This window comes from Zingiber officinale, chromosome 2B (assembly GCF_018446385.1).
Source record: "Zingiber officinale cultivar Zhangliang chromosome 2B, Zo_v1.1, whole genome shotgun sequence".
Taxonomy (NCBI): domain Eukaryota; kingdom Viridiplantae; phylum Streptophyta; class Magnoliopsida; order Zingiberales; family Zingiberaceae; genus Zingiber; species Zingiber officinale.
In genome coordinates this window covers 129597877-129740223 of record NC_055989.1, presented here as the reverse complement: position 1 = coordinate 129740223, position 142347 = coordinate 129597877, and the positions used below count along the sequence as shown (strand labels likewise).

General features: G+C 38.2%; 14 protein-coding genes, 1 long non-coding RNA gene and 1 other non-coding gene across 27 annotated transcripts; 5 read left to right on the top strand and 11 right to left on the bottom strand.

The window, feature by feature from the left end:
* Positions 1 to 6717: 6717 nt before the first annotated feature.
* On the bottom strand, positions 6718 to 13712 carry LOC122047170. Its single transcript, XR_006130493.1, has 2 exons — positions 6986 to 13712; positions 6718 to 6871 (listed from the first exon to the last, which is right to left on the bottom strand). It is a non-coding gene; the product is annotated as an uncharacterized LOC122047170 (long non-coding RNA).
* A 2191-nt stretch (positions 13713 to 15903) lies between these two features.
* On the bottom strand, positions 15904 to 16389 carry LOC122048703. Its single transcript, XM_042610236.1, has one exon. The coding sequence runs from the start codon at positions 16387 to 16389 to the stop codon at positions 15904 to 15906; it is 486 nt and encodes a 161-aa protein (XP_042466170.1).
* A 1697-nt stretch (positions 16390 to 18086) lies between these two features.
* Positions 18087 to 19024, bottom strand: LOC122048702. The gene has a single exon (XM_042610235.1). It carries the CDS (start codon positions 19022 to 19024, stop codon positions 18197 to 18199), a length of 828 nt encoding a protein of 275 aa, XP_042466169.1. The 3' UTR covers positions 18087 to 18196.
* On the bottom strand, positions 18980 to 21315 carry LOC122047169. Its single transcript, XM_042608280.1, has one exon. It carries the CDS (start codon positions 21255 to 21257, stop codon positions 20673 to 20675), a length of 585 nt encoding a protein of 194 aa, XP_042464214.1. The 5' UTR covers positions 21258 to 21315; the 3' UTR covers positions 18980 to 20672.
* Positions 21316 to 23202: 1887 nt separating this feature from the next.
* LOC122048701 lies at positions 23203 to 24187 on the bottom strand. The gene has a single exon (XM_042610234.1). The coding sequence runs from the start codon at positions 24134 to 24136 to the stop codon at positions 23309 to 23311; it is 828 nt and encodes a 275-aa protein (XP_042466168.1). The 5' UTR covers positions 24137 to 24187; the 3' UTR covers positions 23203 to 23308.
* A 2011-nt stretch (positions 24188 to 26198) lies between these two features.
* On the bottom strand, positions 26199 to 27121 carry LOC122048699. Its single transcript, XM_042610233.1, has one exon. It carries the CDS (start codon positions 27009 to 27011, stop codon positions 26199 to 26201), a length of 813 nt encoding a protein of 270 aa, XP_042466167.1. The 5' UTR covers positions 27012 to 27121.
* A 1952-nt stretch (positions 27122 to 29073) lies between these two features.
* LOC122048698 lies at positions 29074 to 29886 on the bottom strand. Its single transcript, XM_042610232.1, has one exon. It carries the CDS (start codon positions 29884 to 29886, stop codon positions 29074 to 29076), a length of 813 nt encoding a protein of 270 aa, XP_042466166.1.
* A 1119-nt stretch (positions 29887 to 31005) lies between these two features.
* On the bottom strand, positions 31006 to 31797 carry LOC122048697. Its single transcript, XM_042610231.1, has one exon. The coding sequence runs from the start codon at positions 31795 to 31797 to the stop codon at positions 31006 to 31008; it is 792 nt and encodes a 263-aa protein (XP_042466165.1).
* Positions 31798 to 33691: 1894 nt separating this feature from the next.
* On the bottom strand, positions 33692 to 34498 carry LOC122048696. The gene has a single exon (XM_042610230.1). It carries the CDS (start codon positions 34496 to 34498, stop codon positions 33692 to 33694), a length of 807 nt encoding a protein of 268 aa, XP_042466164.1.
* A 23135-nt stretch (positions 34499 to 57633) lies between these two features.
* TRNAE-UUC lies at positions 57634 to 57707 on the top strand. Its single transcript has one exon. It is a non-coding gene; the product is annotated as a tRNA-Glu (tRNA).
* A 3873-nt stretch (positions 57708 to 61580) lies between these two features.
* LOC122047167 (probable hexosyltransferase MUCI70) lies at positions 61581 to 65341 on the top strand. Its single transcript, XM_042608276.1, has 7 exons — positions 61581 to 61885; positions 61969 to 62145; positions 62489 to 62560; positions 62633 to 62829; positions 63441 to 63856; positions 63942 to 64126; positions 64787 to 65341. The coding sequence occupies exons 1-7, from the start codon at positions 61771 to 61773 to the stop codon at positions 65158 to 65160; spliced, it is 1536 nt and encodes a 511-aa protein (XP_042464210.1). The 5' UTR covers positions 61581 to 61770; the 3' UTR covers positions 65161 to 65341.
* An 832-nt stretch (positions 65342 to 66173) lies between these two features.
* Positions 66174 to 68957, bottom strand: LOC122047166 (dr1-associated corepressor-like). The gene is made up of 7 exons (XM_042608275.1): positions 68808 to 68957; positions 68631 to 68741; positions 68105 to 68177; positions 67561 to 67654; positions 66926 to 67042; positions 66775 to 66841; positions 66174 to 66696 (listed from the first exon to the last, which is right to left on the bottom strand). Exons 2-7 carry the CDS (start codon positions 68661 to 68663, stop codon positions 66337 to 66339), a joined length of 744 nt encoding a protein of 247 aa, XP_042464209.1. The 5' UTR covers positions 68664 to 68741; positions 68808 to 68957; the 3' UTR covers positions 66174 to 66336.
* Positions 68958 to 70389: 1432 nt separating this feature from the next.
* Positions 70390 to 74026, top strand: LOC122047164 (aspartyl protease family protein 1-like). Of its 2 annotated transcripts, XM_042608274.1 has the most exons (11): positions 70390 to 70776; positions 70874 to 70997; positions 71982 to 72217; positions 72357 to 72581; positions 72676 to 72811; positions 72896 to 72969; positions 73045 to 73144; positions 73216 to 73273; positions 73402 to 73473; positions 73557 to 73854; positions 73943 to 74026. In XM_042608274.1, exons 1-10 carry the CDS (start codon positions 70466 to 70468, stop codon positions 73805 to 73807), a joined length of 1587 nt encoding a protein of 528 aa, XP_042464208.1. In that variant the 5' UTR covers positions 70390 to 70465; the 3' UTR covers positions 73808 to 73854; positions 73943 to 74026. The 2 variants fall into 2 exon arrangements, with proteins under 2 accessions (XP_042464208.1, XP_042464207.1); XM_042608273.1 differs by having other exon boundaries at positions 73557 to 74026.
* A 1459-nt stretch (positions 74027 to 75485) lies between these two features.
* Positions 75486 to 80029, top strand: LOC122047163 (5'-3' exoribonuclease 2-like). Of its 4 annotated transcripts, none has more exons than XM_042608272.1 (9): positions 75486 to 75654; positions 76087 to 76209; positions 77626 to 77706; positions 77845 to 77933; positions 78080 to 78154; positions 78782 to 78843; positions 78930 to 78989; positions 79075 to 79272; positions 79636 to 80029. In XM_042608272.1, the coding sequence occupies exons 2-9, from the start codon at positions 76087 to 76089 to the stop codon at positions 79713 to 79715; spliced, it is 768 nt and encodes a 255-aa protein (XP_042464206.1). In that variant the 5' UTR covers positions 75486 to 75654; the 3' UTR covers positions 79716 to 80029. The 4 variants fall into 4 exon arrangements, with proteins under 4 accessions (XP_042464206.1, XP_042464205.1, XP_042464203.1 ...); XM_042608271.1 differs by having other exon boundaries at positions 79075 to 79359; XM_042608269.1 differs by having other exon boundaries at positions 75489 to 75654; positions 79075 to 79446.
* Positions 80030 to 97120: 17091 nt separating this feature from the next.
* LOC122047161 (heparan-alpha-glucosaminide N-acetyltransferase-like) lies at positions 97121 to 110981 on the bottom strand. 8 transcript variants are annotated; one of them, XM_042608263.1, is made up of 14 exons: positions 110664 to 110981; positions 110404 to 110582; positions 110106 to 110243; positions 108970 to 109051; positions 106193 to 106269; positions 105947 to 106053; positions 103597 to 103729; positions 103343 to 103459; positions 103180 to 103268; positions 102003 to 102069; positions 101658 to 101736; positions 101460 to 101551; positions 99114 to 99257; positions 97121 to 97601 (listed from the first exon to the last, which is right to left on the bottom strand). In XM_042608263.1, exons 2-14 carry the CDS (start codon positions 110413 to 110415, stop codon positions 97551 to 97553), a joined length of 1188 nt encoding a protein of 395 aa, XP_042464197.1. In that variant the 5' UTR covers positions 110416 to 110582; positions 110664 to 110981; the 3' UTR covers positions 97121 to 97550. The 8 variants fall into 8 exon arrangements, with proteins under 8 accessions (XP_042464197.1, XP_042464200.1, XP_042464202.1 ...); XM_042608266.1 differs by having other exon boundaries at positions 110404 to 110506; XM_042608268.1 differs by having other exon boundaries at positions 110350 to 110582; positions 110664 to 110980.
* Positions 110982 to 114159: 3178 nt separating this feature from the next.
* Positions 114160 to 114838, top strand: LOC122048695 (SKP1-like protein 1B). Its single transcript, XM_042610229.1, has 2 exons — positions 114160 to 114572; positions 114662 to 114838. The coding sequence occupies exons 1-2, from the start codon at positions 114177 to 114179 to the stop codon at positions 114836 to 114838; spliced, it is 573 nt and encodes a 190-aa protein (XP_042466163.1). The 5' UTR covers positions 114160 to 114176.
* The last annotated feature ends 27509 nt before the right edge of the window (positions 114839 to 142347 follow it).

The window sequence follows — 142347 nt, the reverse complement described above, 5'->3', positions numbered from 1 at the left end:
GATTTTTTTTTTTTTGTTTACTTACTGATTTTATTGGTCCTCGAGCTTCCATTGTTGCAGTTTTGCTGGGGCGACAGGAAGAATCTGCACCAGAAGTGCCACGCACGTAGCGGTTTGCTGTTCTTCTCTGGTCTATTATTGTTTCACCGCTTGGTGCTGTACTTTCTTGTCTCGACCACACAATACATATTTTTGATGCATTGATCCATTGACCTATTTATCTTATAATACCTTAGTCAAGCTAGTGCTGATAGTTGGAGCTTAAAATAATCATTCCATGCCAGTTCATTGTCATCATGAATCTTTTGACGATAGGTGTCAAAGACTCTTAATCTTCCGGCGATATTGTGTTCCCTGCGAGTGATTGTTTCAGTGACTAGGAAAAAATTATGGACTTCAATGGCATCTTGTAGTTCCTACGATAAATTGGTGGCAGGGAAAATATTATTAACTGATGCAAATCTATCTGCTTTAAAGTTTTTTTACTGATTTTATTATGATATCATTGTTTATTATTTTGGAATCCTAGTAGACGAGAAACTTCTGTGGATACGAAGCCATAATGATAATGAGAAAGGATGCACTTTGTAGGCTGAATAATTTTCATGATATTGAAAGAAGTTTCTGGGTGAAGCAGAGTACATGAATGTTTCTAGTAAATTTTTTATCTGATTTTGGTTGACTCCAATCTCGTTCTTAGACAATGGTATCACGTTCTCTCCTCTTAAGGCAAGAAGATGAAATCATGGACATTGAGGGGGCATTATCTCAGTGTGGACATAGCAAGAATTGAGTTTGGTTTCATTGATCATGATTGGTTTCAACAAAAACTAATTTGGTCTTGATTTTAAGTCTCTTGCCTCATATACCTGAATGCTGGGATGCCATAAAAATGGTGCATTGAAGGATACACATATATTGCAATTTGTTTTCCTTACCAGCCTATTGGTTGGCCTGGGTCTACAAAATTAAAGCAGATTTTGTTGAAAGTTAAAGCCGAAATTGAATAGTTACACAGGAATGGGAGAGGTTCATGATGAGAATCCACTCGATTATGAAATGGAGTGGCATCAACATAAGACAGCTACTTGGTTATAGTATGCTAGTTGGAGAGTTCGGTGAGCTGCTGCTAGCTATATAGATTCCCCATCTATATATCTGATCCCTATGAAATGAGAATAAAAGCGAGTAGCTTTCAGTGTTGGTTTGTAATCTCTACAGTAGACGAGACTTTGAAAGGATTTTGCTCTTTTCTTCTAGCTCCCTGTTGATGAGTAAAGGCCTACAAATTACAGTTTGGATTAATATTTATCGGAAGTTAATACATATGATATATTATGAATTGCAAAGAGAAATCTAATAGATATTTTAATATATCTTTTTTGGTTCTTACAATCCTATGATCTGAATCTGGAAACCTCTTCCTTTCCTAGGTAGAACCTCGATCTTGAGAATGTTGGGTTAACATTTCTAAAGGACTAGAAAATAAGCAGCACTTTGATAAAGTAGAAGAAAGTTCCATTTGTGTTATACACAAATGGAACAAGGTGCAAACATTAGCAAATTCTCTAAAATTTGGATGCTAATGAGGGTAAGTGGACGAAAAGTTGTTAGTAATCCTTCTCCAAATTTTTCGATGCTGTTCTGAAATGTCTGCAATTTGTATTGTGTCTTCCATACGCTCCCATCATTAGCTTCAATATCCTCATGCTCACTCTCACACGTTACTATCCTCTTGTGCAATGCCTTGGAGATATGAAACCATCTACTAGCTTTTGTCTTTAGCCTTGGCATGGACAAGAAGTTGAAGACGTACTGAAGAAGAGAAAGTGTGAGCACTCTTGCTTCCTTCAAACTTTCGATCACCTTCTGATAATCAAATTCATTATCTTCAGTGCAACTCAAGGCTTCTTTGTCATTCATATGCTTCAGTGATCTGAAGCAATTTTGAATATTCTTCCGCAACTTCATATCAAGAAGGATGTGAGTGTGTATCTCATGCTTCTCCACTGCTTCTCCTTGTCTTCTAAGGGCCATCTCGTGGTCAACAGCCTGATAGAGCCATCCAACTCTACTTCCATCCATACCTTCTGTTGTTGACCGGAGAAGTGCTGGTTGCTACTAGGCAAGAGAAGAACCTCGTCAATGCACTCATACAAACCTTGAAGCCCCTTCAGCCCATCCACTATCATATGTGATGTTAAAGATGATTGAGCCAAAAAAGACCTGAACTTTTTCAGCTCTTCCTCCGTTTTGAGCATGGTGGGATGATCTCTAGATGGTAGACTGATGGATCGGATATGAAAAGGTTGACTTGCAGCCATTACTATTGTTGGGAATTAAAATTGCGATTATAATTTGCGAGAAAGAAAAATAAAAACACAAAAGAATTTTTGTAGTTCACCCTCGATGTGAGAGTTATGTCCACATACCACCGCTGCAAATTTCACTATATTAAGAACCAAGATTACAAAGAGAATTTCCTTACAAGAACCAGTTCTCTACAAACTCTTTTCTTGTCACTCTCTTTGTTATTCTCTCTTGCACTCCATGTCTTAAAAAAACCAAGAAATCACCTGCTATCATAAAATATAACTTATTTTAGGGCTACAACGCAATATATGTCAAATGCCTAAAATATCCTTAAATAAATAATTAGGCTCCACATATATTAACAATCTCCCACTTGGAGGCTAATCCACCATCAACCGTTTCCATTTGCAGGGGCAACGACTTCCCAATCTTCAATGGAGAAGTCCAACTGAAGTTGCACACAACTTCAGTTTCTCAATAGTTACAGTCTTTGTTAACATATCAGCTGCATTACTACTTCCCTCTATCTTCTCAAGAGCCAAAATTCCATCCTCCAAAGTTGATCTTATAAAGTGATATTGAACCTGTATATGTTTAGTCCTGGCATGATATACAGGATCTCTGCCAAATGAATAGCACTCATGCTGTCACAATATAACACACTTTTATCATATTTGTGACCCTACTCTCCCAAAAAAGACGGTAACCACATCATCTCTTTACTAGCCTCAGTTAATGCAACATACTCTGCCTCAGTGGTAGAAAGTGCAACTATCTTTTGCAATTTAGAAACCTAACTAACTGCCGTACGACCCAGAGTGTAGATAAATGCACTAGTACTCTTCCTCCCATCCACATCACCGGCCATGTCTGCATCAACATATCCATGCAAGTCAAAATCCAACTTTTTAAAACATAAAGTGGAACTTTTAGTACCTTTCAAATAAAGGAGAATCCATTTAACTGCCTCCTAATGTTGTTTTCCTGGCTCATAAAACGGCTTACAACTCCCACTGCATGTGCTATGTCCAGTCTAGTATATACCATTGCATACATAAGACAACCAATTGCAGAGGCATATGGTACCTTGTTCATGTAGGCTTGCTCCTCTTTAGACGAAGGTGACTGATTCTTGGATAGACAAAAAATGACCAGCCAAAGGTGTGTTCACTGGTTTTGCTCTATCCATCCTGAATCTGCAAAGTATTTTCTTCACATATTCTTCTTGAAACAACTTTAGGACTTCTTTATCCCTGATAATTTTTATTTGAAGGATTTGTTTTGCAGCACCCAAATCCTTCATCGCAAACTTATCTGACATTTTCTGTTTCAATTTCTGAATCTCCAGCAGATTGGCTCTGACAATCAACATATAACAATAGAATAGTATAAGAGCCATCAAACCTTTTGATGTAACAACAGTGATCTGTCTGAGCTCTCAGAAAGCCATACTGTACATAAAACTGTCAAACTTTTTATCCCACTGTTGAGGCACCTGTTTTAAACCATACAGACTCTTTTGAAGTTTGCACACCATGTTCTCCTTTTCTTTTATCTCAAAACCCTGTGGTTGCTGCATGTAAATTTCTTCCTCCAAATCACCATGAAGAAATGATGTTTTTACATCCATCTGCTGGAGATGCAAATTTTCTTGTGCCACTAACCAGAGTATGATTCTAATTGAGGTCAATTTCACCACAGGAGAGAATTTCAGTGTAATCAACTCCTTTACTGCTGAAAACCTTTTACCACCAGTCTTGCTTTATAACGCTTACTGCCATCATGTTGTTCTTTTATCCGGTAAACCCATTTATTTTGCAATGCTTTGTTTCCCAGAAGCAACTCTGCTAACTGCCATGTCTGATTAGACATCAAAAACTCCCATTTGATTGATTCATCAACTTGCACTGCCTCCTCATAATTTTCTGGTTCACCTCTGTCAGTCAACTGAATATAATTAAGTGATGGAGAGAATCTAAATGGTGGCCTTATAGTTCTTGAAGATCTCTGTAATTCTGGCACAGGAGTGGTTTCTGGGGTTACAGTCTCTGGGTTTGTTGGGAGTATATTTTCTTCATTTTGAGCATTTTGTTGCAAATCATTCACTGGAAAATCTTTAAAGTGAAATACCTCAAGACTTATTTACTACAGAATCAGTAATTTCTGAAGAATTACTCAGTCTATTTTTATACAACACTTACTCATTGAAAATTACATCTCGGCTTCTGATAATCTTTCTACTTTCATCATCCCAGAAACGATGACTGAACTCAGTATCACCATAACCAATGAAGAAACATTTCTTAGACTTCGGATCAAGTTTATTTCTTGTAGAAGTATCAATATGAACATAAGAGAGGCAATCAAATACTTTCAAAAATGAATAATTTACCTCTTTGCAGCTCCAAACTTCCTCTAGTATGCTATAATTCAAAGGTACTGAGGGACCCTATTAATCAAATAAGTTTCTGTGTTGATTGCATCAGCCCAAAACACTTTAGGCAACCCAGCATGAATTCTCATGCTCCTTGCACGCTCGTTTAGAGTCCTATTCATCCTTTCTCCAATACCGTTTTGTTGAGGAGGAACAATTTTCATCATCTTGATCCCATTCTCAGCACAATACTATTTAAAGTCATCAGAAATATATTCACCCCTATTATTAGATTTCAAACACTTCACTTTTAAATCTATCTCATTTTCTACAATAGCTTTCCACCTTTTAAAAGTAGCAATTCCCATACTTTTATGGTAGAATCATCAATGAACGCTACATAATAATTTGACCCTCCAAGAGAACTAACAGACGAAGGCCCCCAAACATCAGTATGCACCAACTCTAATTTTCCTTCTCTCATATCTTTTCCTGACTTAGAGAAACTGACTCTTTTCTGTTTTCCAAGAATACTACTTTCACATAATTGGAGATCAACTGATTTTAACTCTGGTATTTTATCATTCGAGACAAGCATTTTCATCCCTTTTTCACTCATATGCCCAAGTCTGCAATGCCATAAATCTGACTTGGCACAACTATCAGCAGTAGCAATCATATCTCTGCAGTTAGAAGTCATATAAAGAGTTCCATTTTTCTTACCACGTGCGACCACCATAGAACCCTTTGTAATCTTCCATGAACCATCAGAAAAAGTGACATGCCCTTCATCATCAAGTTGTCCCACCGAAATTAAATTTCGCATCAATTTTGGGACATGTCTAACCTTTTGTATTTTCCATACAACCCCGTTTGACATTTTCAAATGAATACTTTCAATACCCACAATATCCAAAGGTTCTCCATCAGCTAGATATACTTTCCCATGATTTCCAACAACAAAATTTTCCAGAATTTCACGTTGAGCAGTAGTATGAAAAGACGCACCTGAATCTAAGACCCAAGAATCAATAGGACTGTCGACGGACAAAAGTAATGCATCCTGAACATCTTCAGTTACTGCATTTGCAACATTGCCTTTGTTTTTGTTTTTGTTTTTCTTTGGTGTCGTGCAAACTTTCTTCATATGGCCCAGTCCCCCCACAGCTCCAACACTCTATATTTCTTCCAAATCAGGAATTATTTCTACCATTCCTTGTCTTTGATCTGCCTTTGTTAGTATTAAAATTTCTGTTACTCCCTCTGCCTCTACCTTCAATGTTTAAGGCAGAATTTGATGCTGACATTTCACGAGAATCAATTCTGCGAACTTCTTCTGCAAGAATTCTATCTCGAACATCATTAAAATTCAATTTTGCACTGCCAACAAAATTACTAACCGCAGCTTGCATTGGTTCCCAACTATTTGGTAGAGATGCCAAGAGTATTAGGGCACGAACCTCATCGTCAAAATTAATTTCAATAGAAGATAATTGATTGACAATTGTGTTAAACTCGTTTAGATGTGTCGCCACAAAAGCCCCCTCTGCCATCTTCAAATGAAAAAGCTTTTTCATAAGAAATACCCAATTATTTGCAGAAGGCTTCTCATACATATCTGACAGAACCTTCATCAGACCCTCAGTTGATGTCTCCTTTGCTACATTATGAGCCATGTTCTTCGATAGTGTTAATCGAATAACGCCCAACACTTGTCTATCAAGGAGATTCCAGTCGCCGTCTGACATACTTTCTGGTTTCTTTCCTGCAAGCGGTAGATGCAATTTTTTACCATACAAATAGTCCTTGATCTGCATTCTCCAGAAAGCAAATTGTTGCCATCAAATTTTCCAATTCCATGTGCCAAACCTTCTTCGCTGACCATCACTTTCAAATTGAACTTGGCTCTAATACCAGTTGTTGGGAATTAAAATTCCAGTCTTTAATCACCGAAGCGATAATAATTTGCGAGAAAGAAAAATAAGAACATAGAAGAATTTTTGTAGTTCACCCTCGATGTGAGAGCTATATCCACATACCACCGCTACAAATTTCACTATATTGAAAACCAAGATTACAAAGAGAATTTCCTTACAAGAACCAGTTCTCTGCAAACTCTTTTCTTGTCACTCTCTATTATTCTCTCTTGCACTCCATGTCTTTAAAAAAAAACCAAGAAACCACCTGCTACCATAAAATATAACTTATTTTAGGGCTACAACACAATATATGTCAAGTGCCTAAAATATCCTTAAATCACATATATTAACAACTATGTGATTTTGGAAAGCAGAGAACCTGAGAAAATTTGATTGGAAAATGTGTCGAGTGAGGAGCCCGGAACATCCTCTACTTATAGATCAAGTATCTTGCAATAGGATGGAGGCAACTAGAATATTTACAACACCTTGTATTTCATATGCAAACCCAACGTTGGAGTATCCCAATATGTATATATTGCATTCTGCTACGTTGCAGTTGATGGAAACTTTCCTCCTGGATAAAATTTTTGTCGACTTGACTAGAATTAATAACCAGTAATGGTTTTTCTGACCTATGAATGTAGACCCGATAATGCTCATCATCTCTTCGTGAGTGGTATAGGATTTCAGCAGGAACTATAGAAGCTCGTTCAGTCATAGAAGCTTGAAGCTCTACTTGAGGGTCTAATTGTTGTTCAATAGTGTGTACTGGTGCCGTCCTTCCAGCAAGTCTTCTTCCAATTCGTTGTGTTGTTCTTCGAGCATTGTGTAGCCTCCTTTGGTTTTGTCTGTATTCTCGTATTTGATCTTCAAACATTGGGGCAGTTGTAGTGAGTTGCTCTGTTGTCTTCTGTCCGCCATCACTTTTTGAGCTTTGCTTGTTCTTGTTTAAGAAGTTTATACGGATCTTGGAAGACTCGGAGTTTCCCTACAGTTTCCTTAGGTTTTTCGGTTTGTCCCAAGGATAGGTTTTGAAGCTTGTGAATTAGGTCGTCAGGTATGGTTGGAGAATTCTTTTGCTTGAGCCTTTCTAGGATAGAATTAAGGTCTGTTTGGATTTCGCGTAAATTTTCAAAAATTTGGGCCAACAGTTGGAGTTGTGTATTATTTTGTTTGATAATTGTAGAGAATGAAGAATTAGCTCCTTGATAATCACTGGGTTTAGCAAAACCTACTGCCGGTGACTCGATGGGATTAGTTGCTTGGATTGCTTCCCGGTATGGTAAGGTGTTTTTTGTTATAACAAAATTGCTCATAAACACTAGGTTTAAGGATAGTTACTTATCCTGAAACTTACTATTGTCAAAAAGGGTAGTTCCTCACCAAGCTAGACTCACACAACTGTTTGCTTGGACTTATAAGGTCGATTGCCTATATTGCCAAGGTAAGACTTGTTCTTTTGTTAGCTTAGTTTGCATAATACCAACATTTTAACAATAATAGTTCATGAAAAGACTAACCTCGCTCTGATACCGAAATAAAAAGGGGGAGGAGGGTTGGTTGTGGATCGAAACCGCAAGTAAGAAATAAAAGAGATAATAACTTACTTAAAAGATGTAGACTCTTCTTATTTCAAACTTCAAAGGTTTTTATAGACCCTTATAGAACTTCTCCTAAGTAAGGCTCAAGGGATTCTTGAATGCCTTGCAAAGGAACACGAATATGCCTTATATAGATGAAGGAAAAGCTCTTCGAGTGCTCATAGGGTCCCATCGTCAAGATGCTTTCCTTATCTGATAAGAATGAATATCGTGAGGTGTCCCTAATAATACATAGTGCTTACTTTATAGCACATAAAGTAGGATAAGATTCCTTTATTTACAACACAGCTTGACATAAAGTAAAGTAGGATAAGGTTCTAGCGCATAAAGGTTTTGTTGGGTCAGACCTTGAAATTATTCATCCTACGCACTGCGTCACTGAGTAGGCTTGCTGTCAGTTCTAGCTGGTGGTCCGCCTGTCTTGTGATGGGATGCCTCAGCTGTTGGCATTCTCGTAACTTAGGGGAGTGTAGTATTCGGAGTTGTTAGAGGGCATTAGTGGCTTGTACGGCTGCCCGTTGTTGGATGTTGTGCCGCTCTTGCCAGATTCTTTGATCCTCTTCGAGGGATATCGGGTACTATCTTTGCAGTAACTTCTGGTACTGCTCAGCCAATTGGAGAGGTTGTTGATTACCTTCAAAATTTCCTTCTCTGCTTCCTGGGTTGTTGACGAACTTCCTTCATTGCTAAGGGAATCAATTCCAGCCCGCCAAGTATCTGCTCTGGCCATTCTGAAATGACAAGACAAGTTATTAGCTGTGATAGCGCATTAGCTAATTGATTGTCCTTGCTGTCAATATGTTCGAATTGAATTGGGATGTCGGTGTCGGTTATGTAGTCGGTGAAGGCTAACCACCGGATTCGGGAAGGTTTATTGGAAGCAGTTTTCCCGAAAAAGCTTATAATTGCTTGACAATCAGTTCGGATAATCAGCTCCCGTTTATCAAGATAATAAATCTTAAGGGCTTCGAGGGTGTTCATGACCGCGTGTATTTTCGCGTCTATTGTAGATTTGAGGGGTGAATACTTGCCGTTGGCATATGCACAAACCTTTTCTGAAGACTTCGGGTCAAATTTGCATCTTTTCTATTTGCATATGCCACCCCATCCTTCTACACACCCGTCTGTTTCAAGGATGATAAAACAATTTTCAGGAGGGACTTCCAGATCAAGAAGATTTTAGACTGTTTCTTTTGTCCTTTTAACTAATGACTAGTCTTGAAAATTCATTCGTTTATCACCAGTGGGACTGGTTTTTGTATATAGAGGCCCAAGAAACTTGCCAAGGTTAGGGATATAGTTGCAAGCATAATTTAGAATACCTAACCATGATCGCATGCCTTTCTTCGTCATTAGGTCCTTATCCTGGAATTCCGTGAACTCCGTTATCTTGGTAACAATATGATGTTGAAGCTTTATCTTTCTATTTCCATGTACGGCTCTAAGAAATTCAATTTCAGGGACTGCTATTTTTATTTTAGATGGACTAAGAATTAGCCCATTCTGTTGACAGATACTGAGCATTATTTTCAAGTGCTTCCCGTGCTCAGCTCCATTTTTTGAGAAGACAAAAATATCATTAATGTAAACTGCTATAAACTCCTCAGTGCCTCTAAAACAATTGTCCATTTTTGGTTGAAAAATTGCTGGTGCATTTTTGAGGTCAAATGACATTACTAGCCATTCAAATAAACCATCAGACACCTAAAAGGTTGTCCATTCAATTGATTCCGGGTGCATTGCAACTTGATGAAATCCGCTTTTAAGGTCAAACTTGGAATAAATAGAACTTGTACTGACCTTTTGTAGGATTGTATTAATACCTGGTAAGTTGTACTGGTCTTTATTTGTCAGATCAATAAGCCTCTTGTAATTGAAAACCATACGCTCTTTTCCTTTTACTTCTCGACCAGTGTCTGGATCAATAGTTGTCCTAGAATTAATAATTATTGTTGTTGTTCTGTGACGACTGTGGCTAGGTCTAATAATTTGTAACTTTAATAATGTTTCAATATGTCGTGAGAACGCTGCTTTCTAGTTGGGAGTAAGATGCTTGAGTGACCTGTCTTCTATTATAAAATCTGGGTTTTTGATGTCCAAATAACACAAAATTTTGTTTTTTTGACCAATGTTGTAGGGGATTTTCCCCTATGAATCCTTGCTTCTTTAACTCTTTTAATAGAGGTCCGAATTGTTCTGTGAAAGATTGTGGGGACTTGCCAGTAGTATAAGATACTATTTCTTTAATCTGAAGATATTCATCCTCTTCTAAATCAAGCTCTTTTATAGCAGCTGTAGTATCTGCAGAGGGAAGGGTGTTGATGATAGTTAAGTTTTTATAAAAGGTAACAACATTACCTTCAATCATAACCCCTCCGTTCATTGCCCTGATGAAATTGTAACCAATAATCATCTGTATTTTATCTCCAAGGACCATTGGAAAACTATATATATAAGGAATGCGGAAATTGTTATCACCAATTGTCATTCGGCCTTGTCTCATCTTTAATTTGGCTGTTTGCTGAGAATTATTCCATTAAAATGGACTAAGAAGGTATTCTCCTCCAATGCTTCTTTAGGAATTGAATGTTGGTCGACACAGCAAGTAGTTGCGCTTGTGTCTAATATTGCTTTTAAAGAGAATTTAGGAATACCTGGGATGTCCATCTCAACTTGTAAATTATATAATATGTTTTTAACAAGCCGTGGGCCTTTGCCTTCATGAATTGCCGAAATACCCTCTGTCATTTCTGAATATAACATATGAGCAGTTTTCTCTTATGAGGCTACCTCCTTATGGAGTTCTGCATAATTTGCTTGAAGTTCACCTTCTAAAAGGAGTTGCTCGTATAGATTTTTGTAATAAGAGACTTCTTCTGAAGTCTTTTAATTTCGGCATCGCACCAGGAGATATACTTTTGTTGTTCCTGCAGTAATTTGTTAGGAAAAAATGGTGTAGAAGTAGCAGGTATTACAGGTACCTATTTACCGAAATAGTATGGGCCACAAAGGTTGTAGGAGGTTATTAGGCATTTGGGGCAGTGTATTCCCTCTTGCATTCGGTACATCTTGTTGGTTGTGGTGGGAAAGTATCACCATTAGCGTGCCATTCATGCTGGCACTGGTACTGTTCATCTGAGACCTTTATTTGGGGACGATATCCCCCATTAATTTGCCCTAGCATAAAAATATTTTCAAAGAGGGTTAGAGTTTGTATTGACCTTTGGAGATCACCAGTATCTTCCTCTCCTTCTAAAATGCTAAATATTGCATCACTTTGATCTTCCCCTTCTTGAACAGATAATATGTTACAATCTTCAGGAATATCCAACTGTTCAAACATGGCTACACTCTTGGAGCTTCTTTTATCATTAGGGCATTCTCTAGCAAAGTGCTCTTCCTGGCCACAAAGATAACATTTGCATTTTTTGTTTTTAAGCAAATGCTTCCTCTTTTCAATGCGTGCATGAATGTCGTGTGGTTTTCCTTTATATGTTTTGCTTATCCGAAGGCCATATTTCTTTGATCCTTGTATAATACCCTGGTATGGGTATTTGACTCTAAAAAAATAAGGCTTTTAGAGATCTCTTGAATGCGGCGTCTTTGCATTCTTGTTCTAAGAACTTTAAGCAAATAGTACTCTTGGGATGACGCCAATTGTCAGGCCTGTATATTTTTCTTCAAAGGCTGTTTTAATTCTGGTACCAAGATCTCCAAGCATTTTAAACCAAAACTTTTCTGATAATTCTGGACCGGTGTAAAGCCTTCCCGTTTTGGAAGCAAGTCGCATATAATCGTTCATGTATTGTACAATGTTTTTGACGTTATCACATGATAATTTTTCCAAGTTTCGATATGCTTCATCTTGTATAACAGTGGATCCTTGTGTGGGGTCTTCTGAGGAAAATACCCTTCTCATTTGAGAAATAATATTCTGAGTTCCTCTTCTGTAAGTGCCTCATATTCAGTGGGGTATGTCATTCTCCACTGTATCCAAGCTAGCTTTTCTATTTCTTCTAGGAGATTTTCCATGTATTCAATTTTTTCACTTGGATCGGTAAAACCCTGAGCTGCTACATGGTTGAGGGTTATAGACTCCCATCTAGAGAAAGCGTCATGGAACACAAAAATGGCCCCTCCTTGTTGCTGGGCTGAAGGTAGGCTCCATATTTCATTATTAGATCCGCCCTTTAATTTAGTATGTTCATGATGAAATGTAGGTTGAACGGGTTGGGATGTTCCAGGTTCTCTTATGGTTGGTGGATAACCTGGTAGTCCCATAGTATTATCTTGTGGAGGCTGATAAGGTGAGATAACTGTACTTGTGGAATAGATTTGTTGTTCCACGGGTTCTAGTAGCTCTATGGCTAATAGTTGCCGAAGCATGGGATATTCCATCTCATGTCTTGCTACGATTAATTGTTATGGGGCAGGGGAGATGAATTCATGTTGTTTACTGGAGAAAAGATTTACCCAGTCTTCGGAGATATCATCATCATATATATCCCAAACAGCTTCCTTGGAATTAGAAAGGCTTGCCAAATACTGAATATAAGAAAAATCATCCTCATCATCTGCGGAGTCCATAGAAAGTTCCTTGGATCGGGGTACGAAGGCCTATGGGTTTGTAGTCCCTGCAAGGTTTTCCGATGGTTCCTTCAGAGAATGGGATTCTTCTTCAATGAACATAGATATTGTATGTTTTTCCTTTGGCAAGAATATATCCCAGTTTGGTTTATGCCTTGTTGTATAGGGTACGAAATTACTAGTGGATGCATCGGTTGAGCCAAATCTATCTTCACCCCTTGCGGTTGTTGTTAATCTTGGAACTTCATAAACATCAGGAAGAATTATTTTTTCAAAAATTATTTGTGCCATCGCCATTCCTTGAGTAATAATCACTTGTTGGTCAGAATGATTAAATATCATAATTTAATTTCTCCTCTGTAGTCTGAATCAATAACACCGGCCCCTACATTAAGGCCAAGATTCTAGGCTGCGTTAGAACGAGTTGCTATGCGGCCATATGTTCCCCAGGGAATTTCTAGGCTAAGCCTGGTTGAAATCAGGGCTCGCCCTCTGGGCTCTATGATAGTAGTTTTGTCCGCCGCTAAATCAAATCCAGCTGCTCTCGAGGATTTTTGTTCCAGCATTACTGCAGAGTTAGTTAGACGATGAACTAAAATATAAAGATATTCTTCTTTATCTGATGAGGCTTGAATTTGGTTGTAGTCATCTTCATATCCAAGGCAAATATCAATGCCTGGGTACTTTTCTATGAGTTCGCTTTCCTCTTCTTCTTGTATAGGGCAATCCCTTGCTGCAGTGTAGTTAGAGAAGTTAACAGATATTCTTCCATCCATAAGATTATGACTATTTACCTCTGTGGGTTGCAATGGTATGCATATTTAGGTAGGTTGTATTACCCAGTCCAGCCCTTGTAGTGGTGTGGTTGGATATCACCTTCCAGGTAAAGCACGTACCCCATGACTTGTTAGATAATCAACAACACCTTGTATTTCATATGCAAACCCAATGTTGGGGGTGTTGGATAGTCTTCCGACCATTCCTCGCGTTATTAGCAGGTTGGCTTCACCATGTCGCCACTGATCATAGCCCCTGGTCAAAATAGACAGTTGTATGTTTCTATAAAAGTCATTAATGGTCATCATAATGTTAGGAATAACATAGTCCATTTGACTTCCTCTGGTGAAATTAATTTCCATGGTAGCAAGAATAGCTTGGTCTCCGATCCATCTGTTATCTCGAAAGATAACAAGTGCCAGCACACCTTCTTCCTATTTGTGTAGAGTTTGAATTCGAACTTGGAGTATCCCAATATGTATATATTGCATTCTGCCGCGTTGCAGTTGATGGAAACTTTTCTCCTGGATAAAATTTCTGTCGACTTGATTAGAATTAATAACCAGGAATGGTTCTTCTGATCTGTGAATGTAGACCCGATGATGCTCATCATCTCTTCGTGAGTGGTATAGGAACTATAGAAGCTCGTTCAGTCATAGAAGCTTGAAGCTCTGCTTGAGGGTCTAATTGTTGTTCAATAGTATGTACTTGTGCCGTCCTTCCAACAAGTCTTTTTCCAATTCGTTGTGCTCTTCTTCGAGCATTGTGTAACCTCCTTTGATTTTGTCTGTATTCTCGTATTTGATCTTTAAACATTGGGGCAGTTGTAGTGGGTTGCTCTGTTTGTCTTCTATTCGCGATCACTTTTTGAGCTTTGCTTGTTCTTGTTTAAGAAGTTTATACGGATCTTGGAAGACTCAGAGTTTCCCTACAGTTTCCTTAGGTTTTTCGGTATGTCCCAAGGATAGGTTTTGAAGCTTGTGAATTAGGTCGTCAAGTATGGTTGGGGAATTCTTCTGCTTGAGCCTTTCTAGGATAGAATTAAGGTTTGTTTGGATTTCGCGTAAATTTTCAGAAATTTGGGCCAACCGTTAGAGCTGTGTATTATTTTGTTTGATAATTGCAGAGAATGAAGAATTAGCTTCTTGATAATCACTGGGTTTAGCAAAACCTACTGTTGGTGATTCGATGGGATCGGTTGCTTGGATTGCTTCCCGGTATGGTAAGGTGTTTTTGGTTATAACAAAATTGCTCATAAACACTAGGTTTAAGGATAGTTACTTATCCTAAAACTTACTATTGTCATAAAGGGCAGTTCCTCACCAAGCTAGACTCACACAAGTGTTTGCTTGGACTTATAAGGCCGATTGCCTGTATTGCCAAGGTAAGATTTGTTCTTTTGTTAGCTTAGTTTGCATAATACCAACATTTTAACAATAATAGTTCATGAAAAGACTACCTTAGCTCTGATACCAAAATAAAAAGGGGGAGGAGGGTTAGCAAGAAATAAAAGAAATAAGAACTTATTTAAAAGATGCAGACTCTTCTTATTTCAAACTTCAAAGGTTTTTACAGACCCTTATAGACTTTCTCCTAAGTAAGGCTCAAGGGATTCTTGAATGCCTTGCAAAGGAACACGAATACGCCTTACAGAATAAAGCACATTCTGTTGAAAGTCAAAGCCAAAAATTGGAAAGTTGCAGAGAACAAGGAGAGGTTCAGGAGGCCAATCCACTCAAGTATGAAACGGAGTGGCATCAGCTTAAGTGGGCTAACTCAATTATCCTATACTAGTTGGAGAGTTTGTTGAACTACTATTATATATAGAGATTTCCCAGCTATGCATCTAATCCCAACGAGATGAGGATAGAAGTGAGTCGCTTGCATCATCATCATGTAGTCTCTACAGTAGATGAAACTTTCAATGGATTCTGCTTTCCACTTGTAGGCTTCTATTGATGTTGGAAAGCCTACAAATTACAACTTGGTTTATATTGAAGGTTGTATATGATAAATTAAATGTCTAATAGAAACCCAAAAGCTATTTTAATTTTTGTTTTAGGTTCTAACAATTCTATACTTCATCCCTATGATCTGAATGTGTGGGCCTTTTTTTTCTAGTTCCTAGGTAGGATCTTGATTTGGGAACATTGGATTTTACCATTTCTAAAGCACAGGAAAATAAGGAAAATATGCAAGACTTGGAAAAATTACAAGAGAGGAGATTGTTAACTAGTATATATATAGTATACAAAATTGGTAGAAGGTACAAACATTAGCAGTTCCTCTAAAACTTGAATGCTAATGAGGGTAAGTGGCCAATAAGCCATTACAAACTGAAGAAGTTAAGAACTGCAACTCTGTTTCGGATTATTCTTCTATACAAGAAATCTAATCCTTCTTCACTATGTTCAATGCTGTTCTGAAACATCTGCAATTGGAATTGAATCTTCGGCACACCTCCATCATTAGCTTCAACATCCTCACTCTCATCCTTGCATGCTATTTTCCTCTTATGCAATGCATTTGAAATAAGAGACCATCTGTTGGCTTTTGTCTTTGGCCTCGGCATGGATGAGAAGTTAAAGATGGACTGAAGAAGAGAAACGGTGAGCTCTCTTGCTTCCTTCAAAATTTTGAACACCTTCAAAGAATCAAATTCCTCATCTCCAATGTAGCTCAAAGCAGCTTTATCATCCATATGGTTCAGTGCTCTAAAGCAACTTTGAATATTCTTCCGCAACTTTTTATCAGGAAGGATGTTAGTGTGCATGTCTATCTTAGTCACTTCTTCTCCTTGTCTTCTAAGGGCCATTTCGTGGCCCCTAATATGCTCTTTTATTTGTTGGATGCTATCTCTCAGGGCGGCAAGCAAGTCTTACAGCCTCCATCCATTTCTTCTGTTGGTTATCTGAGCAGTGCTGGTTGCTGCTAGGCAAATGAAGAAGCTCATTGATGCACTCATACAAACTTCCAAGCACCTTTAGCCCATCCAATATCATATGGGATGTTAAAGAGGATTGAGCTATAAAAGACTTGAGCTTCCTCAGCTCTTTCTCCGTTTTGAGCCGGGAAGGGTGATCTTTGGATGGTAGGCTGATGGATCGGACATGGGAAGGCTGACTTGCAGCCATTATTACTAGGTGATGTTGGAAAATAGAGAACCTGAGAAAATTTTATGGGAGATGTGTGGAATTTGGAGCCTGGAATTTCCTCTTATAGATCAAGTATACTGAAGCTGAATGGAGGCAACCAGCATCTTTACAGATAAGCTCAATATGACAACTGAAGCCTACAATTTGGATCTGGTAACCTTTTCTCTTAGCAGGACGAATCATTTCTTGTTTCTTAATTGCTACTGAGTTACACGTGCATGCATTAGATCACAGTTAATATCTTCTTGAATGTTTATTATACACATGATCCCAGCCTGGATATAGACAATGTTAGATACATAATAGATTAATCTGTCTCAGCTGGAGAATCTCATCTCTTAGTGACTAATTAGTTCCAGATGTATGTCTTTGAACCAGTCCTCAATTTCCTTGTCACAAGCATATTTGCAGACAGCATAGGTTATGTCTTTAAGCTGGATGGATTCCAATGGTCGCGAGCTGTTGTAGTTCTAAGCTTTGATTGATGTACTATGTTTATACTAAAATAGGATACACGAGTGATTATGTCTGCCTGTCAAGCCATACCATGAAACTGGCATCAATAATACGCCAATGATTAATCATGTAAAAGACCATCCCAAGATGCAAGTGCTCCCACAAGGGAGAGATGACAATTAATCATGGCAAATTTGTATATATTAACAGTATAAGGTGCATATTGTCGCTCTTCTCTTTTGCTTGATATGATGGACTTAATTTTATATGGTGATATTTGTTTGCATCATCTTTTGTTAGATAATTTTGATAAATATTTTTAAACTATCTGATTTGCTATGATTAATGTATTTGCCTTTACCCTGGTAGTCAAGATTGTGATCAAGAGCTTGAATTTTATGACCCAAACTAACCTAAATGATCCGCATCCTAAGCAAGATCTGAATCGAGCTAAGATCTTCGAAGCTACAATTGCTTTCTTATTGTTTTTACACAGGATTTCAATCCCAGCGATCTATTTTTAGATGAATTGTATTGATATTTACTTAGACATTTAAAAAAATTGAGGTTTATTTGAAATGGATTATCTTTTTCCATTATATTCTTTAAGAACAATTTCACTTACATGAGATTCTTTTATGATGAATCCTTGTTTTGTCATTGGCATCCATCTTATAGCTATCATATGTTACTTATTACATAATGACAAATTATAAATGTTTAATAGAGTTCCAACAAATATTTTGATTAACTTTTGGCTCTTAAATTCCTACCCTCCATTGCTATATTTTAAATTTATGGACAACTTCTCATTCCTAGGTAGGATCTCCATCTTGACATAGAGAGGTTTTGCCATTTCAAAAACACAAGGAAACACTTGGAAAAATGCAAATGAAGGAGATCTTTAATCAAACGGTATAACATATATTGTATACAAAATTGTTAAGGATACAAACATTAGCAATTCCTCTAAAATTTGGATGCTAATGAGAGTAAGTGCCTCATAAACCATTACAAACTGAAGAAGTTAAGAACAGCTACTCTATTTCGGATTAGTCTTCTATACAAGAAATCTAATCCTTCTTCTAGATGGTTAATGCTGTTCTGAAACGTCTGCAATTGGTCTTTGATCTTCGGGACACACTCATCATTAGTTTCGGCATCCTCATGCTCACCCTTGCATGTTACTTTCCTCTTGTGCAATGTCTTTGAGATAAGAGGCCATCTGCTTGCGTTTCTCTTTGGCCTTGGCATGGACAAGAAATCAGAGACAGACTGAAGAAGATGAATGGCAAGAACCCTTGCTTCCTTCAAACTCTTGATCACCTTCCCGGAATCATATTCCTTATCTTCAGTGCAACTCAAGGCGTCTTTGCCATTCATATGCTTCAGTGATCTGAAGTAATTTTGAATATTCTTCCTCAATTTCTTATCAGAAAGGATGTGAGTGTGTATCTCATGCTTCGCCACTGCTTCTCCTTGTCTTCTAAGGGCCATCTCCTGGTCCCTAATTTGGCATTTTATTTCTTGTGTGCAATCTTTCAGGGTTCCAAGCAATTCCAGCAGCCTGATAGAGCCATCCAACTCTACTTCCATCCATTCCTTCTGTTGTTGACTGGAGAAGTGCTGGTTGCTGCTAGGCAAGTGAAGAACCTCGTCAATACACTCATACAAACCTCCAAGCCCCTTCAGCCCATCCACTATTGTATGTGATGTTAAAGAGGATTGAGCCAAAAAAGACCTGAACTTTTTCAGTTCTTCCTCCGTTTTGAGCATGGAGGGGTGATCTCTAGATGGTAGACTGATGGATCGGACATGGAAAGGCTGACTTGCAGCCATTACTATATGATGTTGGAAAGCAGAGAACCAAAGAGAATTTGATGGGAAAATGTGTGACTTGTGGAGCCTGGAGCTTCCTCTACTTATAGATCAAGTATCCTGCAACACGATGGAGACAACTGGAATATTTACAGATAACCTGAAGATAACATGTGAAATATGCAATGCAATTTGTATCTGGCAACCTCTTCTCATAGCAGGACGAATCATTTTTCATTTCTTAAATACAGCTGAGTTCCACATGCATGCATTAGATTACAGTTATTATCTTTTTTAATTTTTACACATGATTATGTCCTGAGTATAGACAACAATGCTAAGCAAGTTAGGTTCCAACATTTGTGAGGATGATTATTGTGCTCTTTAATGCTAATATAACATACACGAGTTTTTAGATTCTGTCTACTTGTTAGGTCACAATTTCTAGCTGAAGATCAATATACATCATAGATTAATATCTGAGCTGGACAAGCTCATTTCTGGCCTCTTAATTCTATTTAGTTTCTGATGCATGTGCTTGAATCAGTCCTCAATTTTCTTATCAGATGCATGGTTGTAGGTTGGATAGATTAAATCTTTATGCAGAGTGGATTCCAATGTTTGTGAGTTGTTTTAGTTCTGAGCTGCACCAGATCTCCAGAGAGGTAGAAAGAGAAAGCTAGCATCAATAATACATCAAATGATTAATCATGTCAAAGAAAATCAAAAGATGAAATCGCAGACATTGTGGGAGCATTATTATCGCAGTATGGCCAAAGCAAGAATTGGGTATGGCTCTATTTGAACAGAATTCTGTTTAACAAAATATATTTGATCTTGATTTTAAGTCTCCGGCCTCAAGTCCCTAAATGTGGGCATGTTGTGCAGAATGAACTACTAGCGTTGTAGGACATTCTGTTTAAGTCTCCGATACATGATAACTTGCCCTCTTATCTCCGGGCAAGAAATCAATTAACTGGGCTTACAAAATAAAGCACATTCTGTTGAAAGTAAAAGCCAAAAAAGGGAAAGTAGCACAGAACCAGGAGAGGTTTAGGATGTGAATCCACTCGATTATGACTTGGAGTGGCATCGGCATAATAGGACTAACTCAATTATCCTATACTAGTTGGAGAGTTTATTGAACTACTACTATCTATAGAGATTTCCCATCTATGTATCTAATCCCAATGAGATGAGAATAAAAGTGAGTCGCTTCCAGCATGGTGTAGTCTCAACAATAGATGAAACTTTCAATGGATTCTACTTTCCACTTCTAGGTTTCTATTGATGATGGAAAGCCTACAAATTACAACTTGATTTAATAATATATATTGAAGGTTGTATATGATAAATTAAATGTCTAATAGAAACCCAAAAGCTATTTTAATTTTTGTTTTAGGTTCTAACAATTCTATGCTTCATCCCTACTATCTGAACATGTGGGCCTTTTTTTGTTCCTAGGTAAGATCTCGATTTGTGAACATTGGATTTTACCATTTCTAAAGCACAGGAAAATAGGAAAATTTGCAAGACTTGGAAAAATTAGAAGAGAGGAGATTGTTAATCAAACACTTATATATATAGCATACAAAATTGGTAGAAGGTACAAATATTAGCAATTCCTCTAAAACTTGAATGCTAATAAGGGTAAGTGGCCAATAAGCCATTACAAACTGAAGAAGTTAAGAACTGCAACTCTGTTTCGGATTATTCTTCTATACAAGAAATATAATCCTTCTTCAATATGTTCAATGTTGTTCTGAAACATCTGCAATTTTAATTGAATCTTCGGCACACCTCCATCATTAGCTTCAACATCTTCGCTATCATCCTTGCATGCTACTTTCCTCTTGTGCAATGCGTTTGAAGTAAGTGACCATCTGCTGACTTTTGTCTTTGGCCTCGGCATGGATGAGAAGTTAAAGACTGACTGAAGAAGAGAAACGGTGAGCTCTCTCGCTTCCTTCAAAATTTTGAACACCTTCAAAGAATCAAATTCCTCATCTCCGATGTAGCTGAAGGTATCTTTATCATCAATATGGTTCAGTGCTCTAAAGCAACTTTGAATATTCTTCCGCAACTTTTTGTCAGGAAGGATGTTAGTGTGCATGTCTATCTTAGTCACTTCTTCTCCTCGTCTTCTAAGGGCCATTTCGTGGCCCCTAATATGCTCTTTTATTTGTTGGATGCTATCTCTCAGGGCGGTAAGCAAGTCTAATAGCCAGAGAGAACCATCCAACTCTACTTCCATCCATTTCTTCTGTTGGTTATCTGAGCAGTGGTGGTTGTTGCTAGGCACATGAAGAAGCTCATCGATGCACTCTTACAAACTTCCAAGCTCCTTTAGCCCATCCAAGATCATATGGGATGTTAAAGAGGATTGAGCTATAAAAGACTTGAGCTTCCTCAGCTCTTTCTCCGTTTTGAGCAGGGAAGGGTGATCTCTGGATGGTATGCTGATGGATCGGACATGGGAAGGCTGACTTGCAGCCATTATTACTAGGTGATGTTGGAAAATAGAAAACCTGAGAAAATTTTCTTTTTTGGGAGATGTGTGGAATTTGGTGCCTGGAATTTCCTCTTATAGATCAAGTATACTGAAGTTGAATGGAGGCAACCAGCATCTTTACAGATAAGCTCAATATGACAACTGAAGCCTACAATTTGGATCTGGTAACCTTTTCTCTTAGCAGGACGAATCATTTCTTGTTTCTTAATTGCTACTGAGTTCCACGTGCATGCATTAGATCACAGTTAATATCTTCTTGAATGTTTATTATACACATTATTCCAGCCTGGACGTAGACAATGTTAGATACATAATAGATTAATCTGTCTAAGCTGGAGAATCTCATCTCTTAGTGACTAATTAGTTCCAGATGCATGTCTTTGAACCAGTCCTCAATTTCCTTGTCACAAGCATATTTGCAGGCAGGATAGATTATGTCTTTAAGCTGGATGGATTCCAATGGTCGTGAGCTATTCTAGTTCTAAGCTTTGATTGATGTACTAAGTTTATACTAAAATAGGATACACGAGTGATTATGTCTGCCTGTCAGGCCATACCTTGAAACTACCATCAATAATATGCCAATGGTTAATCGTAAAAGACAATCCCAAGATGCAATAGCTCCCAGAAGGGAGAGAAGACAATTAATCATGGCAAATCTGTATATATAAATCTTTGCACAGCAAATTCTTTTATTGGAAATAGAAAGTATCTTTCGTAGGAATATGAGTGTCCTTTTACGGTAATTTAAATTCTTCAAATGAACTAATTTATATGAACTAATTTATATGGATTATGCAAAAAAATAATCAAATTATACTGACAGCAAGCCTCCAAAAACTTTACAACAAAGGTAAGAAGTTTCATGGGTTCCTTATCATCTAATGATGGGGTGGACTATGTTTTGAGTTAGTTCTTTGAACAGGCACCCTGATGCTCTCTAAGTTTTATCATCCTCCACATATAAGATCGCTAATCATATTTCACAGTCTAAGGTGCATATAGTCACGCTTCTCTTTTTCTGGATATGATGGGCTTACTTTTTTATGATGATATTTTGTTGCATCATCTTTTGTTAGATAATTTTGATAAGTATTTTTAAACTATCTGATTTGCTATGATTAGTGTATTAGCCTTTACCCTGGTAGTCAAGATTGTGATCAAGAGCTTTGGTTTTATGACCCAAACTAACCTAAATGATCCGCATCCTAAGTAAGATCTGAATCGAGCTAATATCTATGAAGCTACAATTGCTTTCTTATCATTTTTACACAGGATTTCAATCCCAGCGATCTTGTTTAGATGGATTGTATTGATATTTACTTAGACATCTAAAAAAATTGAGGTTTATTGGAAATAGATTTTCTTTTTCCATTATATCCTTTTAGAAAATTTTCACTTATATGAGATTCTTTTAAGATGAATCCTTGTTAACTTTTGTCATTGGCATCCATCTTATAGCTATCATATGTTACTTATTACATAATAACAGATTATAAATGTTTGATAGAGTTCCAACAAATCATTTGATTAACTTTTGGCTCTTAAATTCCTATGCTCCATTGCTATATGCTAAATTTATGGACAACTTCTCATTCCTAGGTAGGATTTCCAATCTTGACATAGAGAGGTTTTGCCATTTCGAAAACACAAGGAAACACTTGGAAAAAAGCAAATGAAGGAGATCTTTAATCAAACAGTAACATATATTGTATACAAAATTGTTAAGGATACAAACATTAGCAATTCCTCTAAAATTTGGATGCTAATGAGAGTAAGTGCCTCATAAACCATTACAAACTGAAGAAGTTAAGAACAGCTACTCTATTTCGGATTAGTCTTCTATACAAGAAATCTAATCCTTCTTCTAGACGGTTGATGCTGTTCTGAAACGTCTGCAATTGGTATTTGATCTTCGGGACACACTCATCATTAGTTTCGGCAGCCTCATGCTCACCCTTGCATGTTACTTTCCTCTTGTGCAATGCTTTTGAGATAAGAGGCCATCTGCTTGCTTTTCTCTTTGGCCTTAGCATGGACAAGAAATCAGAGACAGACTGAAGAAGATGAATGGCAAGAACCCTTGCTTCCTTCAAACTTTCGATCATCTTCCCGGAATCAAATTCTTTATCTTCAGTGCAGCTCAAGGCATCTTTGCCATTCATATGCTTCAGTGATCTGGAGCAATTTTGAATATTCTTCCTCAATTTCTTATCAGAAAGGATGTGAGTGTGTAACTCATGCTTCACCACTGCTTCTCCTTGTCTTCTAAGGGCCATCTCCTGGTCCCTAATTTGGCATTTTATTTCTTGCATGCAATCTTTCAGGGTTCCAAGCAATTCCAACAGCCTGATAGAGCCATCCAACTCTACTTCCATCCATTCCTTCTGTTGTTGACTGGAGAAGTGCTGGTTGCTGCTAGGCAAGTGAAGAACCTCGTCAATGCACTCATACAAACCTCCAAGCCCCTTCAGCCCATCCACTATCATAAGTGATGTTAAAGAGGATTGAGCCATAAAAGACCTGAGCTTTCTCAGGTCTTCCTCCATTTTGAGCATGGAGGGGTGATCTCTAGATGGTAGACTGATGGATCGAACATGGAAAGGCTGACTTGCAGCCATTACTATGTGATGTTGGAAAGCAGAGAACCTGAGAATTTGATGGGAAGATGTGTGGACTGTGGAGCCTGGAACTTCCTCTACTTATAGATCAAGTATCCTCTAGCAGAATGGAGGCAACTGGAATATTTACAGATAAGCTGAAGACGACATGTGAAGTCTGCAATTTGGATCTGGTAACCTCTTCTCATAGCAGGACGAATCATTTCTCGTTTCTTAAATACTACTGAGTTCCACATGCATGCATTAGATTACAGTTACTAATTTCTTTAATGAGTGTTAAGCAGGTTAGGTTCCATCTTTGTGAGATTGATTATTGTTCTAATTTAATGGTAATTAAACATGCACAAGCTTTTTGTTCTGTCTGCTTGTTAGGCCACAGTTTGAAGCTAAACATCAAGGATACATGATAGATTAATCTCTCTAAGCTGGACAAGCTCATTTGTCAAGTCTGTCTGCTTTGTCAGATGCATGTGTTTTTTATCAGTCCTCAATTTCCTAGTGACACCCATGGTTTCTTTATTCTTTTTCTGAGCTTGGTTAGTGTACTAATTTAATACTAATATCGGATGCACGAGCATTGTGTCTCCTTGTGAGGCCATACCTTGAAGTTATCATCTCATAATACATCAATGATTAATCATTGTGCAAGATAATCAGCCAAATGCAGTAGCCTCCAGAAATGAGAGAAGACAATTATGTCAAATGGTGACATGGCAAATTGATTTATGCAGATCTATGTACAGCATAACTTTTTGATGGAAACAGAAATATCTTTTATAAGGAATATGATTTTTTCCGAACCTGGATCAACTGCTAAGGATTGTTTAATCTTGATTGTTTCCATTCTTTCAGATGCAATTTTCTTCGTGTTGTAAGGCCTTCTAATCTTTGCTCTTCTGTTTGCATTGACAAGATGAGTGACACCAAAAGATGATTAAAGAGATGTTCATGAACTCCTTTAGTAACATCGAGTTCTTGTCCAACATTCAGATGATATAGCCAGTCAAATTATCCTGTGAACAAGGCGGAAAACATAAAGGGCCAAGCAGCAGGTTAGATTTGTTGCACTAATTTAAACTCTAGTTAATTTATGATTTTTTGAAATTCAAGTTATATCCTTAAAATGATCAAAGTTAATTTGTTGGATCCAAAATAGCTCAGTCCATTATGTTGCTACTTGAGCATATTGTTTCATTGGATGATTCATGATATTATTTTAAAATTTCTTTTCCATTCTAACCATAGGTGTAGTTCATGTTTGATGTTTCTTTGGTGGAATTAAACCACTTCCCCATCTTGTCGGATATTCATCATGAGGCGCGAAGATGAAATCACACAAGGATTCCATGCAAATGGAACTACAAGCATTGGAGGTGACACATACATGATAATTTGCTCCCTTACCTCCTAGCAAAAAATGTGTTGGCTGGGTCTTACAAAATGAAAGCACATTTTGTTGAAAGTAGAAATTGAAAAGTTGCACGGGAGAGATTCAGGATGGGAATCCATTTGATTGCAGGATGGAGTGGAATCAACCTAAGAGGACCGCTCAATTATTGTTTGCTAGTTGGAGAGGTTTGCAAATTTACTACTCTCTTTAGAGATTCACCTTCCATATATCTACTAATCCCAATGAGATGGGAATAGGAGCAAGTCTCTTTTGGCGCCAGTTGTAGCCTCTAGGGTAGATGAGGCTTTCGATAGATTCAACTTGCTTCTTCTAACTACCTATTAATGAGGATTGAGGGAAAGTCTACAAATTTCAAATTGTGTTAATATTGTTCATAAATTTTGAATGTCGAAAAGAGTTAGAAAAAATAATTAAATTAATTTTTTATGTTTTTACAATCCTAACCTTTGTTCCTATGATCCAAAATTGTGGACCTCCCTTTTGCTAAAGCACAAGAAAATAGGCAAATAGGAAACAGTAAGGAAAATTAGAGAAAGGAGGTTATTAATGAAACAATATTATATATTTAATATACAAAATTCATACAAGGTATGAACATTAGCAATTCCTCCAAAATTTTAATGCTAATGAGGGTAACTGCTTAAAAGTCTTTTACAAACTGAAGAAGTTAAGAAAAGCAACTCTGTTTTGGATTATGCTTCTATACAAGGAATCTAATCCTTCTTCCAAATGTCTGATGCTGTTTTCAGACATTTGCAATTGGTAACGTGTCGTCGCTTCATCTTTAACATCCTCATACTCACCCTCACATGTTACTTTCCTGTTCTGCAATGCCTTTGAGATAAGAGACCATCTGCTGGTTTTGGTTTTTGGCCTTGGCAGGGACAAAAAGTTGAAGACGAACTGAAGAAGAGAAATAGCGAACAATCTCACTTCCTTCAGAATTTTGCTCGCCTTACAGGGACCGAATTGCTCACCTCCTGTGCAGCTGAAGGCATCTTTTTCATCCATATGCTTCAGTGATCTGAAGCAATTCTGAATATTCTTCAGCAACTTTTTATCAGAAAGGATGTGAGTCTGTATCTTGCTTTTGGTCACTGCCCCTCGTCTTCGAAGGGCAATTTCATGGTCTCTAATTTGGTCTTTTATTTGTTGCACGTGATCTCTCAGGGCACCAATCAATTCCAACAGCTTGATAGAGTCAGCCAACTCTACTTCCATCCATTTCTTCTGTTGTTGACTGGAGAAGTGCTGATTGCTGCTAGGCGAGTGAAGAAGCTCATTGATGCACTCATACAAACCCCCAAGCCCCTTCAGCCCATCCACTATCATAAGTGATGTTAAAGAGGATTGAGCCATAAAAGACCTGAGCTTTCTCAGTTCTTCCTCAGTTTTGAGAATGGAGGGGTGATCTCTAGATGGTAGACTGATGGATCGAGCATGGAAAGGCTGACTTGCTGCCATTACTATGTGATGTTGGAAAGCAGAGAACCTGAGAATTTGATGGGAAGATGTGTGGACTGTGGAGCCTGGAACTTCCTCTACTTATAGATCAAGTATCCTGCAGCAGAATGGAGGCAACTGGAATATTTACAGATAAGCTGAAGACGACATGTGAAATCTGCAATTTGGATCTGGTAACCTCTTCTCATAGCAGGACGAATCATTTCTCATTTCTTAAATACTACTGAGTTCCACATGCATGCATTAGATTACAGTTACTAATTTCTCTAATGAGTGTTAAGCAGGTTAGGTTCCATCTTTGTGAGATTGATTATTGTTCTAATTTAATGATAATTAAACATGCACGAGCTTTTGGTTCTGTCTGCTAGTTAGGCCACAGTTTGAAGCTAAACATCAGGGATACATAATAGATTATCCTCTCTAAGCTGGACAAGCTCATTTCTCAAGTCTCGGTCTGCTGGTCAGATGCATGTGCTTTTAATCAATTCTCAATTTCCTAGTGACCCTCATGGCTTCTTTATTCTTGTTCTGAGCTTGGTTAGTGTACTAATTTAATACTAATATCGGATGCACGAGTATTGTGTCTCCTTGTGAGGTCATACCTTGAAGTTAGCATCTCATAATACATCAATGATTAATCATTGTGCATGCTAATCGGCCAGATGCAGTAGCCTCCAAAAATGCAAGAAGACAATTAATTATGTCAAATGGTGACATGGCAAATTGGTTTAAATTGGTTTATGCAGATCTGTGTACAGCATAACTTTTTGATGTAAACAGAAATTATTTTTTATAAGGAATATGAATTTTTTCCAAACCTGGATCAACTGCTAAGGCTTGTTTAGTCTTTATTTTTCCATTCTTTCAGAGGCAATTTTCTTCTTGTTGTAAGGCCTTCTAATCTTTTGTTTGCATTGACAAGATCAGTGACGCCAGAAGATGATTAAAGAGATGTTCATGAACTCCTTTAGTAACATTGTGTTCTTGTCCAACATTCAGATGATATGGCCAGTCAAATTATCATGTGAACAAAGCAGAAAATATAAAGGGCCAAGCCACAGGTTAGATTTGTTGCACTAATTTAAACTCGAGTTAATTTACAATATTTTGAAGTTCAAGTTGTATGTCTTCAAATGATCAAAGTTAATTTGTCGCACCCAAAATAGCTCAGTCCAATGTGTTGCTACTAGAGCATATTGTTTCATTGGATGATTCATGATATTATTTTAAAATTTCTTTTCCATTCTAACCATAGGTGTAGTTCATATTTGATGTTTCTTTGGTGGAATTAAACCACTTCCCCATCTTGCCGGATATTCATCATGAGGCACGAAGACGAAATCACGCAGGGATACCATGCAAATTAAACTACAAGCATTGGAGGTGACACATACATGTTAACTTCTTCCCCTACCTCCTAGCAAGAATGTGTTGGCTGGGTCTTACAAAATGAAGGCACATTTTGTTGAAAGTCGAAATTGCAAGGTTGCACGGGAGAGGTTCAGCATGTGAATCCATTCGATTGTGGGATGGAGTGGCATCAACCTAAGAGGGCCACTCAATTATTGTATGCTAGTTGGAGAGGTTTGCGAATTTACTACTATCTTTAGAGATTCCCCTTCCATATATCTAAACCCAATGAGATGGGAATAGAAGCAAGGCTCTTTTGGTGCCAGTTGTAGTCTATGGTAGATGAGGCTTTTCAATAGGATGAACTTGCTTCTTCTAACTACCTATTAATGAAGGAAAGTCTACAAATTTCAAATTGTGTTAATATTGTATATAAATTGTGAAAGCCAAATAGAGTTAGAAAAAGTAATTAAATTAATTTTTTATGTTTTTACAATCCTAAGCTTTGTTCCTATAATCCAAAATTATCGACCTCTTCCTTTTCTTAAAGCACAAGAAAATATGGAAATAGGCAACATAGGGAAAATTAGAGAAAGGAGGTTATTAATCAAACAGTATAATATATTTAATATACAAAATTCGCACAAGGTATGAACATTAGCAATTCCTCCAAAATTCTAATGCTAACGAGGGTAAGTGGCCTAAAAGGTTTTTACAAACTGAAGAAGTTAAGAACGGCAACTCTGTTTCGGATTATGCTTCTATACAAGGAATCTAATCCTTCTTCCAAATTTTTTATGCTGTTTTGAAACGTCTGCAATTGGTAATGTGTCGTAGCTTCATCTTTAACATCCTCATGCTCACCCTCACATGATAATTTCCTGTTCTGCAATGCCTTTGAAATAAGAGACCATCTGCTGGTTTTGGTTTTTGGCCTTGGCAGGGACAAAAAGTTGAAGATGAACTGAAGAAGAGACATAGCGAACAATCTCACTTCCTTCATAATTTTGCTAGCCTTACAGGGTCCGAATTGCTCATCTCCTGTGCAGCTGAAGGCATCTTTTTCATCCATATGCTTCAGTGATCTGAAGCAATTCTGAATATTCTTCAGCAACTTTTTATCAGAAAGGATGTGAGTCTGTATCTTGCTTTTGGCCACTGCCCCTCGTCTTCTAAGGCCAATTTCATGGTCTCTAATTCTGTCTTTTATTTGTTGCACGCAATCTCTCAGGGCACCAAGCAATTCCAACAGCCTGATAGAGCCATCCAACTCTACTTCCATCCATTTCTTCTGTTGTTGACTGGAGAAGTGCTGATTGCTGCTAGGCGAGTGAAGAAGCTCATCGATGCACTCATACAAACCTCCAAGCCCCTTCATCCCATCCACTATCATACGTGATGTTAAAGAGGATTGAGCCATAAAAGACCTGAACTTTCTCAGCTCTTCCTCCATTTTGAGCACGGAGGGGTGATCTCTAGATGGTAGACTGATGGATCGGACATGGGAAGGCTGACTTGCAGCCATTACTATGTGGTGTTGGAAAGCAGATAACCTGAGACAATTTGATTGGAAAATGTGTCGACTGAGGAGCTCAGAACTTCCTCTACTTATAGATCGAGTATCGCGAATTCAGCAGAATGGAGGCAACTGGAATCTTTACAGATAAGTTCAATACGACATGTGAAGCATACAATTTGGATCTGTTAACCTCTTTAGTTTCTTAACTACTACTGAGTTCCACATACATGCATTAGATTACAGTTATTATTGTCTGCGATGCGTGTTAAGCAGGTTAGATTCCATCTTTAATGATAATATAACATGCACGAGCTGATGTTTCTGTCTGCTTGTCAGGTCACAGTTTGTAGCTAAACATCAATAATACATAATAGATTAGTCATTTTAAGCTGGACGAGCTCATTTCTCATCTCTTAATTATTATTATTTCCATATTCATGTCTGTGAATTGTTCTTGTTTTCAGCTTGATTACTGTACTAATTCGACATTAATATTCGATGATGCACGAGTGTTGTGTCTGCTTGTTAGGTCATACCTTGAAGCTAGCATCAATAATACATCGATAAGTAATCATTCTGAAGACACTTAATCATGCCAGATGGTCACATGGAACTTTGGTATGTATCTAACTGTACACAGCAAAACTGTTTGCTGGAAATAGATTCTCGCACGTGATAAACTTAAATCAAGTTTTATCAATTATTTATTTGTTATTAATCCATACTTTTTCTATAATGCTTGTAATTTTTTTTAATGATTTTGTTTTCTTTCTTTTTTATTTGTTTTGTTCCTTTCCTCTCCGTTGTTGCATAGATGGCCATGTGAGTTCGATTATTGCAAGTATCCTCTCTCTCTAAGTCCATAATTGAGTCAACAGTGGACAGCTTTAGCAATGCATTAATTCGATGATTTTATTTAATAATCATTGCACCATTGTCTCGGACCAGATTTATATTTTTCGTTTGTTTATTTCTGATGTATTTCGTGATTAATTTGGAAAATTAATTTGAAACGCCGTGCAAATTTTACAATACATATGTAAACTTACAAGAAAAAAACTAGTCCCATGTACAATTATCTCATTGCTGTTCAAATTTTCAAAATTTTAAATTTAGCCCCAAAATTTACAAAGCCGGAGTGAGAATGTTGAGGAGGCAGACTCTGATGTTGATCAAGCCCTTTAGTACCCTCCCGCTTCCCTCTTCCAACCCTTCGATCGGCGGCACCGGCACTTCCTCCACGGTCTCACTTTCCCTCTTCGACGCCTTCCTCCTCATCTGCCAAAACGGCCTAGAATTCTTAGACATCGCGGCCGCGACCGCGGCTGCCGCCGATGCGGTCGCAGAGAACACAGCGACCGATGCGGAGGCTGTCGCTGCCACTGCCTCTGTCAGGATCCCAGCGACCTCGGCCTCCGCCGCGTCCTCCCACTGCCCCGGAGGCGTGGATCTGGCCAGGCCCTTGACGGCCGCGGCCACCCGGATGAGCTCCTTCTCCGTGCGGCGATAGGAGCGGGCGGCGGAGGCGATCCGCGTGGGATCGGACCGCCGGGCCGCGGCTCGGGCCTCCGCACTCAGATCGGCGAGGGCGATTGCCGCGGAGCGGAAGGAACCATGGGCGTCCGCCAGGAGGAGTAAGGCGTCGAGAAGACGGTCGGCCCAGGCGGGGCGCCGTCGAAGCGCGCCGTGGGCGTGCGGGAGGCGGAGAAGGTCGTCGAGGGCGGCGAGGAGGCGCTCGATCCGATCGAGGCTCGCGTGGTCGGAGGACGAGCGGATCTGGTCGAGGACGCGGGAGAGGACTGGGTGGGAGAGGCAGGGGAGGCTGGTGGAGCGAAGGTGGTGACCCCGGCGGCGGGTCGGGCTGGATCCGAGGCTTTGGCCGGGAAGGGAGAGGGAACGACGGAATCCGGCGACCATTTCAGGTGTGCCTTTGCTCCTCTGGTGCTCTTCGCTTATCTTTTTTCTGTGTGTTTTTGGTGATCGAAGGCATGTGATTTATAACGGGGGAGAGAAGAGTAGATTAATTAATTAACAAATTAAATTAATAATTAATCTAGCAAATGATTATTTTTTTTATTAAAAAAAAGTTTGGCGCACGAGAGGAGAGACAGGTAACAGATGTTGCATGTGGTGGCGTGGCGCCCAACGATTCTGTTTTGAGTCGGTGAGGCTACACCACAAGGTCATCACAGAGAGTTTTTTCCCTATCGAGTTTAAATTTTTTTTTAGGAAAAAAAAATGAAAAGGCTGCTCTTTTTTAAGATTTTTTTTTATTTTTTTATCTGTAATCAAAATAATAGGTACAAAAATCATATTTACTATACCTATGTAATTAGACAGTAACTTAGTTGTTATAATTGTTTAGCAATTATAATCCTATATCTATTATAATAGTGTAAATAAAAATAATAATATTTTTAAAAAGTAAAACGAGGTTCCTTTTAATTAAAAAATAAACCTTTTAACCATTTTAATAAAAAAAACGCTTTTTAAATTTTAATGTTTAAAATTCAGGTGTATGGTTTCAGTAGTGTCAACGTGTCAATGCAACATTGGAATCTGGCAATCGATTTCTCAAAAGCTGTGTTGGCCGGGCCAGTTCATGTGAATGATAATAGAAGAAGAGCCGACTCTGTCCGTGCCAATCATTGGGATCAAATTGAATGCGCCTGAGACGAGGACTCATCTCCCACCGCATCGTGATCTCAGCTCAAAAGGCGTCTACACACGTCAAGATCTGACAGTAAAGCGCTAAGGTGCTGATGGAAACTAGAATCGAGCCAGCCAACCACTTCACTACAAAAAGGTCTCTCCCTCATCCTAAACGTTTTTCACTATCAGTTTCACAGCGATATAAAGAGAGCCGAACGATTTCTCTATAGTCAATGCTTAGGACATAGATAGGATAGAATTTAAATGCTTTACGGCCAAAAACTCCTTGCTATTTCTGAATCCATGAGTTATCTCACGTGGCCCTCGGATAGTTAAGTGAGATTTAGAAAATAATTAACATATTGTAGAACGAAAGAGAGTATTGATCGAGGAGAGAAAAGTTGGTCCTTTTCCTTCTATTACAAGTTCTCTTTTATAGCTTTAATCGAGTAACGTCAACATTAAGATCCCCTTCTGTAATGGTAGCTGATCATCATTATTGTCCGCCCCTTTGATTATCTCTTTTCGTAACGGTTAATCCTCTGCATTATTGGTCTCCTTCATTGCCCGTCGCCTCTTCCTAAAATAACATATCGTCTGGTTAATCCTTCGCTCTCTTTATTCCTAACCTTTCCAAACCCAAATCTCCAATGTCCAGCACCACCCAAATTTTGAGTCCGATTCCCGGGCATCTAATGTTATTCAGTTCTGAACCCGAATGCTAGACATTTCCGAGGCTTATTATGCTCGAGGCCTGAGTGTTGGATCGATTACAATCTAAATGTCCTACTGCGGCACCATGGCCCCGGCGACTTAATCACATATTATAGAATCATATGTCACTATCATTCACTAGCGTACCCGTCAATGAGGGATTCTAAAAAAAAAATTCAGGCCATATTAAATCAATAGCATACCATCTTATCTTGTATTTTTATACGAGATTACAAGAGAATATTTTCACGAACTTTACCGTTGCACTGGTACAATGCTGATAAAATTAACAAAAAATTCCTTTTTGTTTTTTAAAACAGGGAACAAGATAGAAGAAAAACTATGTTTTTGTTGTGTATTTTGTTTTTTTTTTTGGTTCCTCCCCTTCCTTGTGGATACTTTGAGCGATCATCTCTGTACAAAATATTCCAACACGATCTCGTATCTACAATGAGGGAGTGAGTATGTTGAGGAGGGAGACTCTGATGTTAACCAAACTCCTGAACACCCTCCCGCTTCCCTCTTCCAATCCCTCCGCCGCAGCCGATGGCGCCGTCTCCTTCGCCTTCGCTGCCTTCTTCGTCGGCCAAACCTTCCAGGAATCCTTCGACAGCGACGCGGACTCCGCCGCAGCCGCGGCGGCGATCGCCATAAACACCCCCACCGACGCCGACGCGGTCGCCGCCACCGCATCCGTCAGGACCCCCGTGATCTCGGCCTCCGCTGCGTCCGCCCACTGACCTGGAGAAAGCGGCGCGGATCTCGCCAGATCCTTGATGGCCGCGGCCACCTGAGACACCTCCTTCTCCGTCCGGCGAAGCGACCGGGCGGCGGAGGCGAGCCGTGCAGGATCTGCTCGCCGGATCGCTGCCTGGGCCTCCGCGCGGCGATCGGAGAGGCAGAGGACGGCGGAGCGGAAGGATCCGTGGGCGTCGGCCAGGCGGAGGAAGGCGTCGAGGAGACGATCCGCCCAGGCAGGGCGGCGGCAGAGGGCCTCGCGGGCCTGGGGAAGGCGGAGGAGGTCGTCCACCGCGGCAAGTAGGCGGTCGATCGCGTCCACCCCGGAGGAGGAGGAATCTCCGGGGGCGGATCGGATCTGGTCGAGGAGGTGGGAGACAGTGGGGTGGGAACGCCCGGGCAGGCTAGTGGAGCGCAGGCTCTGCCGCTTCTCACCGCGGAAGCGTCGGAGGGCCGGGACGGAGGCGGATTTGGCCAGCGGCAGCGAGAGCGTGCGGCGAAATCCGGTGACCATCTCTGCTTCAATTTTGCCCTAGTACGCTTCTCCCTCTCTCTCTTCTCGCTAAGTTCAATTATCTTTGCCTTTTTGATTTAGCGATGAGATTTGGGCGGGTTTTAAAGAGGAAGAGTGTCAAGTGAGCTGGATCAATTACAATAATTTTAAATTATTAAAAAATTACCAAAAACTTTTTAAAAATTAATTAATAAGGTTCTCACACGAGCGGCATTAGAAAATATCATTGTGATGTGGACACGTGGACGCAAACAAAACGGCGTCAGTAAAATATTTCACTCCGATAAAGACTTCAACTTAAATCAAACAATATAATTTCTGAATGAAATTAGACGATAGAATAGCATCTTAGGGCAAAAGCTGCGATCGAGTCATTGTCAACAAAAAGATAAAAAAGAAAAGGACATATTTAATTAAAAGAATAATAATATATACGACTGATATTATTTTATTTTATTTAAAATTATTAATATGGAGTCGGTCCATGAAAATTGGATAAGGTCGATTAACGCCGTACCCTTTATATTATTACTGCTCCCAATAATTTATGGAGCACCGCCGACGCATGAATTTAAAGTGGACATTTTTCTTGTCAGGGTCCGCATCGATGTAACGTATTCTCAAGTATAAAAAAAGAGCGTCAATTTTAATAAATTAATAAATAAATTTTTTATAATAGACATTTCATCTCATAATATTGAATGGATAGGTTATCCATTCCAAGTACTTTTTTATTTATCTAGTGATGGATAAAAAAAATTATAAAATTAAATTAATCCTTCTTAAAATTAATTGATATAAATTAAATATTATAAATTATAGATCTTTATGTGAATAATGATAGGCGACATCTACCATGAATAATCTGATATAGAATAATCTTCTTCTTTCTTATTTGATTGTATGTAAAATTATACTGATTGATAGAAATCAACACCAAGATGATTGTAACGACCCGGCCCCTTGGGCGGTCCAACTGGCGGCCCCTTATATCGTCGATCGACGACCCTCGATCGTGTCGTTACTCACAAGGACTTCCCACCACTGGCCAGTGGATTTTTATCTTCCCCAGGATTCGAACTCTAGACCTCCAGGATAAGTACTAGAGTTTATGAATCCTGGTAGCCAAGGGGGAAGGAAAAAATCCACTGGTTAGGGGTGGGAAGTCCTTGTGAGTAACGGCACGACCGAGGGTCATCGGTCGACGACATAAGGGGTCGCCAAGTTGGGCCGCCATTGTGGCCGCCCAAGGGGCCGCCAGTTAGGCCGCCCAAGAAGTCAAAGGACCGAGTCGTTACAATAAAAAGGCGCCTCTCACTTGACTACCAGAATTCATAAACTCTAGTACTTAAGTTTGGAGGTCTAGAGTTCGAATCCTGGGGGAGGCAAAAATCCACTGGCCAGGGGTGGAAAGTCCTAGTGAGTAACGGCACGGCCAAGGGTCGTCGGTCGACGACATTAGAGGTCGTCAAATGGGCCGACGACATAAGGGGATGCCAGTGGGGCGCCGCAAGGGCCGCCCAAGAGGCCAAAGGGCCGGGTCGTTACAATGATACTAATTTAGTGTGGTGCTAGTTTGTAATGGTGTTTGTTTTTACACACCAGCACCAAAGTGTGGTGTTAGTTTGTAAAAATTAGCATTACCTTAGTGTTGATTTCTACAAACCAGTATCAAGGTGATACTAATTTATAGAAATCAGCACCACTTACCAAGGCTACAAACTAGCACGACACCTTGGTGTTGATTTATACAAAAAAGCACCACCTACAAACTAGCATCAAGTGGTGCACCAAGGTTACAAATCAACACCAAGGTGTGGTATAGAAATCAACATCACCTTAGTGTTGATTTTTCTTGGTGCTTATTTATAGAAACCAGCACTCAGTATTACAACCAAGGCTACAAATCGGCACTGCACCTTGGTGCTGGCTTGTAGAAACCAGCACCAAGTGATGCACCAAGGCTACAAACCAGCACTAAGGTGTCGTGCTACACCTTGGTGTTGGTTTGTAGCCTTGGTTGCAGTGCTGGTTTGTAGCCTTGGTGCACCCTTTGATACAGATTTCTATAAACTAGCACAATATCGTGGAGCTGGTTTATAGTCTTAGTGCACCACTTGGTGTCGGTGTGTAAAAATCAGCACCACCTTGGTACTCGTTTGTAGAAACCATTTTGCATACAATTAAAGGAGAGATAAGAGAGTTGTTGCATACAGATGAGAGAGAGATTTAAAAATTTAGATTTTGACTGCGTCAGATCACCCACGTCGGATGTCGTCCACCGCTGCTGACATAAAAGTGTGCAAAGTTCATTCATACACACACACACACACAAATATGTTAGCTTGTACACCCCACGTGGGTGACGAGTGTGGACGCCTCTCACGCGAGGGGCACCTCTAATGATCGGAGGTGCCTCCCTACGTGTGAGGCGCCCATGCATGTCACCCACACGGGGTGTGCAGGCTAATATATATATATATATATATATATAGAGAGAGAGAGAGAGAGAGAGAGAGAGAGGAAGTTTTACCCTGTACACCCTTATCTTGCACACTCATGGGTGACTGAATGCAAATCTAGGCATCCTAATTCACCTTTGAGGATCGAGGGGCACAGACGGACATCCGAGTGCATAGATTTGCACTCAGTCGCCTATAAGTGTGTAGGGTATTATATATATATATATATATATATAAGTGTGTAGGGTATTATATATATATATATATATATATATAGTTTTCATCTCCTACGGTGATAATCTTGCGGTTTCGTGCGGTTTGATGATGTGGCAAGTTCCACGTCGTCATCCGCTACGGTGAGAAGTCGCTAACGCGTGGAAACCCATTTCTCGCATTTTCCTCTCCGCAAAACCCTAGCCGCCACTCCTCCCTCTTCGAATCATCTCTCTCACCGAAGCTCGGACGCGAGCTCTCTCTGCCGTGACGTATTACGTTCTCGGCCTCGCGTCACCCTCTCTCACCGAAACTACGACTCTCTCTCTCTCTCGCAGCGAGCCCTCTCCGAGCTGTCACTCACCACGAGCCCTCTCCGAGCTCTCGCTCATCGCGAGCCCTCTCCCGATCAGTGAGCTCTCTCTCAACACAAGCCCTCTCCTTCTTGTCTCTCATCACTTGTCGACGAACTAGGGCATCACTCTCCACCGAACTAGGGTATCACTTGCCGACGAACTAGGGCATCACTTGCCGACACAAGCTCTCCCTACGCCGCGATCAACCCTCTACACCAAACCGCACAGCTAGACTTTCTCTCGTTTGGAAAATCCTTCATTCTCTGATAAAAGCTTCTATACTTTTTGTTGAGTGATGAATTTTTTTTTAGGTTTTTCGCTGAAAAATCCTCCCTCTCCAATCGTTCCTCTCCTCGCGTCCCTTCTTCTCCGATTACACTAGACGACCAAAGGCGAAGGAACGTGATCCTCTCCGCAAACCATATCGAAGCTACAGGATCGAGGCAATCTCTCCACGCTACTCTCTCGCCGAGATCTGCTAGGTTTTCTCTTGCCATGACCTCCCATCTCCTTTCCTCGATGTGACTCCCTCTCCACTTACATACTCCTTCTCCGGTAAAAGTTCCTATACTTTCTATCGAGTGGTGATTTTTTTTATGGTTTTCGCGAGTAAAAGCTCCCTCTTTCTGTTGAGTTTTGATTTTTTTTGTATTAGGGCATTCACTAGTAGACATTAGTTGTAGAAGATAAGAAACAAAAAGAAATAGTTAGTGAGGAGAGGATTAATGTTGATGGCAAGGCCAAATAGAGGGAATAACTTGAACTAGTTAGTGATCATTGTTATGTTTCGATAATAACTTGTTAACAATCAACTTCGGGTTATGGAACACTTGCTAGTGTGAAATCATTGTTATGTTTCTTAATTTTGTGTCATTTTCATTTACTTTCTTGAACTAGTTAGTGATCAAAGAAATAATACTAATGTTAGCTTGGGAAGATTCTGAACCTGGTCATTTCATTTATGTTGTGATAGTAGTTTAACATTTCACATAAGTTGACAACAGTTGCATGTCTAGTTAATTTACTAATCTCCATGACTAAAATAACTTGTTCAATCAAGTTTAGAGTTTAGAAATTACATGTCTAGTTAATTGGAGCAGTTATTTATTCTGAAATAAGTTCTAGTTTTTATTTATTTATCTATTTATTTATTGTCAAATATAATGTAAGGGTGTCTAGAAATGGAAGAAAATAGAGTTGAAGATCAGGATTTCATTTTCCAAGTTATAGATGATCGAAAGCCAAAAATTGGAATGAAATTCCATCTCTAGAGGATGCATATTCATTATATAACCAATATGCACGAGAAGCCGGATTTAGTTCAAGGAATAGCACGAGTAGGGAAAACAAGATCATAAATGAAATGATGAGGAAACAAATTGTATGCTTTAAAGAAGGCATACAGATCGAATACGGAACAATAAAAATCCAAATCATAATAAACTAACAAGGAAAAGAACACGTGGCACAGTTAGAACGGGTTATAAGTTAAATATTACATTTGTCAAAAAATAGGTTGGACCAAATTGGATTGTCTATAACTTCATAGAAGGTCATAATTATCCACTCTTGACTCCATCAAATGTGCATTTACTATGCTTACATAGTAGTGTTTCGGCAGCCAAGAAAGCATTAACAAAATAGTTTTCAGAGGCCAATGTATCAATTTGTCAACAAATACATTTATTAGAAATAGAGTATGGAGGCCCTGAACAAATAAGTTGCACAGAAACTAATATTAGAGCCTTTGAGAGAAATTTAAGAGATGAACAAAAGGGTATTGATGCTGAAACACTGATCGAATTTTTATACATCTGAGCAAGAGAATAATTCATCTTTTTTCTCTGACTACAAGACTAATTCAGATAACAAATTTAGTAGGTGTTTTTAGGTTGATCATGTATTAAAAAGGGCATACAGTATATTTGGTGATGCAATTGTATTTGATACGACATATAACACCAACAAATATGGTTTGATTTTGGCACCATTTGTTAGAGTTAATCATCATCATCAAATATTTCTTTTTGATTATGGGTTTCTTAGTGATGATAAAACTGAGTCTTTTGTTTGGTTGCTTAAAAATTCTTAGAAGTTATACCTAAAGGTGCACCAAATATTATCATCACTGATCAGGATCCTGCTATGACAAAAGCTATTGCACAGGTTTTCCTCAAATAGTGTATCAATATTATTTGTGGCACATATTGAACAAATTTCCAGATAAATTAGACCCTTTGACTTTTCAAAATCACTATCACAGTATAAATAATGTCATTGCAAATTCTACAACACCTAATGATTTTGAGAAGTCATGAGAAAAGACTATCAAGGATGCTAACTTAGAGAAAAATGATTGGTTGTTCTTGATATATGAATTGCGACACAAATAGGTGCGAGCATATTTTAGTCATGTATTTTCTGTAAGAATGTCAAGTAGCCAAAGATATGAAGGCTCACATGCATTTTTCAAGAAATATGTCTCGAATAAGAACTCATTAATGGATTTTATCACACATTTTAATAGAGCACTGAGACATCCCAAGGCTAATAGAACATGGCCAATGAAAACTCAAATTGTTAAGCTGTACACAAAAAAGAAATGGTTGGAGTTTCAAAGTGAAATGACTGAAAGTCATAGTTATTATGTGCAACAGACATTTACAGGAGTTGCCTCAACGGTTTTCCATATAATGAAATTTCAAAGTTCTTTTTCCTCAAAATCAAGAGTGCTCACGCATGATAAACAAAGGGATTACATATCGTGTAGCTGCACAAAATTTGAGTTTGAGGGCATTCCATGTAGACATATGTTAGCTTTTTTTCGTATCAACCAAGCATTTCATTTGCTTGGTACGTATATACTCAAATGATGGAAACGAGATACAAAAGTTGGAAAAATATATGCTTTAGGAGAGCAAAATGTCATTGATAATCTAGATTCAGAAAGGTATTTGATGTCGAGGCACTCGAGATTATCCTATAAAGCTTCAGTATTAGTTGATGATGCATCTATGAGTAATGAGAGGACAACCTTCTTGGATGAACAATTTGATTGTATCTACAATAAAATGAAAGAGATGTCCATTAGTACAATATGTAATGATAGAAGTAAAAAAAAGAAATTCATTGATGAGAGCCTTGTTATTTTTTATCTTTATGCAGTAAGAACTAAGGGATGTGGAAAGAGATTGAAATCATCAAAGCAGAAATCAACCTCAAATTCTAGGCTGTCGTGGATGCGAATATTGAGGAGTGTCACATGATAAGCGTAACTGGCCCAATTTGTAGCAAAGAAATGTGTCGATTCAATTTTGCATTTTTATTATATTTTTTCTTTCAAACATAAATTAATTTTATTATATTTTTTATATGACAATGTATTAATTATCACATCAATTAAAGATAATAATTATATTAATCTTGACCATACATATGAACCTAATTTGGGATTTATAGCGAGTATTATCAAAGTTTTATTTTATTAAATTATAGTGGTTTATTGTTTATCGAGAAAATAAAATTAATAAATTATCTTTATTTTGCAGGTTCAAACAATATGTGATAGGATGTTGTAATTATCTATGGTTAGTATTCATTTATTTTCTTTCTGATAAATTAATTTTTTAACTGAATTCCTAGTCTTTAACTAATTGTCTTTCTAACAAATTAACTATGCATATTGTTATACCATGCTTCGTACACCAATGGTCCACTTGGTTTACAAACTATCTTTTTTTCTATTATTTCTTGATGTACATATTTGTTGGAACTTGTTCCTCACAGTTCGATGATCATTATTAAGTTCTCTACCTACTTGATAGTTAGCATTTGAAGAATAATATTTTTTTTCCCTTCAGTAATCTTCAGGATGTTCTATTATCATGTTTTGTATTGATATCCTTGAACTTTTTCATTGAATTTATTGTGGCATAGTTTTATCTAACGTCATATACATATTGCTATATTCATGTCCAGTATATTGCTTAGTCTTATTTGATTTTTTCCAAGCATGGGAAACAGCCAGCTCAAGGAAACAAATTGTCTAAGTAATTATCTTTCTTTTTCATTGAATTCCTAGTCTTTTACTAATTGTCTTTCTAACAAATTATCTATGCATATTAACATTTTCCTTCTTGATGTGTCTAATTTCACTTCAAACTGATGACAAGTGAATGACAAGAATTTTGTAACCTCACGGAGGGATGATTGAATTGAATTCTTGGGTTCCAAACGGAGGGGCAACTTGAGTGGAAGACTATTGTCATTATGTAATTTAGAGACGTTTTCAACTGTGCTGTCATGGGATGCTGATTTTGTTCTTATTTAAGGCATAATTGTATTCTACTTCTTGTAAGAAAGATTACAATGTTGGCTTGTAAGGAGGGGGCATAAAATACTAATTTTGCCTAAGTGGCAATTTCTACCTTCTCAATTTGCATCATTACTTTTGAATTCCTTTTATTCACATCATGTTATCTCTATAAAACTATTAAGTGGTTGTGCTCTATGTGTTGATTGAATTAAACTATTACTTCTAATTGTGTCTTTCTATTAAATGTTTGCTCTGTGAAGTCCATTAGTTCCATATAAACGATAAGCTAAAGTGAATTGTTACATCTTTTAATAAAAGTTCAGGGTTTACTAAACTCTAAATACTGGAAATCATTTAACAGTTCAACTTGATCCAAAATTACAAGGGTGACAATTGTGGATGGGAAAAAGGTTTAGATTGTGGTTTTTAGATTGGGTCTTCAATAGTCAATCGAGATTCATGGCGAAACAAGTACTCAGACGGAGCAAGGAATTATAGCAGTATACAAGTTGAAATTACAACACCAATATTATTCAACAGTGTTTAACGATATAAACTAACAAATCAAGTTTGCATCCAGAATTACAAACATTTAACTAGTTACATTACAACACTAACATTATTTAACACTAACTAACCAGATGAACTAACAACCAAATCAGGATTATCGCTAAGAGAATCAAGTCCACAATCACTTATATCCAAATAAATTTCGATGCTTTGATTATTCCCGGATTATGTTTATCAGAAGCATTGTGTTCACTTTTAATTTTACAGGATGAACTAGTAGAATAGGTAGTCACCCACTTTTGTCATCTATGTTGTTCACATCTGTTATACTGTCTTTCAAGATTCTTGGTTGATTTAGAAACACATACAAATGTTCTTTGTCCGCAGTCCCTGCATGTTACAGGTTGAAATTTCGTATTGTCAATGCTACTATAACTTGATGATGCCATGAAATGGAAACCTAATAATCAAATTTTCATTAGTTAGATTACATCTCAATAGCTAACATTCTGATCTATTATATCTCAATAGCTAACATTCTGAAAAGAAAGAGCATTCTAGAGCAAAGGAGCAAAGAAGTCACAAAACTTTGAAATCACTCATTACAACCATTCAAATCAATGCTCTAAGTTGCCATACACCTGATGACACATCCATTAAATTTGCAAGGGAGAAAAAATAATATTCATCAAACAACCAGTTGATCAGAAGAAGCTAAGTTTCAAGAAGAGTTAAAAAAAATAAATTTGCAAGAGAGAATTCCCAAGCTCAATCCCTCAACTCAATCCCCAAACTCAATCTCGAATTAGTCCTCTTTTGATTTAAATCATCTATGAAGTATGTCACACAAAACAGAAAGTATGATTGAAAAAAATTTCTTGCTATTAAACCAGAGAACAGAGATGATCCAAACATGAAGTATATCATAAAAAGATAGATAGCAAAATAGGAGATTTTACAATAGAAAAGGATTATCCAGCGAAAAACCTACAAAAAAAATCATCACTCAACAGAAAGTATAGAAACTTTTATCAGAGAAGGATTTTCTAGACGAGAGAAAACCTACCTATGCGGTTTGGTGCAGAGGGTTGATCGCGGCGTAGGGAGAGCTTTCGTCGGCAAATGATTCGCTAATTCATCGCCAAGTGATACCCTTGTTCGGTAGAGAGTGATGCCAGAGTTCGTCAGCAAGTGATTGTTGGTGCAACCTTAGGTCAAGGTTGACCTGGTTGACCTGACTCGAGTTGACCTGACTCGAGTTATATTTTGATGTTTGACTTAGGAAGATTGTTGGTGCAACCTTAGGTCAAGGTTGACCTAGTTGAGTTGTATTTTGATGTTTGACACTCGTGGAAGAGTTGTATTCTTGATATGGGACAAGAATAGATGTTTGGGAGATTATTGGTGCAACCGTAGGTCAAGGTTGACCTGGTTGACCTGATTCGGGAAAAAGTCCAAGTATGGAGACTTGGCAACGGAAAAGTCCAAGCAGGGAGCTTGGCACTAGAAAAGTCCAAGTATGGAGACTTGGCACTGGAAAAGTCCAAGCAGGGAGCTTGGCACGCGAAAAGTCCAAGTATGGAGACTTGGTACTGGAAAAGTCCAAGCAGGGAGCTTGGCACGGGAAAGTCCTAAGCGGGATGTTAGGCGGTTGGAAAGTCACTGGTGAGTGAAGCGAGGCGGTGAGAAAGTCCTAAGCGGGATGTTAGGCGGTGTGGAAAGTCCTGGTGAAACCAGGCGGTGGGAAAGTCCTAACTGGATGTTAGGCGGTGGGAAAGTCCTGGGGATGTTAGGCGGTTGGAAAGTCCGGTGAGTGAAACCAGGCAAGGGAAAATCCAGATGGATCAGGGATGATCGGACTTCTGGTGTTGAAAAGTCTAAGTGGGTCAAAGGGATTGACCGGACACTTAGCGGGGAGTGCTAGCAGGTCAAGGGAGTGACCGGATGCTAGGCATGATGTACCAACAGGTCAAGGTTGACCGGATGTTGGTGTGGAAGCCTTAGGTTTAGGGCTGAAAAGTTTGGATCGGGCTGCAGACCGATCCAATGATACATGGCTCATCTGATCGGTCTGGTGACCGATCAGTGACCGATCAGTATGCTACTGATGGTTATCTGATCGGTCTGGAGACCGATCAGAAGGAGATCAGTGGCAGCGGAGAAAGAAGCCTGATCGGTCCGTAGACCGATCAGGAGGTTCCCTGATCGGTCTGTGGACCGATCAGGGACGGAACAGAAGCATAGGCTTCTTCCCTGATTGGTCTGCAGACCGATCAGGATGTTGCCTGATCGGTCCACAGACCGATCAGGGCTTCGATCGCGACACCTGATCGGTCTGGGGACCGATCAGGTGACAAACAGAAGCTTCATGCGCCAAGGCTGATCGGTCTGCAGACCGATCAGGGTTCTAGCCGTTGCGACGCAACGGCTAGTTTCTTCGCTGTCTTCTTCGCAGGTATAAAGGGGTCGAGGGCTGCTGCTGCGCGAAAAACTTCTTCCTCTTCTCTTCTGCTACAGAGCTGCTGTTCTTGTGCTTGAGCTTTGTTGAGCTCTTCTTCGCAAGCTTCGCGTGAGCTTCTCGACTGGGATATCCTGCTGTTGTAGGTGTTCTGAGGAGCTGCTGCTTCAACGAAATCCAGTCGGCAAGGAGGCAAGAAAACCTGTGTTTTTACATTCATTGTTCTTGTCTTCTTGTATTTCTTGTTGTATTCCTTTCTTGCTGTTGCAAGAATATTGTGGCGAGGTTTCTCCACCCACAAGGAGTATATTGTATTAGCCGGTTTTCCGGGGACTCATCCACCGACGGATTGATAGGCTTCGTCCACCTTACGGACACGCCGAGGAGTAGGAGTTTCATCTCCGAACCTCGTTACATCCTTGTGTTAAGGTTTGGTATTCTTCCTTTCGTTTCTATTTGTATTTTCCGCTGCGCTAACAAATTGTAGGAAGAAACGAGCGATTTGGGGCGGCTATTCACACCCCCCCTCTCTAGCCGAGTACGAAGGATCCTAACAGTGATGAGAGATAGGAAGGAGTGGGCTTGCGTCAAGGGAGAGCTCGCTGATCAGGAGAGGGCTCGCGGAGAACGAGAGCTCAGAGAGGGCTCACTACGAGAGAGAGAGAGAGAGAGAGAGAGAGAGAGAGAGAGTCATAGCTTCGGCGAGAGAGGGCGATGCGAGGCCGAGAACGTAGCGCGCTCCCGCAGAGAGAGCTTATGTCCGAGCTTCAGTGAGAGAGACGATTCGAAGAGGGAGGAGCGACGACTAGGGTTCTGCGGTATATAGCCATTTACCATAAGTAAAAAAAATTGGGTGATGCACAGGCGTGTATATATAAAATAATGTTACCCTACTTACCTTATGGTGCTCACCTTATGAGCACAAAATGTATTTTTTTAGAGTTTAGGGTTTAGAATTTAGGATTTAGTCCTTAGAATTTAAGATTTAAGTTATATTATTAAAACTAAAAAAAAGTTACATATGGTGCAAGATGAGCATCATAAGAAAAGTAGGAAATCAAGACTCTATATATGGTGTACATCCTGTGAGTATGAGTATTGAATGTTTTTTTTTTTTTTTGAATTTTTTTAGTTTAGACAGTGAACTCTAAAAAAAATATACTAGATGATAATGCGCATAATAAAATTTTATATTATATATAGAAAAATAATATCTTGTACACCCTTATGTGAGTGAGCGTGGGTGATATCTGGCGTGGGCACCTAATGCGGTCAAAATATTTTTTTTCAGTCACTTTCTCATCTACGTGCAACAACATTTTTCTCTTTGCTCTTAATTTAAAATAAAATTCTCTCTTCTTTTTCCTTTAATTACATACAACAATCAATGTATTACTGTTTTTTAAAATCATCACTACAGCTTAAATACATCAACCACCGTTGTGGTAATAATCTTTAAAGACCTACACCAAGGGTGCTGGGTGCTAGTCTTTAAAGATCAACACCAAGGTGATACTGGTTTTTAACCTGAAGTTGGTTTTTAAAGACCAATACCATCACCAAATGGTGCTAGTTTTTAAAAACCAGCACTACAACGGTGGTTGATGTATTTAACATGTGATGTTGATCTTTAAAAATCATTACTATCGTGATTACTGCATACAATCAAATGAGAGAGAATTTTATTTTAATTTAAGAACAAAGATAGAAAAATTGTTAAGATTAAAAAAATTAAATTTTGATCATATCATATATCCACGTTGGATGTCACTCATGGTTGTATGTGTATATCAATATATATATAAAAGTGGACATTTTCTTAGGAAGCACGTGAACAAACATGACTCCCACGGATCAGCCATGATGCCCCGCTGCCCGAATTCACATTCATCGAACCCATCGACTGAAATAAAAGCATCCACAGTCACGAACACCCTCAAGTAACTTCTTCAATACTGATCCTGTCGGGAAGCTGAGAAGACGAACCTGCCGGTATGACGTGTCTGGAGGGTTGACCGCATCCTCTTGACCCGGTGGTGAGCTGTCCTCTACGTTGACCAGATCGTCAGAAGTCCTCCTCCGGTCAACTGTATCTGTATCCAGCGACCGGGTTCCCCCGGTCTCTGGTACCTCGGTGCTCGAGGCGAATCCCACAGACATATAAGTAACCGCATAATAGTATAGCAATAAAATGAACAGATACCGAGTACAAGAACTTACCCTGGCCCAGGGGGGCGCCCTCGGATGGATCAATGAGATGACTGCGTCGTCGCAATCCCGAATAGTAGATAAATGTCCACCGAACGCGTAGCTAGCTCCAGTAGCTTGAAGCCGGACGCGATATAGATCCGCAGGACGGAGCATGGTCCGACTACAGCGTCAACTCGCAGGCGGGAATATAATGATGGCTCCCAGGCCGGCATAAGGCACACGTGCTGGGTATAATAACGGCTCGTAGGCCAGATAATAGACGTAACTCACCTGCATGATAACAATCCAAATAACGAAACACAACACGGCTCGATGGCCGGAAACACTGCACTGGATCGGATCTGTGCCGCACGCGGCGGGGACAGCGGTTGTACAACCGTCGGGATTGACGGTCGGGAAACTCGAGTTGGCTTAATACCACCAGAAGAGGCGGCAGCGGCTGCGATGACCACTAGATACGACGCCGGCCACTGGTGGCAGCGGCGTTGGCCGCAGGGAGTGGTGCCAGCCGCTAGGGGCTGCCGGAAATGACGCGGCTATGGATGCAGGAGCCTGTAGCTGGGCTCCGGGACGAGGCTATCGCAGAGAAGGGAGAAAGGAGAAGGAAAGTGACGCCCGGAGCGGCTGCGCTCACGGCAGCGCAGCTCATAAGGAAGCTGAAATCAGTGGCGGCCGGTGATGGAGTCGGCGAACAGTGGGGGATGAGGAGGAAGAAAAACCGTGACCGGTAACCGGCGCTTGAGGATGGCAACGAAGGAGTAGGCAGAGTTGGCGATGATGACGGCGAACCCTAGCGAATTCCCCCTTTCCTCCCCTGGCCGCCGCCTCTTTCCACAAACCCTCCTCAACTCTCTAGCTGGCGGCGGATCCCCTCCTTCCCCTCTTCTCCTCCCGTGCTTGCCTTAATCACCAAAAGAAAACCCTAAATGTCCAATTACAAAAATGCCCTTCTTCTTTCTCTTAATTGCCTTTGACCCTCTCACATATCCGGATCACAAGCCTCCCCTTCAAGTCTAGTCAAAGGAGGCGCGAGTCCGACTGACTAGACAGTACATCACAAAGGCTGACTCACTCTCGATAACCGTATCAAATCACCAAACCCCTAGCGTAATGTCATGCGCGTGTTCGCATGAGAAGACAACGATGCTAAGCGGACCAAGTCGAGCATGCGACCTAGATCAAGAGTGTGGCTGGACGGACTGTCAAGCAATACCGATCGGATGACTGCGAGAGTGCTGACCGAGCAGCCCACATAATGCCGAACGAGCGATCGTGAAATGTCGACCTGGCAATCGAGTAGTACTAAATGGAATGATGCTGAGTGGCCGCATCACTCGTGAGTCGATCGTAAGTGTAGCCCGTGAATCGAAGGCGCATGGAGGCGAAAGTCACGAGCCGAACGGGCGCATAGCCTATATTCTGGTTTGAAACCAGTAGAGATACTCTTTGTTCGCGACCATCGGAGATAGCTCGGCCCCGATCAGGGGAGATAAGAGGTACGATATGCTGATAAGCTGGCTCGAGGCCAGTGATAATCGCTCGACCCCGAACGGGGGAGATAGAATATCTGAAGCTGGTCCGAGACCAGTGCCGACCGCTCGACCCCGAACGGGGGAGATAGAATATCTGAAGCTGGTCCGAGACCAGTGCCGACCGCTCGACCCCGAACGGGGGAGATAGAATATCTGAAGCTGGTCTTCGACCCCGAACGGGGGAGATGAAATAACTGATGCGCTCAACCCCGAACGGGGGAGATAGAATATCTGATAAACTAGTCCATGTAGCGGTCTTCAAGCCGGGGTTTTATAGTTGCGGTTCGACTCTACGGTTTAACGTCTGGGCTAGACGGTCTTCAAGCCGGGGTTTTTATAGTCGTCGGTTCGACTCTACGGTTTAACATCTGGGCTAGACGGTCTTCAAGCTGGGGTTTTTATAGTCGCCGGTTCGACTCTACGGTTTAACGTCTGGGCTAGACGGTCTTCAAGCCGGGGTTTTTATAGTCGCCGGTTCGACTCTACGGTTTAACGTCTGGGCTAGACGGTCTTCAAGCCGGGGTTTTTATAGTCGCCGGTTCGACTCTACGGTTTAACGTCTGGGCTAGACGGCCCTGAGGGCTAATTCAAACCCGGCCGATCGGCTCGGGGGTCTTCGCCATCGAGCCCGTGGCAGCCACGGGCTCGTATATAATCCTCCCGGCCGATCGGCTCGGGGGTCTTCGCCATCGAGCCCGTGGCAGCCACGGGCTCGTATATAATCCTCCCGGCCGATCGGCTCGGGGGTCTTCACCATCGAGCCCGTGGCAGCCACGGGGTCGTATATAATCCTCCCGGCCGATCGGCTCGGGGGACTTCACCTCGTATATAATCCTCCCGGCCGATCGGCTCGGGGGTCTTCGCCATCGAGCCTGCAGCTCGGATATAATCCGCCCGGCCGATCGGCTCGGGGGTCTTCGCCATCGAGCCTGCAGCTCGGATATAATCCGCCCGGCCGATCGGCTCGGGGGTCTTCGCCATCAAGCCTACAGCTCGGATATAATCCGCCCGGCCGATCGGCTCGGGGGTCTTCGCTATTGAGCCCGTGGCAGCCACGGGCTCGTATATAATCCTCCCGGCCGATCGGCTCGGGGGTCTTCGCCATCGAGCCTGCAGCTCGGATATAATCCGCCCGGCCGATCGGCTCGGGGGTCTTCGCCATCGAGCCTGCAGCTCGGATATAATCCGCTCGGCCGATCGGTTCGGGGGTCTTCGCCATCGAGCGTGTGCCTCGTATATAATCCGCCCGGCCGATCGGCTCGGGGGTCTTCGCCATCGAGCTTGTGGCTCGTATATAATCCACCCGGCCGATCGGCTCGGGGGTCTTCGCCATCGAGCCTGCAGCTCGGATATAATCCGCCCGGCCGATCGGCTCGGGGGTCTTCGCCATCGAGCCTGCAGCTCGGATATAATCCGCCCGGCCGATCGGCTCGGGGGTCTTCGCCATTGAGCCTGCAGCTCGGGCTCGTCTCTCGATATTAACGTCGGAGCTCGACGGCCCTGAGGGCTAATTCAAACCCGGCCGATCGGCTCGGGGGTCTTCACCATCGAGCCCGTGGCAGCCACGGGCTCGTATATAATCCTCCCGGCCGATCGGCTCGGGGGTCTTCACCATCGAGCCTGCAGCTCGGATATAATCCGCCCGGCCGATCGGCTCGGGGGTCTTCGCCATCGAGCCTGCAGCTCGGATATAATCCGCCCGGCCGATCGGCTCGGGGGTCTTCGCCATTGAGCCCGTGGCAGCCACGAGCTCGTATATAATCCTCCCGGCCGATCGGCTCGGGGGTCTTCGCCATCGAGCCTGCAGCTCGGATATAATCCGCCCGGCCGATCGGCTCGGGGGTCTTCGCCATCGAGCCTGCAGCTCGGATATAATCCGCCCGGCCGATCGGCTCGGGGGTCTTCGCCATCGAGCCTGCAGCTCGGATATAATCCACCCGGCCGATCGGCTCGGGGGTCTTTGCCATTAAGCCCGTGGCAGCCACGGGCTCGTATATAATCTTCCCGGCTGATCGGCTCGGTGGTCTTCTCCCGAGGACCTAATGCAAATCATATAACTGACAGAATAAATAACGGGAAAACTGACCGGGGTCATGAGAATGGCAGAACTCTCCGGCATCGTCCATCTTCACGTTCCAGATCAGGCGCGTTCCCACAGACGGCGCCAATTTGATCCTGTCGGGAAGCTGAGAAGACGAACCTGCCGGTATGACGTGTCTGGAGGGTTGACCGCATCCTCTTGACCCGGTGGTGAGCTGTCCTCTACGTTGACCAAATCGTCAGAAGTCCTCCTCCGGTCAACTGTACCTGTATCCAGCGACCGGGTTCCCCCGGTTTCTGGTACCTCGGTGCTCGAGGCGAATCCCACAGACATATAAGTAACAGCATAATAGTATAGCAATAAAATGAACAGATACCGAGTACGAGAACTTACCCTGGCCCAGGGGGGCGCCCTCAGATGGATCAATGAGATGACTGCGTCGTCGCGATCCCGAATAGTAGATAAATGTCCATCGAACGCGTAGCTGGCTCCAGTAGCTCGAAGCCGGACGCGATATAGATCCGCAGGACGGAGCATGGTCCGACTACAGCGTCAACTCGCAGGCGGGAATATAATGATGGCTCCCAGGTTGGCATAAGGCACACGTGCTGGGTATAATAACGGCTCGTAGGCCAGATAATAGACGTAACTCACCTGCATGATAACAATCCAAATAACGAAACACAACACGGCTCGATGGCCGGAAACACTGCACTGGATCGGATCTGTGCCACACGCGGTGGGGACAGCGGCTGTACAACCGTCGGGATTGACGGTCGGGAAACCGGAGTCGGCTTAATACCACCGGAAGAGGCAGCAGCGGCTACGATGACCACTAGATACGACGCCGGCCACTGGTGGCAGCGGCGTTGGCCGCAGGGAGTGGTGCCAGCCGCTAGGGGCTGCCGGAAATGACGCGGCTATGGATGCAGGAGCCTGTAGCTGGGCTCCGGGACGAGGCTATCGCAGAGAAGGGAGAAAGGAGAAGGAAAGTGACGCCCGGAGCGGCTGTGCTCACGGCAGCGCAGCTCATGAGGAAGCTGAAATCAGTGGCGGCCGGTGATGGAGTCGGCGAACAGTGGGGGATGAGGAGGAAGAAAAACCGTGACCGGTAACCGGCGCTTGAGGATGGCAACGAAGGAGTAGGCAGAGTTGGCGATGATGACGGCGAACCCTAGCAAATTCCCCCTTTCCTCCCCTGGCCGCCGCCTCTTTCCACAAACCCTCCTCTCCTCTCTAGCTGGCGGCGGATCCCCTCCTTCCCCTCTTCTCCTCCCGTGCTTGCCTTAATCATCAAAAGAAAACCCTAAATGTCCAATTACAAAAATGCCCTTCTTCTTTCTCTTAATTACCTTTGACCCTCTCACATATCCGGATCAAATACCATGTTAACATCACATCAAAAGTAAAAACTGTTATACATTTCTCCACTATTTAAAACCTCTTAACAATTTTTTTATGAATCCCACATTTTTTTTTTTCATTATATATATTTTTTTTTATCTCTCTTTCATATGTTTTACCTCTCATATTGAATGTTTATTTTTTTAATACAAAAATTAAAAAAAATTAAAAACTAAAAAAGCTAGAGGAAATAAGAAGCTGCTCTGCCATTTGAGGGATAGACCCGTCCCATGTGCTAGCTCAGCAGTGGAAGCGCCAAACTGCGGATGCTCTAAATGGCTACATATTTTGATTTTAAATTTAAAAATTGATTAAATTAATTAAATTAATTTTTTATTCAAGAATAAAAAGAAATTTAATTTTTTATTAAACATAGAAAGTTTTATTAAATTTTAAAATTTTGTAAAAATAATTAATTTGGTAATCAATTGAATTAATTAATTTAGTAATCAATTAAATAAATTAATTTTTATCGGTTCGCATTAGGGGTGGCAATTTTTGACCCGACACGAAAACACGACCCGAACCGAACACGAAAAAATCAGGTTAGGGTTGGGTAGTTTCGGGTTCGGGTCGAAATCGGGTCGACCCAATTGACCCATTTAATAAACAGGTCGGGTTCGGGTCAACCTGAAATGACCCAATTATAACCCGCGAACCCGTTTATAATTATAAATTTAAACTAAAATTACAAATTTAAAAAAGTTAAAAACCCTAAACATAGAGATGTGTTATTGATTGCAATATTGCTATGGTTTATCATTTATGATATGGATTTTTAATTTATGTAGATAAATATTATTTTTAATTTTTAATTTAATATACAAAATTTTTTTATTGAATTCAGGTCATGTTCGGGTCAAACAGGTCAAACGGGTCAAATGGGTCAAACGGATTAAACGGGTCAAACGGGTTAAACGGGTCAAACGGATCGGGTTTGGGTCAAGTGCAAATAAACAGATCAGGTTCAGGTTGAATAGTTTGACCCAAATTCATAATCAGGTCGGGTTCATGTTGTCATTTTTTAACCCGCCAACCTGTCAACCCGAATCCGAACCGAATTGCCACCCTTAGTTCGCATAGACAAAATTTGTTTTCGAATAATTTGGTATTCTAATGAATGCTTAGCCTAACGAGAATATTTATGATGAAATGACGCAACATAATCAGTGCGATGTGGACACGTGGACGCCCACGGTCCACATCCACAGTCTTAGAATCCATCGACTGGCCCTTTGTCAATTTATATATAAAAAAAGGAGACCTTTTTGAATGCTCTTTTACCCAACTGTTGAGACTTGAGGGATAGCTAGGCCATGTTCAATGGTGGATTGATTTTTAAGTTAATTTTTATAAAATAATAAAAAACTATTGATTTTTAATTTTTTTATTAAACTGATTATAATTTAAAGAATTAATCAATTTTGTATAGATTCAGTTTGTGCAATTTTAATGGAAAAATTCCATTGATTTATATTTTTTATTAATTCAATTTTAAATAGTTCGATTTGATCTACATTCGATTTTAAGCTATAAGTGAGAGTATTTATGATGAAATGGGCCAACGTCTTCCTCTCTACTTAATGAATCTGGAGCAGCTGCAGCAAGCTGTGAGCTTTAGCTGATGAACTAACGCGTGGTCCTCGTCGCGTCCACGTTCCGGGTGTGGCCATGGAATTCAGGATTGAGACCGGTCCATGCGGCCGTGCGATTTTAGTTTTAAGTCGGTGCAGTGACTTGACCGCAGGCCGATCTCATGTCCTCGTCACGTCTCGTAGTCCCAATTAATTGGAAAACATAATGTTATTTCTTAATCTAAATGAGATGTAATCAAAAGGTTTTAATACTACAAAAACCTTTTCAGCAATCGACAACGAGCACAAGTCAAAACCTATATCTGCATTATGCTGTAATTCTTTTCAGCCAAAAAAATGTTAGCTTAATACTAAAAAAAATGTAACTCTCTTTGCAAGGAAGCTACAAGATTTGTCGGCAAAATTCCTTTAAACAAAGTCATATAAGCACTGAAATGCCAACGACGCCCCTACAATTTTACATTGACAAAGGAAGGAGCATTTTTCTCTTCATCTTCCTGTTCCTTCTTACTTGTCTTGTTACTCTCATGCCGACAAGCATAACAAAAGTAAGAAACATTAGGGCCAAAGCAACCTTCATGTACCGGAAATACAAAGCCACCCCCGAGAAAACAATTAAAGCAAACATCAACAGCTCCCACATCACAAGTATCACGTCCACCCTGCGTTCATGTCTATGTAAGATGCAATGTAAGACGTCTCTACATTTACCTCAAGAATAAAAGAACATAACAAGGCAATGTTAATTGGTAGAGTAACAATAAAAAGATGAATCTAAATCATGCATATAATGTTAAGTATCAGTATAATTTGGACTTCAAGATGTCTAGCAGTTTCTTGATGTAATAAGATATAGACTTGGTCGAGAAGGTTGAAGCCACTAAATGTAATGATCTCTCACATAGGAGATCCCTTCAGTGTAACCATGTAACTAATCAGAATAGGAAATTGTCACATAGTTAGACTACACAAAAGAACTTATCATCTAATAAGATGGCAAGTCATTATGTTTATGACAATGACGAGTATGACAAACTGAGACTTCCTAGGTTAATGCTAATTTGAGTGAACTAATAAAAGGGTACATTTAATTGGACAACATGGCAATAGAAAATTTTCAAATATGATATGGTGCGTGCGAACACAAGACATCATATCTATCAGAGACAAAATGGATCCTGAAAGGTTTCAGGATGATTCAGTCTAACCAAAATTGAAGAACAGAAGACTTTATGTTATGATGACGACAATGTTCATCTGAAGCAAAAGCATCATATATGATCATTGTGCATGATGGAAATCAAAAAGAAAACAAAGAGCATTTACATTCATCTCATATTAACTAGAGAATGTAGCTCAAGAAGAATGTGTATCAATGTTGGAACATTTGTCAAAAATACTAGAAGATGATAATGATGAGTTGCAAAGAGAGAAAGAGTTTTTAACATTCTATTATAACTCTAGTAAAGTAAGATTAAAGTGTAATATAGGCCTTATTTGATGATAGATCATGTTGGAGGTGTATAGTGTGAATAGATTTGTATGTGAGCCAAAACCCTATAATACTTTGTTTTTATCGTCTACTTAGTGCATTTTCACAAAACATTATCTGGAACACCATGGATCTCCTAATCTACTCTCCCTTTTTGCTCCCTAAAGTAATCTACTGACAAAAGCAGGAAACAAGGGGTTAAAACATGAGCAGAAAGAGTAAAACAATATGGAGAAATGCTATAATGGAAGAACTTATTCTAGTGAATATAATGAAGTGTCATGCCCTTAAATTCAGACTGCATTTACTACCAAGTAAAAGGCAGAGAAGACTATCCAATGGCAAGGAATACCACAGTCTTTCATCATTTCTTGCTCTCTAGATTAGTCTAGACAAAACGAAAAGGAGAATAGCTAAACCAAGCAAACAAAAAATAAAGTGCGAACCAACACAGACAAAATTTATCATGAAAGAGCACCAAAGTCATCTTATAATTTTCTATGTTGCTACTGCGGCCTATCAGCTAAAATCATTTTGGAGAACAATTTTCACAAGAGCTACTGTGATACTCTTAGCCTGAGTTTAAGAAGCAGTGAAGTCGTGGGCTTTAATAAATAATTTACTACTATTATTTAAAGAATGGTACAACTTTAACTGTAAGCTACAGATTGAGCTTGTGTATGTGCTTTCTTCAGTTGGGTTCAAATTGAGAAAAGAAATGCCAATCCTTAAAAAAAGAGACTTAGTGATCTTTGTTGTCTATTCACAAGAAAGATAACTTCTTTCAAGCTAACTGTACTTTCTGTAATAGGCCAGATGAATGTAGACAACAGAAAGGAGATGCCATGATCCTTGAATTCCTAAAGGTTGTGAATCTTGAGATGGACAGTTAAAAAGGCACCAATCTGCTGTCCAAACAATACCAGACAAGATCTAATGGTTAGTAATCTGCTCCTCAATAGGGTATTATTTTTGTAGTGTAGAAAAGACCTTGTCTTACGAACAAACAACGCAAAGCCCGTGAGAGGAAAAATATTGCTATGTTGGACCATTCTATTGACCAGTCTAGTTCAATCATCCTTTGATGCTTAGTTTACGAAAGGCCTGGTTTCAATACACTCGTCAAAGAAAACTGAATTCGCACTCTCGTCTCCAGCTATATCCCTAGAGAAAATTGTCATGCTTCTTCTTAGAACCTGAGTAATCAACATGGATAATGTAGTAATATGAATTATATTTAGTAGAAGCTAGATCTTTCTCTAATCGGGTACGAAACTTACCACCTTGTGTTACTAGGCTTCACAATGGACTTTTTAACGTTTGGTTTGTCATCTTTTTCCAAATCTAGTTGGGAAGGACACAATTTGATAGCGAAGATGATCATAATGATCTTATTCCAAAACTAGATACGATCAATGCAATTTGCATCACCCAGATCTGGAGAAACTTCATTCCTGCTCCCAAGAACTTTTAACTGGAAGTTAGCGCTCCCTTGGTTTGGTACTACAAAAATGCTGGCGCGTGCTATAAAAAAAAAAATGCTAATTACAGATCCTTGGAGTGCCTAATTCTCTGGTGCCTAGAACGTTTCCGTATGGACTCACGCTACCAAGAAAAAGTATTAGTTTTATCTTTAGTTGCTTATCAAACCTTGATTTGTTTTCGGGAGCTGCAAGAAGATTGAATTTCCAAATAAAGAACGTCTTGAAATGATTTAAGAAAACAAAGAAGCGTAGTCGTCGGATTCGATCAAATTACCGGGAGGATGTGAAGAAGGAGACGATAGCCCACTCGTGGGTGGAGCGCGCCTGGTACTCCCGCAGCTGCTCCGCGAGATTCGATCGCGTTATCATCTTTACAGACCAGATCCAAACAAAACAAAACCGAATAAGCTACTGCGCCCACCGATCAGGCAAGCATCCGCGAAGTCGAGCGAATCGATCCGCCTCCTCCGCCCGAGAGCATCCGGACCGGATCAGATCGGAGCTTCGCCGGTGGGAATCGTGGATCCTCGATAGCCTCCGATGCCAACAAATCTCGAAGAAGGATGGATCGACGAGGGATTGGAATTGGGGACGGAGAAGAGGTGCGATTGAAATGGCCGGGGGAGGGTTCTGTTTGATCTTCGTGGTCGTGTGTGTTGACTCAAAACATTTGTTTCCACTTCTGGCGTTCATATATTTACGACAAAATTTCATTTTAACCCCTAGAAAAAGTAAAAAGAATTGACCGACTCAAACTTTTAGGACTTTTACATAAAATGACCCTCAAAATTGTTTTGCTTGCTTATATTGTAAAATGGCAAAACCTATTTAATTATTAAAATATTATTATTTTGTAAAAAGAAGACATTATCTTTAATGTCTAAAAGAAAATGAAAATAAGATAGTATGTTAGCTCTTTTTTGTTTTGAAAATAATATTGATATTATTTTTTCGAATAGCAAAACGGGACAGAACGATGGTGTTTGTTTTAATATATTTATGCATTTATCAAAAAACTATTAAAAAGAGATATATAAATATCTATAGTTTCATTTGTATAAATCCATTGTCGTCTAGTCCGGTTAGGATATCTGGCTTTCACCCAGGCGACCCGGGTTCAAATCCCGGTAATGGAATTTTAATTTTATTAAAGGAAAACAAATAAAAGTTTTTGAAATCCATACAGCATTTTGCATTCAGCCCCTGCAAGTAGCATAAAATTAAACACATAATCCTGCCAAATAGAATAAGATTGGGAAATCCATGCATCATTTGGCAAGCCCCTACATAAATACTGATATATCAAAATATTTTTTTATTAATTTGATTAAAAAGTTAAAATTATTTCAAATCTATTATAGTAGTTGTCATAATTGCTATAAATAAATTTGAATTGATTCGAATTAACGTAAATTGATTTCTATTAAGTTTGAATAATTTTTAGCAAGCTAATAAGTTTGTCTTGATATAATCATATTTTAGACTAAATTTGAATAATTTTATTATATATTATTACGATAAAATTAAAATAAAGATATTTTTAGATGATAAATATAATGTTTTATACGGCGATCAAGGGAAGCTTACCTGACACGAGGTCAATTGTCAGGGTAATGGTCAAAATCAAGCTGGTCAACACCTGGCCGGATGCCAAAGAGCCGAGCGAAGGTCAATGAAGATGGTCGATTTGGCAATCAGGTCACGACCGACAAGAGACAAGTTCGAATAGAGCTCCGATCTAGCTCAGAATGATACGTAAGACAACTGACGCTCGATGCGGAGCAACAGGATGTTGAGGGAGACTGGATAGCTTGTCCGAACGGAGGAAGGTGGGTGATACAAAGACATCGCATAGAGGGCCACCAAGGTCAACAGAGCGAAGGGGTCCCGACTGAGCGGCTCCTCCGCTTGGCCAAGCAGCAGGACCTGGGCATGGACGGAATAGAATCCCGCCCAAGCGGCCAGCTCCAGTCCTTCTACAGAGGAGGCCCGGGGTGGAAAAGAAAAGGTCCAAAATAAATTTGGGTCCTAACTACTCAAGGCCCCAATTATATGCCTAAAAAGATAAAAGTAAAAGATAATATCAAAAGATTCTGAAATATGAATTTGAGTCCAACTATTCAAGACCCCAATTACATGCCTATAATATATAATACTAAAAAAAAAATTTGGGTCCTTTCAAATTATGGGTCCAAGGCCATCGCCCAGTGCCACCCTCCTCCAGGCCCGGCCCTGCAAGCGGCTACGTTACTCAGCCCAATAACGAGACTACTGTAGCACCTCTCAACATCCTTTTGGGAGGTAGTGTCGCTGACACGAGACATGGTCGACAAGCAGATCGTACGACGCAAGCTTCTATACTATCTTGTTAGGGATATGCATGCTTTATTAAGATATATTGTCAGAGGTACTTTCCTAACAAGCCCTTTTGTGTAGGGGTGTTCATTATTCGGGTCAATCCATTAACCCGCCCGATCCAAATAACATTCGGGTTATTTGGTTTGGTTAAATGAAATTCGGGTCGGTTGAATGTGATAGATCGAGTAGTGCGATAGAGGGGGGGTGAATATCGCGTCTTTTTAAAACTATTCTTTATCTTTTAAAGTCAGAATTAAACAGCAGAAAATAAAGAGAGACAAAAGCGTTTATTTCGTTCAGAGCCTAGCTCGACTCCTACTCGAAGGCCCGCGGTCCTTGACCGCACCGATGGGCAAAGCACTATAATCCTTCTTTCCGAAATCCTCGGAAAGAAATGAATCGTACAAGTACAAATATGTAAGATATTAACACTCCTACTATCTTACAAAAATTAAGTACAGTACTAAAATAAATATATACCGACAATAGTAGTAAATCGTAGCTCGGTCGGCACTGTTGGATGAAGTCGTTTGCAAACTTGATGACGACATGTAGCGTGAGCAGCTTGCAGAAGAGCACAAGAGTTGATCAGAAAGTTCTATTTGGCTATGTCTTCGAGCCTGTTTTTATAGATGTACTGGAGGTTCGGTCGACCGATCCCACTGTTCGGTCGACCAAACCCGCTCCCTTCCTTCTTGGCTGAAGTTCGAAGCTGGCTCGATCTTTCGCATTTACTGGTCTTTAATGGTTCGGTCGACCGATCGTGCCTTTCGGTTGATTGAACAGCTTCTTTCCCTGTTCGTCATGATTCTGCTGAGATCATCATTTAATGCTGAATAAATGCTGATTGAATCGGTCGACGATCCCCAGGTTCGGTCGACCGATCCCCAGGTTCGGTCGACCGATCAACTTATTTCCTTTGCTGCTAATCGATGCTGATGATCTGTCTTGTGCTGAGTCACTATGGTTCGGTCGACCGATCTTACGGTTCGGTCGACCGATCATGCTTTGATATGACTTGGACTCAGTTCTGATCTGATATGATTTCTGTGCTGATTCTGCTTGGTTCGGTCAACCGATCCTGCTATTCGGTCGACCGATCAGCTCAGATCTGCAAAACAGTATTAGACAAAAAAATCTCCTACAAAACAGATGTTAGAGCAATAATATAAAGAAAGAATAAAATGCAAGATAGTAGGGCTGTCTTGATCTCAACTTTTGAAACATTCCCAGTTTCTTCAGTTGGATCAGCGACCTAAGGTTGTTCCCTTCGGGAACCCGATCTCACTGTCGCTCCTCCAGTTGTTTACCTCAACCTACTTGCCAAACTTAGATCCTTCAGATCTAGTTTGGACTTTTCACTCAGCCTTGATCGGCTCCCCAGGACTTTTCCTTTGATCTTCGATCCTCCAAACCTCTCGATCAGACCGCCAAGCATCTGGTCCCCTCGACCCACTTGGACTTGCACCTGGGTTCCACGATCTGCTAAGATTTCTCCTGCCTAGCCTCCAACCAGGTCTTCCCCGGTTGAGTAAACATCCTGCACACTCAGTCAACTTGTTAGATCACAACAAGACTTAACTTGAACCTTTGACAACATTAAAATTCATGTTTGATTCTGATACAACTTGCACCAACAGAATGAACTGACCCAAAATGTTAATTGGGTTAATAGTTTGGTTTTGAATTTAACTCCCCATCCGAATAATTCGCCCAAAACCCGAATAAGGAATTAATATATATTTTTAAATTTTTTTAGTATAATCTTTGGAATGTATAGGTTTTTTTTTCTTATATTGAACAAAACTATTTTATCAAATTTGGAGCTTATTTATTTATAAATGTAAATGATTAAGAGTTTATTTATTTGAAGAAGATTGAAAATTTGAAATGAAAAGAAAATTGGGTTAATTGGTACCCGAACCGAATAACCCGAATTAGTTTCGGGTAATTCGATTTGGTTTATAGCTAATTCGGTTTGGTTCTTGGTTGGATTTAGAAAATTATAAAATCCGAATAACCCAAACTGAATAACCTAAATAATCCGAACCAAACCAAATGAACACCCCTACCTTCGTGGGACACATTAGAGAGCATTCTCATGCCTCGAGAAGCGCGTACGTCACCTACTAGGGCTCTATAAAAAGGGAGGTCCATAACCGGTGGAGGTACGCGTTGTCTACTGTTTGCGTATAGTTCTACAGTTGCTCAACTTTTCTCCACATTCCGATGATTGACTTGAGCGTCGGAAGACCAACACTGAGGATCTTTTTCCTGGCCTAACACTGACGTTACTTGTTTTACAGAGCGGAGCGAGGTCTTCAGCCAGTCATCGAAGCTGTCACCTCTTCAGCTTTTTAGTTTCATGCTTTCAGACATGATCACTGTTATTTTGATATATTTTTAAACAAATTAATATCCATTAGTTGGCAATATTATAATTCTAGAAATTAAATTATACCTGATGAAAAAAATTGAACTCCGGGCTATGTTATAAAGATTTTTCTCATTGGAAATTCAGTGTCACATCAATATTTTTTTCATAATGATTAATGTAATTGTTATTTACGTGGGCTTTAGAATGGGCTTAGGCCCAACTAGCCTCGAGGCCTCATCTTTTTCGCTTTGACGAAACGATCACCGACGTCGACATCCGCGTCGTCTCTCGATCTACTTTCCCTGTCCTCACTACGCTTCCTCCTTCCTCTTCTTCCTCTCCAATCGATCGCACAGGTGATTTCTCGACTAAATCTCCAGCAATCACAAGATCTCGCTATTAGATCGTGCCACACAGAGCCCTAAGTGCATACCGAAATCAGATTCGCCGCATTCCCGCAGTGGATGCGATCAAATGAAGGACGTGGGCTAGGAAGGATGGACGCTGAAGCCCAGCGCTTGCTTTCCTCTCGTGCCGCTACTCGTTCGGATAGGAGTAATCGGAGTCCTCGTTCCAAAGGTTTGACGACCTGTACTGCAAAGATGCGAATTGGTTCGATCTCTTAACGTCCGGTTCTTAAATGTTCGATTTTGGCGATGCAGACTCCGACAGTAGTGCCGCTTCTAACAGCAAGGGCGTCAAAGATCCGTTGAAGATGATCTGGCGACGAGGTTTCACGCGCTTGGTCCTCGTGTCCGCCATTTTGTGGATCCTGCTCATCCTCTTCGCGTTGCTTTTTCACTTGTGGTCTTGCCATTCTTCTATAATCTTTCTATCAGGTAATTTCATCAATTTTTTTTGTACGAGGATTGACCATCTAGTGCTAGTGTTTCTATAATGGTATTATATTTCCTTGGTGGATTAACGTCATGGGAGGAAGGCAAATGAATTAAACTGATTGTCCACGAAATCTTATGGTAAAAATAATCATTATTGTAACTCCAGGATTAATTGTATCTCCTATTGTGCGCTATCTGTTTCATTATTATGTTGTTCATTAGGGGATTATTTGGCTAACTCAACTGATCTTGATTTCCATCCCCATTTGAATTGACTTTTTTTTCTCCTTTAGGTTCTTTCTTTACAAATTTGTTAAAGGTTGGCGTTGTCAATTTATTGCAGCTCTTTGTAAAAAAGATAGCAAAGTTCTTGTCATGTTAGACACAATGGGTCTCACTCCACAGCCACAACATCGTAAGACTACTATTACTAATTATATGAAAAAATATTTTGATAATTTTCTAATTTCTCATTTTGTGCATTTAGGGTGTCCAATCCCTCTTGCAGATGAACCAGACACCATAGTTATTCCAGAGATAACACCTGATACGATTCCCAAAACTCTAAGTTATATAATGGAAGATGAGGGAGGGAATAATAGTGAGAAGTCTCAACCATTATTTGGGGGTCATCAAAGCTGGTTGCAACGGGAAAATAGTTTCAAGTTGAACACAACTACGAAGGTAGATATGACATTGAATATGTAGACTAGTGAAAACTTAAGTGATGTAATCTCTATCATACCTTTACATTCTGGATTTATTATTTCACATGCCCATAAATGATCCTGATGATAGTTTTGCTATTCTTGGTTTAAGCATGCATTAAATAACTTTGACCTTCTTAATTACATTAGCCTCTTCAGTATTTCCTTTACGATTAATCTTAGAGGAATAGGACAAGCTGATTGAATGAACTGAATTTTTCTGGCTATTGTTTACATGGGTAGAAAAATATAACGATCATTTTTCTACCATATTTCAGGATTTAATATGAAGTTTCAGAGGTTGTAACGGACTGCATGATGCTCTGTACTAGCATTGTTGTCTTGAAAATTTTTAATTTGGAATCTGGTGAATCTGACTTGGATGCTTCATTTTGTAATCCTTTTACATTAACCTCACCTCAACAAACACAGGTGTCTGAGAGTCAGATTAGAAAGTCACACTTGCAATGTTATTCATATGGATATGAAAGAAATCTGTTTTTTTCCCCCTCATTTTCCTCCTTCCTCGGATTGTAGTGCAATAATGAGTTTTGACAGTTTTTATTTACTGATCTCTTCTGTTTGTAGGTGCACTGTGGATTCATTAAAAATGGTGGTGCGGAAATGGATGCTGTAGATGTGCAATATGCACAGAAGTGTAAGTTTGTTGTCGCCTCTGGCATCTTTGATGGGTATGATACTCCCCATCAACCATCAAATCTCAGTGTTCGTTCTAAAAAGCTATTCTGCTTTTTGATGGTTGTTGATGAGGTATCCCTTGATTTCATTAAGCAAAATGTTACTGTTAGAGAAGGCAGTGATGGAGGAAAATGGGTCGGCATTTGGCGCCTTGTGACACTACACCATCCTCCCTATGATGAACCTAGAAGGAACGGGAAAGTTCCTAAGATACTAACTCATAGGTTATTTCCTCATGCTCGGTATAGTATTTGGATTGATGGTAAAATGGAGCTTATTGTTGACCCTTTACTAATGCTTGAAAGGTGGGTTATTTCTTTCTATCGAATATATAACTAAATGATGGTAAAAATGTTATGTTGTTTGTTTATAATGCAAATTCTGTTGCAGATATCTCTGGCGAGGAAAGCATACATTTGCAATCGCTTGCCACAAACATCACAAAAGTATCTATGAGGAAGCTGACGCAATCAAACGAAGGAAGCGGTATGCCCGGCCACTGATTGATTTGCACATGAAAATTTATCGCTATGAAGGAATGGAGATGTGGAGCCTTAAAAAAGGGACAATCAGTGGTGAGCAATGCATCATATTTTTTTTTATATTGAAGCAATGAGAATTATACTGAATATTTATTGGATTTCTATGTTTCTGATGTATATGAACCCACGCAGGATACATGATTGATTGTGTTTTCTCTGGAATGGTGTCCCCCCATGATTAACTATAAGATGACTCCATTGTGATATAGGAGATAGGATTACAGTCATGAACATAGCCTCTTTGCTATTCAAAGATGAAAAGAGTTAGTAACCAACCTGTACACGAGTCTTGTGCTACAGAGCCATAGTAAGACAATATAGCTACTGATGTTAGCGTGGTCTTATAAAGCATTATAATTCCTACTTGATAACTCAAATTTGTCATCTGAATCATAATCTTCATCATTTCTTTCTTTTAAACCATGTTATCGTTCTCCATAAGAATTGGATTCCTATGTGCAATATACCATATCGTGCAAATGGTTTTGGCATTCAGTACTAGTTACATTGATAGAAATCTATTTGAATGCCCCTTTTTTCTCCCATTTTCAACAACAATATGTATCCAATAAGTAAACATGTGTCTTCTTTTTCTAACCTTACAAACTTAAGCACACAAGTTAATAATTAGTGCTATAAACCTATGATATAATTAGTGCTATAGGCCTATGATAATGCTCATGTCAAACACAGATGTGCCAGAGGGTGCAGTCATAATACGGGAGCACACGACAATGACCAATTTGTTCAGCTGTCTTTGGTTCAATGAGGTCAATCTCTTCACGCCACGGGATCAACTCAGTTTCGGCTACGTGGTGCACAGATTAGAAGGAGCATTCAAGTTTTTCATGTTCCCCAACTGTGAATACAACTCATTGTTCATATTGCATAGGCACATGCGGGAACATTCTTCTGTTATCGAATGGGTTAAATCCCTAGATGAATTTAAGGGAAACCAGAGTGGACTTAAGGAAACCAGAGGAGGACTAGGGCTGTGGACACCTTATCCAGGGGACCTCAGATCCGTCGAACTTCCCTCCGTTAAGAGAACATCGCCTGCAGGATGATCATGCAAAATCTATCCATGTTATATATATTTTCTGTGATCCTATCAGCAAGATTGTTATCAAGGAACATTTTTTGCTGCCTGGTAACATCCTCAACCCTTTACCCTATTTGTTGTAATCACCTGAGCTCCCAGAAATTCCAGTTGCACGTTTGTCATGCCCAGCAAATTCCAAGGTAAAATGCTTATACCTGCACAGCTGCACTTATATTTTCTGTGATATTGTTGCGGATTTTGGTGTTCTACTTGAGAAATTTTTGAACTTTGCCATTGTTAATATTTTGATGGGTTTCTGTTTTAGATTAATTTACTTCCATCATTACGAAAGATGCACGCAAATATTTTTTAAATATATAATGGACTAAAGTATGTATTATTCAAGTATAATATAAAAAATAACATGAACATTTTATTATATTATAAATGCAATAGTTTTTCATGTAGTCGAGTTTCAGTTTTATAGTTTTATATAATAATTTTCATGAAGTCAAATGGTGAGTCAAGCACTCGAGTCAAAGGTGCGGAGGTCTCTATATATATATATATATTATGCTGCGGCGCCTTATGTGTGATTTTACTGTGGTACTTATCACGTCAGCGGCTTGGACCAATCAGGCTCCAACCTGATCGGTCTAGGAGTCTCCTGATCGGTCTTTGGATCGATCAGGCCCTAGGCTGATCGGTCTGGGGTCGTCAGACCGATCAGGTTCCAACCTATCCACCTAAAAATCAACACAAAAAAGATAGGGGATCGATTTGTGAACCGATCCACCTATAGCCTGATTAGTCCACAGACCGATCAGGCTTCGAAGCCACCTTTCACATAGAGTTGGTTGATCGGTCTGGGGACCGATCAGCCTAGGATCTGATCGGTCCACAGATCGATCAGGAGACTCCCAGATCGATCAGGTTGGAGCCTGATCGGTTCAAATCGCTGACGTGGCAAGTACCGCAGCAAAACCGCACATAAGGCGCTGCAGTATAATATTTCTCGTATAGAGAAATATGTCAAAATTGCCAACTAATAGTCGGTCCTTTCTCATAATGTGCCTTCACAAATTACACTAAACCGAAACAAAGTAGGAAATAACTAAATCTGTTCTAGTATCTTCTTTAAGGATGAGAATTATTTACAGGGAGATAAGAGATTTGTTAGTAAATAGAAAGGAAAAAATCTCTAATCTTCATTGTCATAGTCTTCATCTTCATCTATCCGCATGGTTAATTGTATAAGCCTAGATGGTTCGACACCAATGTTGCTGATGCCATCAGGCAATGGCCAAGCAAGTGGCTGGTCATGCCTAGTCTCTGCAGCTGCAGTTGATGTTGCAGCTCCGTTAGCAATGGAAGTCGAGGGAGGATCCTTTTCTACTCCTTGAGACGAGATAGGGACCTCTTCATCTTGATCATCCAACATAATGTCATCATCTTCGCACTTCACATACCTTTCTTCTCTTGGCCTTGAGGGCGGTCGCCCTCTCCCTCTGCCTCTACCTCTGCCACGCTCTCTAGTGATAGCATTAGCATTTCGCATAGCCTGTCATACAAAATCGTACATTAGAAAAATTAAATGCAAATTAACCTTCACACAGAAATAGTAAAGTATACTACTGACTATCTTGGCGGCTCTCGACTGAAGGTCTACATCATTCTCAGCTTCATCCCTGTCCGTCAGTGTCTTCCTGAGCATTTTGATTAGAACAGAAATCAGTGCCTATCGTTGTTGCCACTTATAGCAACATATCGATCGATGATCCAGGCATTACCTTCTACGGCCAATTCCCCTGTCATCTTCAGAGGGTTCCATGCTGCCAAGGTTCGGTACCTTGTTGACGACACCAGTTAAGAAATCATAAGCACTATAAGCCTTCACACATTGTTTTCTGTAGTACTCGTAACAAGCCAATGATTAACTATTATTAAAGAGTTTCTCAGGAGTAAAATGGCAAAGACATAATTTAATAGCATCTAAAAAAGCTATCCGGCAACTGAAGAACAAACTAAGAACTGTCAATTCCTCTTGTATTCAGATCGCCCAAATATTTCATTTTTCCGAACTCTCAATCTTGAACTCAGTCATCCTACTAGATTTCTACTTCATTCTTCTTAGTTCACTATTTTATATTTAGATTTCTACTCCCTGACACGAAGATAATGTACACATGGAAATCACTAATAGCGCTAATGCAAAATAGAGACAAACAGAACTGGTATTCGCACAACTATCGTAGCAACATGCATGAACAATATAGAAACCCCTAACAAATTGTTCATTGAGAGTTAGCCATATACGTGTAAACTATATGCTCGATAAGTAACGGTACATTTGCTCCCTAGATTAAACACACTGATACAGATTATGAAATAGTGAATTCACTAAAGAAGAAACAATAGATCTTACAAATGTGAAGAGTTCAATGTCTTGGCTCCTCTTTGAAGAGTAATTTCGTATGTCCGGTCACAAAGATCTTGCAAGAACAACTCCAAAGCCTTTGCTGTGAGCCACACAACAATCAATACATAAGCCATTGAAACCCTGTCTCCAGTAAGTTTGTATGTAAAAGTAAAACTACTTTAATTTTACTCAACATATCAAAAGAATTCCGAAACGCGATATGAACTATTTTGTCATGACTATACTGTTCACCAAATTTGCAAATTTAGATAAATTATGCTAACTTGAACATAAAAAGATCAAAAAAATATGGGCCAGTATATATATATAGTATAGAAATGGTGATGACATCAATTAGATTAATTATAAATGCCAAAATAGGCAAATAATGCCATTGATAAGACCAGTTAGTGAGCAAAAACAATTAAACAAGTTAGCATGTAATAGGAAGTATAGAATAATGAATTTATGATGATAAGATAATTTCATCAACCAAAACTAGAAAACCATTCTAAGAAGCAATGAAACTCAGAAATGCTCAGGAACTTACAAACAAGAAGAGGCACAGCCAAGGCAATCTTGCCAACATCTTCATCTGCCTGCATTATCTTTTTTATTCTCAACTATAGCAAGAAAAATACATGATAACCATCAGTTACAACGCATTGCCAAAAACATAAAGCTAGTCTACATTCATCGAAAAAATTGATCATGCAAACAAATTTACTACAAATTTATCTTCACTGTAAGATCCAATCCCTCATAAAATCCAGCCTCTTCATAGAAAAAACCAAAGGCATATTGGATTCAACTTAGGTTGAAAAAATGCATCAAGTTAACTCATTCCAGAAAAATTAAAAAGGTTCAGGATAAAAACTGCAAATTGTATCTAGGGTTTGCGCAACCAAGCCGCCATGAGGAAAACTCGAGATCTCCTAGACAGGCACGCTATTGGAAAACATCGAATTACCAATCCGCTGAAGCACCCAACGGAGGACCAAAAACAAAGGAAAATCATACGAAGACATTCTAAAATCGACGGGGGAAAAAAAATAACCAATAAAGGAGAAATTTACCGCCGGGAATCGAGATCCGAGCTTCTTCATCATCTCCTAACCGTTTGCTTCTCCTCCACCAATTCCAATTGCAACTGCCTCAGAGAGGAACCAAAATAGATCCAGATCCCCCTGGTCGATGAGGAACATGGATAAGATTACAAACTATGAGAACAAGAGGAAAGTTACACTTCTTACCCGTTTGTCGTCGTCGTCGTCGTCGCCGCCGCCGCCGCCAATCGACACTGTTGTTTTTATTTTCCCCCAATAATTTTCCAGTCTAACACGAGTCGCGGTTCGGGAAACGGAATCGGGAAGGGGAAACGGGGCATGGCTTGAACCCACCTCGTCTTCTAATTGGGCTTTGATTGCCTAATTGGGCTTTTTAATTTGTTAGCTAGCATTATATAAATTATATATCTTGTGTACGAATTCAATAATTCTATCGATTTAATTTATAAAAAAATTTTATTATCAATTTTTAAAATTAAAATTGAAAGTGCTATGACCCAACATTTTAGATTTATTATCTCATAAAAATAAAATATCCTACAATACACCATAATTAAAAATCAAATCGGATATTTCAGATTACATGGGCGCCACGGCTGAATTTCCATCCTCATGAAGTTACCGACCAATGCCTGAATTATTTCAATTTTATTTAATTTTTTAAATTACTAAAATCAGTGAAAATATTGAAGAACCACTCATCAAATTTTAAGAGATATTTTTTTTCAAAATTTAGTTGATTATATCAAACGGACCGAAACCTAATATTTTCAAAACCTTTTGAGTAAACTAAAATTTACTATTTTATCTATTTTTCTAATTTTATTGACTGATGATTCAAAAATTCCAACACTAGGTGTGTGAGTCGCATTGGCAAACTATGGTTGACTTTTGCAAATCAAAAACCTAAAAAGTCAAATACAACTTATGTACGCATCCAAAAATAGACTAACATATTATTTCATTTAAAAGGTGGTTACATCCGTCAATCTTTAGATTAAATAAAAGAATATAAATTATAGAATTAGTTTATAGTGGATCCTAAATAAATAGGGATGGGATTTTTTTTTCTCAAAGGGCATGTAGTCTGTTGAACTTAATCTTTTATTTCATTATAGTAAATTTAACTAACTAAATACCACAGGAGGACGTATTATTTCATTTCATAAATATCATCCAAAATTGCCTAAATTTTAATACAATTTATAATTATTATACTTTAAAAAAAAGCTAGAAGAGCTATTCTAAAATTTGTACTATTAACCTGTTAAAATACAACATCATCCTACTGACAATCTAATTTATTTTCTAATGCCTTCCTAAATAATATCATTAACTAATAATCTTCATATGGTCCACTTGTCTTGAAAAATGACCATTAAGACAGGGACCTCGCAACCACTAGATTTGACTCTTCATCATTTACTTTCAGACAAATAATAATATATAATTTCATCAAATATATTAGTGATAAATAATAATAATAATAACACTACAGTTTAAAAATACCTAACTAAAGTTGTAAGAAATAACAATATTCAAAATTAGCAAATAGTATTTAAATTAGCATTTATTGATAAAGAAATTAATTTTTTGGAGGAGGAAAAAAACCTTCGAATACGTGAAAGTATATGCATTTTTTCTATTTTTTTATAATAAATTTATTGTTCCTACGCGTTGCGCTCAGTACGGAATTGGCAAGTCAACAACGGCAACCCTCCTTCGCATTCAACGACCTGACTCGTCTCTTTTTTACAAATGCCTTTCTTTCTTCTTTACTCGCTTCATTTCTTGCTTTCGATTCCAGTTCCCATTCCAATCTGCCCCTCCGAATCTCCACCGCGATGGCCTCCGCCTCCTCCGCCGCCGCAGGTTCCGGAGTTCTCCTACTCCTCGCATCCTTCCTTGTCCCGGCCGCCGACGCGGCCGGGATCGGCTTCGAGTTCCACCACCGGTTCTCCGACCGCGTGCGCGAGTGGGCGGAGGCACGCGCAGTTCCGGGCGTGTGGTGGCCCGAGAAGGACACCGTCGAGTACTACGATGCCCTTGCGGACCACGACCGCGCTCTCCGCGGCCGCTCCCTGGCCTCGGGAGACGGCTCGGTGCTCAGCTTCGCTGATAGCAACGCCACCCTAAGAATCAGCTCGCTCGGATTGTAAGCCCCCTTGTATTTTCCTTATCCCCCCTTCCCTCCCTCTGGTGGCGTTTTGACTCCGATTCTGTTGTTCTTTTTTCTTTGGATTGGAAATCAGCTTACATTATGCCTTTGTTGAGCTGGGTACGCCGAATTTGACGTTCTTTGTCGCCTTGGACACTGGGAGCGATCTTTTCTGGGTTCCTTGCGACTGCCGGCAGTGCTCCTCGGTCACTTTACAGGTAAAATTATTGATTCTAATCCTTTTTAAGTTCGCTGTTTCCCGTGCACTCAACATCTTACAGATACAGATTGAACACCAACGTTTCTTACAAAACACTGTTTCTGGTCTTTTCGGTGAAAGAGAGGAAAGTTGTTGCATATATTCCTCTTTCTGCACGACTTGGAGCAAAGTACTTGATTATGCCAATGAATAAAAGGGATATAACTGATCATTGACACACAGACACAAAATACAATTTAAATAAAACCCTGGAAGAATTTGCTGCGGTATATAGTGTAGCAGTGCCACTTGTTTGATACTACTCGACACACCTAAAGAGAGAAGAATTTATTCTTTCATCTCCTACTCTTATGATATTGAGAACTAGCGGAAATTGACAAACTTTCACCTTCTTGTTGTCGGTACTTAGCAGGCTTTACATATAACATAACTGTAGATTTTGTTGGAATATAATGAAAAAGATGAACGCTTTCATACTCTGATTTAGGCATTCATATCATTTGATTGAGTCTAGACTGAGATATTTGGACAAATGTAGCCCCTCCATGAATCACTCAATAAACCAATCTCTTCGCTAATTCTATCATAATATAATCTTATAAGGAGAGAAGTGAAAAGTATTATGTACTTAAACCAGTCTTATTTGATTAACGGAATATACTTCGACAAAATATTCTCTCAATCGTCTTCTTGGTACTTCTCTTTTTCGATACCCTTTATTTTGTGCATATTCTTCAACGATCTGCTTAATTTATCTTTGCCCTTTACAAACTTTGCCACTGACCTCATTTTGATGTTTGTTTGGCTAGTATCCTGGACACTATCATTTTCTCAGTTTATTTATAATCCATGCTCCATAATTTTATCTGAACTTGCAAATATTTTCAACAAATTGTCCCTGTCTTGCTTATGAACTTCTACTAAGAGTACATAGGTCCAACGCCGTGGCTGTTTCTCATGTTCTGAACTTGAATTGCAACAGAATGGTGAATTTAACACATATAGTTCTAGTAATTCATCAACGAGCCAGAAGGTCTTCTGCAACAACACTTTATGTGATCAGCCAAATGCATGCACTTCAGCAACAAACAGTTGCCCTTATCAAGTTGACTATTTGTCTGCAAATACTTCATCTTCTGGGGTTTTAGTAGAGGATACTTTATATTTGATGACGGAGGGTCCAAGCCCTCAAGTTGTTGAAGCACCAATTGTGTTCGGGTACGTTACCCTTCTGATAGTACAAATCATTTGCGTTTAAGGTTTTTATATTTCATTGACAAATCCCTTTTGCTCGATCACTGATGCATGTTTCATTCATTGCATCTAATAGTACACTTTTGTTGGTTAAATTGTGCAGATGTGGAAATAATCAGACTGGTTCATTTCTAGATGGTGCAGCTCCCAATGGTTTGTTTGGCCTTGGTTTGGATAGGATTTCTGTCCCTAGCATTTTAGCAAGTAGGGGATTCACTTCAGATTCCTTTTCAATGTGTTTTGGATCTCGTGGAATTGGAAGAATCAATTTTGGAGACAAAGGCAGCTCAGATCAACAAGAAACTCCGCTAGTTATGAACAGCAGACAGTAAGTGTTTTCCTTTTATTTACTGAGAATGAATATCCCTCTGATTTTGAATGCATTATCCTTGTCTAATTTCATTTGTAATTGTCATTGGCAGTCCAACATACATAATCAACATAACTGAAATTTTTGTTGGGACTACCTCAATTAACATTGGGTTTCCTGCAATTGTGGATTCGGGTACCTCTTTCACATCCTTGTCTGATCCAATGTACACATTGATCACTCAAAGTGTAAGCCTCTAAACAATATTTTGAAAACCAAATTATTCACCGTGTCATTTACTATTTCTCCTGATTTTTTTATTACTTTGTCAGTTCAATGCTCAAGTACAGGAAAGACGTATAAATGTCGCTTCAAATTTTACTTTTGAATATTGTTATGAACTTAAGTAAGTATATCTAAAAAACACATTTATTTGCCTCTGATTCAAGGGATATCATCAAACACATGTTTTGTTTTGCAGCACGACACAGACTTCGATTTTCTTACCTGAAATAAATTTCACAACAAATGGGGGAAGCGTCTTTGCTATAAATCATCCAATCATTTTGCTTCGATCACAGGTTGGTAAACAAGGATATTGTTATGTTTATTCTGATGAGTTGTGAATCATATCATTCTCTGTCTTACACAGACTATGGTTGCATATTGCCTAGCTATTGTGAATCTCGACGGGATCAATATATTTGGACGTAAGATTTCAACACCCGAACGTATTTAAATGCAAGCCTTGCTGTTTTTCATTAGAAACAACAGCAATCCTAGTGAAACAACCAGTCTTTGGCACCTAACGTGGTTTTACTGATATGCTTCAATGCAGAAAACTTCTTGACTGGTCTTCATGTCGTCTTCGATAGAGAAAGGCGCATCTTGGGGTGGAAGAATAGTGACTGTAAGTGTGATTCCATGAGTGACACATTGAGCACAATTATTCTGAAACTTTTTTCAAGTAACAGCAAGTTTTTCATCTTTCAGGCTTCACAGAGAACACTAGTACCCTGGCTTCTTCTCCTGCACCTGTCCAAGTTCATGCTCCAGCTTCTTCTTCTTCTTCGGGTGGTTTCACTCAGGAAGCAACGAACTCTGGGGGAAACAGTTCTCAAGTTCCTACAAGTTCTTCGAGTGACTCATTGCACTTGAAGACCATGTCGAGTTTTAGCACGGCGATTCTGATGCTCTCTTTGGCTTTCGTCTGGCAATCCTTCTTAGGAAACACTACACCTTAGCTTCATCCAAAGCTTGACCACACATAGGCTACACAGGAAAAGCTTGATCATTATATATATATATATATATATATATATTTCTTCCCTACTGAATTTTACATTCTTTTGGGTTATTGATGTATAATCAAAGCTTGACCACACATAGGCTACACAGGAAAAGCTTGATCATTATATTTATATATATTTCTTCCCTACCGAATTTTACATTCTTTTGGGTTATTGATGTATAATTTGCAATCCCTGGTATAGATTGTAATTGATTGTGTTGAATAACTAGAAATAAATATAGTGGAGTAAATTTCAAACTACCCCCTCCCAATGTTTAGTTTTTAAAAATATCACTAAGTTTTTAATATTGCCAATTTGCTATCGCGTCAAAGTGTCTCGTTTTAGTTCATTGTTAACAAAGAAATTTATCCCGCGGAAGGCACTCTCATTAGCATGTGAAGTTGGAGAAGCAAGCTCTACAAGTGCTACAATAACTTGAAGAGCATGACTATAAATATTTATAAATCAACCTTATTCGTTCCATTTGAGATCTAAAATTCTAAAAAATTTTTTAGTATTTTACTATTGCACCGCATCCATGAGCGCGTATACTTTCCACTTATCTTACGAAGAGAGGACCTTTTGATACGAAACAAAACTTGATAATAAGGGTGAGGGCATTTTGACAATAATAAAAACTTGACAAACATTTTAAAGGTATAAATACATTAGTTTTGAATTGTAGTGTGCGCTAATTTTGCAAAAATGTATCATAGAGAATGCACTAATTTTGTAAGATTTTTATTTGTGCTAAAACTAATAAGAGTTGCACCAAATTGAAGTTGTCCACACAATTTGAAATCATTAGCCACTTTATTTTACATATTTTAAAAGCTTAAATATATCAATTAATTATTGTGGAGATGATAACTCCCATCAGACTCTTTTAGGATCCTCCAAGTATATTAAGAGGAAGTAAATCATGATATCTTTCGTGCAGCTGAGTGAACTCCTAGGTCAGGGCGTGCATAAGGGAAATTCATAATTCCAACGTAAGACCTGTCGTGACAACTTCTTATTCTATAGACTCGATTACGTCATGTAATTGAATCGGCTTGGTCATATAAAAATTTTCTATCGATCATCAAAATAAATTGAGAAGTATTTACGATACATAATCCAAAAATTTAATATCCCTTAAATATATTATATTATAGCTGAGAATTAAACAAAGATAAATAAATATCCTTACTATTACATCATAACCTAGGGATAAATTAAGTATCAAACAAATCCTTATATAGGAGTGCTTCTATCAATTAATTATTAAAAAAAAAAAAATGATATACTCACCTCAAACGGTGTAGTATCATCGATTTTATGATAAAATATAGCCAAAAAAATCCTATGATATTTTAGCTAGGGGAGATCAGGCTCGAGATATTTTTCTTGTATCAATTAATTATTGTATCAATTAGCTATGTTTTTATAAGTGGATGACATTAATTTAAGAAAATTAAAATATTTTAGTAAAATCTTTTGTGGAGCCGCTGTGGATAGAAATGGCTAGAGGATAAGCATGAAAGCGTACGAACAGTGGTGGGCTCCACGTGTACTGATCACCGTACATCTCGATTATACTACGGTGGAGATTTCGTTGTCCTTGATGGTAATTAGCTGCTCGATGAGGGCAATTTAGTCGATTCGGTTATGAACGAACCCTAAGGCGGAAGAAGACCCGTCCTCTCGCTGCGTGGCGGATTGGTATATGAGAAGGAGCGGTTGCGGTGCGAGCTCTCCCCAGGGCGTAATAGAGGTATACGAGCCGTAGAGGGCGACGAGCGGCAGCGAGAACCGAGGTAGGAGGTGGCGTTTGGTCGATAAATCTTGCCTTTTTCTTTGTTCTTTTGAACTCATTCTTACATGATTTCGATGCCGGCTGCCACCGAAAAGGTAAAAGTTTGGCCTTTTCGGACTTCAAGGGATTCGAGAAGGGAGAAAATTAGCGGAAGATTTAACTTGTATGACTGTTTTTGTGCTTCGTGTTGTTTTTGTTGCTTGATTTATTTTTTTCTCCACATGTGTATCTATGTGATTTCTTGCTTTGGACTCATGTTTGCAAGATGTATCTGTTTTTATTTGTTTGTGACTTTTCTTGGCTTTATGCTGGTGTTTTGATTCTATTGCCCTCTTTTTTTTTTTGTTTCATATCAGCTATTGTTATTTCCCCCCTTTTCGAGCTGACTAGCTTTTGATTGGATTCATTATTTTTTCCGTGTGTGGATTAGTAGATGGATCGGTACCAGAGGGTGGAGAAACCAAGGGAAGAGACCCCGATTAATGAAAATGAAATCCGTATCACGACGCTGGGGAGGATGCGCAACTATATCACGTACGCTACCAGTTTGCTTCAGGTATGCGCCATTTGGTATCCCCGTTGTTAGTCATATTGTTGTGTTTGTAGTTTCCTGAATATTTAGCAAGTCTTTTTTTGACAAGCTTGGGTCACAAGGTTATTGAAACTATCTGTTGGTGTTATAACTTTAAGCAGTATAATCTTTTTTTCCTACCGATATTAGCAGGGATCTGTGGCAAACTAAATTCTTTTGGGCTGTCTTATTTTTTATAAATATTTTGAAATGAATAATGAGCATTTCCAGCACCGTTGGATTATGTCCAATACATGGTTACATGAACCTAGATGGGTTGCTGCAACAATAAATCTTCCATATAAAACTAGAGAACAATCTGATGAAGTCTAGCTGAGAGATCAAGGTGAGTAGGGGGTTTTAAATTTTCAACGTCTATAAATATAACCTTGAGAGAACTGATGCACTGACTGGGTAACGGAAGGTATTATGTAAGCTTAAATTGAGGATTTAGCCTTTTCTGCTGTTTCAGTGTTCAACCGAATGCATATGTTGTACCTTGATGAATTCTTTCTCCCTTTAATGATTGAATACAATGAGTGTTGTTAGTTTCAACTATTTGAAGTTAGCTATGTGAAATTTATTTTGATATTAGATTTTATTAGGTTGTATCATTGATATTCAATTTTTCTATAATTATTTTTAATGATGTCATCTCAGCCCCTCATATCTCCAACTGTAAAGGGATTCTCGATTTCTCTCTCTCTTATATATATTTGTGTCTTTGAAGTTTGAACATTTCCATATTATCTCAACCAATGTGTTAACATTTTATGAGCTACATCTAGTTACCCCTAACAATATTATTTTCACTTTATCTTTTATAGTAATATCCATACATCTATTTCATTACCATAATTATTTTTGAATATGGCCTTTCTTAACTGCCCTACATTCTGATCAATAAAGATAGTTGATCATATCAAAATCATACAGAATATTTTTTTTTCTAGATTAAGGGATACATTATGATCACAACACTACAGAAGCTTGTCCCAATCTCAGTTACTCATTTATTATACTAATGTAGTTTCATCAATAATAATTGGCACGGTATCGGAAATTTTTAATACTTGAATATAAACTACAAATCAAGTATCCTCCACCCTGTCCCATCATTGTATGCAGTTGTCTTTTCACTCATTAATTTAGGATCGTTTCCTTTTGCTGATCTAGATGTAGGCAAGATAAAATCAATACGACCATATTTTGCTCTCATGAGTGCTGCATCTCAGAGATGAAATCATGTATGCTTACTTCCTAATGCTTCAATAATTCCACTATTTCCATGTTTTTCTAATGTTTCCTTGACTGACATTTTCACACAATCATTCACCTACTAGTTCTGGAGTTTGGTTGTTTTTAGTATTGTTTATGTTCTTTTTTCCTTCATTTCTAAAGGAAAAAAATTCAAATGAGATTGTCTTGAAGGCGATGGGGAGAGCTATCAATAAGACTGTTATGATTGTAGAATTGATCAAGGTATTCCCTTTGTGGTTTCTATTGTCTTCTGCTCTAAAAAGATTAGTATTCTCTAAAAAGAATTCTGGTTCAGTTTGCCGGACAAAATTAAATGAAAGTTGTTCAACTCATTGGATTTTACCTATAATGATGCTTCAGAGAAGGATAGTTGATCTTCATCAAAATACTGTGATTGGATCCACAGACATAACTGACACATGGGAACCATTAGAGGAAGGCTTACTACCGTAAGTAGCTATTTTTGTTGAATATTAAAATCTGAAAATTTGGAGAAAAGTTGGTGTGTAGTGTAGCAGCATAGTTGAATTTGTTTCACAAAGTCAAAATTTGATCACGGAAATATTGCCTAATTACTAACTATACAATTTTCCAGGCTGGAGACTACTAGACATGTTTCAGTAATCAGCATAACTTTGTCAAAGACGGAACTGGATATATCTGCTGTTGGGTAATTGAATTCCTCAAATCTCACAAATGTGTCAATGATAGTTGAAATTAAAAGTTTATTTCCTGTGCTTTTGTTTAAATTGCTGAACCACAGTCAATTCGTTGCATTATGCTCTGTCAATTGGTTCTTCCTGTTGGAATAAGAATGCTATGTTTTTGTCCCGTATTTTCTTTTGGGTGCTATGATTTCTCATATAAATTATTTTAGACAATTGGGTTATATTTTCCATCCAATTGGCATATTTTTGGCTGTTATTGATTTAACAATGGGATCCTTATTTAGGACTGCTTCTATCAATAATTTTTAGAAGAGAATAAATACTATTTGGGAGTGACTTTGAGAAATCGTTTGAGACATTCCCTTGTTATATTAGAGTTTAATGTCTTTTTTCTGTTGATATTCTTCTTAATTTCATTTTTTTTCTCCTGTAATTGAGAAAAATATAAGTAACTCCAATTGATGAAAATCACAAGCTAAAGACTATGTTATTTGTTTTCTGTTCTGCCACCTTTTACAATGTTGTGAATCAAAAACCTTTCCATGTTAGAAGAATCTTACTGCTAGAGTAACTACATATCTTGTCCCTTGAAATTTGCTTCTCATTAGTCCTCATGTTTCATTTGCTAGGTATCAACCTCCTTTGCCCAGAGATCAGGTGAAACCCTTGGCTGAATTCAACTATGAAGGAGGTAAATCTGTGCATTGATCAGCAATCAATTATTCACATTTAAATACTCATGCAACTTCGGTTCTGACATCATCACTACTGATACAGAAGACTCTCCTTCTGGTCGTGAAAGAGGCCGTGGTGGACGTGGTAGAGGAAGGGCTCGTGGTACGCATGAAGTAACCTTGTGAGCTATTATCTGATAGATGCAAACTAAAAAGTACTTAAACGACTCAATTGTGTGTGTATTCAGGTAACCGTCCATCCAATTATAATGATGGAAACTGGGACAGTAGAGGTCGAGGATTCGCTAGAGGTGCCTATGGCCGCAGCAGAGGCCGGGGTTACCGTGGGCGAGGCAGAGGTGGTTATGGCGGACAGCCTGATTATCAGCAGGAAAACAGTGGTTACGCCTACAACGATGAGGCTCCCATACGGAGCCGTGGTAGAGGTGGTTATGGTGGACAGCCTGATTATCAGCGGGAAAACAGTGGTTACGCCCACAACGATGAGGCTCCCATACCGAACCGTGGTAGAGGTGGTTATGGTGGACAGCCTGATTATCAGCAGGAAAACAGTGGTTATGCCTACAACGATGAGGCTCCCATACGGAACCGTGGTAGAGGTAACATCGAATCATCTGAATTTAAGTTTGAAAAATAGCAAAATGGCTGTTTTGATCCAAAGAAGCAGCTTCAATTTTAATACCATATGTCACAAAGAATATGCAATATACCTCAGTCGACACCTCTCTTTGTTCACTACAAACAGTTAGGCTGAACTAGTACTTAAATAGGGCATGTTTTGCTTTCAGCTCGTGGACGAGGACCGGCCCGCGGAAGGGGTGGCAATTCTCGACCGAATGGTTCGATCCGTGAAAGCACCGGAGCCTAACTGGATCGGTCTCGTTCACTATGTTTCTACTTGTTGACTCTTGATGGATGCCTGCTCTTAATCGGAAGAGATTGTAGTTCCAGTGATTACTTTGTTAGTCTTGCGTTGTACTTGTGGATTCCAAAGGTTCAGGCAGCTGCTACGTGTTACCATTTTTATTTTAGGTCAATTGTAGGGTCTGATCAGTAGAGCAGTACATTCTTTTATTTGTTCAAGAGATTTTATTTATGATAAATGATCTAATTTGGAAAAAAAATGTTCTGTAAAAATGAGTGAAATTTTAGCACATTGGTTGACTGCTTTTGTGTGATTCATGTGCCTGCCTAATTTTTAAAAAATTATAAATGTTATGTTTGATTAGTGGAATGAAAATGATAATGAATTTATTAGTATTGTCAAGAAATGAATTAGAATAAATGTTGAGATTGTAGATTTGTGATTTTAAAATAAACTGCCTTTTTTAAATCATCAATTCATTCATCTTTCATTTTTTTTAATCAAAAGAGCTGCGTACCCCATCAACCCATGTAAAACAATAAATGCTGCCAGCCAAGCCAAGTCTGTCATATAGATAATTACTATAATATTATGGTAGCAACTATAAAATTATAAATTACAATAATTATAGCAATTAGGGTCCATAGTTACTAACACTATAACAGCTATTATAATGTTATATAATGGAACGACCGATTCAAAATTCAAGTCATAGTAGGAAATAATAATGTTGCATAATATACTCGAAGGCATCAGTGTGAGGTGCGCTTTTCATAAAAATTAATAAAAGACGCATGACACTAATGTAACAATAATCATAATATAGTTTTATCCCAAGTTACTTATACCAATCCTTTTATATTATTCTGTTATATTCTTTATTATATTATTATTCATATTTAAATATATTTTATTTTATTTTATTATTATTAATTAAATTTTTTTATTAAAATACTCACACACAATATAATCTTAAAACTTATTTACTCATGATTCGGAATGCAAATGAGTCAAGCTGCTCACGAGCGACTTAGTCAAAACTATATAACATCGATGTGTATGTGAAAGGGACACGTGATTTCAAAAAATAATTTTTTTAGCTTTATAAAATAAGTGCATAGTGGAATTAGAAGTAACAACGAATAAAAAAAATAAACGAGCGGTTTACTTGATTTGGAACCTCCGTCAACTCTTATTCCATGACCCACGATCTCTCGAATCATATCGATAGGTAATCCACTAAAAAACTCTTCCGAAACCACCAGAAGAATAAATTGAATACAAAAATAATAATAGAGAAGTATAACAATCTTACACTTCCCTTTTACAGAAATAATAAGTATACACAATAATGAAATTTGTTACCAACTTAAAGGATGAAGATCTGGATGCACTAAGGAATTAGTGTCAGTCTTTTGGCAATGACAATGTGTAGTAGAGCAGTAATATAGCCGTAGTGTGAAGACGAATTAGTAGACTGAAAATAATATCTCGTATGCATGGACGAATCCAGAAAAAGTAGATGGACTGGACTATAGATATGAAAGGATTGGGATAAATAAAAAAATCTTTTTTTATAAAAAATTAATATGTAATAATTTTATTAGTAAAAATATAATAAATTATAATAAATAATAAAAAAATATTGTTATTCATATTAAATTTGTTGGACCGATGCGGCCGGCTAGAAGGGGGGGTTGAATAGCCCTGAAAAATCAAACACAACCCTTTCTCGTACGATTAAGCTAACACATAAAAAATAGATTAAACAGAAAATAAAGCATAAAAACGAGGCACCGAATTTGACTTGGTTACAACCGGGGAGGTTGTTAATCTAAGGATGAAGATCGCACTAAGAGCTCCTTCAGGCGGAGATGCCTCGTTTACAGCAGTGTAAGCACAGAAAGACAGAAGCTAATCTAAATAGTGGAAGCACACAAGTGTTGTTTACAATTTCTGAACTGATGAAGAGCTTTTGGACCAAGGTTATATTTATAGCCTTGGTCGGGGCGCCTGGAAGGGTTCCGGGCGCCCTGGGGGGATAAAGTTTTATCCCCCAACGTTCAGATCGCGTAAATCGCGATCTTAGTCAAAATCAGGGTCCGGGCGCCCGGATTGGTTCCGGGCGCCCCGGAGCAAAAAGTCAACTGCGGTTGACTTTTTGTCCGGGACCACTTCTCCGTTAAGTCCCCGTCTCGGTCCGGGTCTTCTGCTCCGGATCCGCTTGATTGGGTGATCTCTGACATCCGGAATAGGGCTCACCCGAACCCATCTTCCGGTCTTCTCGAGCGTGCTTCCCTCCGACTTCTCGTCCCTCGGAATTGCCGCGTGTCCCTTCTCGTCCACCAGCGTACTCATCCGCAGACTTCGTCCCTCGATCGCACCCCGTGCCGACCTTCGCGCTAGCTGCGTCTCTTGCTCCCCGAGCAATCTTCCGCTCCGGCTTTCGTACCTCGGAACCATCGCGCACACTTCCTTCTCGTCCGCCGGTGTACTCTTCCGCAGCGCCTCCTCCCTCGGACTCATCGTCCTTCTCGCTAGCTGCGTCTTCCGCTCGAGTACCTGTGCTCCTAAGCTCCTGCACACTTAGACACAAGGTAAGAAAACAACAGAACCTAACTTAACTTGTTGATCACACCAAAACCAACCTTGGGGTTCCAACAATCTCCCCCTTTTTGGTGTGATCAACCCAAGTTAAGCTAGGGTTAACTAGACAAAAAAAATAAACTAACTAAATTTACAATTTAGTGCACAAAGATAGAAAAAAATAGTTTTAGGCTACCTCCCCCTAGACCTATACTTATCCTTCTCCCCATTTGATCACAAAAAAAATGGGGTTCCAAGAAAAAAAATCTAAGGGTTAAAAACTTAGAAAATTTTGAAAAGCTACCTTAAAAAAAATTTCTAAGTCAAAAGATTCTAAGTTAGAAATAGAATTTTGCAATCAATAAAACTTAATTAAATATTTTGAAAAATATTTTTGAATCAATAAAAGCAGAATAAATTCTAAGTAATATTTTAAGTAAAAGAATTTAAAAAAATTTTCTAAAATTTTTCTAAGTAAAATTTTAAAAAATATATATATATTTTTTTTAAGTAAAATATTTTTTTTTTAAGTAAAATTTTTCTAAACACTCTAAGTAAAAGTTATTTTTGAAAATAGAATTTAAAAAAAATTTAAGTCAAAATTTTGAACCATGTTTGAATAACTTTTTAAAGCATTAAATAATTCTAGTATTAATGCTTTATTAATTAAACATTTATTTCAATATTTGGCTTCCAGGCAGTGGCGAGGCACTAGGCCTTCTTGGTTATTGGAGCAACAACCACTTTCTAGTCAAAGCCCATAAAGAAATTTTTGTTTAATTTTCTCACTTAAAGCGCTAACTTTGATTTTAAAATTTACACTAAGCAAGATTTAGGAACCCAATAAAGATTCCAACCTACTGGATTAACTAAAAATTTCTTAAGGACATATTTTCTAGAGATATTTTTAATTTGTCCCTGGTGATATCTATAATACCAATTCAAATTATTGAACCTTCTAAAATTGGATTTAGATGAGCAAGCAGAGTTTTTCAAGTTTTCTACTTGAATTTTTAAATTTTGAATTTCTAATTTTAATTTTTTATTTTCTAAATTTGATTTATCTAGCATTTCTAACGGACAAGATTTAGCTAATATTGCTTTTAAATCTTTATTTTCATTTTCTAATTTGCAGCAATCTTTTGTTAAAATTTTAATGAATTTAAACATTTTATTAGGAGGAAGAGATCGTACCTCACTTACCTTGTCGATCTCGTTGTCGGTTTCTCCCCCTGAACTGCTGCTCTCTTCGGACGTGGCTCCCCCTTCATTGATGCTTTCGATGCTCATTTCGGAAGAGCTTGATTCACAGTCGTCGTCTTGATGACTCGCCATTAACGCGAGCCCGGAGAACTCCTCCACTTCTGATTCCGACGACATATCGTCCCACGTCGCTTTTAGGGCCTTGCGCTTTTGGATAGGCTTCTTACCCTTGTCCTTCCCGTTGTTCTTCAGTTTAGGGCAATTGTCCTTGACGTGCCCTTCTTCATCGCAATGGTAGCAGCGGATGGTTCTTTTCTTTCTTCCCTGCGGATGGTTAGATTTCCTAGATTTACAAATATTTTTAAATCGTCTTACCATCATTACCATTTCCTCGTCGTCGAGAGAAGATTCTGACTCAGGTTCGTCTCTCGAAGCTTTAAGGGCGACATTATTCTTGGGCTCCTTCGGACCTGTACATCTTGACTCATGCACTTCAAAAGTTGAAAAGAATTCGTCTAATGAAATTTTTTCTAGATCTTTTGAAATGTAAAAGGCATTTACTAGTGATGCCCATTTTGAGTTTCTAGGAAAGGAATTTAGGGCATACCTTAGCGAATCTCGGTTACTTACCTCTTCTCCGAGATTCGTAAGTCTGGTGATGAGTTCTTGAATCCTCGAGTGTAGATGTGCAATTGTTTCACCTTCTTCAAATCGGAGGTTTGTAAGCTGGTTACGAAGTAAATCCCGTCTTGCAAGTTTGGCTTCGGATGTTCCTTCGTGTAACTCAAGGAATTTCTCCCAAAGCTCCTTTGCCGAGTTGTAGGTACCGACTCGATTGACTTCTTGTGTTGGAAGTACACTTAGCAGATGAAATTCTGCTTTCTTGTTTGCCACGTGGTCAGCCTGCTCCTTCTTTGACCATTGATTTCTTGCTTTGCCCTCTGGTGCTTCATAGCCAAATTCCATTGTTAGTAATAAATCATAATCTGTTTCAAGAAATACCTCCATTCGCTTTTTCCAGCTAGTGAAGTCCCTTTCGAATTTTGGTACGTGGATGTTGGATCCGGCCATCTTGTTGCTTCGTTCGGCGGTTAGTCCTCCTGAAGCGCCTCGGCTCTGATACCACTTGTTGGACCGATGCGGCCGGCTAGAAGGGGGGGTTGAATAGCCCTGAAAAATCAAACACAACCCTTTCTCGTACGATTAAGCTAACACATAAAAAATAGATTAAACAGAAAATAAAGCATAAAAACGAGGCACCGAATTTGACTTGGTTACAACCGGGGAGGTTGAGTAAGTTTTTTCTTTCCTCTTTTGTAAATTGTAAGCTTGTTTACTACTAATATAAGTGTGTTTTTATTCATGGCTGAGTAGTTCTTTTCTCTCTCTAAATCTTCTGGTTGTTATCTCTTGTTTAAACAATAGTCCTCAGTCCTTTTCAGATGTATCATCTGTAACTAGATAAGAGAGAAGACAGAGTATAGTTCTTGGTTCTGTAAAACCTATGCTGGCTAAGTAAGGCAATCAAGCATGATCTGCTATAGTAAGACCTGAAGAGCCGGGGTAAGAAACCAAGCTCTATCTAAATACTCTTGAGGCTCTCTACTAGGTGAGGCTCACTGGTGAGTTTAAACAACAGTTAATTATCTAAGGTTTAGAGTGAGTTTCTTCTATAAGTTTACAACCCTAAGGAGTTTAGTCTCTGAAAAAAAAAAAAAAAAAAACACAAAAATATCTTAAAAAAAAAAGTTTAATTTAACACAAAAATATCTTAAAATGAAGTTTAATTTGGTATCAGAGCCAACCGTTCTCTGGTTCTTTGTATGAGTTCTAGTAAAAATCTTGATTATTTAGATCTTGCTTTGCAACCTAGAAATATCATCACTTTAGATCATAATAAACATACTTGTTACGTAAGGAGTAAACAACTTGGTCATCTGTTACATTCTGAGTCACCTCATTTAAATACTTTAACTGATCTACTTATAAGCTTTGCTCTTTCTTGTGAAACTCATCAACAAACTGTTTTGCATAAGCTAGAACATCTTTGTACTATTTCTCTTCAACTACAAAAGGTTGTAGCCGAAGTTTTACGCAATCTTGATTATTTAAAACAATCAAGAAACATAAAATCTTCTGAAACAGAAACTCAACAAGTACTTTTACAATCAAAAGATTTAATAGTAAGTAATAGGACTCAATTAACTACTAAGATAGATAAAATACTTACTCTCTTAGAAGAACTTAAATATAAATGAACAAATTGAAATATGAAAATACACACTATGAAGATGCTTTAGATTACACTAAACAATTTTCTATTACCAAGGAAGACGGGTATTGTAATAGTAATTTCCCTGGAAAAAGTGATCAAATTCAAATACAACAAAATAATACTATACTTGCTTTGCTCACTTCTCTTCATTATCGTCTTACTGTAATAGAAGCTAAATTACTACAATTAGATAATAACTTAACTAGTTCGGTAAGATCTAGTGAAGTTCAAGAAGCTTTTTCAAAACTTACTAAAGATCTTAGTAATCTATCTTTGGGAAAAATTGTTCCAAAAACACCGCCAGTTACTTCTAAATTCTTAACCTATAAACCCAATGAGTCTGACTAAAACTGAACCATTTTCTGGTACTTCTAGATCTGTTAGATCTATGGAAGCTAATACTTCTTCTTCTTGGTTAGATGCTATTACTAAACGAAATAGCACTTCTTCTTTAGGCCCTCTTAGGTTGGAAGAAGTAATAGACGTAGATAAAGATTTAACAATCTTTTCTAATGAACAATTAAATGCTTTAAATCCCAAGAAACTTTATAGTCAAGGAATTTTAAACTTTTCTACTTCTGTCTATAGACATCATAGACAAGAAGCTCTTCATCTTCCTGATGGAGGTGAAGTGAAACTTGGTCTTATGACAGAAGAAGCTGCTAAAAGTCTTTATCTGAGAAAACATAATTATATACATCTTGGTCTTATTGTGTTTGGACTCAGAGGATTAACTCGAGCTAAACTAGGGGGAAAAGTTTTACTAGTATTACATGATACAAGATTCTCTGATACAGAGAAAGCTATAATAGGACTAATAGAAGTAGATATGAATACAAACTTAGGCATAACTTATTTATGCCCCAATTTTAATATGACCATTCGTGATTTTGTTAAACATATCCAAATACATGTCCAAGCCAAAGGATATGGTCAATTTCAAGGAGATAATCTGCAACTTGATATTATTTTCTTAGGAAAAACCATGAACCATATGCATAATCATTTTAAAATTTCAGTTACTGATATGATAGAAGCTTTAACCACAAAAGGAATACACTTTTTAAAACCAAGAGAATACACTTCTGAAACCTTAGCAGGTTTAGAATGGAACATTAATTTACAGAATCATGATGCTACACTCAAACCTACTACATCCTTAATGTATAAAGATAGTAATAATAAACTTTCTGTACGCTTTTCTGGATATCAACCTACTTCTGTAATACCTGACATAGAAATAGAAGAAGAATCAGTTCTTCATTTAAATTTAATGCTACAAAATAAACAAATAACAAGAAAAACCTTGTTAGAACAACAAAAACAAATACTTGAAAAACTTTATCAAAAACAGTTACAACTTATCCAAGTTAAAGGACCAATTCAATTTATGAATCCTGCTGAATCCTCAGCTACTTCAAAACCATATGATGTTAGGTTACCCGAAAGTACTATGAAAACTATGGATTATGGACAAGGTCATCCCCCTCGAACTAGAATAGTTCCTTATACTAATAATAATCCTTTAGTAAGAACTACTGGAAAACGTAGACCTCCAGAAATGACTTTCTTTGGAAAAGATGCTGTATTACTTAATATTACAGAATGTGATCCACAATTATATGATACATATTTAGAACAATGGATAGAATCTGTAAAAAGAGACTATCAAGCTAAACATGAAATGGATATCGAATCAGGAGAAGCTATGATTCGAGTAGGAGAAAATTACTTAGGAGACGTTGCTAGGGCAGCTTGGGAAGACTTTAAAACACATTTTCCTTTAGAAATAACTCGTATTGCGTCACAAGGGAATAATATACTTAATTTTTGCTATGCTATTCATAGATTATTAACTGCAAGGGATGCTAATACTGGTTTAGATATTAGACAAAAAGAAGCAATGAGAGACTTAGAACAATTACAACTGTTTAATTGGAATGATATTAAACCTTTTTGTAATGACTTTTTGGCTCTTACAGCGGTTTCGGGAAACTATTGTAATCCTGAGTTAGGAGAACCATTATTTAGTAAATTACCAGGAGAATTAGGGAAAGAAATTCATAAATCCTGGATAGACTTACAAGTACCTCCACTATATGATAATATTGGAGTTCGTATACAACATATCTTAACAACCCTTAAAACTAAATGTACTTATATTCAAATTCAAAAACAACTTAAAAATCAACAATATGGTTTTTGTAGTGAAATCTATACTCCACAACAATATGGTACTCAACAACAACAAACAAGAAAAAGAAATTATAGACAACAAAAACGAGTACCCTCTCCTAAACCGAAATATAAACCAAAGAAAACATATTATCTCAGAAAGAGTAAAGAACAAAAACCTTTCTTAAATAAAGAAAAACATGTAAGAAAATTTAAGCCTAAGAAAACTTATGCTAATACTATTACTTGTTTTGCCTGTCATAAACCAGGACATTTATCTTCAGCTTGTCCTGAAAGAAAAAATCTATATAGTAGAGAAGCTGAAGTAGTAGGTAATACAAATTTAGACTTAATTGATATACAAGATGATGTCTCTAGTACTTCATCTATCTATTCCATTTTATCCGTCTTAGATCTTAAGGATTTACCAACCCCAGTACCAAAAGATTATTCTCTTCTTAACTCCTTCTTAGATACTCCTTATACATCTGACTCTACTGATGAGGAAGATTACTTGGCAGATCCTTTATTTAATGATACTCTTCAAGAATTTCAACAATTAAATCTTATGTATCATCATTTTATTCCACAAAATCTTACTGATCTTAGATCTGATCAAAGAACTTGTACTCATGATTGGCAATTAAAACAGGGATCTGATCATATTCCCTGTTTTGCTTGTGGTTATTATCCTTCTTTACAACAAAGAGGCACTTGTAAATTATGTCATAAACAATGCTGCAATCTATGTCTTAATACTCTTTTTCAAATCATTATCCCACCAACACAACATGTGAGAAAGAGTACACGCAATACATTATTAGAATCTAGAGTTTCTATTTTAGAAACTAGACTTAATTTATTAGAAACAGAATTATCTCTTCTAAAAGATGGAACATATCCTCCTGACGAACCAAGTCCCTCCTCTTATTTTCAGGATCCTTATTTAGATAAGGGAAAAAGCCCTCTTACAATTACAGAGGAACCAACTCCTAATCCTGAATTTGTCTTTGTCCAAACTCCGAGTATCTGTAATACTGGAATTACTATCGATATGAGAGTTCAATGTACCTTGAATATTCAAGGACATGAACTTACTTTACATGCTTTCTTAGACAGTGGAGCTACTACCTCTACTATTGATGAAACACTTTTATTATCTGTTTTACCTTCTTCTCTTATAAAAACTACTAATACTCCTCTGTTAAGTACACAATTTGATGGCCAACAACTAAGTTGTCATAAATTCGTTAAGAATGTTCATCTCCGTTTCTTTACAAATTGTGGCACTTTTAGTTCTCCCTTAACCCTCTCCCAATTATGGGTTAGGCCCATGCCTCATAAATCCATTCCTTTTATTCTTGGCCTTAACTTCTTAGTCTCTCCAGATCGTGCTCTCCTGTTAACCAAAGACTATGCTGTTTTTCTCTCTACTCCTATTATCTCTCCTATTCTTTCTGCTTATCCCTCAAAGGTTAGCGCTGGGAATCATGGTGGACCCCTACTACCGCCTGAGGAATCTTGTAATCCCACTTCCTCTACTTCAAAGTGTCCTTGTACACATAAAACACCTAAAATTCCTAAGGTAACATTATCCCTACAGGAAAACTAGCAATACTTGGCTCTGAGAGCCCAAATAACTCAGATAGTGACAATTCTGAGCCCGAAACTTATTATCAGGATGGTTTTAAACCACACTATTTAAATACTTTTATTAGTCATCAAGACAATCTAGATAATGTTATTTCTAGATTAGAAAAACTTGAAATCATTGGAGAAAATCCAACTAAATACTGGGAAAAAGATAAAGTCTATTGTAAACTAAATATTATTAATCCAGACTTAACTATTAAAGCTCAAGACTTAAAATATTCAAACTGGGAAACTGAAGAATGTAAAATGCATATTACTCAACTCCTGGCTTTAAAAGCTATACAAAGATCTGATTCTAGACATAGAAGTCCAGCTTTTATTGTTAATAAAGGATCTGAACAAAAGAGAGGACAGTCTAGAATGGTATTTAATTATAAAAGACTTAATGATAACTGCCATGAAGATGACTATAAGATACCTGATAAAGATCAACTTATAAATAAAATACAAAAATCTAAATGGTATTCAAAATTTGATATGAAATCTGGTTTTTGGCAAGTTAAAATGCACCCAGAATCTATTTTGTGGACAGCCTTTTCTTGTCCAGAAGGTCACTTCGAGTGGCTAGTTATGCCTTTTGGTTTAAAAGTAGCCCCTCAAATCTTTCAAAGAAAAATGGATGACATTTTTAGACCAATTACAGAATTTACTTGTGTTTATATAGATGACGTTTTAGTTTTTTCTAAAACAAAAGATGAACATTATGCACACTTACATATGGTTTTTAATTTATTTGAAAAACATGGACTTATTGTATCTAGGAGAAAAATGAAACTTGCTGTTCCTTATATTGAGTTTTTAGGCAGTCTTATTGGACAAGGAACAATAACACTACAAGCTCATATTTCTAGTAAACTTTTAGACTTTCCTGATAAGATGGAAGATATTAAAACCCTGAGATCTTTCTTAGGATTATTGAATTATGCTAGGCCATATCTTAAAGATATTGGAAAAATTAGTGGCCCATTATATAATAAAACTTCACAAACAGGGCAACGTTATTTTAATCAACAAGATATTGAGCTAATTAAACAAATCAAAGTAATGGTACAACAGTTACCTCAGTTAACCTTACCCTTAGATACAGATTACTTAGTTATTGAAACAGATGGATGTGAAACAGGATGGGGAGGAGTCCTATATAGTAAACGTTCTAAATATGACTCTAAAACATCTGAAAAATTGTGCAGATATGCTTCTGGTAAATATAAAGAAAAAGGAAGACTTACGTCCTTAGATTTTGAATTATTAGCAGTAATCTATTGCTTAGAAGCTTTCTTCCTATTTATTTGCAATAAACCCGAAATTACTATTAGAACAGATTGTGAGGCTATTGTAAAATATAGCCAGCAAACAAAAGAAGTTAGAAAAGGTCTAGGATCTAAAAGATGGCTTAAATTTACTGACGCCATTTTAAATAAGGGACTTAAAATCCATTGGGAACATATAAAAGGTAGTGCTAATTCTCTTGCTGATACTTTGTCTAGATTACTTACTTAATAATTCTTGACAGTTATGGAGTTTCAAAAACGCGTACGTACTTATGGATACCAAAAGACTATGAAGTTTGGTAATCAGGAACTTCCACAGTTTACTCGCAAAGGAGATACTTTTGATTTCCCATACAGAGCTCAACTTGATAATATTCAGCAATGCTTAATTGATAATATCTGGAACATTCCTACTTCTCCAGGAGTATCTAGTCAGAAGATAGCCATCATCAATGCTCTCTTTAATTATTTCTCCACTACTATACAAAAACCACTTGGAAAGAAATTTACTTGTTACGCAATCCTCTCAGGACCATATACTGGTCTTTACTCAACTTGGGATGAAGTTAAAAGTCTACTTCCAGAAGAAGACAAACCTTCTTATAAAGGTTTCTATTCTCTTAATGAAGCTTATGACGTATTAAGAGAAAAAGCAGGCCCTAATTTCATTATCAGTCCAGTACTTCAGTCTAATAGCAAACTTCAAGAAGATAAGACTTATCTAATGGCTGCTACTTCTTCAGACCAGCAAGCTACAGACCTTTTATCAGTACCACTTAAACCGCTTAATTATCAATCCTTGGAAATACTTCAAGGACAAAAGAAGAAAGATAATCTCTTTTCTTTAACAGCACTTCCAGAAGATATTACTTTATACTTAAGAATATTAGGAGATACATCCTCCTACAAAACTTTCTTGGAATTATCAGACGCACTTAATTGGTTTCATCAAAATCCCACTACGGGTATCATGATTACTTATACTGAAGAATACTCAGACAAACTTCCTTGTACTAATCAATTTCCCCAATGTACTCAGCCTATAGAATTAGGCTGTAGATGCCAATTATTATATTCTATCAGACAAGCAAATTTACATCTTGAAAAATTTCAACAAAGAAATTATAGGGGAAGACTTATTACACCTGATGCTTTGATGACTTATGGTTTATTACATCAAATCTGGATACAAGAATTAGATTCAATTCCATTATTATCACCAACTCTTGGAAGACTTACTCAACACTTACTAGAAGAAAGAGAAACTTTTGTTCTGGCTACTTTTGACAGCTCACCCCCAGAATGGCTTCCTACACAAACTGAACCAGCTAGACATCTAATAAAACTGGACGTTCAAGGAATTAATATTCAATTAACAGCATTTGAAGATTATTCTTCCCATCCAGACAAGGAATGGCTCTCTTCAAAATCATTGGCTGAACAACTTAAACATTGGAAAGCTTCTCTTCAAGGAAGTTCTTGGCTATGGGATCCATTTAATGATCCTATAGAATATGTGCTAGCAGGCGAAACATTTACAGAGAAAATTTACTGGCCTATTAAATGTGGCACAGTTCATTTTCCTTTCCCTTATACTACTCAGCATCAAAATTTATGTCAATTCTATCAAAAGAAGAATGCTGCATGGCTAAAACAAAAGACTCCTTCTATTGCTTCAACTACAACAACACTCCCAATGGGCTCTGTTGAAGAAGTCAACTTAATTAATATGATGGAAATATAAGTTATGATGGATGCAATGATGTCAGCAAGTTCAGATGACGCAAGCAATGACTTCATACAAGAGATGACATATGTGCTGACCTCAGAATATATTCCACGTAGCACTTCTAGTTTGTTCTATCTTTCTCTATAAATAGATGCCTTCTCTGCTTAAATGAGGCATCGAAGAAAGTTGTAAGCGTTTGTATTCCCAAGTCTCTAAGCTCTTGATCTGTAGTAAGTTTTTTCTTTCCTCTTTTGTAAATTGTAAGCTTGTTTACTACTAATATAAGTGTGTTTTTATTCATGGCTGAGTAGTTCTTTTCTCTCTCTAAATCTTCTGGTTGTTATCTCTTGTTTAAACAATAGTCCTCAGTCCTTTTCAGATGTATTATCTGTAACTAGATAAGAGAGAAGACAGAGTATAGTTCTTGGTTCTGTAAAACCTATGCTGGCTAAGTAAGGCAATCAAGCATGATCTGCTATAGTAAGACCTGAAGAGCCGGGGTAAGAAACCAAGCTCTATCTAAATACTCTTGAGGCTCTCTACTAGGTGAGGCTCACTGGTGAGTTTAAACAACAGTTAATTATCTAAGGTTTAGAGTGAGTTTCTTCTATAAGTTTACAACCCTAAGGAGTTTAGTCTCTGAAAAAAAAAAAAACAAAACAAAACAAAACAAAACACAAAAATATCTTTAAAAAAAAAAAGTTTAATTTAACATAAAAATATCTTAAAATGAAGTTTTTCAAGTATTTGTTTTTGTTGTTCTAACAAGGTTTTTCTTGTTATTTGTTTATTTTGTAGCATTAAATTTAAATGAGGAACTGATTCTTCTTCTGTTTCTATGTCAGGTATTACAGAAGTAGGTTGATATCCAGAAAAGCGTACAGAAAGTTTATTATTACTATCTTTATACATTAAGGATGTAGTAGGTTTGAGTGTAGCATCATGATTCTGTAAATTAATGTTCCATTCTAAACCTGCTAAGGTTTCAGAAGTGTATTCTCTTGGTTTTAAAAAGTGTATTCCTTTTGTGGTTAAAGCTTCTATCATATCAGTAACTGAAATTTTAAAATGATTATGCATATGGTTCATGGTTTTTCCTAAGAAAATAATATCAAGTTGCAGATTATCTCCTTGAAATTGACCATATCCTTTGGCTTGGACATGTATTTGGATATGTTTAACAAAATCACGAATGGTCATATTAAAATTGGGGCATAAATAAGTTATGCCTAAGTTTGCATTCATATCTACTTCTATTAGTCCTATTATAGCTTTCTCTGTATCAGAGAATCTTGTATCATGTAATACTAGTAAAACTTTCCCCCCTAGTTTAGCTCGAGTTAATCCTCTGAGTCCAAACACAATAAGACCAAGATGTATATAATTATGTTTTCTCAGATAAAGACTTTTAGCAGCTTCTTCTGTCATAAGACCAAGTTTCACTTCACCTCCATCAGGAAGATGAAGAGCTTCTTGTCTATGATGTCTATAGACAGAAGTAGAAAAGTTTAAAATTCCTTGACTATAAAGTTTCTTGGGATTTAAAGCATTTAATTGTTCATTAGAAAAGATTGTTAAATCTTTATCTACGTCTATTACTTCTTCCAACCTAAGAGGGCCTAAAGAAGAAGTGCTATTTCGTTTAGTAATAGCATCTAACCAAGAAGAAGAAGTATTAGCTTCCATAGATCTAACAGATCTAGAAGTACCAGAAAATGGTTCAGTTTTAGTCAGACTCATTGGGTTTATAGGTTAAGAATTTAGAAGTAACTGGCGGTGTTTTTGGAACAATTTTTCCCAAAGATAGATTACTAAGATCTTTAGTAAGTTTTGAAAAAGCTTCTTGAACTTCACTAGATCTTACCGAACTAGTTAAGTTATTATCTAATTGTAGTAATTTAGCTTCTATTACAGTAAGACGATAATGAAGAGAAGTGAGCAAAGCAAGTATAGTATTATTTTGTTGTATTTGAATTTGATCACTTTTTCCAGGGAAATTACTATTACAATACCCGTCTTCCTTGGTAATAGAAAATTGTTTAGTGTAATCTAAAGCATCTTCATAGTGTGTATTTTCATATTTCAATTTGTTCATTTATATTTAAGTTCTTCTAAGAGAGTAAGTATTTTATCTATCTTAGTAGTTAATTGAGTCCTATTACTTACTATTAAATCTTTTGATTGTAAAAGTACTTGTTGAGTTTCTGTTTCAGAAGATTTTATGTTTCTTGATTGTTTTAAATAATCAAGATTCGTAAAACTTCGGCTACAACCTTTTGTAGTTGAAGAGAAATAGTACAAAGATGTTCTAGCTTATGCAAAACAGTTTGTTGATGAGTTTCACAAGAAAGAGCAAAGCTTATAAGTAGATCAGTTAAAGTATTTAAATGAGGTGACTCAGAATGTAACAGATGACCAAGTTGTTTACTCCTTACGTAACAAGTATGTTTATTATGATCTAAAGTGATGATATTTCTAGGTTGCAAAGCAAGATCTAAATAATCAAGATTTTTACTAGAACTCATACAAAGAACCAGAGAACGGTTTAGGGGGGGGGAGGAGGGAGAGAGAGAGTTATGGCAAAGTGAGGGGGGCGAGAGCGAGAGAGACCTGCCCAATAAAAGTTCCCTTTTATGATCAAATTGTTATTATTTCGATTTCCCAAACATTTTTTGCCAATTTTTTTTATTCAATTTAATTCGTTATCTTCCCGCCATGAATCTTACTTTTTGTCTGTATTCTTTGCTCACAATCTTACTTTTTGTCAATTCAATTTTGCCTTCAATTCCTCTTCACTCACTACCTCCACCTCGCTTCCTCCTAGACCATTGCTGTTCGAGGTGAACCAGACGCTGCACCCTTCCTTGTCGCCGCAGGCATAGCTCACAGATCATTCCTCAATTGATGAGCTCAAAGAGCAGGGAGCGACGGCAATGTGTTCCAAGCAAAGGGGACAGAGAGGGAGGTCCCATGATGGGAGGTCTCGTGATGGGAGGCACTTGGCCTGAGCTTTCGGAGTCTGCTGATTTTTCTACCAAACCGGCCTCCTCGGAACCCCCTCCTTCCTAATCAATCGGACACTTCATTTGCGGATCTTGTTATTTTGAAGGAAATTTTCGATCTTTATTCTCGAGTTCTTGTTTCTTTCTCTTTTTAGGTGTCTCTGATGTTTCCTCCGAAGACAAGTTCTTACATTCCTAACCCTAACCCTAATCCAAACCTGTCTGTTCCCGCTCACCAGAAATTTTTTCCTAAAACTAATTCGATCAAGAGGAGCGGCGGTGGCTGTGGTACACATCCGAATGGATCCCTATCATCGTCTCCACAATCTCCCACGTCGGAGGCCACTCCGATTGCTTTGGGTGGCAGCAATGGCAGATTGAACAGAAACCGACGTGGAAACAACAATCTGTGGGAGATCACAATGTTTAGATGAATGCTTTCCTTATCTCCAAAATTTGGCGACAATACTTCAAGATCTAAATTTTTTTCAACTGTAACACCATTACTTTCTTGATCTTGAATTGAAGACTAACATCTGTGGGATTCTTTAGCTCTCTAGATTATTGTTTTCTCAATTGTTTGAAGATAAGTGCTACACTTTGTTGTTAGCTGAACCTTTCATTGTCTTCTTTGCTGTTTTGATTTGTGGAATTCTTCTCTGGTTTTTCATATATGCAGGCTAAAGCCTGATGTCAGCTATCCAACTCTGGTCCTTAAACAGTTTGCCAATTTTATGATGCTTTATACTTGGTCCCTTGAATGTTTCTGTTGTTACTACAATGTGTTGTTTACTCTTCATTCCTCTGCCATTTCTATTCAGATCATTGGTTTCCTTAACTTCTGTTTGATGCGATATGTTGCAGGGCAAGAAAATAAGGCGGCGATATGATAGGATGACTTGGATCCAACACCACACCAACATGGCGTTCTTTCTCACCCTCAATATTCGCTGACATCTAGTGTTGATTCTATTCTAGCTCATGTGCACAACCTTGGATTATCCAATAGTGCTTTTCACCTCAGCAATATTAATCACCAGTCACCACCAGTAAACAGTGTCAGTCTTGGTAGAATAATGTCTGAGAATTTGAATATTCAAAGACAGGATGACACTTCTGTGAATGCTATAGATAAAGTTTCACTTTAGAATAGAACTAATAAAGCTACTTTGGGCAGATTCATTTGATTTTGTTGAATCATATTATTCGCCTTCCTTTTAGGATGCTTTGAGCTATCTCCGACCTCTTTGACGCCTAAGAGCAACAAGGTTTGAACTGAAAGGGCTATTTTAAATCTCTTTGAAGTAACCTGGAGGAACTTGTTTTTATGACCAGTCAATAATGTCGCCTTAACGATAAGTAACTCAACACAGAGTAGGTCCACAAAACTGTAATTGTAAACTGGCTTGAAATAAATTGTTGTTTGGGCATGTTTATCTAGGGATTCATTCCTGGTGGTTTATAATTCAATCTGCTGGACCAGGTGTTGTCAAGCATATTTGTTTGAATTATACTTTGTCCGTAAGTAGGGTTGACAATTCATATTATCATATCAACAACGTTACGAACAAAATGCTCTGCTCGGCTGGCCTAACGAGTCCACTCAACCAGCTCACCCAAACACACACAAGCAAAGCCTATACAAATACAGGTGATGCAAGTGAAGTTCATCAATGTCCACTTTGGAAAACAAAGATCAGTAAAGTAGAGAATTTCTCAATCTCAGCGAACATCCTTTTCAAGAACGTGATGCTCTGCGTTGTGATCCTAATATGACATATTTACTGCATTAATATCCAATTATGAGCACTTAAATATGCATTCGGCTCGACTTAATCTCTTAAATGATATGTGGACTCTCTGTTAATCTTCAATTATCATATCAGAAATAAGAATCTAGGAAATGAGTTACCACTGTACAAAGATGTGGCATGGTCCTCCATGTTACTCATCAATGGCAGCATACTTTCGCACGAGTGATACAATCCAGTGGACCTGAATATTACATCAGGAAGTCAAACACGGGGTAGCAATGCAAAAAGTTAACTTCTCAAATAACAAAGTAGCACAAGCCAAGGGAGGCAAGAGTATGTACTTGTCCTTAGGATAGGCTTACAGAGGAAATACAGTAAACTTTGAAAGGCAGGATGAGAGCCACATTTTACTATTTGGATTGTTTAAACATGCACACCTATGTTTTTCTCAAAAATTTATATTGAAAGTTACAATTTCGAATGCACATTTTGGAAAGAGAAGAATAGCTAAAGGCTCATCAAGTTGAAAATTTTGAGATTGAAATGAAGCAATCAAGGGAAACCTTTATGACGTGAGAATTGTGATTGTCACAATGTAGAGAGAAAGGAAGCTCCACACTGAGCTTAAGTATTTTGGTTGTTTGATTCACATCTATGAAGTTCATTGACCAGGTCAGGACAAACTCGAATGGCAATGGAGAGAAGTTGGATATTCCTTGATGAGTTTGTAGAATACTGAAATGTCTGTGTTTCATTTTCTTACTCCAGATGGCACGAAAAATCTGGTGAAAAAGAATTGGCCTTCCAGATACATACATCCCACTCAAGCTTTCCTCCACTGGCATGGGAAGATAAACTATGAGAATGTAAACCGATACAGATGGATGAATTTCCAATTGGTTCTCTTCAAACTTCATTTCATTTTCCTCACATTCACCTCAAGCGTGACGTATATACTGGAACCTGAGCAAGGCCCAAGAAAAGGTCAGATGTATGCCCAAACGACTAGTGTAGTCCTTTAGCACCTGGTTCAGCTAGTTGGACAAGCAAAGTGAACCCCCAAATAACTCAATGATCAGAAGATAGGCCAGATAGTAGAGCAGAACAAGGTTAAAGGCCTGGTATTCTTAAATCTACTCTGAGGAATCATACTTCTCAACCAAGTATTGAACTTCATTTCTAAAGAATATTCTGACCGAAGCTTATTGGTCCAGTCATGGGACAATACTCAAAACCAAGAGATATAGGTTTCAATCAATCATACAGGCAATATCTAGACCAATTTGGATATTGGATCTGGTATTTGTCTAAACAAGTTTGGTTTATTGGATGTGTAGGAAAGGAGAGCTATGCATTAATAAAGAAAAAACTTTGAAGACAAGCAAAAAACAAAAAAAAAAACAAAATCAAAACAGAGAAGGGTTTTTTCTTTCCCTTGATTTAGCTATTTTGTACTCTTGTACTCCTTCCTTTGTATGTCCTCTCTCAAACTTCTATATCAACCCCAGAACCACTATCATCACCTTATGCATAATGGTAAGCATCTACGTAATCATGACTGTCACTAGAACTAGATATGTTTGCCACTAACTGAACAAATGCAAATATCAAGAGACATTATTAGAGTTTGGATCAAGCAAATATAATGCAGATGAATAGAAACTAAAGCTAATCAGAATTTTTTTTAAAAAAAAATGAAAATTATTGAAAACTTTTGAATGTGTATCAAGACTGGTAATGGATGTAGGCTTACAATGTTATTTTTAGGGTTTCTCCAATAAAATCCTTGTATGGCAATGACAGCAATGTTTGATGCCACTAAAACAAAGATGCTAAGAGAATGCCTTCCCATCCACTGAAAAACATATGTTGGCCATTTGTATTCATAAATATCCACCTGCACAAAGTCATCAAGCAAAGAAAATATGATGCAAGTTAATATTACTTCCACTCAAGCAATACATATAGAAGCGAGTAATGAGCATAGTTCGCCTGTTTATTAGCCAACTTAACTAGTTTTTGTGAAGTAATAGGCTTAGTTACGAATAATATTACAAATAACTAGGCTTCAAGAATCCACAAAGGAAAAGAAAATCCAAAGCCTAGTCTAAGAGCTACTCTCACAGACTTAAGAAAATTCAGCCTCAGACAAAGAACTCCATTCTAGTTGGTATAGACATCCCTCTGTTAAAAATGGTTTTTAGAAGGGTTATGGGATAGACATCACAATTGAACTGTCCAGCTTAAAAAGTAGACTGATCAATTAAGCAAGATTTCATAGAAAATTTAGGGCGATAGACACTTCCTAACTCTCGATCGTGTAAGAAATCAATAAAAATAACTGACTCTTCTTTGTTTTCTATGGAACAAAGTCAGTTTAGTAGATTTTATTAGGTGGTTTAAATACAATGAAAGACATGTGAGTACTATTCTTCATCAAACTGCTATTTGAAATCATAATAAGGATAATAGGTAGGCTTCATGAATTTTATTAGTCAGAGCCATAGACATCTCTTCAAATAGTCTTAGCATCTATTAAATTTCAATATTAGAAAAGTTTTTTATACCACATTTTCTTTTGGTGGAACTTCTATGACATCAGTTTGTAAGTCATGTTTTTGAAAAAATCAATTTCAAAAAATAAAGTTTCTTCTTTTTTCTCCCCAAGAATGATTGATTGAGTTGAGATACAATCTAGTTCTAGAAAAAGGTGCCTGTAGTTCATTCATTTACTTCAGTTGGCCGACAGCAATATCTTACTTTAGCAATCACCTTCCAACATATGAATGCCTAATCAAGAGATCTACTTGCAAGGGTTACCCATTGGAATATTTCTCTATTAACTTTATTTGCCTCCATCGAGCTTGGCTAGAATTGCTGTCATTAAAGTTTACAAAATGGGAGCTAATAGATTTATGGCAAGGCCCGGAGCCCAAATCATTCATGGAATTTGTTATGGCCCTTGGATATGGATCGCGTAATGTGACAGTTTAGCGGCTCATCGGTGGAATCAATCTTTGTCTTCTTAGTTTTACAACCTTGACGGACTATGATGGTAGGGATAATTTGAGCCTCGTTGGGATTGGAGAACCTTTCGATCTAAGAAGTTTGATTTTATTTTTGTAAACTCAGCCGTAATCTTTATTGCATTATTCCAGTCATTTAAATACTACTTACGTTCCTTCCAACAAAGGAAGAAAACAACCATTGAATAAGAAGGTTTTTATTCTTACTAAAAATAAAAGATACTAGACTCAATCCTACTAAAAATAAAAGATACTCAACTTAAATAAAAATCAATTACTATAACTAAATCAATTCTCTTGATATACACCCTTCTTTCTAAATTTGTAATGTGTGTATCTCTGGTATTTGATGGGCTCCAGATGGGCTTACCTACGGTCCATAATAGAATTATTGCCACCGGATAAGACCAGTGTGATAGGATAAATTTGTCAGAATTAGATTGAAGAACTAAGACAAAAGAATCGAGTGGGATTCTATGAAAGATTCCTCTCTTTTCCATTTTTTATTCTATGATTGTGATCAGGAGTCTTTGTTGCCATTACAGTGAAGGTTGTATGCTGAGCATACATTTGATAACTTTAATGTCACGTAGTTTCTTCAGTCTATCTAGCACTAAACCTACTTGTTGAATTCGCTGGGAAGGCCATATCAATTGGATGATAGGCTAATCTAATAAGGTGATTTTAGGACAGTGAAAATTGCTTCCAAGATGCCTGAGATTTCTGGTGATGTCTCTTTTGTCTTGTATTAACCATGGATGCTTGTGCTCAGGTTAGTCAAATCCTAGCAGGAACATTTGATGGCAAAAAGTTTCCTTTCCATGTTTCTTCCCCTATGTCAATTGTTTATACATTAATTCTGTTCATGAAATTGTAGTTGAAATATTCTTAGTCATATAAAAATTGAATAAAAAACACTTGCACTTTATGTGATGAATGGTATCAATGAAACTTAATTTGTAGGAGTTACCAAAAGATATAATATATAGTTTCTTTCTCATATGCATCAAACAGTAGCTATAGATGAAAAGAGGAAGCTTTTCACTTTTGATACTCAAGTACGTGCAGCTTACCAATACGTATAGTGCACAGAACGTAGCCACAGCAACACCAGTTGTTAGAAACATATAACTGATTGTGTATAGTGATTTGTTCAGAGGAACTCCTATAAATTTTAGCATGTATATTAGCTAAATCTATAGAAAAATAGTTATGATAGTCAACAGATAGACATAAGGTTTAAAGCATTGGAAGGCACAGTTCACATATACCAATACAAGCTAGAATTATCCCGAGTCCAGAAGTTGCAAGTGAAAACAGCAACCATCTTGTGAGTCTACTTTTATGATCCTGTAAAATATTCTCATTGGAATAGTACATTTATCAAATTATAAATGAACCAATTTACAAAACTGGGAACTTTTCACTGGAATAGAAATTTAGAAAAATCACAAGATCTATCAACAAGCAAAGAAAATCGTCCATCTAAAAAGAAAAGTCTTGTAGGATTAGCACACAAAGTAGAGTATTAAAAATTGATATCAAGTTTTAAGGAGGCATTAGCAGACATTTTCTAAGATATTATTGCTATGATTATTTTAACAGACAGTTCATACCTCCCAAAGAACAAGAGTATGACCAAATTGTAGACCAAATATGCAACTTACAACCGCCGTCAATGAGCTGCAAATACAATTTTATAGAAATTTAGTTACTTCAAATGGGAAACACTAAGCAAGTAAAAGGTACAACATAACAAAAAAAAAGGACAGCCCGATACATAAAGCTCCTACTATGTGGGGTTCCGGAGAAGGATCCATTGTGCGTACCTGCTTTTTGCAAGAGGTTGTTTCCAAGATTCGAGAGGTTGTTTCCAAGATTCGAACCCCTGACCTTTTGGTCACAAAGCAACAACTTTACCGTTGCGCCAAGGCTCCCCTTCTAAGTACAACATAACAATCAATAAAAATAGCACATGCGCCATTTACCTTATAGGCAGTCTAAGTTAAGTATTTTCTTTTGCAAACTGAATCGATAAGAAATAATATCCATACTATTCTAATATGAAACTCAGGGCTGAATTTTTGATGAATTGGAAGCTCCATATTTGTCTTTCTTAGATGCTTCTGATAGCATCAGTTTATAGGCTACATAACAATAATACTATATTAAGAAAAATAATTAATTTTATGTTAAGCTTCTCAACAAAATCTCTATAGACCATTGAACAAGGTAAGTTCCAGGGAAATTGAAGGTGAATTGTTTTGCTAAGCAGAATAAAGACTAAGTACATCCTCTTGTTTGAAAGCTTGCCTAAAATACTCTTTAAACATCAAACTAATAATTTGAATATATATTATAGCACTAATCTTGGAAAGATTGGTAATAACATTAGAGAATTGTATTATATTTTAGCAAAAACCTTTCAGCGATACTCCACAGACGTAAGACAACTTAAATATTATACTACTCATTCAGGAAGTTAATTGGTTTGCTTAGCTTATTTGACAATCACTTTGAGCAGGATCAGGGACAAAGAGAACTGATGGTTAAATTATGGACATGGCAAGGAATAAGCAGGATATAAATGTTCATCCTACAACTTTTCAATATGGAAAGTATGGAAAATATTTTGGCAAAAATAAGAGAATGGTGAGAGGAAAAATGTGAACATTGAGCACAAAGATGGTAAGCCAAGAGTGTAATATCGTGGCAAAAATATGCAATCATAGAGACAAATAGTAAAACGAGTTTGAAAAGTAACATAAGTTACATAATTTTTATTCAGTATACCTTAAGATGCCCTCAGGGTCAAATGGAGCTTGGCACCATGATGGATAAGTAGTATATGCTCCATTTTCATCTCCGGGAGTTCTACATTCCTATTTGTATAGAGACAACAGTTTAAAAAGTGACTATTAGCTGTCATATTTGTAAAATCACCTAATCGCATTACCTTCAAATTTCTAAATACAGGTTTTATGTACAAGTGTTTTATGCCAAGTAATTTGCGGTCAATCATTCCAGCTGCATTACATGCTGGTCCAAGATCACCTCGTACTCCACATTTAACCTTAGAAATGGAAAGTAAAACGTCAATTGTTCAGAGCTCTATATAAAAGTGAACTCTAGTAAAGCCCCTCGAGAACATATAATTCTATTTAGGAAAAACCATAATTTGTAAACACAGATCCTCTTAAAAGATTTTACCTTCTCAATGACATCTCTGATTTGCATTGATGGCGAACTGAGAGCAAATTCTTGTGGTTCGTATTTCCAATCTGGTACATATATGCCATGCAACAACCCCACATATATACTGGACAATACAAACATTATGATCCTGATAAAGACAAAAACAGCAAGTTAAAGCATGTAATTTGTTGTTGAACACTTTCATGATTCCAATTACTGAAAGTACATGTGATGATCATCTCAATCACAAATGTAAGTGGTAATGAAGGTTTTTCCCAAAGTTAACATGGATGATTCATTGCTAAAAGCCATCTAGCGTTAAAATTATATAATGGCAAGCCATGCCTATTTGTAATGGATACGCACTCTTACATTGTATTAGCATACACTTCCCTTCGCACTCCATGTTCATTTAGCTACTTAATTCCATTTCAAGTGGCAACCAACAAATATGTATCATCAAGATAAGCATATTTTAGCTCATGGAAACTTTGAGGTAGAACCCACCAAGTACCTGCTAAAAGTTACACATTTCACTATACAAATTTTAAAGTAAAGTGCAATTGTTTATTGATAATACATTCCTCAGCTTCAAATTGATATGACTTTTGGTATCAACCCCAACAAAACATGGCTTGAGCGTTGAATATTATCGGTTTTATCTACTTGTAGCCTCATATGTTGGGGAAATAATGCTCTCATGTGGTTCAATTTGACTAGCTTATTTTGATGTATTTGGCAATAGAGTTTAAGTTAGCTTTTACATGTGTTTCTCATATGTGCATCAAGTGTGCAGAGACTTGGCATAATGCATATGAAGCTGGGTGTACGAAGTTTAGCGAACAATGTGATCAAGTTGTGACTGTTTGCACAACAGCTCAGTGGCCTAGTACGAGGTGAACTCGTAAGCATGGAGAATTGGACATGGAGCAAACTCAAAGAGGTTGATGCATTCAATGGACCATAGGTCTAACATGAGGTGGACTCTAGGGCATGGAGCATCAAGGGATTATGGATGTAATTGTAGAGATTATGGGAAGGATAACTTGATGGTCGAGAACAAGGTGGACTCATAGGCATGGAGGATTGGATGGCATGAATCAAGCTCAAGGAGCTTGGTGCATTCAATGACTGAAGGTTTGACACGAGGTGGACTCTAGGGTCACAAGCATCGAAGATCAAGTAGTATGGAGAGAGCTTGAGAAACATGATGCATTCAATATTTCAATGGACCAAAGGCCTAACATAAAGTGAATTCTCAAACAAGGAGCATTGAGTGATCAAAGACTTGGAGGAATGAGAGTGTGAGAGACTATGAGAGCAAATTGTAATCTATAGGATTTAGTCTTTAGGTACCATCATCGTGAATGATGTGTTTAGGTAGATAGAGGCAGATTACCCATTAGCTTAGTATAAAGCTTTCAATCAAGCATTGTTTGTCTCAAGTCATATTCACCAACCTAGCTCGGTCTGGGACTAATTGGATTTAGTAAACCAATGGAACTTCAATCAATTGAAGCATGTCAGTTAACAACCAAGGAGTCAACTAAATGTCAGGGTTCGATGAATAGAATATTCAACTTGATGCTCAGAATATTTTTACTCGAGCAATAGTCTATTGGATGTAGTTTCCAGTCGTTTAAAGGCTGAGCAGTTTACTGGAGATGGAATTCCAGTTGATCAACAATTGCCGTTGGTTTCCAATGATAACATTGTTTACTTAGTTGTTGACTATAAGGCTTTTCCAATTGACTAAAAAAGTGTCCAATCGATTGGAGGCAGACAATATATGGTTAAAGATTTTGGTAATCTTTCTTTGGCTTTATATTTCATTGTGTCTGAGTAGTGACAGTTGTAATCATCTAAAGGCTGGAATTATAAAAAGTTTGCCCTGTGAAAGGGTGACTCTTAGTTGAACATTCAAGGGTAACATACTGAACACGTGAGTCACAAATTAGTAGCAGAGTCTCAACTCTCAAAGCCACGATAGGTCTTCGTGTTTATTTTTTTATTTCACTGTGTGCTCAAATAAACATGAGTACCCTCAAACTACTAGTAGTTGAATTATTTTTATTTTGCATGAGAATTGCAATTAAGGCGTGTTGTCTATTCATAATTCTTTACTTCTGCCTCAAGCCATCGATGCTAACACTATATAGATAGATATTAAGACAATCAATGAGAAAGATAGAGGAATCTTAAGTAGAGATCTTGTTGTTTCTATCTAACAGCCACAAAATCCGTAAACCTAACATAGAGATGATATAAAAACTATCTGAGAATGAATATTTTATAAAGAAAATAAATTGGCATCCACCAACTTAGGCTGTTGAATAATGCATTTAAAACCTACAAATTCTCATACCACTGAAAGTAATAATCTTTAAAAAGTCTACATCCAGAGTTCGGAATTGCAGCGCTTGATAACCATATTTCACATAAAGCAGCAACTATGTACCCAATAGCAATCCGCTGTTTATATGAAGAAGAAAAGCATTAACTAAAACAATATTAAACAAATGGCAAAATAATTCTAGAAACCAAAAGATGAAATCTACAATCAATAATAAAATTAATTATAAAAGGGAAGAAGACCCATCTGAGGCAAGACCTGTAGGATACCAAAGACTCGTATTCTGTCGATATCAACACCAAATGTAAGGGAATTTATGACGTGAAAGTAACCACCTGAAATGTAGAGTAACTTGTACTGATAAGGTAGGGGCTAGGAACAGTCTGTTAAATCTAAAGTAGATAGGAAGAGGTCTGCATAAATTTGGGTGCAAAAGTAAATCAAAGGTATAATGTAATAGAACAAGGATCAACCATAAACAAATAGCAAAAGCATATCCAATTTTTGACTTTGTTCTCAGCAATATCACTATGTATAGGAGTTTTATGCACTAACAGAGTAACAGGTCGTTGACCTGCATCTTTTATATTGTGTACATTCACATTTGCAATTGTTTTCCAATATTACGATAATATGGCATCTACATTTACGTCATTGTTACCATATTTACTATTTTGATTATTTAGCAAGAGTCAGGGGCAGAACCACCTATGGGCATCCCTCCATTTTTATGGGGCACCCTAAAAAAATTTATAAAAGGGAGACTTTTATCAAAGCAATAACTTCAAGATTTTATTCTGACGGTCTCTTGGCATCTGTAGTGTCTCCCTTTCATCACAAACCTCCTCTCCTCTCTATCATCGATAATGTGAAACATGATTGGTGATTCCCTTTGTCCTTCAGGCCTTCTTGATCGGCGACAGCCAATTGGCCACCAATCTCACTCCTCATACAACCCCCTCTCTTTCCCATGACCCATGACCGACAACCCTCTCTTCCATTCATTTTCCAATATCAGCAACCCTCCCTCTCTCTCGTGCTGCCTCTCATAGGCCCCCACCCTCTCGACCTGTCCTAACCACATTCCAAGAACAACCCTCCCAAGAAGCAATGACCTTTTCAGTGACTACCGCCTACCCTCTCTTCTAGTAGGGCCATAATGGTAGAAAATCCTAGTTCAATCACTATTAAGGGTGCAGGGATTCCATCAGCCCAAATGACTCATAATGAAGCTCAAGGCAACCATCTCAATTTTAAAGAACAGGATATCAGCAAGGCACCTTTTGGAATGAAGAGTGCCAAGAATGATCACAGTTTCAAAAAGGACAGCCAAGAATGATTCAGATTTATGTGCCATGAGGCAAAGACTCTGTCTCTCAACCAACCTATCACCTGAACTTTTATTACCATGTAAAATATTAAGCTCTAGGACAAAAATGTTCTAGATGAAAGGGTTGATAAAATGCATCTTAGCGCCTCTAAGTAGGATTTTTTCTCTTTCACCTTAAAGATTTTTTCTTAGTTACTTAAGGCAGTCATATCAGGTAGCAAATTAGAAGAATAATTTTATCTTCTATTTCTCGTTGAACAATGATGGATTTTGATATAGATCATCTTATAGAAAATTTAGCAAATTAATGGATTATATTTTGCACAAACGATTTTATTTTAAAAAATAACTTATTAAAATAAAAGAAAAGGAAACAAAAGGAAAAATATAGCATGTTCACACATTCAAATTAGGAGACACAATGATTACAATGCATTGTGGGTAAGGTAACTTTTACCTATATGATAACTTCTATAACATATGATGACATGTCTATATAAGGAATGACTGGAATAGCATCTAGTAAAGTAGTCATGAATAAAATTTAAGAATATTCTTTCACATTTAATGGATATACTTTCTTCTAGGGTTGATGGTGAGCACCACTTTGTTCCTACTTCTGACCTATATCAGATGTATTGCACTTACATTATAAGACATGTCATGTGCACAAATATTTTCCTTCTGCTCATTATTGGTTCAAGCAGAACTATTACAATCACATGACACAGCATTGACATTGTTTAGGCAATATGGGCCATAGTCATACTACTATGAAACGCCCCCACATTGTTTTAGGGGATAGGCTTTGAATAGTATATGAATTATGAACTTATGACACACACTTTATTGGTGACTAGTCATTATGGAAGGCAAAACTCTGGTGGTCCAGGACACAAATGATGACAAGATCAAGAAAAAATACTCTTGTGTATCAATAATAGAAACTTATCAAGATAAATCTTGGGTATATATCCCACCAATGATTGAGGTACCAGTGATGGCAATCCTTAACTAGATCAACACTCCACTTCACCTTTGTCAGCAGTATAGATCTATTTGAGTCATCGTGTTATGTTGGCTTACTTCTTCCTGCTCCTCCCTCTTACCATCTTCTTATACATCAGACTCCCTCTTCTCTTTATATTGAGCCACGCACCTACACCTCTGACCTAAGAGGAGGTGCTCTCTAATGTTGGAAATGCCTTCTTTGCTGCAGATCCAAGGTTCCAAAGTCATATGTGGCAATTTGTGATCTAGGGAACGTCTCAGGTGGACCTTCACACACATAGGTAATGTATCTGCACAGGCCCACATCTTCGAGTACACAAACACGTACATGGAACAACTATGGGGTAGCAAGGACAAATATCACAGTTCATAGAACCCATAACATTCCCTAGTGATCCTCCACAGTGTTGGTGTGTGTACTTCAAAAAATAAAGATATCTAGGATTTGTGTTGTACACTTTCAGATCTGATTAATCTCAAAACTTCTCTGCGATTAGCTATGAATATTATATTTGTTGCAGTGTATTTTAATCAGTGAATACTCCATTTGGGAGCCACAAAAGTAAAATTTTGCTGCCCAGATTAATATGTGTGTGTATCAATATGTTGAATTATTAATCAAAATAAGCATAAATATACAAACAAGTTATCATTGCAAATAATCTTATGAATTAACAAAATGTGTCATTGTTACCTTGGAGAAGAACACCAAGAACGAAGAGTTTTACTGCCCGTACCACTGCTTTGCGTGTTGACTGAACTTTATTGGCCTTGTTCTGAACAGAAGAACATAAGTTTCTAAGTTACTGGGCAACTTGATGTATTACTTATGAATTCTAAGAAACTAAAATCATCCTATAGACAAACATAAGATTGTGCAAACTATCACTGAAGATTTTTTTTTAAAGCAGAATCAACCAACTAATCCAGTAATAAGCTCTCAAATTTTAAATTTTGGTAATTTTCAGGGGTAAGAAATATTTCCATACAAATCTATAAAAGAATCCTGTGTGTGCATAATAAGCATGAGTATTGTAACAAAAGATGATTACGCTCATTCCAGATGCCCCTCACAGCCCGTCCCCAGGTTAGGTGAAGGGAGGTAAATCACGAGGTCAACTCATAGCTGGCCACTAAGTTGGCTAGGGGGTAGGAGGGTTTTTTTCCAGAGGGCATGTCCCCACCGGAAATTGATCCCTTGTCCTATTGTAACAAGTCTGCCACGCATCCCGTGGGGACAAGCATGAGTATGAATAACAAGGAAGAAGAAATCAAGTAATTGCTACAGCAGTAAATTTAAGAGTTCAGCTATTTTGGAGGACTTAGTCAAAACCAGAATCATTGTGTACTATGTGTGCAAATTCGGACTCTAAGACCATCAAATTTTATGGGATTACCATAACCAGCAGAAGGCTTTCTTATTTTCTCCTTCAGTGCATACTATCGACAGTAACACCATCTTAGCTTCCAAGCTGCTGTCTGATTTGAGTGATTTTATGAAATTGAAGAAGTTATAGACAGAACATTTCTTGTTGGTTAGCCCTTTTACCATCTCTTCCTCTCCCATATTTTAGATCTCTCTCTCTCTAAATCAATACATCACTTCTTCCCTTTCAACACCTGTTTTACACCCAACTCCCTATGAATACAGCAGCCTAAGATCCACAGAAAGAATTGATATACTCCTTATCCATGCATCATGGCTTGTCATATTTGCAAGTTGTAAGACAATGCGTAGATACTAAAACACTTGTGTCCAACATCTGAGTATGAGCATTTACATGAAATAGAAAAGAAAGCTATGAGTAGAAGATTAAATACACTTCTTACCTTGTAGACGATTGAAACAGAAATACCAGCAATGAACAGAAAAAATGGCATTACGAAGTCTGCCAAATGTACACCGTCCCAGGGAGCATGACCAACATATGGCAACACAGAACCAGCATAATCAACAAATACCATCAGCTGCAATATAAAATTAAGTTTTATAATTTAACAATTAAGTCAGCTAAGATTTCTGATATAAAAGACTAAGCTTTTGGCAACGTATCACAAACAGTGCAAATTTTACCCAACGTCTCCAAAGAGTAAAGTATCACAAGAAATTTCCAACGGAGAAGAAGACCTTCATGTGCATTTTCGTTTGTCATAACTCAAAATGTCTACTTTCGCTCCAGATTCTCCGCATACTATCCAACAAGTGGTGATATGGACCGCTCAACCATAACCTAACCATCATCTAGCCGCAGAACAATAAATACACCGAATATCCATCTCAAGAGCAACAAATCCACCCAGCAAACACTATTTATTTCCCAGAAGAAAAAAACAACTAAGTTTGCAGTTAGACAAACTTAAATCGAGAGCTCACAGCGATCGAGAGACCTCGGAAGACGTCGAGAGAGGCGATTCGAGTGGCGGCGGCGCTCTTTGCTTCCTTCCTCGTCGCTCCGGCTTCTTCACCGCCGCCGTTCAGCTGGACGTAGTCGCCCATTCGTCCGCCGAAAGACACGGCCGAGAAACGAGCGAGGAAAGGTCACACAAACAACGCTGTTTTTCTCGTGGGGCGTTGTATTTTGCAACAACATACGATGAAGAAGAGATATACACCTCCGCTCTATGCCGCACCGCCGTTGCTCCGCCAAAGCGCTTCCAGTCTACGGGGCGACACTTTTCTGGTTGAGACTAGCAGTTGAGCGGAAATGAAAGATGGTAGGTGATCGGACTCGAGAATGTGGTTCGAGTGAGCGCGAATATCTTGGCATCAATCCGTATTCGTTTCGGCGTCTGCACCGCTATTGGACAACTCGTTGGACCCCACTATGTCTGCAATTACTGGTCGGGTAATTGATCGTGTGGGGAAGACAGCGTTCGCTTTGGAACTACGTCGACGTGGCAAAGCAGTAAAGGTCGCGTGCGGTGCAAGGGATAAAATTAAATTATTTAGCGACAATTAGGAAAATGCCTTCTTCGCCTCTGGCAACTTATTGCTACAATTGGAGTCCATTTCTAACATGTTCAGAATATAACGCAAGACCTCGTACAAGACTCGATGCGGATATAAATGAAGCAAATGTTTATAAATAATTTTGGTATTTTAATTTAAGTAGAAATTTATTTATTTTCTTTTAATGTATACTAATTAATTAAATAAATAAATTTAAATATCTCATTAAATTAAATAAATAAATTTAAAGACATATATTCAACTCATTAATATTTATAAATAATATTTATATAATATATCGATGAATAATATTTATAAAAAATGTTAATTATTAAAATTCTTTTCAATCTATTAAATAAATAAAAAAAATAAAATAAAAAAAATAAAATTTGAATTATCAATTTTAATAATCAATCCAACAATTAAAATTTTCAAATAATCAAATAAACTTAGATTAAGCATATAAACTAATTAAGTTTAAATCATACTAAATCAAACTCAAAACTCGTAAAAAAATAAATAAATTAAGCTAAACCTAAATAACTATTGCAATAACTTAATTTATTTTAAACTCAATTTAACTCCACTAACTTATCAAATAAATTTCAACTTCCCATAACTTACCCGGTTCGACTTATTTAGCGTCCACCCCGTTATTTATCTACTTTTCGAGTCGTATCGGAAAAAAAAAACTCCCGGAGAAACCAGGGTTATCCTCTGCAATTAAGTTAATTTTTTTTCATGTTCTTTTAGAATTTATTTAAACAACAATGAACAGAGTGGTACGGAAACTTAAAAAAGAAAAGTTGTATGATAGTGTGTCTAAAGGGACCCATCGAGTCAGAATAGAATAATTCAATTGGCCCCAAGTCGAGCACAATATGAGTGGCCACAAAGCAATGACAGATCTGGCATAAGACTGTACTTGCGAAATTTATCGAGCAAAAATAAATGCAGAATTTTTTTTTAATCAGCATTTTTTTTATATCAAAACAAATATTGCGTACTAAATCCTAAAAATATGGCTTTGCTTTTGTGTTTATCTTAAATTTATTTTTCATGTCACGTCTATCATCTAGGTAATTATGACAATGATCGGTAGTCAATTAGAATTCTGGAAAAAAAATTAATTAGAGAATAATGTAAATTAATGCACTAAAAATATCAATTTATAAATATATGATCAAAATTACAAAACAAAGTACAATTTATGAAACTAAAAATATAATTTTCTCGAAAATAAAGTTACTATTTCATAATTATTATCTAATCATAGTAGTTACTTTTCGCATATGCTTCAACGTAAATATTATTGAATAAAATTAATTTATAATTAAGGCTACGATTTGATTTAGGGATAATATAATATAATATTATTATATAATCTGTATTATATTACTATGTTTCATAATATAATCTTTATTAAAAAATAATTATATATATATATTTTGTTAGCATCCAGTATTTCTTATAGGGATGATAATTTCACCCGAACTCGATGGAGGATCCGACATCCGACCCGAATGGAGGAGGGTATAGAGGGACTATCAATACTCGATACCCGACCCGAATACCCGATTAAATAATATATATACATATATTATAGAAAATGTTCTTTTTTCAAAATCAACTTACTATTTTTTTTATATTAGGAGGAGACTATATAGATGTTTAATCTATATATATATATATATATATAGAGGTTGTTAATTTTAATATATTTTTGTTGAATGATAATAGTTGGATAGAAAGAAGAAAAATTATAACTATAGAAGATATCTGATCATTTAATAGGTATGGGTATACCCATCGGAGATCCTATACCCGATGGGTACGAGGACGGAGGATATAGAATCCGATCCGAACCCGACCCATTGCCATCATTAATTTCTTATAAGGATTATAATTTGTATTATTATAAAATGATAAAAAAATATCCTGTGACATCTTCTTGAGGCGGCGACGGTGATAACTTTGTCAAAGGTGACGGTGGGTGACAGTGATGGCCGACGGTGTCCAGAGGTGGCGCCCTATGGGTGGTGGCGGTCAGTGGCGGATCCAGACAAAAAAGGAAGAGGGTGTTCAAAGAATGGAGCTGGAACTTGTCTTCCTTCTCGCTGCCTCTCGGACTGCAGTATACTGCTCAAGCACACCCCCGCTCCCCCCTAGATCCGCCACTGTGGCGGTGCCGACAACGACGGTGTATTTTGCCCGACGGTCGATCGGTGGCCTGCGGCTGGTAGTTGCGAGCGATCGACCGCCGACTGTCGATCATCGACATCGCTGCTACCACCGCCGCCACCTGTAGGGCGCCAACTGGTCGGCGGGCGGCGAGCAACGACCGACCGACGACTGGCGATCAGTGAAAGTGAGGTCGATGACCGATTGATATCAAAAATGAATTAGAGATATATTTGACATTTAAACGATGACCCCGTAATATAATCAGATTACATTATGTTTATCTTATAATATAGATTACAAAATTTGATTATCCTTTATAATCTGCTACCAAATAAATTAATTAATATTATAATGTTACAAGCCTGATTACCTTTTACCAAACGTAGTGTTAACACAATATGGCAAGCTATTTACTTGGGTTGTGTAATTTTATCGAGGAAGCTAATAGGGAAAAAAATAATCAAATTATATTTTTACATGCTATTTTTTTAAAAGTAATCTTAATTAAAATTCTTCGCATTGATATATTAACTTTTTTTAATTATATATTTTATTTATTTATTTATTTATTTATAGTAAGATATTAATTATTTCCCAAATAAACTTTGATTTCCATATTTACACAATTAGACCGCAATCGCTGCCTATTTATTTTTTCTTATTTTGTGGAAACCTAAACCCTGCAAATTTTAACGATTAACCTTCGCCTCGCCCGACGCCGACCTCGATCGCCGCCTTCGTCTGCCTCTCTTCTCCTCATCTCGGCGATGGGGAAGACCATCAAGCTCATTTCCGGCGACGGGGAAATGTTTGAGGTGGAGGAGGCGGTGGCATTCCAATCGAATATCATCAAGAGCCTCGCCGACGAGGACAACGCCGACGACTGCATCCCCCTCCCTGGGGTCGACTCCCAGATTCTGAGCAAGGTCCTCGAGTTCTGCAGGAAGCACGCCAATTCCCCCAGCGTTCACACCAAATTCGCCGCCTTCCCCAGCGAGTTATGCCCGAAGCACGACGGCTCTGCCGGCGGTCCTTCATCCTCTGAATCGTCGTCTGCGCACTCCGAAACTTGTAAAGCCTGTTACGATGCGGTGATGAAGCTCGTTCAATGGGACTTAGAGTTCGTTAAAGTGGATTTGGACTTAATCCATCACCTCCTTAAAGTAAAAAAATTAACTCTTTTGCTTTTCATTCCTGTTTGATTTTCGATGTCGTTCGAAGTGATTTCGACCTCGTTGTGCCATGGATTCAGGCAGCGAACTATCTGGACATAGAAGACTTGATGTTTATGGCCGTTGAGGGTGCCGCAAATGCGATCAGAGGGAAGAATCCGGAAGCGCTTCGCAAGCTGTTCGACCTCGAGAATGACTTCACGCCGGAGGAAGAGAGAGATTCTGAAGGAGCATTCTTGGTTGGACGATCGATTTGAACCCTAGTCATCTCTAGAAACTTTTTTTTTGTTGCATTTTAATTTTTTTAATTTCTCTTTATTATGTTCAAGCGCAACGTTGCTAATTGAACTAAAATAGTTGAATCACTAATGAAATAATTAAGTTGTAATTAGAGAGAATGATTGATTAGGAGGAAGAAAAGGAAACGACAAATATCAAAGAGTTAACTTTTCATTGAAAATTAAGTCCATTTTGTCAGATAGAAATAGACGAGGGGTGCGATGGGGTGAATACAATTAATAATAGAGATAAGAATATAATTTTAATTTTAATTTTACTTTGTTCGGAGTTCAATGATTACTACACTAAGGTCCATGTTCTTTGATCGTTTTGATTGAAAAATCAACTAAATTTTTACTCGACTATTTTCAGAGGAGGAGGAAAATCATACATGTTATGAAGAAGATAGTAATACTCTACCATTCTCTTGAATGTAATTAAGCCTCAGATCTCTAGTTATCTTTTATAGTCACGATCCAATCAATAGAAAATCGGTTAGTCGATTGAACCCTATCAATTAATTGAATCTCTAACAAGCAATTGATCTTTGTTGCCTTCCTAATTTATTTTGATCTAATACTAATCCCTTAGGGTTTCCTTTCTTGCGTGATCTGATCATATCATCTACAATTTTCATATTAGTTCGGTACTAATCTTCCTGATTAGTTGCCTGAACCATTGTTTCCTTCTTTGTGCCTATATGAGTTTTTAGGTTGATTGTACTCAAAAATCTATTTTCCTACACCATAAATATTAGTCAAAATATAAGTAATAATAATCCTGCAAAATAAAGCTTAGAAACATATAGTTATATATGAATTAATCTTGACAGTTAAGATTGTCTGATTTCGATTTGGAAACTTTCGTCAATTTCTTTAGTTAGATTAATGTTTACGTTGTCCCAACTGGGACATGTCCGCACTGTTCTTCTTTTTAGAAGAACCACTCTACTCCAAGAGCTTACTTCAACTTACTCATCAAACATCAAGGCATCCAAACCTATTTAGATTTTTTATGCTCGGCATCTGATCATCAACTTGCTAGAGCTTTCTCCTGACTCAATATCTTATCCTCGCTAACTTATTGAGTCTATCTTGCTAGATGTCTTGTCCACTAACCTATCTGAACTTCATGTCCAGTGTCATTGATCTACCAAATCTTCTATTACCTAGTATTTGGTCTAACTGATCTATTAGAACTTTTCAGATATAGCAACTTGCACACCTGATCAATTCGTTAGATAACAACAAGACAACTTTGAACCTTTAACAAAATCAAAACATACGTTCGATTTTAGTGCTCTCTGCACCAACATATTTTAGTTTTTTAGTTGAACAAAATGAACAATTTGGTTATTGGGGAAGATGTTTGTTCTAGTTCTCAAGTTCAAATTACAAGATTGTTGTCACATTTTCTATTAGAAAAATGACTGTTTTGACATTCTTGGCCAAAAAGTGAAGATTTTTTTGTCTCTCTATATGTCCTTTCGTATTACAAATAAGTTTCTCTATCATGAATTTTTCTTTCTCTTATCCTGAACCTCAATTTTACTAGTGTTGACCTTGATGCATTGGAAGAATTACCAGAAGAGACCTCAAAGATCATAGAGATAGAGTTGGACCTAAAATACCATCACTTTTTATATCAATGTCATTTCTAGATAGAAGAGTCAATTGTCTTCTGTTTGTTATAATGTAAGTGGTGTTGGAGCAATCTAGGTACCTCATATTTTGATGTTTGGGCAAAGATTTAAGTTAAATTTATCATTGTATTTGAAGTTCAAGTGAGATCTTGGCAGTGGTGAAAGTCCAAGCGGAGTCTTGTGTTGGTGCGAGAAGCACCAGACGATCGAACTCGTGTTTTGATTATGTCAAAAGTGATGGATCGAAAGCGCTAGAGGGGGGGGGGGGTGAATAGCGCACGTGGCTATTTCGTTTTTCGAAATCCGTAAATCGTACGTAAGAGTAATAAGCAGCGGAATAAAGATAGTCAAACACAGAGACATAGGGAATTACTTTGTTCGGAGCCTAAGGCGACTCCTACTCGAAGGCCCGCGATCCTTGATCGCTTCCGGTGGGCAACAACTATAATATCATGAATAAGTACAAGGAAATAAGTACAACTAAAATTGAAATGATACCGACAACAAAATAATAACTGAAGCTTCGGGTCGTCGGCGAATGTAACAACACTTTAGAGTCGTTTCTTGAGCAGCACACAACAGAAGGAAAGCTTGTTAAATCGTTGTCTTTGGAGCTGCACCTCGGCCCTTCTTTTATATGAGGTTCCGGGCGCCTGGATCCCTTCCGGGCGCCTGGAGTGTAACGTGGCCAACCAATCAGGATGCTCCACGTGGCGAAGTCGCGCAGGGGATAAAACCTGGTCCCGGGCGCCCGGACCACCTTTTTCCAGCAGCTTCTTCACCTGCAAACAAAGGTTAGTCCGAGTAAAATACCCTGCAAGACAGCGTTAGAATCTGATAAAACATAGTAAAGAATAAACGACAGTCTTTGGACTGTCCGAGTCTGACTTCGGATTTCCAACCGGAAACCCTAGGTCGACCCGACGCCTACTGTTCCCTCTACGGGGAACGCGTCCTCACCTACTCCCCTCAGGAGAGATTACCTGATGCCAGTCCGGTCCTCCAGGCCGACTGGACTTTTCACCTAGGGTTACCACCCCCTAGGACCTAAGGTTACCGCCCCTTAGGGTTTTTCCTCCACCTAGGGTTACCGCCCCCTAGGACCTAAGGTTGCCGCCCCTTAGGGTTTTCCTCCACCTAGGGTTACCGCCCCCTAGGACCTAAGGTTACCACCCCTTAGGATTTTCCCTCACCTAGGGTTACCGCCCCCTAGGACCTAAGGTTACCACCCCTTAGGATTTTCCCTCACCTAGGGTTACCGCCCCCTATGACCTAAGGTTACCACCCCTTAGGATTTTCCCTTTGCCTAACCGCAGCTAGGACTTTCCTGAAACACTTATTCAACATGTTAGATCACCATAAACCTTAACTTTGAATCCTTTGTCATTATCAAAACTCAGGTTCGATCGTCGGATGCTCCTCGCACCAACAAAAAGGTCCAAAGTTAAGTTGTCTTGTGATCTGACAAGGTTGATTAAGCTTGCAAAAAAAGTCCTAAGTGTTCTTAGGTAAAAGTCTCAGTGGATTCCAGGCAGGTGGAAAACCCTAGGAGGTGGTAACTCTAGGTCCCAGGGGGTGGTAACCCTAAGTGATGAAAAATCCTAACTGTGGTTAGGCAGGTGGAAAAATCCTAGGGGGTGGTAACCCTAGGTCCTAGGGGATGATAACCCTAGGTGGAAAGTTTTGACGAGTCGAGTGCTTCGGGCAAAATCCTAGAGTCGGGGACTCTAGGTTAAAATCCTAGTGGTCGCGGACCGGGTGGAAGTCTGGGCAGGTCGTGGAGCGGAGGTCCAGCACGAAGACCAGAAGTTTCGGACGCTGAGCAAAAGTCTAGTCGGTCTGGAGGACCGGTCTGGAAAAAGGTAAACTCTCTTGAGAGGAGTAGGTGAGGACGCGCTCCCTGAAAAGGAAACAGTAGGCGGTTCGACCTAGAGTTTCGACGAAACTCAAAGTCAGAACTTGATAGTCAGAGGCTGTTAAATTTTATATTATATATATTGTTTATTACCTGGACTAACTTTATTTTGCAGAGAATAAAGGGCTGGAAAAAATGAGTCCGGGTGCCCGGAGTCGGTCCGGGTGCCCAAAGTCGGTCCGTGTGCCCGGAGTCGGTCCGAGCGCTCGGAGTTAGTCCGGGCGCGCGGAGTCGGTCAGGGCGCCCGGAGTCGGTCCGGGCGCCCGGAGTCGGTCCAGGCGCCCAGAACCCAAAAACTATCTACAAGCTGATATGGAGCGCGTCAATTGACCGAGACACGTGGTCCAAGCGCTCGGAGGGGTTTCAGGCACCCGAAACAGCCTATAAAAGCAGGCTTCAACTAGGAGCTTCAATACAACATTCAGAACGACTTCTGCTCTTGCACGTTGATCAGAAAATGCCTTCTCAACTCCCAAACACTGCTCCGACGACCTAGAATAAGAATCTTCATATTTGTAGTTGTCGGTATTCTTTATTTTACAGTTGTTTTAATATTGTAAGTTCACTCTTGTACTTATTCAGAACTGATAGTGGGTTGTCTATCAAAAGCACTCTTACGTGCGGGACTTGGAGTAGGAGTCGCCACAGGCTCCGAACCAAGTAACTCTTGGTGTTTGTGATTGTTTGCATTGTGTCTTTATTCCGCTGCGTGTTTACTCGATAGTTTTAAAATGAACGTGAAAGCCAAGTACGCTATTCACCCCCCCCCCCCTCTAGTGCTTTTCGATCCTACATCTTGACGGTGTAAGTCTAAGTATATAGTTTTTGCAACATAAGTCTAAGTGTAACTTGGCAAAGTTGAAGTCCCGAAGGTGAGGAGTCTCTTGGTAATGGAAGACCCGACAATAAGGACAAGGTTGATGGAAAAGGCTGGGAGAGAAGGATGGGGAGGTATCTAAGGGACACAAGGATGATGGAAAATGCTAGAAGGCAAGGTCAAGGTTGTGCAGGCGAGGATGAGTACCGAGAGATTGTACTCGGGGTACAATCCTAGGTTTAGGATTTACCAATCGACTGATGTATGTGTCAGTAGTTGTTGGCCTGGGAGAGAATGGAATACTTCTGTTCTCTCAACCGAAGTGGATCAGTCGACTGGTAGCCGATCATTGGGGTGTAACAGTCAGCTTCACTTAAAGGCCAGTCGACTGGTGTAGTCGACTGGTGGCAGAAAAATAGCTTGGTATTTTCCTCCTGAGTTCTCAGGGTGGTTGGCTGAGGTGACAACAATAGAGGTGGTTAATATCTATTAGAGTCTCCAAATCTTTCCTTGTGATCCAAGTGCTTATGATCAAGAGTTATGGTGAGGTTTCTCCACCGATAAGGAGGTTGTGTTAGCCGCAGTTTGCCGGGGATTGATCTATCGACAAATTGAGATTTTGTCCACCTTACAAACATGTCGTGGAGTAGGAGCTAGTTATCTCCGAACCACGTAAATGAACGCATCGTGTAGTTTATTGTCTCTTTGTCTTTATTGTTTATAGATTAGCTTTCATCTTGTTAGTTTGTTTTTGTATTTCGCTATGCACTAACAACTGTAAGAAGCGATCTAAGTGGGTGATCGACTATTTACTCCCCTCTAACTGGGCATAAAGGTCTCAACAAGTGGTACCAAGAATGACGTTAGACAGGATAATGATTATCTTGTGGACTAATGGGAAGGAAGATTTGAGGAAAAGATAAGAAATGAAGTCAAAAAAAAAAAAAAAAGAGAAATCCACTGCTCTCTAGGTTTTACCAAAAAAGAAAACTTTATTAGAAATAAAGGATAATCACTCAAACAGTTACACAATCGCTTATATAGACAAACTGACTCATAATAGGCAAAAACTACCAAAAATATCCTAAATACAAAAAAAATAGAAATGATCAAAAATAGTAAAATAAAGGTTTGGAGGCTCTAAAAAGATGCTAAATGATTTATTTTTTGGTTCCAAAACTTGGGGTTACGGGTTCCACCTAGTAACAAATCCAGGTTTCTAAATCAGCTTCATTTTAAAACAAATAGCGGCTCGTTCTGATATCCGAGTGAAAAGTTATAACCCTTTGAAGTTTAGGAGGTCTTATTCGGGTCCTCCTACATCAGTCACCCTGGGTTAAAAAAATTCATCCTCGAGTTTAGAACAGTACTAGGTGGTAACTCAAGAGGAAGATCATCTAGTATAAACTTGGCAAAACTAAAGGGATTGCGATTATATGATGTTGCTAACTGATTTTATAAGTACCCCGAGTTGGTTTTGATGTAATCAACCAAGTCAAGTTAAGTCCTGTTGTGCTTGATCCTTGTAGCGAAGTGTGTAGGAGCTTAGGAATATAAGAAGTTGAGTGGAAGATACAACAAGTGAGAAGAATGACACAGGAAGGGAGTCGACAAGCTCGGGGCATCCAAAGGACGAGGTGCTACAGAAGAGTACATCGGTGGACGAGAAGGATGTGCGCGACGTTCGAGGGATGAGGAGCTTGGGAGAAAGTTTGCTCAAGGAGAAGGCCAGAGTTGGATTCGGGTGAGCTTTACTCCAATTAACCGGAGCATCACTAATGCGAACAAGATCAGCTAAGAAGCTGATTTGCTTCATGGAAGGTGCCTCTCACCTTCGTATGTAAAGTTAATCTACTTCATGGAAGGTACCTTCAATAACTTGGAAAGTGCCTCACATGAACAGTGTAAAGACGCCTTCTAACCTGTTGGAGGTGCTTGTTGGGATATATACTATAAGCCTAGCTTTTGTATGAACATCTGTTTTGAAATATTTTGAAATAAGAGTCACTTTGGTCAAATATCTACATTTTATATTTATATATATGTCAATGCAGTTGTCCATTTAATTTATATTATAGATAACATGGTATGTGATGCCACACAGAAGATCTTGTTATCGGTTCATTATAAATTATAAATAGTGGCTCACAGCCAAGATGGATTGGGACAAACAATTGGAACGGTTGTAGTATAATTTGGTATTAATCTATCTTGACTATAAAATTACACTAGTACACTATGTGTGTATTGAGCAGGACCATTTGAGGTTGTTCGATTTATACTGACTACATAAAAGAACAGAACCTCTGTCATTATGGATGTGCGTCCTCTTAATCCCTATATAATAACAAGCACGTATACTTAGTATTTATTTCTTTAACTTATCAATAAGTGAGATTTATTCGTTAAATCAATAGGCTCGATGAGTTGGGAAATAGTATTATTTATATAGTGTGTTGTTGATTATAAAAGGTGTTGGATCACGGCGGCTGACTAAAAGCGGGGTTGAATAGCTTGCAAAAAATAAACCGAAAACCCTTCTCGACTTTTCTTAAACTAACGCTTGCATAATATAGAAGCAGACAAATAAGACAGAAAAGAAAGAGACACACAGGGATTTACTTGGTTACAACCGGGGAGGTTGTTAATCCAAGGAAAGTGTCACACTAACTATCTCCTTCAGGCGGAGAAGCCTCTTACAGCAATGAAGCGCACAAAGAAAGAAGCTAAACTCTAAAAGAAGCACACAAGTGTTGGAATTATAATTCTTGAGTTGATGAAAAGCTTCTGGACCAAGGCTATATTTATAGCCTTAATCGGGGCGCCCCAAAGGGGTTCCGGGCGCCCGGGAGGATAAAACTTTATCCCCAATGAAACGGATCGCGCTTGACGCGATCCGGTCAAAAAGCCACTTCCGGGCGCCCGGAATGGATCCTGGTGCCCGGACCACTAAGTCAACTAGGTTGACTTTCTGGTCCGGCCTTCTGCTCCGGTGCTGCTCGCCTCGGTCCAGGTCTTCCGCTCTGGCTCCGCTTGCTTGGGTGATCTCTGCCATCTGGAATAGAGCTCACCCGAACCCAACTTCCGATCTTCTCGAACAGGCTTCCGCTCTGGCTCTCGTCCCTCGGAATCGTCGCGTGTTTCCTTCTCGTCCACCAGCGTACTCATCCGCAGTCTTCGTCCCTCGGTCGCACCCTGTGCTGACCTTCTCGGTAGCTGCGTCTCTTGCTCCCTGAGCATTCTTCCGCTCTGGCTTCTCGTCCATCGGAACCACCGCACGCTTCCTTCTCATCCGCCAGTGTACTCTTCCGCAGCGCCTCATCCCTCAAACGCACCGCGTGTCGTCCTTCTCGCTAGTTGCGTCTTCCACTCGATTACCTGTGCTCCTAAGTTACTGCACACTTAGACACAAGGTTAAAAACACACAGGACTTAACTTAACTTGTTGATCACACCAAAATAACCTTGGGGTTCCAACAATCTCCCCCTTTTTTATGTGAGCAACCAAAGTTAAGCTAGGGTAAATAGACATAAAAATAAACTAACTAGTTTTGCAATAAGTGAAAAAAAAGATAGAAAATTTTGGTCTACCTCCTCCTAGACTTATACTTTTCCTTCTCCCCCTTTGATCACATAAAAAATTGGGGTTCAAAGAAAAACTCTAAGGGAAAAAAATTGTAACTCTGAAAAATTTGCAATAATTTTCAACGAAAGAAAATGTTCTAATTTAAAAGATTTCTAAGTAAAACTTTAAGTAAGAAAATTTTCTAAGTAAAAACTCTAAGTAAGAAAATTTTCTAAGTAAAACTTTAAGTATATAAAAAAATTTTGACTCAGGAAATTTTGTAAAAATATTTTTAAAAGTTTTTCTAAGTAAAGATTTAAGTAAAAATTTCTAATTTCAGAAGAACTTTTAACTTAGGCAATTTTAGTTTTACGCAAAAAAATTTCTAAGTAAAAAATGTTTAAAGGACTTTTTAAAGCATTATTAAATTTCATCCTTAATGCTTTATCAGAAAGTTAATTAAATATTTTATTTCAATATTTCGGCTTCCAGGTCATGGCGAGGCACTAGGCCTTCTTGGTTATTGGAGCAACAACCACTTTCTTAGACAAACCCTCATAAGGAAACTCACTGTTTAATTTTCTCGCTGAAAGTTCTAAATCCGATTAAAATTTAGATTAAGCAAGACTTAGGAACCCAATATAGGTTCCGACCTACTGGATTAACTAGGAATTTCTTAGGGACATATTTCTTTGAAATATTTCTAATATGCCCCTTATGATATCGAAAATACCAATTTAAATTATTGTATTTTCTAAAATATGTTTTATTTGAACATGCATGATTTTTCAAGTTATCTACTTGTACTTTCAAACTATCATTTTCTAATTTCAATTTCTCAATTTCTAATTCTAATTTTTTAAAATCTTCTACCAGACAAGATTTATCTATAATTAATTTCAATTATTTATTTTCTTTTTCTAGCATGTAATAGTCTTTATTTAATAACTTTACAAATTTGAACATTTGGTCAGGTGGTAGGGAGCGTGCCTGACTTACCTTGACTCCTGCTGATGCTCCCCCTGTTGAGCTACTTTCTTCCGAAGACTCTCCCCCTTCATCGATGTTCATTGAGGATGAGCTTGCTTCGTCTTCTGGTAGATACTCAGCTATCAAGGCTGTTCCGGTGATTTCCTCGATTTCAGATTCTTCCGATAATGACTGGGTGTCCATTGAGGAGTTGGATGCGGCTTCTTTTGGTTCTTCATGAAACTTTAAGAACTTTTCCCAAAGTTCTTTTGCACTCTGATAGTCGTCGATTTTGGTGAGATCTTCAACCGGTAGTACGCTTAAAAGGTGAAATTCAGCCTTACCATTTGATGTAAAATCATCACGCTGCTTTTTGGTCCAGAGGTGTTTTTCGATTTCTTCTTCGTTCGCATTCTTCGGTGCTTCATAACCATATTTCATAATTAATAAAATACTAAAATCTATTTTAATAAATACCTCCATTCGTCGTTTCCAAAACGCGAACTCCCCCTCGAATGTTGGTGGGTAGATGTTAGCTCCGGCCATCGATTCAGTGCTTCGTTCGGCGGTTAGTTCTCCTGAAGTGCCTTGGCTCTGATACCACCTGTTGGATCGCGGCGGTCGGCTAGAAGGGGGGTTGAATAGCCTGCAAAAAATAAATCGAAAACCCTTCTCAACTTTTCTTAAACTAACACTTGCATAATATAGAAGCAGACAAATAAAACAGAAAAGAAAGAGGCACACAGGATTTACTTGGTTACAATCGGGGAGGTTGTTAATCCAAGAAAAGTGTCACACTAACTATCTCCTTCAGGCGGAGAAGCCTCTTACAGCAATGAAGCGCACAAAGAAAGAAGCTAAACTCTAAAAGAAGCACACAAGTGTTGGAATTACAATTCTTGAGTTGATGAAAAGCTTCTGGACCAAGATTATATTTATAACCTTGGTCGGGGCGCCCTGGGGGGGATAAAACTTTATCCCCAATGAAATGGATCGAGCTTGACGTGATTCGGTCAAAGAGCCACTTCCGGGCACCCGGACCGTCCGAGCGCTCGGAATGGATCCGGACGCCCGGACCACTAAGTCAACCGGGTTGACTTTCTGGTATGGGCCTTCTGCTCCGGTGCTACTCGCCTCGGTCCGGGTCTTCTGCTCCGGCTCCGCTTGCTTGGGTGATCTCTGCCATCCGGAATAGGGCTCACCCGAACCTAACTTCCGGTCTTCTCGAGCAGGCTTCTGCTCCGGCTTCTCGTCCCTCGGAATCGTCGCATGCTTCCTTCTCATCCACCAACGTACTCATCCGCAGTCTTCGTCCCTCGGTCACACCCCGTGCCAACCTTCTCGCTAGCTGTGTCTCTTTCTCCCCGAGCGTTCTTCCGCTCCGGCTTCTCGTTCCTCAGAACCACCGCACGCTTCCTTCTCGTCCGCCGGTATACTCTTCCGCAGAGCCTCATCCCTCGAACGCACCGCGTGCCGTCCTTCTCGCTAGCTACGTCTTCCGCTTGACTACCTGTGCTCCTAAGTTCCTGCACACTTAGACACAAGGTTAAAAACACACAGAATCTAACTTAACTTGTTGATCACACCAAAACAACCTTGGGGTTCAAACAGAAGGAATCTGTGTCCTAATTATTTAGACTGATGATGTCCCCTTGAGGAGGTCATAAGGATTATCATGCAAACCCTGCAGGTGGACTTAGTCCGGCATGATAATAAAGTTGAGTGGTACTACTCTTGGAATCAGATGTTAATTAATTGAGTTGTCAGTAACTTATTTAATTAATGGACATACGATATCTTAAACACAAGGAGATTAACACACTTATAATAAGAAGGAACCCATATTGTAATATCGGATTGGTGCAGTAGTTCAATAATAACCCTTTAGTGGTATGAGTTATTATTGATGGACTTGGGTTGAGTGTTCGGGCCGAACACAGGAAGCCCAAGCCCATCAGAAGGCCTAAACCAATTCCTCCTCTAGGTCCCTATTGTAGCCTCTATATAAAGCCTTGCATCCACCCATACATAATTTGGTTTGGTTTAACTTGGTTATTAGAAAGGGAGATTTTTTCTAAACAGAATTCTGTTATTTTTCTTTCTTTGTAACCGACTGCAAGCCTATAAAAAGGAGAAGGTGGTGGCTCCTAAAACCTAATTTTCTCTCTTCTCCTCCTTGTGGCTGGCACCCCTTCTCTCCCTTGCTAGGGCCAGCCACATCTCCACCTAGGGCCGATCACATCTCTTCCTTATGGTCGGCACCCCTCCTCCTCCACAACAAGGGCTGGTGCCCTTCCTCCATCCACAACTAGGGCCGGCGCCCCCCTCCTCTTCCTTGGTGGGCGGTAGCTTGGAGAAGAGGAAGAAGAGGAAGAAGAAGAGAAGGCGCCCCATCCTAAGAACTCCTTTTGTAGCCGGCGGTTTGGAAACCGAGAAGAGAAGGAGGATGGTGTTGTCTTGGTAGATCATCGCCCATACGACGTCCAAGAAGAGGAGAGGAGTACGGCAGAAGAGCAAGAGGTCTTTAACTACAAAGAAAAGGTACAACTAGTTCTTTAATTCCGCTGCGTAATTAGTTAGTTTTCTTTGTATCATTTTTGGAATACCAACACAAGAGGCCAGCGATCTTGTACTTCGATCAAGGTGTGCTTTGATCATTCAAGAACTTGCTTGATTGATAAAACACATGTTTGATCAAACATGCGGGTTGCTAGGAAAAGTTCTGCTCTTGTATAATTTTTTTTGTACAGGGAAATTGAAATAGAATGGATTTCCAGCGCCCTTCAAGTGGTATCAGAGCAAGTTTTCTAGTTCTGTGTGATTGGTTTTCGATTAAATTATGTACTGCTCATACATAAGTTTAGGTCGGATAATAGTAGGATGTGCAAGAAAGATTAACTCTATGGTTGCAGGCATCCTAAGTCCAACTATTATGACTTTGTGTGTTTGTGTATGATTTGAACCCTCGAGCATGTCGAGGTTGTTGTGTGTGCATGATTGTAATAATTAAATATGACCGGTTGCCGTATTATTATTTTTTTACATTTTGTTCGATCTAGATTACATGTAAATTCTTTTGTGGAATATAGGACCGATATAAATGTAAATTTTTATTTTTTTTATTGCGGCTTGTATCCTTACTATGCGTGGTGCTATTTTGAGGACCGGAGGCGTGGCGGAGAAGGAAGCGAGATAGACGCGATGACTTGATCCATTGGCGGCATATTGGAGGGCAGTGATCCATTGGCGGTATATTGGAGGACAACGTTGGATGAGGCCATAATAGTTGAAAATTTTATTTTCATATTTATTGCCTTTATATGTTGTTTTGTGTGTTGTGATGTGTGTGCTGTGATGTGCATGCTGCTGTGATGTGTGTGCATGTTAAAATTTCTCAATTTAAATAACTAAGTAGGAGAGAGATTATTTAAATAAATTTCACGGTCCACATTACTGGTTTGTAAGTGATGCATTCAAACTTGCGCATTGGCTTTAAGTGCCTTCCTCCATATCGGATGAGTTTGTTTGCGGGTCACTAGATCAAACTTCCTCTATAAATGATTATAGGAAATTATTTAGGTTTGTGTGATCTTCTCCATCTAAAGAGGCACAATCCTAATTAATGGACTAAGTATTAAGTAATGGTATATACTTAGGCACATTTAATAGTATCCTCCCCATCGGAGTTACTGCTATTATTTGTGTGACCGAAGATGAACCAACTATTAATTTTATTTCTCATAAAGTTAGGTTGACAAGATAATAAAATTAATAGGTAAAACCTCCTCTTACAAATGTTTGAATTAGTATACGCTCACACTATCGTGGCATACGAAATTCATGGTATTTTGAGGTATTGGTGAATTTAAATTATATTGTTTGAGGAATCAATATTATTTTAAATTCTAAAGTTTTGACCAAATATTTTATTTTATGATTCTCAGGATTTTAAAATGGCTTTCAATCCTCTTACTGTTATTTTAAAAGAAAACAAACTTACTGGTCCAAATTATATTGATTGGAAACGTAACTTGGACATTGTCTTCACTGCTGAAGAATACAAGTTTGTACTTCTTGAGGTCTGTCCTAGCGTGCTTGATAAGGATTCTAGTGAAGATGAGATAGAGAGACATAGGAAATGGGTTAAGGCAGATGAGATGGCGTGGTATTACATTTTGGCTTCTATGTTAAATGTGCTGCAACATCAGCATCAGGCCCTACCCACTGCCTATGACATGATGCTCATTCTCAAGGAATTCTTCGGACACTAGAATCAGGCTGCCAGGCAGGAGGCCATGAGAAACTTAATGATGACCACCATGACTGAGGGGACACCCGTAAGGGATCATATCCTCAAGATGATAACTCATTTAAATGAGATGTTAGTCCTTGGAGCTGAGATCGATGGGGAAACCCAGGTCGATATCATTCTCCAAACGTTGCCCAAAAATTTTGAGTAGTTCCGCCTGAATTACAACATGAACAAAAGGGTTTATTTGTTGGCGGAACTTCTGACAGAACTCCAAGCGACAGAAGAGCTATTTCGTCAAAGTTCTCAAGTTCACATTGCTGAAAACGTTTCTACCTCTAAGTCGAAAGGCGGAAAGAAGAAGAAGAAACAAGTTGGTTCGGTAAAGAAAGTGATTCGACCTCAAGGGACTGGGCCGCAGGCAGGTGTGAAGAAGCCGAAAGGCAACTGCTTCACATGCAAGCAGTCTAGACATTGGAAGGTGGACTATCCTCGCAGAAAGGAGAACAATAAATGTATATCTTATTCATTAGTTGTTGAAACATATTTAGCGGTATTATCTACCGGTAATTGGTGTGTGGATACGGGAGTCACTGATCATATCTGTAATTCATTGCAGGGGTTCCAGGAAACCAGACGACTACATGAAGGGGAGATCACCGTGTACATGGGCAATGCTACGAGAGTGGCGGTTGTTGTAGTGGGATATGTTTATCTATCTTTTGATAGGAATAAAACTTTGATTTTGAAAAATTGTCTTTACATACCATGTTTTAAAAAGAACGTGATTTTAGTTTCTAAATTATTTATGGATGGATATTCTATTTTTTTTATGACAAAGTGGTTGTCAAGAAAAATAGGGTGGTTATCTGTTCTAGTGCGTTGGTTGGCAATTTGTATACTCTTAATCCAATAACTCCCACGATGCAACAAATGAAAATTAATAACACATCTTCTAATTCTAATAAGAGAAAGTAACCTTCGGAAATGAATCAAATATATCTTTGACATCTAAGGTTAGGTCATATTAACTTGAGCAGGATTCAAAGGTTAATAGCCGATGAACCTTTGGGTTCATTGGTAGTGGAAAACTTTCCAACCTGTAAGTCTTCCTTGGAAGGAAAAATGACCAAAAGACCTTTTAAGGCAAAGGGGTATAGAGCCAAAGAAGTGTTGGAATTGGTTCATTCTGATTTGTGTGGGCCTATAACTATCCAGGCAAGAGATGATTTTAAATATTTTGTCTCATTTATAGATGACTATTCGAGATATGGGTACATTTACTTGATGCACCGTAAGTCTGAGTGCTCTGATAAGTTCAAAGAGTACAAGGCTGATGTGGAAAAATGTCATGGTAAAAGTATCAAGACACTACGGTCTGATCGTGGTGGAGAGTACCTCTTAGGAGAGTTTAGGAGTTACTTATCAGAGGCCGGGATTCAATCATAATTGTCTGCACCTGGTACACCCCAACAGAATGGTGTGTCAGAACGAAGGAATAAGACTTTTATGGAAATCGTTAGATCAATGATGAGTTATTCAGAATTACCAAATTCATTTTGGGGATATGCTCTAGAAACAACGGCGTACATTCTAAACTTGGTACTTTTTAAGTCAGTACCCTCTACTCCCACAGAATTATGGAATGGGCGTAAGCCTAGTTTGAAACACATTCAGATTTGAGGTACTCCAGCACATGTGCTGAAGGGAGACGCTGATAACTTGGAATCACGTACAGAAGTTCGCTTGTTCGTGGGATATCCTAGAGGAACGAAAGGTGGTTTGTTTTATAGTCCTAAATATCAGAAGGTCATTGTTAGCACAAATGTCCGATTTTTAGAAGAAGACTATGTAATGAATCATAAGCCCATGAGTAAAATTGTTCTTGAGGAAATATGAGAGGACACTTCGACTTTAGTACCGACGGTACAAGATGAGATACCACAAGTAACTGCAACACGTGTCACAAATGATTCACAATTACAGGTAGTGCCTCATCGTACTGGTCAGGTTGTTAGGCAACCTGATAGATTCATGTTTTTTTGGAGAGTCTTTGGACTTGATCCCTGGTGAACATGAAGCTGATCCCTGGATATATGATAAAGCACTCCAAGATAAAGATGCAGCATCTTGGTAAAGTACAATGAACTCTGAAATATAATCTATATTTTCTAACAGGTCTGGGAGCTTGTAGAACCACCAAAGGGTGTAAAAGCCATTGGATGTAAATGAGTCTACAAAAGGAAAAGAGGAACAGACGAGAAGGTGGAAACCGTTAAAGCGAGGCTTGTTGCTGTTAGAGTGTATACTAAAAGCCTAACTTTTGGTATAAACATTTATCTAGAAATAAGAATCACATTGGTCAAATATCTACATTTATGATAAATGTAGTTGTTCAATTAATTTATATTGTAGATAACATGGTGTGTGGTGTCACACACAAAGGATCATGTTATCAGTACCTTATAAATTATAAACAGTAACTCACGACCATAATGGAAAGGAACAAACCATTGGAAGGTCGTAGTGTAATTAGGTATTAGTTTATCTTAACTATATAATTACACTAGTACACTTAGAGTGTATTGAGTAGGACCATTTAAGGTCGTTTCTTTTATACTGGCTTTATAAAGAAACAAAGACCTCGGTTATTATGGAAGTGTGTACTCTTAATCCTAATATAATAACAAGCACATATATTTGATATTTATTTCTTTAATTTATCAATGGGTGAGATTTAGTTCGATAAATCAATAAGCCCGATAAGTTGGGAAATGATATCACTTATAGTGTGTGTTGTTGATTATAGAAGGAAACTGTGTCCTAGAGATACTAGGTTGATAATGTCCTCAAGAGGAGCTCATAAAGATTGTCATGTTAAACCCTGCAGGTGGACTTAGTTCGACATGATAATAAGGATGAGTGGTACTACTCTTGGACTTAGATATTAATTAAATGAGTTGTCAGTAACTCACTTAATTAGTGGACATTCGATATCTTAAACACAGGGAGACTAACACGCTCATAATAAGAAGGAGCCCAAAATGTAATTTGGGATTGGTGCGGTAGTTCAATAATAGTTCTCTAGTGGAATGAATTATTATTGATAAAATTAAGTTGTGTGTTCGGGGCGAACACGGGATGCTTAATTTTATCGGGAGACCAGAACCAATTCCTCCTCTCGGTCCCTATCGTAGCCTCTTATTTATAGAGTACTATATCCACCTATACCCACCTTCATACCCATGTTATAGGGGCCGGCCAAGCTAGCTTGAGGATCAAGCTAGGGCCGGCCAAACCATTGGTTCATGGGTGGCCGGCCCTAGCTTGAACCCAAGCTTAGGTGGCCGACCCTATTTAATTTAAAAAGAATTTTAATTTTAAAATTTTCTTATGTGAAAGATATAATTTATTGAAGAGATTAAAAATTAAAATATCTCTTTTATAAGTCTCTACAAAAGATTAAAGAAAGAGATTAAATCTCTTTCCTTATTTGTAGATTAGAAAGGATATTTTATTTCTCTTCTTTATAAATTATTCACATGTTGAAAAATTAAAATTATAGAAATTTATTTTTATAAACCAATCATAAAAGGGATAAAAATTATTGGAGAAATTTTTTATAAAATTTCTGGAGACAAATTAGGAAGTTTTAATTAATTAAAACTCTCCTTGTTTTGTTTTTTAAAGTGGCCGGCCATTGTGTTTAAAAGAAGAAAATTGTTTTAGTTAAAATAATTTTTCTTTACATGGCAAAAGAATTAAGGAAATTTTGTAATTAAATTTCCTAATTTGCCTAGGCCAAGGAATATAAAAGAAGAGGAGAGGGTGCCTTCATGGGAACAACCTCTATTATTTTTCCTCCCTCTTTTCCTTGGTGTGGTGGCCGGCCATCCTCTACCTTTCTTCCTCTTTTGTGGTGGCCGAAACTTATCTCTTGCTTGGAGTTCTTGTGGTGGCCGGATACTACTTGGAGAAGAAGAAGAAGAAGGAGAGAAAGCTTGTATCCCTTGGAGTTTGGTTGGTGTTTTGTTCTTCGTCCTTGGTGAAGCTTCTTTGTGATTGGCCGAACCTAGCTAGGAGAAGAAGAAGGTGCTTGGTGGTTTCTCATCTCGGAAGATCGTTGCCCACACAACGTCCGAGGTTAGAAGAGGAATACGGTAGAAGATCAAGAGGTTTTTCTACAAGGTATAACTAGTAAATTTTATTTCCGCATCATGCTAGTTATTTATGGAAATAATACCAAATACAAGAGGCTTACGTTCTAGAATTTCGAATATGTTTTTTCGAAGTTGTGTTCTTTTGTTTCTTTCTTTTCCTTGTGATTTGATTGTTCTCTTTGGTTAACCTAAAGTTATTTTAGGAAATTAAATATTAGCTTTCTATTAAAGGTTTTGTCTAGTCGGTGGTGGTTGCTCCCATATCCAAGAAGGCCATGTGCCTCGCCACGTCAGTACTGGGAACCTTTTATGGAAATTAATATTTGATGGAATTAATAACTTAAGGAGACTTGGGTCGAACGTGTTAAGTTCCGCAGGAGATCCAAGTCAAAACCTAAAAGAACAAATAGATTAAGTTTTGGATCAAACGTGTTAAGTTTCGCAGGCGATCCAAAATTTAATTTAAAAGAACACATGGTAGCTAGGAAAAGGTTCAGACCTTTGTACAAAATTTTTGTACAGTGGAACCTATAGGTTTTCCGAGTAGCAACCAACAATTGGTATCAGAGCTAGGGTTTTGCCTCTGTGTATTTGGTATTAGTTTAATTATGCACATGCCATACATAATTTAGGCAGGTTAATAGTAGGATGTGCTAACTTTGTGGATGCAGGATCCAACTATTATGGCTTATAGTTATTATGTGTGTGATTGGACCCTTGGACATGTCAAGGGCATTTTATTGTGTGTGCATGATTGTATTATAAAATACAGCAGTATTTAGTTTTATTAGGATTTTATTTTTGATCTAGATACATGTACATTCCTTTTATGGAATATAGGATCAAAATGTAAATTTCTATTTATGTCGCGGATCAAATCTTGCAAAGCGTGGAACCTTCTAAGGACCAGAGGCGCAGCGGAACTAGGAGCAAGATGGATGCGACAGCTAGACCCGGTGGCGGTGGCCAAATATGGCAGCAGCTTGGGATGACAACACACGGAGGACAACTAGAGATAAAAGCCATAATAGTTGAAAATTAGATTTTCTATTTATTGCTTTTATATTGTCTGTGTGCATGTTGGTTAACATATTCAGTAGGCTAGCAAAGATAAAATTCATCAATTGAACATAACTAAGTGGCAGAGGGCTTTTTAAGTAAATCCCATAGCCTCCATTACTGGTTTGTAAGTGATGCAAACAAGCTTGCGCGTTGGCTCTGAGTGCCTTCCTCCGTAACGGATGAGCTTGTTTGTGGATCACTAGAACAGACTTCCATTTTTGGATGACTATAGGAAGTTAATTAAGAGCGTGTGATCTTCCCCAACGGAAGGGGCATAATCTTATTAATGGACTTAGTGTCAAGTAATGGTATACACTTAGACACATCTAATAGTATCCTCCCCAGAGTCACTGCTATTATTTGTGTGACCAAATGAAACCAACTATTAATTTGTCATAAAACTAGGTTGACAAGATAATAAAATTAAAGGGTTAAAACCCTCTTACAAATGATTGATTTTGTATCGTCCACACTAACGTGGCATACAAAATTAACGGTGTTTGAGATAATTTTATTTGTCATAACCATACGCTGACAAGATAGTTAATGGGTAAAACCCTCCTTTTACAAATGTTGAATTTGTATACGTCCACACTAACGTGGCATGCAAAATTCACGGTGTTTGAGGTGTTGGTAAATTTAAATAATATTGTTTGAGGAATCAATGTTATTTTAAATTCAAAGAGTTTTGACCAAATATTTGATCAAAGACAGATCAACTATTAATTTTATTCGTCATAAAGTAAAGTTGACGAGATAATAAAATTAATGAATAAAATCTCCTCTTTGATTTTGTATACACAAAATTCATGGAGATTTTAAGGAGTTGATCTTGACCAAATGTTTTTGTGATTCTTAGGATGTTTGTCAATCCCTAGTAGTCATACTATAGAAAAAGACTTAGTAGTCCCAATTGTAATGATTGGAAATAGGACTTGGACATTAAGGTAGACTGTCTTCTTAGAACTAAGAACAATTTAGGTGTATTTAATTCATTAGTTGAAACATGTCTAGTGGTGTTATCTACCAGAACCTGGAGTGTAGATACAAGATGCCATTAATCATGTCTGCAATTCATTGCAGGGTTCCAGGAAACCCGACAACTAAATGAAAGGTAAATCACCATCCACATGGGCACTACTGTAAAAGTGGTAACTGTTGCAGTGGGAGATGTTTATCCTTTGATAAGAATAAAATATGGATTTTAAGTAATTGTCTTTACGTACCAAGTTTAGAAAGAACCTGATTTCAGTTTCTAAACTATTATAGATATTATGTCTATTTTGATAACAAAGTTGTTATCAAGAAAAATAGGAAAGTTATCTATTCTGGTATGATGGTTGACAATTTATAATCCAATAAACTTCCACGATGCAACAAATGGAAATTAGTAACACATCTTCTAATTTTAAGAGAAAGCAACCTTCGGAAATGAACCAATTATATCTTTGGCATCTAAAGATAGGTTATACTTGAGTAGGATTCATTGGTAGCTGATGAACTTTTGGGTTCATTGGTAGTGGAAATCTTTCAACCTACGAGTCTTACTTGGAAGGAAAATAACCAAGAAGCTTTTAAGTCCAAGGGGTATGGAGTCAAAGATATGTTGAAAACGGTTCATTCTGATTTGTGTGATCCTATGACTATCCAGACAAGAGGTAGTATTGAATATTTTGTCTATTTAATAGACAACTATTCAAGATACAAATAAATTTACTTAATGTACCGCAAGACTAAGTACTTTGATTAGTTCAAAGAGTACAAGGTTGATGCGGAGAAATTCACTATGGAAGATCGTAGTCGCAAGTACCTCTTGAGAGATTTTAGGAGTCACTTATCGGAAGTTGATCCCAACTAACTGCATCTAGTACACCCCAACAGAATGGTGTAGTAGAAAGAAGGTAAAGGACTCTTATGGAATAATTAGATAGATGATGAGTTATTCAGAAAATTACCAAATTTGTTTTAAGGATAAACTCTGAAAACGAAAGTGAACATAGTACCTTCCAAGTTAGAACTCTCTACTCATATAGAATTGCTGAATAGGTGAAAACCTATTTTGAAGCATATTCGGATTCGGGTAATCCAGCACATATGTTAAAGAGAGACAATGATAAGTTGGATAGGAGTTCACTTGTTTGTAAGTTATCCTAGATAAACAAAAGTAGGTTTATAGTCTTAAAAATCAGAAGGTCATTGTTAGCATCAATGACTGATTTTTAGAAAAGGACTATATAATGAACCACGTGCTCATAAGTAAATTTGTTCTTAAGGAAATAATAAAGGACATGTCTAACCTAGTACCAACTGTACAAGATGAGATACCACAAGAAAACTGCAACACGTATCACAAATGATACACAATTGCATAAAGTGTCTTGTCATAGTGGGAGGGTTGTTAGGCAACCTAAATAGGTTCATGTTTTGGGAGAGTTTTTGGACTCGATCCCTGAAGGACATAAACCTGATCTCCGGACATGACGAAGCACTCCAAGATAAATATGCAGCATCTTGGCAAAGAGTAATGAATAATAGAATTAGAATATATGTATTCTAATAAAATCTGGAAGCTTATAGAACCACCAAGTGGTGTAAAAGCCTTTGGGTGTAAAAGGTCTGTAATAGGAAAAGAGGGATAGACAGGAAGGTTGAAACCTTCAAAGCAAGGCTTGATGAAAAAGGAAACTTTTTCACTGGTAGCCATGCTTAAGTCTATCCGGATTCTTTTATCTATTTGGCAAGTGGATGTCAAGACAGCATTCCTTAATGGAAGTCTTGAAGAAAGCATCCATATAAAGCAACCAGAAGGGTTCATTGCAAAGGGCTAAGAGCATCTTGTGTAAAGCTCAATCAGTCTATGGACTGAGGCAAAGCTTCAAGGTCTTGGAACATCCGGTTTATCAAAGTAATTCAGACCTATGGATTTATTTAGTAACCGAATAAGTCTTGTGTATACAAAAGGTGTGATGGAAACGTGATGGTATTTCTTGTACTATACGTAGATAACATTTTTGGTAGTTGGAAACAATATCAAAATGTTGTCAGAAGTAAGGGTATGGTTGTCCAAACAATTAGATATAAAGGACTTGGGAGAATGTATATATTCTTGAGATCAAAGTAATAAGGGATTGCAAGAAAAGAATATTTTACTTATCCCAAGCTTCATACATCGGAAAAATCCTTGCTCGTTTTAAAGCATGCAAAACTCCAAGAAAGTTTTCTTACCTTTTCAGGATGGAGTAACTTTATCTAAAGATATGTCTCTGTAGACATTAAAGGAGATAAAGGAAATAAAAGCAGTTATGCTTGGGCGGTCGGAAGCCTAATGAATGCTATGCACGAGATAAGAAATCTGTTTTGCCAAGGGCATAGTTGGCAGATATCAAAGTAACTCTGGACAAGGACAGTGGACTGCAGTAAAGCATATATTGAAGTACCTTAGATGCACTAGAGATTATATGCTAGCTTACAAGGCAGTTAATTTGGTCCTTGTGGGTTGCATGGATTTTGACTTCCAATCGGATAGGGACAATAATAAGTCAACCTCAGGGTTTTGTGTTTACTTTAGGAGGTAAAGTCATAACTATGGAAGAGTGATAAGCATAGGTGTTTTTCTGGACTCCACCATAGAAGTTTAGTATATGGCAAGCCTCTGAGGTAGCCATAAAAGCTGAATGACTCAATAACCTCAAGATAAACTTAGATATGATTTCTGGTTTGTCCAAAGATTATTACAATTTATTGTAATAATATTGGTGCAGTAGCAAACTCGAAGAAACCATAAGTCTATAAAGGCAAGTAAACAAAATAGAGCGCAAATACCACCCAATACGAGAAATCGTATAAACGAGGAGAAGTTGTTGCTGCCTAGAATGCATCAGATGATGACCTATAGATCTTTTCACTAAGGTCCTTAAGGCGAGAGCTTTTGATGGACAGGTTGAAGGGTTGGGAATCAAATGTATGGCAGCAGATATGGCAGCTTAGTCTTTTAGTATAAGTGGGAGATTGTTAGAGTGTATACTAAAAGCCTAACTTTTGGTATAAACATTTATCTAGAAATAAGAATCACATTGGTCAAATATCTACATTTATGATAAATGTAGTTGTTCAATTAATTTATATTGTAGATAACATGGTGTGTGGTGTCACACACAGAGGATCATGTTATCAGTACCTTATAAATTATAAACAGTAACTCACGACCATAATGGAAAGGAACAAACCATTGGAAGGTCGTAGTGTAATTAGGTATTAGTTTATCTTAACTATATAATTACACTAGTACACTTAGAGTGTATTGAGTAGGACCATTTAAGGTCGTTTCTTTTATACTGGCTTTATAAAGAAACAAAGACCTCGGTTATTATGGAAGTGTGTACTCTTAATCCTAATATAATAACAAGCACATATATTTGATATTTATTTCTTTAATTTATCAATGGGTGAGATTTAGTTCGATAAATCAATAAGCCCGATAAGTTGGGAAATGATATCACTTATAGTGTGTGTTGTTGATTATAGAAGGAAACTGTGTCCTAGAGATACTAGGTTGATAATGTCCTCAAGAGGAGCTCATAAAGATTGTCATGTTAAACCCTGCAGGTGGACTTAGTCCGACATGATAATAAGGATGAGTGGTACTACTCTTGGACTTAGATATTAATTAAATGAGTTGTCAGTAACTCACTTAATTAGTGGACATTCGATATCTTAAACACAGGGAGACTAACACGCTCATAATAAGAAGGAGCCCAAAAATGTAATTTGGGATTGGTGCGGTAGTTCAATAATAGTTCTCTAGTGGAATGAATTATTATTGATAAAATTAAGTTGTGTGTTCGGGGCGAACACGGGATGCTTAATTTTATCGGGAGACCAAAACCAATTCCTCCTCTCGGTCCCTATCGTAGCCTCTTATTTATAGAGTACTATACCCACCTATACCCACCTTCATACCCATGTTATAGGGGCCGGCCAAGCTAGCTTGAGGATCAAGCTAGGGCCGGCCAAACCATTGGTTCATGGGTGGCCGGCCCTAGCTTGAACCCAAGCTTAGGTGGCCGGCCCTATTTAATTTAAAAAGAATTTTAATTTTAAAATTTTCTTATGTGAAAGATATAATTTATTGAAGAGATTAAAAATTAAAATATCTCTTTTATAAGTCTCTACAAAAGATTAAAGAAAGAGATTAAATCTCTTTCCTTATTTGTAGATTAGAAAGGATATTTTATTTCTCTTCTTTATAAATTATTCACATGTTGAAAAATTAAAATTATAGAAATTTATTTTTATAAACCAATCATAAAAGGGATAAAAATTATTGGAGAAATTTTTTATAAAATTTCTGGAGACAAATTAGGAAGTTTTAATTAATTAAAACTCTCCTTGTTTTGTTTTTTAAAGTGGCCGGCCATTGTGTTTAAAAGAAGAAAATTGTTTTAGTTAAAATAATTTTTCTTTACATGGCAAAAGAATTAAGGAAATTTTGTAATTAAATTTCCTAATTTGCCTAGGCCAAGGAATATAAAAGAAGAGGAGAGGGTGCCTTCATGGGAACAACCTCTATTATTTTTCCTCCCTCTTTTCCTTGGTGTGGTGGCCGGCCATCCTCTACCTTTCTTCCTCTTTTGTGGTGGCCGAAACTTATCTCTTGCTTGGAGTTCTTGTGGTGGCCGGATACTACTTGGAGAAGAAGAAGAAGGAGGAGAGAAAGCTTGTATCCCTTGGAGTTTGGTTGGTGTTTTGTTCTTCGTCCTTGGTGAAGCTTCTTTGTGATTGGCCGAACCTAGCTAGGAGAAGAAGAAGGTGCTTGGTGGTTTCTCATCTCGGAAGATCGTTGCCCACACAACGTCCGAGGTTAGAAGAGGAATACGGTAGAAGATCAAGAGGTTTTTCTACAAGGTATAACTAGTAAATTTTATTTCCGCATCATGCTAGTTATTTATGGAAATAATACCAAATACAAGAGGCTTACGTTCTAGTGTTTCGAATATGGTTTTTCGAAGTTGTGTTCTTTTGTTTCTTTCTTTTCCTTGTGATTTGATTGTTCTCTTTGGTTAACCTAAAGTTATTTTAGGAAATTAAATATTAGCTTTCTATTAAAGGTTTTGTCTAGTCGGTGGTGGTTGCTCCCATATCCAAGAAGGCCATGTGCCTCGCCACGTCAGTACTGGGAACCTTTTATGGAAATTAATATTTGATGGAATTAATAACTTAAGGAGACTTGGGTCGAACGTGTTAAGTTCCGCAGGAGATCCAAGTCAAAACCTAAAAGAACAAATAGATTAAGTTTTGGATCAAACGTGTTAAGTTCCGCAGGCGATCCAAAATTTAATTTAAAAGAACACATGGTAGCTAGGAAAAGGTTCAGACCTTTGTACAAAATTTTTGTACAGTGGAACCTATAGGTTTTCCGAGTAGCAACCAACAGTTGCGAAGGGGTATACTCAGAAAGAGGGAATCGATTATGAGGAAACTTTTTCGTCGGTAGCCATGCTTAAGTCTATCCGGATTATTTTATCTATTGCTACTCATATGGATTATGAGGTTTGGCAAATGGATGTCAAGACAACTTTCCTTAACGGAAGTCTTGAAGAAAATATCTATATGAAGCAACCAGAGGGATTCATTGTGAAGGGCAAAGAGCATCTTGTATGTAAGCTCAATCGGTCCATTTATGGACTGAAGCAAGCTTCGAGATCTTGGAACATCCGGTTTGATGAAGTGATCCAGTCTTATAGATTCATTTAGTGTCCGGATGAGTCTTGTATATATAAGAAAAGTGACTAAAACATGGTGGTATATCTTGTACTATACATAGATGACATTCTACTCATTGGCAACAATGTCAAAGTGTTGTTAGACATAAGGGTATGGATGTCCAAGAAGTTTGATATGAAGAACTTGGGAGAATGTGGACATATTCTTGGGATTAAAGTAATAAGGGATCGCAAGAAAAGTATGTTGTGCTTATCCCAAGCTTCATACATCGATACTATCCTAGCTCATTTTAGCATGCAAAACTTCAAGAAAGGTTTTCTACCTTTTTGGCATGGAATACCTTTATCTAAAGAAATGTGTCCTAAAACATCAAAGGAGATAGAGGAGATGAAGGCAGTTCCTTATGCTTCGGCTGTAGAAAGCCTAATGTATGCGATGCTATGTACGAGACCAGATATCTGTTTTACCGTTGGCATGGTTAGTAGATATCAAAGTACCCAGGACCGGGACATTGGACTGTCGTAAAACATATATTAAAGTACCTAAAATGGACTAGAGATTATATGCCGGTTTACTAGACAGATAATTTGCTCCCTGTAGGTTACACGGATTCGGACTTCCAATCAGATAGGGACAGCAGTAAATCAACCTTGGGGTATATGTTTACTTTGGGAGGTGGAGGCATAGCATGGAGGAGTGTTAAGCAGAAATGTGTTTCAGACTCCACCATGGAAGCTGAGTATGTAGCAGCCTTTTAGGCAGCCAAAGAAGCTGTATGGCTCAGAAACTTCTTGATGGACTTAGATGTGATTCCTGGTTTATCCAAAGTTATCACAATTTATTGTGACAACAGTGGTGCAGTAGCAAACTCGAAGGAACCACGAGCCCATAAGGCAAGTAAACACATTGAGCGCAAGTACCACCTGATACGAGACATCGTAAAACGAGGAGAAGTTGTTGTCGCCAAGATTACATCAGCAGATAACCTGGCAGATCCTTTCATTAAGGCCCTTCCGGTGATAACTTTTGATAGGCATGTTGAGGGGATGAAAATCATATGTATGGTAGCATTTATGGCAGCATAGTCTTTTAGTATAAGTGGGAGATTGTTGGGATGTATACTATAAGCCTAGCTTTTGTATGAACATCTGTTTTGAAATAAGAATCACTTTGGTCAAATGTCTGTATTTTATAATTATGTATATGACAATACAGTTATCCATTTAATTTATATTATAGATAACATGGTGTGTGGTGCCACACAGAAGATCTTGTTATCGGTTCCTTATAAATTATAAATAGTGGCTCACAACCAAGATGGATTGGGATAAACCATTGGAACGATTGTAGCGTAATTTGGTATTAGTCTGTCTTGACTATAAAATTACACTAGTACACTATGTGTGTATTGAGTAGGACCATTTGAGGTTGTTAGATTTATACTGACTACATAAAATAACAGAACCTCTGTTATTATGGATGTGCGTCCTCTTAATCCCTATATAATAACAAGCACGTATACTTAGTATTTATTTCTTTAGCTTATCAATGGGTGAGATTTATTCGTTAAATCAATAGGCTCGATGAGTTGGGAGATAGTATTATTTATATGGTGTGTTGTTGATTATAGAAGGAATCTGTGTCCTAATTATTTAGGCTGATGATGTCCCCTTGAGGAGCTCATAAGTATTATCATGTAAATCCTGCAGGTGGACTTAGTCTGACATGATAATAAAGTTGAGTGATACTACTCTTGGAATCAGATGTTAATTAATTGAGTTGTCAGTAACTCATTTAATTAACGTGTTAGAGTGTATACTAAAAACCTAGCTTATTGTAAATATTTATTTTGAAATAAAGAATCACATTGGTCAAATGTCTACATTTATGCTAAGTGTAGTTGTTCAATTAATTATATTATAAATAATATGGTGTCTGGTGTCACACACAGAAGATTATGTTATCAGTTCATTATAAATTATATACAGTAGCTCACGACTAAGATAGATAGGAACAAACCATTGGAATAGTCGTAGTGTAATTTGGTATTAGTTTATCTTCACTATAAAATTACACTAGTACACTCTGAGTGTATTGAGCAGGACTATTTCAGGTAGTTTCTTTTTATACTGACTACATAAAAGAACAAGACCTTTGTTATTATAGAAGTGTGTGCTCTTAATCCTGATATAATAACAAGCGCATATATCTAGTATTTATTTCTTTGACTTATCAAAGGGTAAGATTTAGCTCGATAAATCAAAAGGCCCAATAAGTTGGGAAATGATATTATTTATAGTGTGTGTTGTTGATTATAGAAGGAAACTGTGTCCTAGAAATCTAGGTTGATGATGTCTCCAAGAGGAGCTCATAAGGATTGTCATGT

Bases quoted from the DNA above. Each gene is read 5' to 3' on its own strand.
- LOC122048703 (XM_042610236.1), bottom strand. From the start codon at position 16,389: ATGGCCCTTAGAAGACAAGGAGAAGAAGTGACTAAGATAGACATGCAC.
- LOC122048702 (XM_042610235.1), bottom strand. From the start codon at position 19,024: ATGGCTGCAAGTCAGCCTTTCCATGTCCGATCCATCAGTCTACCATCT.
- LOC122047169 (XM_042608280.1), bottom strand. From the start codon at position 21,257: ATGGAAGTAGAGTTGGATGGTTCTCTCTGGCTATTAGACTTGCTTACC.
- LOC122048701 (XM_042610234.1), bottom strand. From the start codon at position 24,136: ATGGCTGCAAGTCAGCCTTTCCATGTTCGATCCATCAGTCTACCATCT.
- LOC122048699 (XM_042610233.1), bottom strand. From the start codon at position 27,011: ATGGCAGCAAGTCAGCCTTTCCATGCTCGATCCATCAGTCTACCATCT.
- LOC122048698 (XM_042610232.1), bottom strand. From the start codon at position 29,886: ATGGCTGCAAGTCAGCCTTCCCATGTCCGATCCATCAGTCTACCATCT.
- LOC122048697 (XM_042610231.1), bottom strand. From the start codon at position 31,797: ATGGTCGCCGGATTCCGTCGTTCCCTCTCCCTTCCCGGCCAAAGCCTC.
- LOC122048696 (XM_042610230.1), bottom strand. From the start codon at position 34,498: ATGGTCACCGGATTTCGCCGCACGCTCTCGCTGCCGCTGGCCAAATCC.
- LOC122047167 (XM_042608276.1), top strand. From the start codon at position 61,771: ATGCGATCAAATGAAGGACGTGGGCTAGGAAGGATGGACGCTGAAGCC. The intron at 62,146-62,488 runs GTAATTTCATCA...AATTTATTGCAG, and splicing joins TTCTATAATCTTTCTATCAG to CTCTTTGTAAAAAAGATAGC. The intron at 64,127-64,786 runs GTGAGCAATGCA...TGTCAAACACAG, and splicing joins TAAAAAAGGGACAATCAGTG to ATGTGCCAGAGGGTGCAGTC.
- LOC122047166 (XM_042608275.1), bottom strand. From the start codon at position 68,663: ATGATGAAGAAGCTCGGATCTCGATTCCCGGCG. The intron at 68,178-68,630 runs GTAAATTTCTCC...TTCTTGCTATAG, and splicing joins TCGGATCTCGATTCCCGGCG to TTGAGAATAAAAAAGATAAT. The intron at 67,043-67,560 runs GTAAGATCTATT...CGAGTACTACAG, and splicing joins ACATTGAACTCTTCACATTT to AAAACAATGTGTGAAGGCTT.
- LOC122047164 (XM_042608274.1), top strand. From the start codon at position 70,466: ATGGCCTCCGCCTCCTCCGCCGCCGCAGGTTCCGGAGTTCTCCTACTC. The intron at 72,812-72,895 runs GTAAGCCTCTAA...TTACTTTGTCAG, and splicing joins ACACATTGATCACTCAAAGT to TTCAATGCTCAAGTACAGGA. The intron at 72,970-73,044 runs GTAAGTATATCT...TTTGTTTTGCAG, and splicing joins GAATATTGTTATGAACTTAA to CACGACACAGACTTCGATTT.
- LOC122047163 (XM_042608269.1), top strand. From the start codon at position 76,087: ATGGATCGGTACCAGAGGGTGGAGAAACCAAGGGAAGAGACCCCGATT. The intron at 77,934-78,079 runs GTAAGTAGCTAT...ACAATTTTCCAG, and splicing joins TTAGAGGAAGGCTTACTACC to GCTGGAGACTACTAGACATG. The intron at 78,844-78,929 runs GTAAATCTGTGC...CTACTGATACAG, and splicing joins TGAATTCAACTATGAAGGAG to AAGACTCTCCTTCTGGTCGT.
- LOC122047161 (XM_042608262.1), bottom strand. From the start codon at position 110,772: ATGGGCGACTACGTCCAGCTGAACGGCGGCGGTGAAGAAGCCGGAGCG. The intron at 106,054-106,192 runs GTCTTGCCTCAG...TCATATAAACAG, and splicing joins GAGTCTTTGGTATCCTACAG to CGGATTGCTATTGGGTACAT. The intron at 97,602-99,113 runs GTAAGCCTACAT...TGTAATATTCAG, and splicing joins GAAACCCTAAAAATAACATT to GTCCACTGGATTGTATCACT.
- LOC122048695 (XM_042610229.1), top strand. From the start codon at position 114,177: ATGGGGAAGACCATCAAGCTCATTTCCGGCGACGGGGAAATGTTTGAG. The intron at 114,573-114,661 runs GTAAAAAAATTA...CCATGGATTCAG, and splicing joins TAATCCATCACCTCCTTAAA to GCAGCGAACTATCTGGACAT.